Source organism: Myodes glareolus, chromosome 3 (assembly GCF_982192425.1).
Source record: "Myodes glareolus chromosome 3, mMyoGla1.1, whole genome shotgun sequence".
NCBI lineage: Eukaryota > Metazoa > Chordata > Mammalia > Rodentia > Cricetidae > Myodes > Myodes glareolus.
In genome coordinates, this window is record NC_142028.1 from 56,126,839 (window position 1) to 56,271,017 (window position 144,179).

Here is a 144,179-nt window from a genome sequence, read left to right on the forward strand (position 1 = left end):
TAATTTAAATCCTTTCTAAATGCACAGTCCATAAATGAAAGTGAGAACTGTGTGACTGGAGAAGTGTGAAAATTGTTTTCATGCATGGCTTATGGGTGCAACCAGAGCCCAAACTGTTAGGGCTCTCGTCAGCACACACTTTGTATTTGCTATTACAGATAGACCCAGCTGTGTGTCTAAGAGAGCGGCGTTATGGACAAGACAACAAAACATCTAAATGCTTACTGGGAAGGAGACACTGTGAGAAATGTTTAAATGCCCATTTCCCACAAAAACCTCCCAAGATGGATTATATTAACCTATTTTACGCATGGGAAAAAGAATCTTATTTGCTCATAATCACTAAAGACACTGCAATTTGTGTTCATAACAAAGCCCATAAATAGAGCTAAACATTACAGAGTTTCTATTTGTTAATATTTATTAAGGTATTTTGAATGTCAAATAATAGCTATGTGTTTTTAGAATAGAAGGTAAGAAAAGGGCAGGTTAAACCTTTTATTTTTTGAACACACCAGCCAATAGAAAAAGCTTCATATAAATATGACAATTTCAATGCTGACACTGCAATTTCAACTCCGTTAAAAAAAAAAGTCAAGACTGATGACTTTAATTAAATTGTATCATATGATTATTTCAATTTGGTCCTAGAGAACTAAGTTATTGGTTATGAGAGAGCCTACATTCATTGAATTGTTTGTCAAATAATTCCATAGACATGAAAATTACAAGATTCTTGACAATGAGTAAGAAGATGGACAAGTTTTACAGTTTTTTGGGTTTTTATTATTATGAAATACATCAAATGTTTATAGGCAGGAGTAAAGTATGAAATAACTTGAAAAATAACTGATTCATTCAACCAATACAAAGACATAAGAAGCTTTATTGTAGGGACTCCTAGATTCAGCACTAAAATGTCAAGAAAGGCTATTTAAACTGCTCTCAGTCACTGTTCCTGGGCCCCTCAAAAGTCAGGCTTCCATGCAGTCACCTTAGAAGCTAGCACTGTAGATCTAGAGGACCACAGATAAGGTACTGGTTACTCAGTCACCTTGGCAACTAGCACTGTGGATCAGAGGACCACAGATAAGTTACTGGTTACTCAGTCACCTTGGCAACTAGCACTGTGGATCAGAGGACCACAGATAAGTTACTGGTTACTCAGTCACCTTGGCAACTAGCACTGTGGATCAGAGGACCACAGATAAGTTACTGGTTACTCAGTCACCTTAGAAGCTAGCACTGTAGATCTAGAGGACCACAGATAAGTTACTGGTTACTCAGTCACCTTGGCAACTAGCACTGTGGATCAGAGGACCACAGATAAGGTACTGGTTACTCAGTCACCTTGGCAACTAGCACTGTAGATCTAGAGGACCACAGATAAGTTACTGGTTACTCAGTCACCTTGGCAACTAGCACTGTGGATCAGAGGACCACAGATAAGGTACTGGTTCCTTAGATCTGAAGTAGTTAGAGCTGTAAACAGGTAAGATTCTTAGTTATTTTGGTGGATTTCTAGAGAAAACTCCCAAGAACCCTATCCTTATTGTTTGGGGGCCCATTTTATCTTCTGGAATCCCACAAGGGGTAGGGTTCCTCATGGTGAAGATCTGAGAAAGAACCCCCGAGGCTCTGTCTAGGACAGGAGGCCTACCCAGAGCCTTCTGCCATAACCGAGGCCTATCTCCTAGGGAGAAGGCTTTCCGAGAGCACGGTAAACATGGAGAGTGGCGATCCTCTCCTCCTTACTCTCCTAACAGGAAAAGGATTGAACAGGTTTAGTACGAACCATGGAGGATGGATCAGAAGAAAATAAATAAAAAAACAACACATAAAGGTCCACTAAAGAACTGAGATTTAATCACTTTGAAAACAAACATGAATTCTAGATACAGCAAAATCATTCTTCAAAGTGAAGGAGTAAAAAAAAAAAAAAAAGACTTTTCTCAAAAAAAAAAAAAAAAAACAACAAAAATACCATCTGAGGGAATCCATCTCTTATAGACCTGCTCCACACACAATGTCCATTAAAAAGTAGATACAAAAAGAAAATGTGCACCATCTCATAAAATTAAGGTGAATATTTTTAATATAAATTTATATGAAAGGGTAGTTATCTGAGGTAGAAATAATAAAAATATAATTAAAAGTCTACTTGGTCAGGCAGTGGTGGCACACCCCTTTAATCTTAGCACTTGGGAAGCAGAGGTAGGCAGATCTCTGAGTTCGAGGCCAGCCTGGTGTACAGAGTGAGTTCCAAGATAGGTAGGGCTATGCAGAGAAACCATCTCAAAAAATCAAATATATACTGTACTACACCTAAAGTGTTATGGCACCATTTGAACAGGACCTTGGATTAGATTTAAAACAAAGACTGGAAATCTAAGGTAACCATGGGGATGGCAGGGGTGTAAAATACAACTGCTTGGCTAAAATGAGATACAGTAATGATGTGGGACTCCCCTCTGTATGCTGTGAATGTCATTGGTTAATAAAGGAACTGCTTTGGACCTATAGCTGAGTTATACGGGAACAGAGCTAGGTGGGGAAAACTAAACTGAATGCTGGAAGGAGGAGCTACTTCCGGAGACAGACTGCTGAAACTTTGCTGGTAGGTGACCTTGTGGTGATGCACAGATTAATGGAGATGGGTTAAATTAAGATGTAAGAGTTAGCCACTAAAAAGCTAGAGCTAATGGGCCAAACAGTAATTTAAACAATACAGTTTCTGTGTGATTATTTCAGGACTAAGTGGCCGAGAACTAACTAGCACCTTCCTCTAACACAGTAATATAAAATGCTCAGTTAGAATTGAAGGTGTAAAAAGTAATGAAAAATGAACCACAAGGGAAACAGAAACAGCAACGAACACATCAATTACTACTTCAAATGTAAGAGGTCTAAAAACACCGATTTTAAACAAAGAAATTCCCATGATCCTCATGAAAGTCCCTTCTGTAAGGGACATATAGAAAATTTATTTTGCATATACTCAGACAAGTTAAAAAGAAATATAAAAATAAACTAACACAAGTTAAATTCACAAAGCTGTCTTAACTTTAGCCAGGGAAGCATTCATAACAAGAAAAATGATTTGAAAAAGGCAGATGTGGTGGTATAAGCCTGAAACCCCAACACTGTAAAGAACTGAGAAGTTAGGGCCAGTCCAGGTTACAGGGCAAGAGTCCATACTGAAAAAACAAAACCCAAGCTAAAAAGTTGTAAGCAAGTGTGTGTGCACTCATACATGCACACACGTCAAAAATGAATGAGAAATGAGGAAGTGATCAATACCAATTCCAATGATGTAAAAAAAATACTATGAACAAGTTCATGTCACACATTGACCATGGAGGTGAAAAGGACACATCTTTCAAAAGATAAAAGGCACACAGGGAGAAATACATAAATGGAATATTCCCACACATTAGAGAAATACGAGCAACCTTCAATAACCAGGTGTCAGTGGCTCCACTTGAAATTCTACACTAAAGGTAAAAGGTATACCAATCTCCTGTAATTTCTTCTGGAAAATCTGAGGGACAGAACACATACTGGTGGCCTATTAATGTAATAGAACAGAGGAGCATAAGGGGTAACAGAGAAAAGGTTCTGCTTGGGCGAGAACCATTTATAAGTTATATTAAGTATTTAACAGTATTGACAGTGGGGAGCGGGAACCCACTGCAAGTGAAAATTCAGAATACTTACATGGCTTTCCCTAGTTCACCTGGCCTTTGTATTTCTAACAGACCTACTGCTTCTCAGTGTGCTGATGCTGAGCTGAAAACTCTTCTATTAACAATTATTGAATGCCAACTGCGTGCCATCAATGTAAAGCCCAGGAGTAGGGGCTGGAGAAATGGCTCAGTGGTTAAGAGTGCTTGCTGCCCTTTCATTGGTTCCCAACACCTATGTTGGGTGGCTTACAACCCTTCCAACTCCAGCTCCAGATCTGATGCTCTCTTCTGCCCCCCCATAGGCACCTTCATACATGTGACCGACTCACATACACACATGGCAAGTAAATAAATATAAATTTTAAGACAAAATCCTTGACTTCATGACATTTTAATAGGGGGAAAGATGTGTGGAAAATAGAGCAGAAAGAAAATAGCAGAAAGGGAAGGACCTGGAAAATAGAACAATCAAGAAAGTTTGGTTAGCAAGTTGATGTTTTAAACTTTAAAATCTTATCTCTGCATTTTCCTGCATGTGTATCTTTGCAGAATGTATGCTCAACACATGCACTGTTTTGAGCACCTGGAACTGGATTTGCAGACAATTGTGAGCACCCATGTGGGTGCCAGGAATCAACCCCAAGTCCTCTGGAAGAACAGTGTTCTTTAACAACTAAGGAGGGTGGTATTTTAATACAGACTGGTGTAAGGCCTTCTCTGATCGATGACATGGCAAGGGCAAAGGCCCTGATGTGAGACACTTGGCATGTCTAAGGAATGTGGCTGGAATCCAGTGAGCTCAAGGAATTACGGTGAGGACTGAGAGTGTTTTGGGTTATAGACAATAGTGGTAATGACCTCAGTTCCTACAGGGAGTTGGGATGCCATCAAATCTAAGCAGAAGAGGGACACAACCCTGGCTTCCAGAAGCACTCAGACAACTGTGTGGAGAAGGAATGTGTAGGTGCTAAGCAGAAAGAAGTCCTTTGCAGTAGCAACTGCACACAGGCAGCAGGACAGGCGTAGGCCAGGGTAACATGGTTAAAATGGTACATTAACCATGAGGACATTGACCAAGTGCTACATAGAGGAAGCAACAGAATTTCTTGAGATGGGATATGAAATGTATGCAAGAGAGGCATTGAGGACAGTTTAGGCTAGAACAATCAGAATAAAAGTTATTGGTAAAACTAACTAGTTGATTTTATGCCACAAGTCAGATATTTAATAGGTTAAAGTATTACTTCACTCTACCATGACATAAGTTTGTGATTTTCAGCAAACTTTAATTTTTCAAAATTCATTCTTCAGGTCAGTTTACAACACTGGCAGTTTTAAATCAGAAAAGGTTTTATTACAAGAAACAATGACATCAGGTAAAAAATGCAAAAAATTGTGCAATTACGGCAAAATGTTTAAAAATATCTACACATTTGCCCCAGGGGACTACAGTACTTACTGCATACCTGAGCACTGAATGCTGAACGCCATTTTAAACTCCCTTCAGATCACATCCACTTTTCCTCATGCATCAGTGAGAACAACTTTGTAGGAGAACAAGAAACAAAGACGGACATAAATAATTTCTTCTTTCCTACAACACAGTTACACCTAGCCCAGTTTTCATCGTGTAAAAACCACATAGGAAAAGTGCCACGTACATTCTTCAGACGCAGAAACATAGCTAAAGTGGGTTGGCATTTGTTAGGTCTTTTACTCCTGTAGTAGCCATTGTGCCTTTTACTGATATTCTCACACCATGAAATGTACCGTAAGTATCTACACATAAGCCCACACACACCACTAATCTTAGCTTCCTAGGACCTTTTCTGAAATCATTTTAAAAGTGACAAAATATCCCCGCTATGTAATGTAAACAAATAGTTTTTCATACAAAACTCAAATATATATTCTACACCCATAGCAAAGTCTAATCCTTGGCCTGACAACTACTCTCAGATGATACCCTCAATAGACACTTTTATCACAAAAGGACCAACTGCTGTACAGACCAACAGAATAAATCTAGTGTACAATTAACCACAGTGTGTTGTTCTCTTACGTACCACATGGAACATGTACATTGCTAACTCAATATTCTATGTCGTTTTCAAGTATTACATTTTCCTAAATACAGAGATTGTCAAAGTGGCAGGAAATCTTAGATACTCAACAAAGCTTTCAAAAATAAATTACATGGATATCTCTTGTAAAAAATTATTTTTCCCTCTAATTAGCAATGCAAACTATAATTCAAAAACTTCACAGAAATAACCCTAACACAGCATGAAGCAAAAGAAAACCTGAAACAAACTAGAAAGGTACAAAAAAAAATTGGCTGACAAAGTTTACAGAGATGAGAAATCGCACAGCTATCCGTGTGGAACATAAACACGCTCACTCTGAACACACCATCCACTTGAATTCCTGTTTCAGAGAAATATCTCTGCTTGTAGGACCTTTACAAAGCAGTCTATGAAGTTTCTGGAAAAGGAGGTATGTGATGCAAGAGGCAATGTTTTCAGTTTGTTTCACAGTATCACCTTACAGTTGGTACAACCCCCCCCCCACCCCCAATACAAACCACACCAGTTATCTTCAAGAGAATCGAACTGCTCTGACTGAGGACAGACCCTGGCCTTATATGTATACTACTTAGCAGTTATAGTACACATAGTAATGAGAACGTTTCTCAATCCAAATGCCTGTCTCAGGTACAAAAGGACTTGGTTTGTCTTTCATGTTAATAATCCCAACAGAGAAACTTAGCAGTTAAGAACAGCTCCTTAGTACCTACAATACAGAAAGCTATGATTCTGTTCAGCCACTTGTCCTTCCTTCTACATCACCTTCTGCTAGAACAAGAGTTTCAACATAAAAAATATTTACTACCACTGGGTGCAAAAAAAAATAGAGATTGTAACTGTAATATGAACCTTAAAAGCAACTAAATTATTTGATCACTGCAAGGTTCTTGTTTCTAGAAAACAGAATTTTATAAGTAGGTGTAAAAACTTCACATTGTAAGTTAACTTTCACGGTACCAACAATGACTGGACAGGCAGAGGATGGAAAAAAGGTTGGGCAACAAAACAGCCCGTGTTAGTGCAAACTTGGAATTGTAAAACTGAATCCAGCTGGACCAATGGCCATCAGCCACATCCTATCACACAAAGAGCAGACCTTGTAAAGTCACAAGGTGCAGTGTCATGGCCGCGGAAGTAGCATGCTAATCTCAAAGATAAACAGAGGTTCAAACCATTTAAGTTTATCTAGCTACATGAGAATTAACTTATACGAGCACCAGTCACCTACAAATCTGAGCCCTTTCTGGGATTTTAAAAAACGAGACAGTGTTAGCACTGGAAAAAGTTATGGATAGAAAACTGCCACTTCAAAGTCTGAACTTAAAGTTACAGCCGAATATGAAACAATCTGACTAAAAGTTCTTTCTGAGACTGAGTTTTCCTTCAGCTTAACAGAGCACATTTAATCTCATACACTTGAAAACAGTACACAAAAATAGATATGTAAATACATATAAATAGTACGAATGAGGATCTAAGTTAGTGCTTGTCTGTGTTAGAGAGATCACAGCTAAATAAATGATATTGCCTCATAATGTTACCCGTATTTAAAATAAAGTCATGTTAGCTAGTTTGGATGTCTCTACCCAGGAATACTCAAACTGCTTTTTAAGAGTGCATAGTTGTCTTGATTCACCTGGTTTCTCAGGGACTGCTTCTCACAAAATTCCAGAATGATACTTTAATGCCAGGGGTGGAAAAATGCTGATAATTGCACTTTGTTCCCTTTCCTTACTGAAATGAAAATGTCATGAAGGTAAAAGCGAATCCCTCCCCACACCACAATCTTTATGAGCACCCATTTCTGTCTACAAAACTGTTTTCTTCAATGTCGACAGCATTTCCAAACAAGGTCCCTTCGTAGATGACAGAGACGTGCTGAGGCCTGACACTTCTTACAGTACTTTCTGAAGACACTGAGGATAGAGTTTAGCCACAGCACACTCAAAATGGCGGCCAAGGTCCCACAATCGATCAGGGGTCTCGTACACTTTCATCCACTGGTCGGCAATGTCGTCATACTGGTAAAGAGAATTTTTCCTGCTGGTTCTGAAGATGTGTTCTTCAACTGTCACTTGTGTAGCTCGGACAAACAGATGGAGCTTATTCTGGAAAAGTACTAGCTTAAGGTATGGATTTATGGATTGATCACATGGAAAGTCCTTCTTACGAGTCCATTTATTTAGTTCTATATCATAGGCTTCTACAGTAAACACACGCTGATGATTTCCACAGGTTCCAGCTATGTAGTAGATCGAGTCCTTGTACACAGCTGCCAAGCCCTGGATTCTAGGCACAGTCATGGGGGTTAAAAACCCCCAGTAGTCTTTTTGAGGCTCATAGAAGAGGAAAAATTCCCCTAAAAAGAGAAAAAAAAAAAGTATGTAAATTTTCATGGTTGTTGCATCTTTAACTACAACCTCTGAAGACTACAGAGTTCATGTTTTCCAAGGATTTGCCTCCTGTAAAATATACACAGTTAACAGTAATATTATAGTCAACCTGTGTTGGTATGTACGACCTGGGGAGAATAGGGCAGGCAACATGCACACATACAACTTAACCATAAAAATCCATTACATATGTGTATGCTATTTGGTTAGAAAAGCACCCAGAACTGTTTAGCTTTGTACTTGTGGGTCACTGATATGTTTACATGAATGTTGTTATAAAGCAAAGATGAATTTCAAAACAATTTATGGAATTCACATTGAGTCAGTTACTATTATAAACTGACAATAAAAGAGTGTGGTGAATCAGACTGCCAATAAGAAAATGTCTGTAAGAATTAAAATAATATTTACAAAATCTTGCTAATGATATAGCATTGCTTGTTTTTTGGAGATAAGGTCTCCGGCCTGAGCTCAGGCTAGCCTTAAGATCATCCTACCTCACTCTTCAGACAGCTGGGATTATAGGCATGTGCAATGCCCAGTTTACTGGGAACATTGTATAATGTCATTGTGATAACAATATCAACTCTATGGGCAGATTAAACTTATACTTCAGCAGTTATGGGTAGAACAGGTTGAATTTTTTGTTTTGTTTTTCTCTGTGAAGCTTTGGTACCTGCCCTGGATCTTGCTCTGTAGTCCAGGCTGGCTTTGAAATCACAGAGATCTGCCTGTCTCTGTCTCCCAAGTGCTGGGATTAAAGGTGTGTGCCACCACTGCCTGGCTCAGGTAGAACATTCTTTATCTGAAGTGCCTACTACTCTAAGTATTTCAGTTTTTAGAGTATCTGCACACATATAATATGCTATTAGGGGGATTACTCCAAGTCAAAGCGTGACTTACTACAGTATCTTCATTCCCTGTCACCTGTTACTTAAGGTCAGGTACGGAATTTTCCATGTGTAGAATACAACGGTACTCAAAAAGTCTCAGATTTCAAAACAGTTTGGGTTTTTACACTAGGGATGCTCAAGCTGTAAGACATAACCTTCATGCTTTCATCAAGTTTCGTGTGTAAGGCGGCTTTGTTTAGATAATGCATACTGGATTTCAAGTACAGCTTCCCTTTATTCTAAATTAGGGATACTCTTACTTATAAATTAAGCTGCCTACTTAATAACAGTGACATTTTAAGTCCAATTTATTTAAGCCCCAACTTTTGCTTACATGCTACTTCTTATTGGCTAATATAGTATTCTTGATAGAGAAAATGGGCGTTAAGACCTTTTACATGTCTCAATTTTTCTTATGAGAAATTTGTAGAGAATTAATTTTAAGAAATCTCAACTCAACCGGGCGGTGAAAAAACAAAAAAAAAAAAACCAAAAACCAAAAAACAAAAAAAACTCAACTCTTAACTCTTCTTTAATAAACTAAAACCAAAGATAAGCAATTAAAAAGACTCAGGACTTCAGAGTCCTCTTATATAAGATACAACCTCCGGTTAAATTCATATTGGTCAGGACAGTCTATTAAGTCACTGTCGTTTTGCTACAGTATTTGCATTAACATACAGCCCACATATTCCATTGAGGAGCCTTAAAATTATCTCTATAAACTAGTTTGCCTGTAATATACGAAGAAAGAGATGGAGGTGGGGAGCATACTTCATCACACTAGATATAACCATCTTGGATGAATGAATTATACACACATTCTTATATTTTGCAAAGATAAGCACAAATCATGCCACGTTTTCATTTAACTGAAGTAAAGTAGCAGACAGTATTACTCCTTAGTTAGTTCTGCAGAATTGAATAAAGAATGTAAGGCAAACATGTCTAGGCATCTCTCAAAAACTTTTAAGTCAAAAGATTAGAGCAAAAAAACATTTTTAAAAATGGGATAGGGCTTAAAAATAATCATATATATCTTCATAAAAACCTACATTGTTCCCATTTTATTCAAGTAGTCATAAAAGGAAATAATTTACACATAACCCATTAAGAAACATGGAAAATAAATAAAGACTTTAGAGTCATCTATTTGCATTAAAAATCCCAGCAACTAAAACATTTAAGAGAAGTGTATGGGCTGGGAAGATAGCACAGCGGGAAAAGTGCTTGGAATACAAGCACGAGGATTTTAAGTTTAGATTCCCAGGATCCACGAAGAAGGAGAGCATGGTGGCACACACATATAACCCCAGCAGTGAGGGAGCAGAGAAAGTCAGATTCGGGAGGTGCTTGATGGCAAGCCAGTTGAGATAACTGGTAAGCTCCAGGTTCAATAAAATTCTGTTTCAAAAGCGAGGTGAACAGCAATAGAGAAAGACACCCAATATTTATGTCTGGCCTTCAGGCCAAACATAAAATATACAAAGCATTTTAAAATATATACATGTATATATACGTACCATTAAAAAAAAGCCAAGAGCTACAGAACATAATTTTGAGCCTTTATAATTACGTTTCATTACTATTAAAACCCTTTGTGGGGCGAAAGAGTACCTCAGTGGCAAAGAGCACTAAGAGCACTAATTGCTCTATTAGAGTTCAATTCCCAGCAGCACAACCATCTTAACTCTTGTTCCAGGGTATCCCTCTTCTAGCCTCTGCAGTCACTAAATAGGTATGTGGTACATAGTCATACATTCAGGCAAAATACCCATATAATAAAAACAAACAACCCCCTCCCCCCCTCCAAAAAAAAAACCCAAAACAAAAGCCTGGTAAAGTTGGAGATAAAGCTCAATGTTTAAAAGCACTGGCTTCTATACCAGAGGACCTGGTTCAGTTTCTAGAACCCACATGTCAGTTTACAACTGCCTGTAACTCCAGTTCCTGGGAATCTGTGGACATGCATGCACATGGTGCACTGATGTGGGATTTCCCTCTGTATGCTACGATTACCATTAATGAATAAAGAAACCGCTTTGGACTTATAGCAGGGCAGAACTTAGCTAGCCAGGGAAGACAGAACTGAATGCTGGGAGAAAGAAGGGTGGAGTCAGAAGCCATGGAGCCCTGACGGAGACAGACGCCAGAACTTTAGCCAGTAAGCCATAAGATGTGGCAATACACAGATAAATGGAGATGGTGAAATTATATGTAAAAGTTAGCCAATAAGAAGCTAGAGCAATTGGGCCAATCAGTGATTTAAATAATATAGTTTCTGTGTGATTATTTCGGGTCTGAGCTGCCGGGCGGCTGGGAAACAAGTGGCCTCCTTACAACAATGCATAGACATAAATGCAGGCAAAATGCACCACACACCCACACCCACATATATATATATATATAAAATAAATCATTTAAAAAGTCCTTTGGCAAATGAATAGTGTAATTCCAGTAAACTCAGTCAGTAAGTCCCGTAAGAAGAAGTTTTTACATCTCTTGATTATTCAAAAACAAAAAAACCAGGTATAATTAACCTGTTTATTAAGGCTTTTAAAAATGCTCTAAACAGTAATAGCTGAACTATTACTTATTATGTTTTTAGGAAAAATATATGATAGCCAAACATAACACAAAACAGAGGACCATTTCAGTAACTTAAAAATATTTTAAATTTTTAAACTTTTTTACTTTGTTTTCTCAGAAAGAATGTCCTAGCATAGTTTATGGTTAGGAAACCCGATGCTGCCTGTCTAAGTCTCCCCTTTCCTTGAAGAACCACTGTCACCTACCCTGTAAAACATAGATCTTTTCTTTGTGCTCCACAGCATTGTGAAACTCCATTGCAACCGGCATGGCGCAGACAGTCATCCAACAGTTCTCCCTGCTGTCATAGCACTCCACCGACTTCAGGGAGTTTCTTCCATCGCCTTCGTACACACGCCCTCCAATTGCATACATTTTACCACAGCAGTGCACGAGTTTGCAGCCTATTCTGGCTCGAAGCAAGGAAGGCTTGGATAGCCATCTATTGGTGGAATGGTCATACATCCAAAAATCATTTTCTGCCTTATGATCGATGGAGACCTCACTGCTGCTTGGCCTGTACCCTCCTGCGATGTAAATGTCATTATCTGGTGATACAAGGATCCCAACTTCTCTTAGGTCATTTGGTGGTTTGCATAGTTTAAACACTCTTCCTGTGACTATATCTAGACAAGGCACTGTTTGCTTCTTTCCTGAGTGTTTGTGTGCAGCATCAAAACATATGATCATTTCAGAAGCAGTCATTCCAAGCCTCTGCGTACAGCCATTGGTGTTGGATAGCCCCTTTTCTCCATAGCTTTTGGTTATGGCCTGTGCAAACTGAGGTGGAATTTTCTCAATAAATGTATCTTCCATCAATGGAAAACGTATACATTTGGCAAAAATTTCTGGAAGGTGTACTTCTCTTTCATTCTGCTCATGTTCAAACCACCTTATAATGCTCTCATAAACGTGCTCTTCCCGGTCTACATTTAGATCATCACTGTCTAGTATGCTTATGAGTTGGTCTTTTGTCAGCTGCAGAAACTCTTGTTCTTTGGTGACACACAGAAACTTTTTACGGATATATTCTTTTGATCGATCTCCAAGTTCCTGATGACCATAATGATCAGCAAAGATAAAGACTCCAATAGAATTCTGTGGGTCCAAATGACTAATCATATACTTAGCACATTGGTCTTGTATGGAAGGAATTTGGAAGATGCTAGCTGTTGTGAACAAGGCTTGAACATTGGCCTCTGTCAGAACAACTCTAGAGGTATAGGCATAATTCAATACTAAATCCATTGATTCAGCTTCAACACCGATGATTCGAACTTCTTTCTGAGTACTTTCTGTAAGGCCGCTAGTGAACATGGATCTAAGGAAAATAAAAAGTGGTTAATATTTTATATGTACCACAAATGAAAATTTTTAGAAGTATAAAGTTACACACAGAGAAGCCCTTCTGAAGCAAAATGAATCCATTCCTCATGTTCTGAAGAGGGATGAACTAGCACAAAGACTTAATTCTACTTAATCACAAAAGCTCGTTCTCAGGGTCATTCCACCTTGTGACAAAGGAGTTAAAAAACATACAGTCTAAAAATATGGTAGACTGGTGGATTGCTTCAAGCTGAAATCACCTGGGGAACTAAAGTCGATGGAAGAGCATGTGGCCTGCCTCTCTCTATGCAGCAAGCCACTGAGATTCTTTCAGGATGGTGGTCCTTCAGATACCAAGAATGGGAAAGAGCCAGGATCACCAGAGTAACTGGGTAATTGTGGCTGAAGTGAGCCTGACTACACAAACTCAAGTCACTCCTCCTTTCAAGTGCTCCTGCGGCTCCCCACTCCCCACATCCCTGAGTAACATCAAGTGCTCCTGCGGCTCCCCACTCCCCACATCCCTGAGTAACATCAAGTGCTCCTGCGGCTCCCCACTCCTCACATCCCTGAGTAACATCAAGTGCTCCTGCGGCTCCTCCACTCCCCACAGCCCTAAGTAACATCAAGTGCTCCTGCGGCTCCTCCACTCCCCACAGCCCTAAGTAACATCAAGTGCTCCTGCGGCTCCTCCACTCCCCACAGCCCTAAGTAACATCAAGTGCTCCTGCGGCTCCTCCACCCCCACATCCCTAAGTAACATCAAGTTCTCCTGGGGCTCCTCCACTCTCACGCATCCCTAAGTAACATCAAGTGCTCCTATGGCTCCCCCGTCCCCACATCCCAAGTAACAAGTGCTCCTGCGGCTCCTCCATCCCCACATCCCTAAGTAACACCCCTAGAATTTACTGCCCTAATCCAGATCGCCACTTACCCTAGCATTCCTTGACAAATGCATTGTTCTTTGTCTAACAGATATAAATGCATCATGCTCCAATAATTTGGGTGGATTTTGCTTTCTTGTAAAAATCCCTCTGTGCAAGTAAAATTAATAAGACTCTTATAGGCATCTCTTTTTAATCAGATCTTGGGCTAATTGGGTTCCTAAGTCTCACCTGGGGAATGACATAAGACCTGGGAAAGGGAGAAGGCAGGATTCTGTTCTCACATGCTAACTACAGAAAAAGGAGAATATTGGTAAGAAACCACACTGTAAGTGACATATTTCAGATCTGATAATCCTTAGAACACCTAATCAAGCTTCAAGTCAAACTGCCTTGGACCTGAAATGATAATGTCCCAGACAAGACAAAGTTCAAGCTATCATCAGGACAGCAAAATTAGTCCTAGCACAGCGAGCCAGTCTAATAAAATCTTTGACGGCCCAGTGAAAATTACAAGGAAACTTGCATGCACTAAGTCAATTTTAATCTCAGAAAGAGAACAGCGTTCTTCAAAGGTATGTAGTCTTCACCTACACCTTTTCAAACTGGATTCCTTTTAAAGACCACTTTACTTATTCTAGTATACTTTGAAAACCTTTCCTTAAAACAAATATACTTCATTTTAAAGTTCAAGTTCCTATATTTTACCTATTTATATTCATACAAAAACTATGATAGGGTTAATGCAATGCCTTTTTCTAAAGAGCTTAACATTCAACACATTGCTGATTCTATGAAAATTATTTTTAATTTCCCCAACTTATACCCTCAGGACTAAGCTTCTAAGATGGGTGAAGCGGTGTATGACTCCAGCTTGTGGAAGGCTGTGGCGAGAGTATGGCCATGAATTTACAGCAGTCTGAGCACAGCAAACTTGAGAACAGCCTGGCCATTCTGTAATATATTGCTTTAGTCAAGACAGTTTGGTTTTTATTTCTTTTTTAACTGAGTATATTTATAAAACCATCTTTCCCCAAACAGTAAGCAGATAAAACAGTTGGACGCGTTTGTATGACATCCTTTCCTTTCTGTAAGGTTTCATCTTAAAGAACCTTTCGTTGTCACTGTTTTGAGACAAGGTCTTTTTACACAGACCCGGTTGTTCTGGAACTCACTATATAGACTAGGCTGGTCTTGAACTCATGAAGATCCTCCTGCCTCTGACTCCCAAGTGTTAGAATTAAGAACATGCACTACCACAACCACCATTCTAGGAAACTCTTAAATATCAAAATTCTTCCAAAAGACCTATGAGAAAAAATATGTACACTTTTATTCTTTCTGAAGAGCATCTGGGGTGCTTAATAGAATGTGCTGAAGAAAATCAGTGTCGTATTGGGGATAAACGTAACTGAAATCTTGACACTTGGAACTTGTTTTGTTACACTGTGAAAAGTATCCTAAGAGGGAAAATGGGCAAACACCTTTGAAGCCCTCATTAAATACTTGGGGATTTCAGTTTTTTAAAGATTTTAACCTTTTTATTTATGTGTATATATGTGGAAGACTGACCAGCTGTGAGTGCAGATGCTTGCAGAGTTTACAAGATGGCACTGAGTCCCCTTGGAACTGAAGCTACAGGTGATGGTAAGTGGCTGGATATGAGTGTTGCTAACTAAATTCAGGTCCTCTGCAAGAGCACTTAGTGCTATTAACCACTGAGTTCTCTCTCCAGCCCTCAACGTGTGAGATTTTAATATGTAGTATGAGAAACCTGAAGGGTACAAGGGCTCAACTTGGTATCCAAACTACTTATCTTTTTACTTCAATAATGTAAGTTTTAAGTTTAATATTACCATTGGCTTTGATAACTACAGACCAACTGTTCCTAATTTTGGAGCTGGTTTTCAGTTCAGGTGCTAAATCATTCACTTATATAGCTACCACATAAAAAGAAAAGTCCACCCCTCATTAGGTAGAAAGGGGGAGTATCATTACATAGCACTTTATCGTGGGAGCCACTCCTGCATTTAACGGGCTAGGCTAACACACATGAATGGCCTGATACTTCATGAGTTCCCAAAAGGTTCTTCATGTACTCGAGTATACTGGGAGTCTTCCCTCACACAAAATCCAAGGAGCAAAATGTTTTCTTAATCATTAATTATGAAACCGCTGCATCAGAAAGCACACGTCACATTTCCAGCTGTTCTAATTCTTTCACCTGCAATGCAAGCCTTAGAGTCTATTAAGTATGATTCCTGAGAGTCCCATATCAGGAGAGCCAGGAAACTTGTATGCAGAATTTAGTATTTTAGTTTTCTAGCAGCTTGTGTGTGTGTGTGTGTGTGTGTGTGTGTGTGTGTGTGAATGAATGCTCCAAAATATTTTCAAGCATTTTTTAACTTCTTAGAAACTAAAATCTATTGTGGCCATACTTTTTCTGTACAGGCATCCAAATCTAATTTTAATTATATATGGCATTCATATGGTATTATCTAGAAAATAAAGTTTCAACGAGAAAATTTTTACTCTGGAGCTCCAGTTTATTTTACTATTCAAAGATAATAGCTTTTTTAAAACAGAAACTTTAATGAAGACCCATTCGTCCATTTTTGTTCAAAAGTGTAACACAGCAAGAAGTCTGGTTTTAGGATAAAATCTAGCTCTGCAACTTGATTGACATAGATCGCACTCACTGAATCTTTTCTCATATATAAATGGGATATGTATTGTTCCTGTTTCATATTTTCTTCTTTCTGGCTTACTATCCTGTGATAATTAATACTTTGTAGTTCAATGATCTACCCAAGATAAGTCTAAATGGTTTTAAGTATCAGGCTCAAGTAACTATTCAAGCCAGGATTCTGAGAAAGAGGAACAAGAGCGAATGAATGCAACATTACAGTAGGATATGTCCTAAAAGCTCCTCCCAAGAGAAAGCAGGAGTGTGACTGACAAGATGTTCCTCCCATCATGAACCACTTCTGAAAACCGAAAAGCTTTGAGAAGAAAATACTTGAAACATTATGTCCAGGTAGGAAATTACCTTTTCCAATCACCTGCTCTTAGTGTTCAGACACAAGTTTAAAATGTTCACTTTTCAATATTTTATGATAAAAATAGAAAATGAAAAAACCAATACCTTTGGGAATCTTGGAAACTAAGACATAAACAAACTCTTTCATTTATTCTACTACGTTTTACAAAACTCCATGCATTAAAACAATCTACTAAGTCCTAATTTACTTGCAAAGGATTCTACTCAGGTTCCTATGGTTTAAACTCTAAAAAAGGTTTACTGAAAGAAAATCATTAATTTTTAAAAATAAATTACAGATCATTCTCTAATAAAAGTTCCAACGATTGAAACATTGTATATCTACGCTGCCCGATATAGTAGCCACCAGCCACATGTAGCTGCCTGTGCACTTGACACTATTAGTGCAGCTGAGTTACTGAATATTTTAATTTTAAGGCATCATAATGTTCACGTGTGGCGGCGTCTTCCATATTGGGGAGCACCTCACACAGAGGTCCACCAACTTAAAACCCAACTCTCTGAACTCAAAAATCCCACAGTTCAAAACAAGGACTCATTAATAAGTCAAGGCCTGTTACTTGCTCTCAGAAAACAAACGCACGGCTTGCCTTTATTTGTTTGTTCCCAACTCAGTATCAGAACCACGTGAGCAATACTGGCGATGAAGGGGAGTCTGGTACGGATAGGATAGCAATACAAGTTTCTACCGTCGTCATACCTGAAGTAGGGACTGATTGCAGCAAGAACGTTTCTATGACAGGAAAATGTTTTCCCGTGATCCACTTCCACTACAATGTCTGTCAACTGTCCTTCATCGTACATTGTTTTGAGTTGCTTAAGAATACTGCAAGCATGGAAGGGGTCCATGGCTTCGTTGGTTGTGTCTGAAGATGGAATCCCATTCGTTGTTGGGGAAGACTTACTTAAATCTAGAAGGAGAAAAATCATACAGCCACAAGAAGTTCGAAGCCAGTTACGTATCGTGGGTTTTCCCCCCACATACACACCCTTTAAACAAACGCTCGGGTCTAGGCACAAGTCCGCTGGCGTAGGCTCTGGGAGCCAAGAGCCCAGCGAGGGGTGAACAAGTTCCCAGGCCAGCGCGCACCTCGGGAGCCCGGCGAGCCCGCACCGCGCTCGCGGAGGGAGGGTGTGAGGCGAGCCAGCCGAACCGGCGGCGGCGGCGGTACGCGGGGACTCGGCTCGGGGCCGAGCGCGGAGCGAGAGCCACCCGAGGGCAGCGCGACCGAGGGCGAACGCCAGGGCGCCCCTCAACCGCCTCGCGGGCGGCCGGTACCCAGACGCCCCGTCTTCGCGGGCGCGCCGCCCACCGCCCTCCTCCCCATTCATCTTCGCCCCCGCGCCCGCCGCCTCTCCATCCTTCCCTCCCGCCTTACGGCCGCCTCCTCGGGTCGGAGCACGCACCGCGCTCCTAGTTTCCTCCTCCGGTACCGCGGAGGCAGGACCATGCAACCCACCTGCCGACGCGGCCATTTCTCCAAGGGGCCCGGGCTCCGGTTATTTAAAGAGGAAATGTCATTGCTCTTCCTTCGCTCCCGGGTTCCGGCTCGCCTAAGCCTCGGCTAGCCAATGGGGGCGGCTGACCAGGCCGGCTCCTCCCACAGCCTTGAAATGCATGGCACCGATTGGTCAGTATTTGTATACTTGCGCATCGGGAAATGTAGTTTTTGGGCCCTCGTTTCCGCGTGCTCCTTGTCGGGCAGGGGTCCAAGCCGGCCGTTCCTATTGGCTAGCTGGGCGGAGGAGGAGCGCCCCTAGCCCGCCACCTTGTGCCTGTGAGATGCGCAGCGCCCGCCGGGAAATGTAGTCCTCTAGTTGAGGAGCGCTGTCACTCTGAGGCATAAGGTAAGAAAAGCTCTTGTAGTATAAGTTTCCCCCAGCTAAGGCCTCTCTCCTCGTCTGAACTCAGTTTTAAAAACCAGTTTCTTCATTCCCCAAAGTCCCTGCCCGTGACTAAATTCCGGTAAGAAAACACGCTCTACATTAGGGCTTTGAAACTCTGCAAAGTTGGAAATGGTCAGGAGGGCTGTTATCCAAAAGTGCAAAGGAAATAGGACACCCCACCCAGAAGAAAAATGTCGGTAGGCCCCAAAGCAAACCTCTGATAACGTCCACTTGAAATGGCATCGCCCTAGCCACCTGGCCTGCTTTTCACAGAAGAGCAGGGTCTGGTTACAAGGCCACTCAGCACCTAAATCCACTTAGTTTACCTTTCTAGCACACCCAGGAAACACCTGTGACACTGAAGAGTCCAGGAGCACTAGCGGGAGGCCCTGATGATTGATTTCCCTTGGGCTCCTTGACTGTGAAGAGGTCCTCTGGGCTTTCCTGGGAAAGGATGCTGGAGAGAGGCTGCAGCTGGAGTTCGCCGGGACAATGCTGAAGCCCTCCTGACTCTTACACAAGCGCTTCGAGCTCTTGAACATAGATCCTTTACCCTAGTATATAAGCAACAGTTGGCATTTCGTCTACCCCATAGTCTTTTTGAAAGAAAGCATGAATTTTATTGTTGACTATTTTTTTCTTCTTCCATTTTTTTGAATGGGAGTATGCGTGTATTTACACGGGTGGTGTGCGTGTGGAGGTGGTGTGTGTGTGGAGGCGGTGCTTGTGCACGTATGTATGATGCATGTGGAGGCCCGAGATTGGTGTTGGAAATCCTACGTCGTTGCTTTTCTACCTTTTTTGGTGAAGCATGGTCTCTCAATGAAACTCAAAGAGCACACATCCGACTGGTCTTTCCAACCTGGGGATCCCCTGTCTCTGCCTTCCTAGATTGGGTGCTGAAGATTCAAACACCTCTCCTCACACTTGCATGGCAAGCTCTTTAATGACTGAGCCATAGCCTCAGCCCCTTTGTTGGTCTTTTCTCCTTTCCTCATTCTGTTTCTGGCATCTAACAGGATGTCTGACACATTATAAAAACGTTAAAAAAAATAAATGTAAAACAGAAGTGAACAAGCACTGGGAATACACCTTTGAATCAGTGAATGGGAGGAAGCTTTAATTAGTTCACAATGATAACTTCCCTAGTATCGGAAAGATCAAGCAGTTCAATGTTATTTATTTATTTTATAGCTGTAAATTGAACCAGAAACCTCATGCAGGCACACTATCAGCCCCAGGTGAATTTATTAAACAGTCTTGAAATTTCACCTATGATGGAAAAGGAGTGGGGATGATTTAAAATCGTTGAGTTCTATTCCCTAAATATGCTAGAAATTCAAATAAAGTTCCAAGTACTATACTGCTATGCAAATTAATGAAGTGTGCTTCCTGGGGATTGGGGCTTATGAAATACGAAAGCCTTGCTTATCAGCATCATCTTTACATTGTGAACTTGACTTCACTTTTGTTACTTCTAACTTTGAGTTTGCATGGTTCATGTGTTCAATTTAGGAAAATTATTTTGCTCACAATATTAAAGGCATTAAGAAACAATGGCATTACTTCTCGGGATACATTTAGCAAATAAAACGTGGAGCATGCATTTTTGAGGGAGTACTACTGACTGCTTAACTGAAGCTCAAATTTAATCAACAACTTTTCAATCTTGTTAAAATAAAGGAACTTCTACTTACTTTAAAAGAGTAACTTGGCCAATTCTCTATCTTTTGTTTGTTTTATTTGTTTGACGTGACAAAGGTCAGTTAAGTTGCCCAGTCTGGCCTTGAACTTGAAATCTTCCTGACTCAGCCTTCTGAGTGCTGGGATCACACGATCATTCTCCATAACTAACACAATTTCCTATTTAAATCTGTACTAACAAAATAATGCACTTTTCCATACTGCTAAATTAACCAAAAGAAAGCTTCCTCGTCACTTCACAGACAAAGATTTGTCAACTTGGGGATGGGGCAGAATAAAAGGAACAGCAAGTGAATCTAAATTTGAAAAATAGAAAATTGTAATTCCAAGATTTTGTTCAGATGACACCCTAAAAACAGACTCCTCTACCTGTCACGTGGTAGTGCCTCCGGAAAATTTTTAAAAATAATTTTAATGCACTTTATGAACAGAATAAGTAGAAGGTTCTCAAAGTTGAAGAAATCAGTTCTACTAATTCTCAGAGCTTTTTAAGAATACAATTAAGAATTTCAGTGTAGATACCAAATGGTGGGAAGCTGTAATTTTGTTTTTGAGTAAGGCAGCTCTAAGTTCAAAAAATCTGTAAAGCCTGAGCGCAGCCTGGAAAGACAGCAGTAAAAGTAACTGAGTTTTCTTAATGTATTCAGTACTGTGTTGCCCTTTGAAGCAAATTTCCTACATAGTTACAGTTTAGAGTAAAATATATAAAGGATAGAAATTGTGAAGGTAACCCAGACTATGTTAAGAACTGCATGTAAGTTAGACACTGGAGCTATCTTACTGTATATGTTACCTCGGCACCAAAAGCAAAAAGGACCGCTGTGATAGCGGCTTGAGAAAAGTCTTGACCTTTAAATTGTGGAGATGAAGGATCATGAAAGCAACAGATTTGAAAAATGAGGGGGAAATGCAGTCACCTCTTTGTGTGTGCCTTAGCATGTGGAGAACGACTTTTAGCAATTATCTGTTGTGCACAGGTGACTGTCAGTAATAATCCCACACAGCACAGAAGTGGTAGCCGTTCTGACGAAGGAGGAGGGAGAGAAAATAGAACCTCACTTCTGCAAATCGATTCTGTGGCTTTCCAATTTCCTTGATTCGTGCTGTGGAGGCTGTGAGATTAACCGGAGCTGTATGAAATGAGAGAAAGTACGGAGGAAACTGAAGGCTCTTACCTCTCAGCAAATGACATCCTTACAAATTTATCTTTCTCAGCTGCAGTCTACTTGATGTGTCTAATATGACATTTTCCTTGTTTTGTTTTGTTTTTATTAACTGGATTAATGCTTGGAATGAAGCAACAGAATGGGTTTTTTTCAATATAAATTTAATTATTGCAGCTACTAATTTTTTTTAAATTCTGAGACCTATATGTTGCATATAGTTTCTTTTATTTTAAATACACAACCTAAGCGGGTATAAACATTAAGTCTGCCTATTGGATGTTTCTCTGCTTTATTGTATCCCTTATGTAATGGTGATAATGAGAAGACTATATTTTTAAAACACTGAATTTTACACCAGAGTATACTAAAATGCATTAATTTGTCCTTGGAATTTAGCCTCCACCAGAAGGACAGACAATGTGCATGGATGAAAGGGGTGGCATGAATATTTTATTTCTCAAAAATACATTTTTTGTTTTGTTTTGTTTTGTTTAGCACTCTCCTCGGCAGGAAGATTAGTGTATAACCCACAGGAAGCTGGAGGAGTTAGACAGTAATTTTCGTTCCTTTCTAACCCTCATTATGTTATGATATAGTTTAAGCTCATGATTAACTAAGACTCATAAATAGGAACATGTAAGCAGGCAGCAGTCTTCAGACTGCAGATGTAAGAACAGAAATTCACAGAGGATAGGCACCAGGTGTTCTGAAAACTACATTTCAAACACAGCAGAGAGAGCAGAATTAAATATGTATAAGGCAAAGCTACTGATGTGTCCCTAATACTTTCAGGAGGAGTTGACTTTTCTGTCTGGTTGCTGTACCACCACTTCTCCAGCCAGAAGCTGCTTTGCTGTGGCAGGCTGCCCCAGGTGTTGGATGATGCGAAACAGCATCTCTGGCCCCACCCATTAGGGACCAGGAGCACACCCCACCTCCAGACGTGAAACCAGTAATGTCTCCAAACATTGTGAAATATCCCTTAAGGAGAAAGCTCCCTCCAGCTGTGAGACACTATTTTTTAATTATTTTTTTTCATTTATTTTATATACCAACCCCAGTTTCCCCAACCTCCTCTTCCTGTTTCCTCCTGTCCCCTCTCATTTATCCCTCACACCGACCCCCGCCATCCACTCTTCCATTCAGAAAGGGGCAGGCCTCCCATAGGAGTCAACAAAGCATGTCATATCATGTTGAGGCAGAACCAAGCTCTTCCTCCTGCATCAAGGCTGGGCCAGGCAACCCTGCATGGGGAATAGGTTCCCAAAGGCCACTCGTGTGCCAGGGATAAGTCCTGATCCTACTGCCAGGGGCCCCACAAACAGAACAAGCTACACAACTGTCACATGCATAGGGCCTACTTTGTCCCATGCGGGCTCCCAGCTGTCTCTGCGAGTTCCCCCTTTGTGAGCTTGATCCTCGCCGGTGAGCCGCTATTTTAAATGTGTCCCCACTTTTCTTCCTCTGGGCCACAGGCACTTCCACTTTGTTGACAGCCCTGTTTTACTTTCCATAAATATAGAACTGTGTTATTTTAAACTATTTCATTCATTTTCTTATTTTTTTAGATTTATTAATTTTGTCTTGTGAGTGTTTTGCCTGCATGTATGTCTGTGCATCACAAGCATGCCTGGTGCCCAGGAAGGTCAGAAGAGGGTGTCAGACTCCCTTGAATTTGAACTGTGGATGTTTGTGAGCTACCAAAATGACTGCTGGTTCCAAAACTCAAGGTCTTCTGCAAAAGTAACTGTTCTCAGCCACTGAGCACCTCTCTAGCATTCTTGTCTTTTTGCTGTGGAATATTATTTTAAGATGTGTTACATTCATTTATGCTGTGAAACATTTGTTTAATGATGCAAAGATGTGCTGCATTCTTTTATATTGCATTTGTTTAACTCTGTGAAGCTTTGCCTGTCTAAAACACCTAATTGATCTAATAAAGAGCTGAATGGCCAACAGCAAGGCAGGAGAAAGGACTGGCAGGGCTGATAGGCAAAGAGAGAAATAGAAGGAGAAATCTTGGAGGAGAGATCAAGGAGTGAGGAAGAGGAAGAGAGGAAGGCTCCTGGGGCCAGTCACCCAGCTGCACAACAAGCCAAGGAGAAAGAAGTAGAGAAAAGGTAAGCAGAAATAGAAAAGGGTGAAAGCCCAGAAGCAAAAGATAGATGGGATAATTTACGGAATAAGCCAGACTAAGTTCAGACATTCATGAGAAAGATAACACTCCATATTTATTTGGGAGCTAGGTGCTCTTTTCGAAGAGTAAAGAGCAAAAGAGTCAAAGAGAAAACGAACAAACAAACAAAAAAACCAACTAGATTTTTTTAAAGAAAACATATTATAGTTAATACATGTCTTAGTTCATAACACATATAACCCCCTAAGTCTTACCTCCTGCTGTTATGCCCAGTCCGTGGGGATCCCAAAAGACCACCAAGGAGACCAACTCACTAAAATGCAAAAGCAAGGTTTATTGAGTGCACAATTACAAGCTGGCAGGGACCTCGTCAGCCGCAGTAGTGAGAGGAAGTACCCCACCCTTCTAGAGGGTAATAATTAAAGGCAAAATCCAGAAAAGTTACATTAGCAGGGTGTATGTTTTAGGAAGGGCCCGCTTGTTCATCCCGGCCATCTGGCTAGCTTAGCTCCGAAATAACCACACAGAAACTGTATTAATTAAATCACTGCTTGGCCCATTAGCTCTAGTTTCTTATTGGCTAATTTTTACATCTTAATTTAACCCATTTCTATTAATCTGTGTATTGCCATGTGGCAGTGGCTTACCAGCTAAGTTTTAGCAGCATGTCTTACTCTGGTGGCAGATCCATGGCGTCTCTCTGACTCTGCTTTCCTCCTCCTAGAATTCATTTCTGTCTTCTCTGCCTATCGAATTTCTGCCCTATCAGCAGTTTCTTTATTAACCAATGAAAACAACACAAAGACAGAAGGACTTTCTACACCATTTCCCCTTTTCTGTTTAAACAAAAAGGAAAGCTTTAACTTTAACATGATAAAAATACATATAACAAAACAGTTATCAAGCACAAATTACAGTTACAATATTTATATCTACTTTATTATCATAACTAAGGAAAACTATAACTATAAATTCTTCAACTCCATCAAAGACTCCAGAAGGATATAATATTAACTAAGTAAACAGGAAGTATATTATAAGCAACTTCCAACACTCTAAAAATGGCAGAGACATCTCACTGCCTGTACAGTCACCCAAAGTCCTTTTGTACCGTTGGGGCATCCATCTTCAGCCTACAGGCCCATAGTATCCAGCAGACTTTTTCATGAAGCAGGAAATTTTAAAGACAGTTCTGTCACTTTCTTTTGTATCCTGCAGAATGTCTCACAGACTCTTTCATAAAGCGAGAACCCCGAAGGAATCTCACCTTTAGAGAAGTTTAGCAGTTCTTTCTCTGCGGGGTACTGCGTGTCCAGTTAAGCAGTCCAGGCAAGAGCAGGTTCTTGTCCAAATGGCTAATGAACTCCATAAGGAGCCTCTTCGATGCCCATCTTCCTCTTGAAGTAGATTGGTGCTGCTAGGAGCAGATGTGTCTCTCTGTCATGAAAAGTCCTAAATTTTTAAAACACTTAAATGCCATATTTCAAAGGTCTCTGAAAGAGTTGAAGAATATCTCTATATATCTAGAAAATCTAACTAACATGACTACAATCTTGACTATTATAGATGACTATCTATTAACCTAAATTTCTTAATTGTACATTACATTTTTAAATGAACTACACAAACACAATACCTTAATCAAGAGCAGAAATATATATACACATAAAAAATAGACCTTAAATTTGTATCAATAAACCAAGATCCATACAATGCAAATTATTCACATCTATATCAGGTGTGTGCTGGCAATTGCTTCTATCTATTACGGTTGGAATGTTAGGAATTTCCTTTGGATGATCTGTTCCTGGGTGGTGCCTGGGTAGTCTCAGTTTATGGTCTTTCTTGCAACCAAGTATTGCCTTAAAGAAAACTACTGAGACTCAGGACTCTATTGAGCTTGTCATGGCTAGGTCCTACACTACTTTATACGTTCTATTTACTCCTACTATCTACTATTGCTTCTTCCCACTTTAAATAACATCATTATGGATTTGAAATTCTTCTTTACACAAGTATATTTACATAAGATATTCTTGTAAAAAAAAGTTCTGAGTGTTATGTACCCTGGGAGTTCACGTGATAGATAGTGTTGGGCTCTGAATCTTATTCTTTTTTTTTTCTTTTTAAATTTATGCTGTGTTTTTATTTAAGTTTATCCACATTCTTTGTTCTCTTTTCATTTTACCTTCTCAATAGACAGCTTACTCTACCTCCAATTTATATCACTCAAAAATACTATGCAGTCGTTGCATAGATGAGTATATTGAATGACAAATATATATGTAGGTATAACAAACAAAATAATTACTGTTCAAAGACTTCTTAGTCTTGATTCCCAAGGACTGTGAATATGTTACATTATATGGCAAACAGAACTTCACAAATATGATTAATTGAGGATTTTATGACAAGGAGATCATGCTGGATTAGCTATGTAATGCCAGAGCGCTGTAGGACAATGGTCTTTTACCTTGTCACTTGTATTAGTTTTAATAAAATGCTGATTGGCCAGTAGCCAGGCAGGAAGTATAGACGGGGCGACCAGGCAGAAAGGAAAGGCAGGGTGATGAGAACAAGAGAATTCTGAGAAGAGGAAAGACGCAGTCTGCAGTTGTCAACCAGACACAGAGAAAGCAAGATGTGACTGCCTCACTGAAAAAAAGGTACCAAGCCACAAGGCTAACAGAGACAGGACTTATGGGCTAATATAAGTTATAAGAGTTAATGAGAAGCCTGAGCTAATAGGCCAATCAGTTTATAGTGAATGTAGACCTCTGTGTGTTTCTTTGGGACTGAACGACTGCGGGCCCGGGTGGGACAGAAACCTCTGTCAACACCAGGGTAATGACAAGAGGTTATAAACAGGAAACAAAACACTGAAGTATTAAGATGGAGATGTGATCATTGAAGCCGAGGGTGAGCAATGTGCTCTGAGGATGGTGTGAAGGGACAGGAGCCAAGGGATGCAGGCAGTCTCTGCAAGCAAGACAAGGGAGCTGTAGCTTCTCCTCTAGAAGCAGTGGGAAAGGACAGTCATGGAGATGTGGGGACATTAGACGTCAGATCTGTAGGGCAGTTTGTGTGGCTTTAAGTGCCACACTAGTAGTAATTTGTTGCAGCTACAATGGAAAAGTTTAGAAGTAAAGCATTTGCCAAGCTTTACGACAGCTGGATAATGAATTTCAAAGCTCTGCTTTTTCTTTTCTCTCTTTTCACTTAACCAAGTGTTTAATATTCATAAAAATTGAGGAAGGACTCACCATTTAAAGAAACTTCAAGTGACAAAAGTTTGAAGAACAACTAATAAAGGGTCAATTGCATGGCAAATAATCATTCAAATCTGTCTGTAAACTCTATAGGTAGCTTGACTGCAGGGTCCTCCTGCAAGGAGAATGAGATAAAGGCTGAAAGACAATGGCCAAGGGTCTGAACACGGGGAGTTATGGGTATTTCTGTACCATCTTTGACTACTTTTCTTGCTTTTTTCTAAAGGCAGTGGGTTCATATGATAATTGCCTCAAACCTTTCTCCTACTGTGGCTGATACTAGCTGTTTCTGTCATGTTCATGATATGAGGTACAATAAGACCAAGGAAGCACCTTAAACAACAGATGCTTCCTATGCCACTCTCTTGCATACCCAGCCCCTGAGAAGGAACTATATTACTGGAGCAACTCAGCTTCCAATACATACAGGCATGCTCTGGGCTTTCACTGATTTGCATCGGATCAAATGTGAAACCATTTCTCTCCAGACATTCTCAAGGCCTCCTTGTTGGAGAACACAGAGCTCCACTGTGTGTCTGGGTATACAGTACATTCCCACCTGGAAGTGTGAATCACTTTTTAGGAGGGAGTACCATCACTATAAAGAGATATATTCTCTAGAATTAGGTTAGACTCCCCAGGTCCAAATACTCCTTGAAGCACTTTTGATCCATAAATTAGAGCAAACAAATGCCATATTTGAAAAAAAAATTTAATTGAAATAGAATCACCTCACTTTCCTTTCTCCCTTTCCTCTTAAACTCCTCCCAGCTGGCCTCCCTCAAACCTATCCCATATCCCCCACTCTTAAGTAGATCACCTTTTTCTTTGATTATTAGTGGTGTGGGGGGGTGTGTGGGGGGGTGTAGGTTCAAAGCCAGCCCCCAATATGGCAATGCTGGTGACAGTGTTCTAAAATGAAGGACTCTGACTGGGTAAAGGATTGTTATTGGCTAAACAGAGTCCAAAGCTCTGTTTATAAGGAAAAACAAATCATGTTTATGACCAAAGCAAATCATGTGACCAGTTTGACTGAAAATAGGATGCACAGTTCCCATGTAGCAGTTTCAGAATGAAGGAAACGTGGAAACCAATACCAGTGGTGAATGTACTATACTGGGACTATGCTAGACACTGGTAGTGGCCCAGGGAGAAACAAAACTTCGCAGGGAAGTAGGTGATCTATGGCATATGTACACGTGGCTTTAAGAGAAACTAGCAGTTGCCAGGATTGATTTTTCTGTGGTAACATGGGGAAAATAAGCCCAAAACAGGATTTTATTCTAGGGTTCTTCATGGGGATCATTGTGTCCTCCAGGAAATTCATAAGAACACCTAACATCAATTTTGGTTGTTACAGTTTGGGGTGTTGCTCTTGGTATCTAGTGAGCAGTGGTCAGAGATGTGGCTAAATGTGCCAGAATCTATAGATTGTCTTCCTACAACACAGAATTACTCAGTTCCAAATACTTGCAGTGCCAAAGCCTGGGAACATTTTATATGTATCTCACATACCCCTCTAAATATGCTGAAATGAAAACTTGTAGTCTGTATTCCAGGCTGTACATCCCAGCATTCCTGGAAGGAAGCTTGAGTCAGGTCTGGTGGCTCAACTACTCAAAAGACTGAGACTGGAAAATTCTGAAGTTCAAAATTGCCTGGGATACAGAGTGAGTTTAAAGCCTGTCTAAATAACTTATCACAATCCCGTCTCAAAAAAGAAAGAAACCTTGGGCCTTAGTTCAAGAGTAAGGTTCTTATATAGAAGGCCTGGGTTTGACTCCCAGCACTGAAAAAAGGAAGGAGTCAAGGAAAGAAGTGGGGAGAAAAGAAGAAAAAGAGGAAAGAAAGAAGGAAGGAAGGAAGGAAGGAAGGAAGGAAGGAAGGAAGGAAGGAAGGAAGGAAGGAAGGAAGGAAAGAAGCTCAAGTATGCTGTACCACCACACACTGCCTGTTTGGGCATAGGGTATTCCTATTTAGAAATGTAAATCTGTTTGGGCTACTTTAAGTTCCAAACTATTTTTTCTTTTTCCCAAAAGACTTTGAGATTCAGATTAAAAACACTGATCTTTCAGCAACACTGCAAGTATGTCCTGCCCACTTGACTCAGCAAAGTTTGGTCTTGAGGGAAAATATGTGAGATGTCATAATTAGTGACAGTGGAGGATAAGCTGTATACAAGGGCTGTCGTGAAAACTGTTCTTTTACTAACAGCAGTCTTCCAGGGTAGAAGCAATGGAGAAGTGGCTTTGGAGATGGGATGGGAGGAGAGAGAAAGAGAAGGGAGTGGGGTACAAACCAAGGACAGGTGACTTCCATCCCAGTGACCTACTTCCAGCAGTTGTCCTGCCTTCTAGAACTTCCAGAGCCTTCAAAAACAGCCCTACCATCTGGGGATTGATGTTACAAGGAGAGGGTCCATTTTTTCCGGGCCACGCAGCTAGCTTACACCCAAAATAACCACACAGAAAGTGTTTTAATTAAAACACTGCTTGGCCTTTAGCTCTAACTTCTTATTAGCTAATTCTTACATCTTAATTTAACCCATTTCTATTAATCTGTGTATTGCCATGTGACTGTGGCTTACCCGCAAGATTCTAACCAGTGTCCAGTCTCAGGCAGGAGATCCATGGCGTCTCTCACTCTGCTCTTCTTTCCAGCATTCAGTTCTGTCTTCTCTGCCTACCTAAGTTCTGCCCTATCAACTAGGCCAAGGCAGTTTCTTTATTCATTATCCTATAAAAGCAACCCACAAACAGAAGGAGCTCCTACACCAGATCGAGACTCCAGCACACAAGCTTTTGGGGAACACCACTGCTGAATTCTAACAGTAAGCCTGAGGTTTGTGAAGAGAGCACTTAACATGAAGGAAATCACGTCTTGGGAGTCACTGAAACATCTAAAGATGTTCCTTTATCCTCCTATAGAACCTATAGATGAGAGTTAGACAGAGGGGGTTGATGTGATAGCTTTACATGCAGCCAAGGGTACTGGAAAATACGGCATGTAATGCAACCAAACAGGACTTCTTAATGAATTTTCAAAACTCTAGGTCTGGAGAGAACAGTGTCCACCCAGCACAGTCAAAAGCCCAGGGACATGGAGAAAAGAAAAAAGCTGTAGAAATGAGCAAGACAATCAGTGTCTCCACCCAGGGAAATGTAGATGATGGGTGTCAGGGTTTATCATCTCAGTGCAGACGGTCCGTTACTCTTCCCCCCAGAAATGTTGAAGAGGTCACAGTTTGAACCCTTCCAGCAGGGCAGAATTTCTGTTTTATTGACTCCATGGAAAGTTGATGGCAAGAAGAAAATGTTGGTTCTCCATAATAGTACATGAGAAAGGACTTGACAGGAAGACAGCTTTTTTTCTTGTCCTCCCTACATTTCCTGAATTTAGACCTCATGCAAGCTACACTCTGTCTCAGTCCCAGTTTCCTGAGTGGGTAAGAATCTGAGGGCTGGCTCGGGTATTCTATGGAAGTCTCTTCAGATTCTAAGAGCACCCAAAGGAAACACTGGTGATTTAACGACAGCCCAGAGCATGTGCACTTGCTGAAATCCTGATTACAAGGCACACTGTATAATCTAGGTCTTCTAAGTGACTAAAACTGGGTTGTGAGGGAAGGCCGTTTGCCATCAGTCTGACTATAAAGGGGGTGTCTATTTCAGGATTTGGTGACCAGCTTCCAGTGCATGTCCTTTTTCAATGTGAGTGCTAGGGAGCTTGGTCATTCCATCCTGTTTGCCAGTTTTCTCTGTTGCCTTGAGCTGAGCGATACTTCTTTTTTGTTTGTTTGTGTTTTGTTTTGAGACAGAGTCTCACTATGTAGCCCTGGCTGTCCTGGAACTCACTATGTAGACAAGGCTTGCCTGGAACTCAGAGATCCACCTGCCTCTGCCTCTCAAGTGTGGGGATTAAAGGCATGCACCATGGACACCTGGGATAATAGTTTTAATCCAAATTCTTGTTCCTTTTCACCTTTCTTTCACTGTGATGCTTATGTGCAGGGATTTGTGGAATGGCTTGAGTTCTCTAATAGTTCTTGTAATTGGTATTTAATTAGAGGTGGGTGTAATATGAATATAGAACTTAGGGTCGAAAAACTTTAGTTCTGATTCAACCTCTTCCTCGCTTATCACCTGAAGAAAAATTATCCAATCTATCTCAACTTTTGTCTTCTTACTTGGAAAAATAGGCTGAAAATATTAATTATCAAAGCTCTTTTAAAGTTAACATTTATGAAAACACTTGTAAAAGCATTGCGTATTCAAGGAGGTTTTTATTCTTTACCAATTTTCAGCTTCTCTCTGGGACATCAGAAACTGTCTTTAGTTTGAGGATTAAACCCAGTAATTTGGTTGTGAGATGGACAGTTCAGATTGGGGCCTTTCTTCAGACTGAAATGTGTAGATGTGTTTAATTAACTTATCCAGATGTGTTTCTGTGGGTTCCACCTCAGCACAGCCATTGTTTACAAAGAGGAAATGCTCAATCCAATTTCTGCGTGTTCTGAGTGGCAAACCCAGGCATGGGATGTTCTTTGATTAGAGAGGCCACTGTCTAAGCCATGCTGGCTTTTGATAATGGGATTTAACGTTCAAGAAAGTTTCAGACTCACAAAGTCATCACCTCAAGTCTCAGCATCAGGAATGCACCTGGTAAAATGTATACTGTTTATCCAAATGTCTCCTTCCTGCCTCACTTCCTTCCCTTTCAGTGCCAGAAATAAAAGTAGCCTCACCCGCCAGAAGAGGTCTGGAGCACTGTCAGCACAGAGCTGTACCCTAGACCCCCAAACTTTGTTCTTCTTACTTTTTCAATGGAGAACTGTCACAGACCAGAATTCAGGAATTCAGCCCCACGGTTTAACTGGCAGTGCCAGTGTGTAGCTGTCTAAGTAATAACTTTTGGACACAGTCGAATTCCCAGTTGCCCTCCATAAACTGGGTGGAAAAGTTTGACCTAATAGAACGTATTTCTCTTTTTACACCACTTGGCCTCTGCTGGTTGCTTGGCAATACTGACTACAGGAAATTCGAACTGCTACTTCCTCAGTATCTTTAATTAAACTGAATTCTCACCCGTTTAGCAGGAATTTGGCAACCTGTGCTTGAAGAGCCATAAAAAAAATGTCATTTTCTTTGATGTAGTAATCCCACTCTGGGAATTTATCCTAAGGAAATAGCCCAAAAATATGGATAAAATTGAGTGATTACAAATGTTCATCCTTGCTTGATTTCAAGTAGTAAATGTGTAGGGAATGTGTTTCCATCCACCTTTGGGGGTTTAATTAAGTCAGCCGTAGTGTATGCATGCAGTGGAGTGTTGTATGAACATTGAACACTTAGTGACAGAGGCTGTGCTAAAACACTGAAATCGTCATATGTCATGAAAAAGTATTAAAGAGGTGTTCCTAGGTCATAACTATAGACAATTTGACTAGAAATAAAAGAATAGGGCCAGGTGTGAGGCCCACTCAGGAAGACTGAAGGTTCTAGGCCAGCCTGGGTTACAAAGGGAGATCCTATACACACACACACACACACACACACACACACACACACACACACACACAGAAAGAGGGGGGCAGGCAGACTAAAAGCAAGTTCATCAGAAAGCTAAAATGATACGATGTTGTTATGTTAGGATCATGAGGTCACAGATGATCTTCAATATTTTTCTACTTCAATTGAACATGTGTATCTGTGGTGCAGGAGAATTGTCTGTATTCTGTCAATCATGTTTTAAATAAATGCTGACTGGCCAGGCAGAAGGTATAGGTGGGTCAACCAGACAGGAAGTAGAGGCAGGACGATGAGAACAGGAGTATTCTGGGAAGCAGAAAGCTCCTTCTGCAGTTCTGCCCAGATTATTGAAGAAGCAAGATGTGAGCTGCCCTGCTGAGAAAGGTACTGAGCCATGTGGCTAACATAGATAAGAATAATGGGTTAATATAAGCTACAAGAGCTAATAAGTAGTCTAAGCTAATGGGCCAATCAGTTTTATAACTTATGGAGATCTCTGTGTGATTTTCTTTGGGTATTGCCGACTGTGGGGAACTGGGCAGGACATAAACCCCAACGAGCAGGCCCCCAACAAGCAGAACCTCATGTTACATATATACATTTTTAATTTTTACTACATATATTTGTTTATTCTCTGTGTGTATGCATGCTCATACATGTGTACCACAGTGCTCGTATAGAGTTCAGGAGATAATTCCTTCTACCTTGTGAGTTTTGTGGGTTAAATTAAATTTAGATTGCTAGGCTTGGTGGCAGGCACTTTACTGACTGTGGTGGTCTGAGTATGTATGGTCCCTATAGACTCAGGTGTGTGAATGCTCGGCCCATGAGGAGTGATACTATTTGGAGGTGTGGCCTTGTTAGAGGACGTGTGTTACTGTGGAGGTGAGCTTTGAAGTCTTAGAAGCTCTAGTCTGACTAGTGTGACAGTTTCTGCTGCCTGCAGATGAAGATGTAGGATTCTCAGCTCCTTCTCCAGCACCATGTCTACCTGTACTCCTCCATGATGATAATGGACTAAACCTCTGAAACTGTAAGCCAGTCCCAAATAAATGTTTTCTTTTATAAGTGTTGCTGTGGTCATAGTGTCTCTTCATAGCAATAAAAACCCTAACTAAGACATTGTCTGAGCTACCTTCCTTGCCCTGAATATATTTTATAATTTAAGATTATGTAAAATACTGACATCAATCAAGGCTGTTCTTATGCCCACTTTCTTTGTCTAATGTGTGATTAAATTCTACTTTCTACAATTTGGTGATATTAATAACTGAAAGAAACTAAAAATAAAACTTCCATCTGACCCAGCTATACCACTTTTACTTCTGAGTATGTACCTGAAGGAGTCTAAGCCAGCTTACTTCACAGATTCCTGTGGATCAATGTTTATACTGTAGCCAAGATACGGAGCCAGCCAAGATAGTCATCAATAGATGAATGGATAAAGAAATTTCTCCCTCCCTCCATCCTTCCTTCCCTACCCTCCTAAACACACACACACACACACACACACACACACACACACACACACACTGACTGACACAATGGAATTTTGTCCAGTTATAAATAACAATGAAATTATGTCATTTGCAGGAAAATGAGTGGAGCTGGGAATCATTCTGTTAAGCAAAATAAGATTCTGAAAGCCAAATATGTCATGTGTTTTCACTCATACATGGACTCTGGACTCATACATATGACAGAAAAGCAGAAGAGAGAGCTATTGTGAGGAGGCGGGTGAGCAAAGTGCAGTGTTCACAATATTATATTATGTGAAAATGTGATACAGAGTCCATTACTTTGTATGCTTATTAAAATTAATTTAATACTCAAAAAATATTTGGTGATAATAATGGAACCTCTAAACATATAAGGATTGAGTATAGAAAGTACCTTGTCTATTCTGTAAATAAGAATTTGGGGAAAGATGCAATGAGAAAAAGTACTGAAAGTTAAGAGGTTTCATTAATATTTCATGTTCTAATGTTCTATTTCACTTCTAGCTTTGATGAAATAAATGTGTCTTTAAAAGTTAAACTCTTAATTTGGAATGATGTGCAATCAGTACTTTGAGAGCATATTTACTTGGGCCTTTCAAATACAAAAGGCAAATGTGTGCTGTGGTACAAAGAGGATTGACCACAGGGTTCTGAACACTGTGTCCTTAATCTAACCCATGCAGCCATGGGCCCTCATGCACATCCCCTGAATATCATTCTAACATGAGGACTGTATTATCTCTGATGTCTCCTTTCAGCTCTGAAATGCATCTAACATGGGGACTGTATTATCTCTGATGTTTCTTTACAGCTCTGAAATGCATCCTTTTATTGAACTAATTTTATTGCGATCCCATTGCATTCAGACACAGTGGTAGGCGCTTGTGGAATAAAAACAACACAATCTATCAGGACGTATTTCTTAATCTCAAAATAAGCTTTGATTCTTGTTTTAGGGATAGAGTAGTAGGAGTGGAGCAAGGTAAAAAGCCTTTAGTATGAATCTTTCAAAACTAGATGCATGTGTGTTCCTCTAAGTTCAAGAAAACTGTCAAAAAGGACCATTATCACTCTGAGCAGTAATGCTGTTAGTTTGCTCAGTAAGTTTAAGAAGAGGTAGAAAAATTTAGTATGCACCTTTAAGACTCTGTATTCTAAGGATCTGAGCGAGATGACAAAAATTTTAAAATTGGGCCGGATGAGGATGTAGTTAGAGGGAAAACAAAGATTTCCAAATTTGGGTCCTTGGTCATACTTTGTTTTCTGCCCATTTCCCGGTACCATTTGTGCTTCTATTCCCCAGATGGAGAGACAGTAGCCCTAATATTCTGAAGTGTCCTTTTCATGCGAAGGGAAGAAGAATGCCCACAGTCAGGCTGAGGCTGCCTACCAGGAGCCAGAGCCCAAACCTTCATTTAGTGCTGACATGACACCCGCTAGTCAAATACCATAACGTAAACATTTCCAGCGACCAGTCTGAGTTTGAAGTCAGTCTGTAAGTTTAACCATGAACAGAACTTCCCGTTCTCCATTCATCACTGAGCCTCTTGTATCCCCAGGCCTTCCCTTAATAAATTAGCCAGCATATTACATTTGCCAGGAATTTGCAAGGCACCTTCCATACATTATATAATTTTTAAGTTTGGAGAGGGAATATATTTATATTTATTTATATATATTTATGTTTAAAATATTTTTAATAATAAAAATATAAGAAAAAAGAAAATGTTTTTACAGTTAATACAGTTCTCTCTTTAGAAATCTGAAGCATCCCTGGAGATCAAGACACCACAGAATCTTTACTCCTTTTGCTTTTTGTCAGTGCTTACATTGGTCTCACGGTCCCCCTACCCCCGACTTCCATTCTGCTCTTGAGTTCCTTTGCATCTTTTTCTTGCCATCTTTCTCTTCTTCTGATCTCTTGCAAGTTTGTGTTTGGGTTCTTTTTTTTTGTATACTCTAAGGAATCCTAAATCATTCAGAAACCAGTTGTCTTGTCACCACAGAGGGAAAAAAATGACATCTAGTGTGGTTTCACACACATTGGTACCAAAATTTCTGTCTTTCAGACTATTGCCTTCCTAGGGTAAAGAACATTCATGACCATTTGCTTCCTCTGAAACAGGCAGTTGGTCATGAAGTAGTTGGTCTGGGTAGTTACTGTGTTATTCATGATGGTAGTGATTCTAGAATAGCCAAAGAGGAAAAGCTACTATCAAATTTAATTCTCACAGTGAGATGTTGTACTGGGACATGGATGCTTTGGTACAATGGTCTGTACCCTGTCACTTGTATTCTAATAAAACGCTAATTGGCCAGTAGTCAAGCAGGAAGTAGAGGTGGGGCAACGAGAACAGGAGAATTCTAGGAAGAGGAAAGAGTCAGTCTGCAGTTGTCAGTCAGCCACAGAGGAAGCAAGATGAGAATGCCTCACTGATAAAAGGTGCCAAGCCATGTGGCTTACACAGAAAAGAATTATGGGCTAATGTAACTTATAAGAGTTAATAAGAAGCCTGAGCTAATGGACCAACCAGTTTAAGATTAATGTAGACCTCTATGTGTTTCTCTGGGACTGAACTGCACTGTGGGACTGGGCAGGACAGAAACCTCTTCCAATACATGGATACCATTAAACAGTTAAGAAATTTAAAATCCTCTACAGGTAACAGGGAAGCAACAGGATATCTACAGAAAGGTAGCAAAGTGTTTCATTTGAAATCATATCACTTAAAAACATAGGTTCAGTTTTTATGCATATGAAGCACAACAGCAGAGAGTATCGATGGATAACTTCACACTGCTACAATGCCTTCTTTTGGGACTTCTTTACCAAGTTGCTGGGAGAAAAGTAGAATGACAAGTCTTGGGTTGGTGTCACTTTGGTAGACTACCTTAGCTGAAGAGAGCTATCCTACTCAGGACCCTATCCCCTGCCCTTCAGGCACCCAGTGAGTCAAGACTATGAAAAATCCAATGCCTCGGTCCTGACACAAGGCATCCTGTAAGAGCAATCTCAGCTCCGGGGAACCCTGGGGAAATGACTGGGGGGGGTGCCACTGTACCCTCCTGTTTTCCTGTGGACACTAATTCTAACCTTGTTCTTGAATAAGTTAAGTGTTCATCTCCAAGAGCCTTTTAGGAACCCAATCCAAAAATTCAACATTTCTCAAGAATCACAACTTCAAAACTTGGTAATATACTATGTGGATGAATAAATGGAAAAACTATCTACAATAAATGAAGTATATGCCATATCTCACATTTGAGGTCTTCTGAAAGATATTGTCTGCATAAAATGCCTTCACAGTGTTGCATGCTTTGCCTTGGCTTTGTTTATTCATTGAGATGTGGGTCTCATGGAGTCCAGGCTGGCCTCGAACTTCTATTGTAACCATGGATGACCTCAAACTCCTGATCCTCTTGCTTCCACTTCCCAAGTGCTGTCATTACAAATGTGTACCACTGTGCCTTATTTTAATCTTACAATAATCATACACAGAATATATTATTTTTCCCATTTTCCCATAAACCAAGTGTTGTCAGGGGGATTATTATTCTTATCAAAGGTAAACAAATCAAAGGCAGGGCAAGGATCTGAATCCATGCCATTTTTACCCTGGAACTCAAGCTTTAAAACCTCCATGTGAGAGGCTGAAGAGTTGGCAAAGTGCTCGTGGTACAAGATGAGGTCCTGAGTTTGAGCCTGATACCCACCTAAAAAGCCAAACATGGTGTGGTACACTTACAATCCTAATTCTGGGAAGACAGAGACAGAAAGATCCCTGGAACTCACTGGTCAGCCAGCCTAGTCAAATCTAAAGGCCCTGCCTCAAAAACCAAAGTGGATGAAAGATGACTGAGGTTGACCTTTGTCCTCCCAAGTGCACAAATACACAGATGTAGAAACATGCATGTACGTTTGCATACACACACAAAAAACCCCCAAATCTTCATGCTATATTGTTTCACTGACTAATCTCGCATGGTTTCTTCTACAAATCCTTACACAGGCATAAATCCTTTTATCCATGTGTAGTAGTTCAGAACAGTAATCCGAGTACTTGAGACTGAAGCAGAAGGATTGCCATGAGTTTAGGGATAGTCTGGACTATAAAGGGAACACCCACCCCAGAAAAAGAGGTGGGGAGACAAAGAAAGAGAAATGCTTTTGACTCCACTATTCATTTAATAGTACTAAAACAAGCTTTCCCATGGGGTAGCTGAGCATTTGAAAATACCTTTAAGCCTACTTAAAGCTTGTGTCATCCTTCTATCCATTATTCTATCCCACTACAGGGATTGGACTGGATTCTTGAACAAAGTGGAGAACCTCAGTTCTCTCTCTCAGTCTCAAAGACCACCACATAGCATTACTGAGCACTCACTAGCTGAATGAACCAAGAAGAAACACTTCTTCACTACCACATGTTAGTGGAGAAGGGACGAGAGGAGCAGGTGTAGACCTTCCAATCAGTGTTTTAATGGATTGGCTTTAGGTGTGACCAGAAGAATAATCACCAGGCACACAGAAACCTGGTATCAACATTTGAGCAGCGATGAACAGTAAATGCATAGAATCATAGGTTTTCAGTTCAATACAAAAACATATTGAGGTTACATTACACAAGACAACACAAAGGTAAGATGGTAAAGATAGATAGCTGCCGTGTTCACATCAAGGACGTTAGATTGCATGCACTCATATTTAACAGCGCTGTCACATTAGAGGAAGGGCACAAACAAAGGGCTGTGGGAACAGCCATGAGGAATGGAGACACTCATTTTAATCACCGATTTCCTGAAACTCTTTTAAACAGCTACTCCTCTCTTCAAATAATCTCTCTTAAATTTCCACGTTGTTTCTTTATCATTACCAATGAGCAGAGGGCAGAGGACAGCACTGTGGAACTGGTTCTTCCTTTCCTCCTCCATGTGGGTTCTAGGCATTGAACTCAAGGCGTTGGGTTTTAGTCAAATGCTTTTGCCCGCTGAGCCATCTCACTGGTTTTCCCTTCCCCTTTTCAGTTATTCTCATGAGCTTTGGGATGTTTGTGTGTTTGAAGCAGTTCTCTAATAAATAAACAAATGAATAAATAAGGTTATTCCTTCCAGACTTCCCTAGTTTCCCCATGAATAGTCCATCTTCCCTGGAAAAACTGCAGCCCTAGATAATCAAGACAGATGATCATTCTAAACACACATTAAAGTGTTTAATGAGGCCAAACTCAGCCATTCTGTGGCTCCTGCTGCCTTTTTCCCTTTCTTTGGGTTTGTTCTTCTGACCAGAAAATTTACTTGGCTTTGTTCAAATCCTAGACATAATTCAAGAGCTCCATTCCGATGCTCTCCTATCTCAAAGGCTTGGTGGCAATATTAGCTGTACTAATACCAGCATGACTAATAATGCAAACCTTTTCTGGAACTTCTGCAGCATTTCAAGTGGATTTCTGAATGAAATCTTCATTCTTTATTATGCAGGGTTTGCAGTAATCCCTATTTTATAAATGTAGAAATCGAGGTTCAGGGAAAATATTGTAAGTTATCTAGGGAATAACTAGTAAAGCTGAGATTTAGCTTCATATATCTGCAGTGCAAAACCCTGTGTTTCTAACTGTAATGGTACAGGGTCATTTTCTTTTCTTCTTTTTTTTTAAACTTTTCCATTCAAATTTACACATCCTCCCCTCCTCCTATTCTCCTCCTGCTCCTTTAAACCCCCTCCTCCCCCTCCTCCCTTCCCCGCCCTCCTTAAGAGAGGGCAGGGAATCCTGCCCTGAGGGAAGTCCAACCCCCCCCCCCCCCCCCCCCGCCCCACATCCAGGCCTGGGAAGCTTTGCATCCAAATAGACTAGAGTCCCAAAAAGTCAGTACATGCAGTAGAAACAAGTCCCAGTGCCTTTATCAATGGCTTCCCAGTCAGCCCCCATTTTCAGCCACATTCAGAGAGTCCGGTTTGATCACATGCTCATTCAGTCCCAGTCTAGCTGGATTTGGTGAGCTTCCATTTGAACAGGCACATTGTCTCAGTGGGTGGACCAACCCCTCACAGTCCTGACTTCCTTGCTCATCTTCTCCCTCATTCTACTCTTCAACTGGACCTTGGGAGCTCAATCCCTTGCTCTGATGAGGGACTTTGTCTCTATCTTGTCTCTATCTCCATCCGTCACCGGATGAAGATTCTATGGTGATATTCAAGATAATCATCAGTGTGATAGTGGGGCAAGGCCAGTTCAGGCACCCTCTACTCTGCTGCCCAAGGACCTAGCTGGGGACATCCCCGTGGACACCTGGGATCCCCTCTAGAGCCAAGTCTCTTGCCAACCCTTAATGTAGATATCTTCTTCCCTGCTCCTTTATCCTTCCTTCCTCCATCACCACCCTCCCACTCCCCCAAGCTCTCTCCAGTCTTTTCCTTCTCCCTTCTCTCTCCCCCTCTCCGCTTTCCCCAGCCCCAGCCCCACCCCTACCCCACCCCCATGCTCCCAACTTTTGCCCAGCACCTTGTTTGCTTCCAATTTCCAAGAGGATCTATATATGTTTTTCTTTGGGTTTACCTTGTTATTTGGCTTCTATAGGCTTGTGAACTATAGGCTTAATGTCCTTTGTTTATGGCTAGAGTCCACAAATGAGTGAGTACATGCCATATTCAACTTTTTGGGTTGGGGTTATCTCACTCAGGATAGTGTTTTCTATTTCCATCCATTTGCATGCAAAATTCAAAATGTCATTATTTTTTACCGCTGAGTAGTACTCTAATGTGTTATATTCCACACTTTCTTAATCCATTCTTCCACTGAGGGGCATCTAGGTTGTTTCCAGGTTCTGGCAATTACAAATAATGCTGCTATGAACATAGTTAAACAGATGCTTTTGTAGTATGTTTGGGCATCTCTTGGATATATTCCCAAGAGTGGAATTGCTGGATTCTGAGGTAGATTGATTCCAAATTTCCTGAGAAACCGCCACACTGATTTCCAAAGTGGTTGCACAAGTTTGCATTCCCACCAGCAATGAATGAGTGTTCCCCTTACTCAACATCCTCTCCAGCAAAGGCTATCATTGGTGTTTTTGATTTTAGCTATTCTGACAGGTGTAAGATGATATCTCAAAGTTGTTTTGATTTGCATTTCCCTGATCGCTAAGGAGGTTGAACATGACCTGAAGTGTCTTTTGGCCATTTGAACTTCTTTTGTTGAGAATTTTCTTTTCAGTTCAGTACCCCTATTTTTTAATTGGGTTAATTAGAATTTTCATGTCAAGTTTCTTGAGTTCTTTATATATTTTGGAGATCAGACCTTTGTCTGATGCGGGGTTGGTAAAGATCTTCTCACATTCAGTAGGATGCCTTTTTGACTTACTGACAGTGTCCTTTGCTTTACAGAAGCTTCTCAGTTTCAGGAGGTCCCATTTATTCACTGTTGCTCTTGTTGTCTGTGCTACTGGGGTTATACGTAGGAGGTGGTCGCCTGTGCTCATATGTTGCAGTCTACTTCCCACTTTCTCTTCTATCAGGCTCAGTGTGGTTGGATTTATGTTAAGGTCTTTAATCCATTTGGACTTGAGTTTTGTACATGGTGATAGATATGGATCTATTTTCATTCTTCTACAGGTTGACATCCAGTTATGCCAGCACTATTTGTTGAAGATGCTTTCTTTCTTCCATTGCATATTTTTAGCTCCCTTGTCAAAAATCAGGTGTTCATAGGTTTGTGGGTTAATATCCGGGTCTTTGATTCAGTTCCATTGGTCAACATCTCTGTTTTTATGCCAATACCAAGCTGTTTTCATTACTGTAGCTCTGTAATAGAGTTTGAAGTCAGGGATGGTAATACTTCTGGAAGCTCCTTTATTGTATAGGATTGTTTTGACTATCCTGGGTTTTTTGTTTTTCCATATAAACTTGATTATTGTTCTCTCATGGTCTGTGAAGAATTTGTTGGTATTTTGATAGGGATTGCGTTGAATTTATAGATTGCCTTTGGTAGAACTGCCATTTTTACTATGTTGATCCTACCCATCTAAGAGCATAAGAGATCCTTCCATTTTCTGGTGTCCTCTTCAATTTCTTTCTTCAAAGACTTAAAGTTCTTGTCAAATAGATCTTTCACTTTCTTGGTTAGTGTAACCCCAAGATACTTTATGCTATTTGTGGCTATTGTGAAAGGTGAAGTTTCTCTGATTTCCCTCTCTGCTTCTCTATCCTTTGTGAATAGAAGGACTACTGATTTTTTTTTTAGTTGATCTTGTATCCTGCCACACCACTGAAGGTATTTATCAGTTGTAGGAGTTCTTTGGAAGAGTTTTTGGGGTCACTGATGTACACAACCATATCATCTGCAAATAACAAAACTTTGACTTCTTTCTTTCCGATTCGAATCCCCTTGATCTCCTTATGCTGTCTTATTGCTATTGCTATAACTTCAAGCACTATGTTGAAGTGATATGGTGAGAGTGGACAGTCTTGTCTTGTTCCTGATTTTAGTGGAATGGCTTTGAGTTTCTTTCCATTTAATTTGATATTAGCTGTTGGTTTGTTGTATATTGCTTTTATTTTATTTAGATATGATCATTGTATCCCTACCGTCTCCAAGACCTTTATCATAAAGGGGTGTTGAATTTTGTCAAATGCTTTTTAGCATCGAATGAAACGATCATATTTTTTTTCCTTTCAGTTTATTTATATGATGGATTACATTGATAGATTTTCGTATGTTGAACCAGCCCCGCATCTCTGGGATAAAGCCAACTTGATCACAGTGGATTCTTTTTTTGATGTGTTCTTGGCTTCGGTTTGCCAGTATTTTATTGAGAATATTTACATCAATGTTCATGAGCGAGATTGGTCTGTAATTCTCTGTCTTGGTTGAGTCTTTGTGTGGTTTTGGTATCTGGGTAACTGTAGCTTCATAAAAAGAGTTTGGCAGTGACTCTTCTGTTTCTATTATGTGAAACACATTAAGGAGTATAGGTATCAGCTCTTTCTGGAATTTCTGGTAAAATTCTGCATTAAAACCATCTGGTCCTGGGCTTTTTGTTTCTGGTTGGGAGGTTTTTTTTATGACAGCTTCTATTTCCTCATGACTTATAGGTCTATTTAAATTGTTTACGTGGTCTTGATTTAATTTTGGTATATTGTATTTATCTAAAAACAAGTCCATTTCTTTTACATTTTCCAACTTTATGGCATATAGGCCTTTGTAGTAAGACCTAATGATTCTCTGAATTTCCTCAGTGTTTGTTGTTATGTCCCCCTTTTCATTTCTGATCTTGTTAATTTGTGTGTTCTCTCTCCACCTTTTGATTAGTTTGGATAGGGGTTTGTCAATCTTGTTGATTTTCTCAGAGAACCAGCTCTTTGTTTCCTTAATTCTTTGGATTGTTTTCTGTGTTTCTATTTTGTTGATTATTTCCCTCAGTTTGATTATTTCCAATCTTCTGCTCCTCCTGAGTGAGTCTGTGTCTTTTTTTTTCTAGAGCTTTCAGCTGTGCTGTTAAGTCTCTAATGTGAACTTTCTCCGTTTTTTTTAATGTGGGCACTTAGTGGTATGAACTTTCCTCTTAGCTCTGCTTTTATAGTGTCCCATAGGTTTGGGTATGTTGTGTCTTTATTTTCTTTGAATTCAAGGAAGACTTTAATTTCTTTCTTTATTTCTTCTCTGACCCAGAGGTGGTTCAGTATTTGACTGTTCAATTTCCATGAGTTTGTGGGCTTTCTGAAGATAGAACTGATGTTAAATTCTAACTTTATTCCAGGGTGATCTGATAAGACACAGGTGGTTACTAAAATTTTTTTGTATCTGTGGAAGTTTGCTTTGTTACTGAGTATGTGATCAATTTTTTAGAAGGTTCCATGAGATGCTGAGAAGAAGGTATATTCTTTCTTATTTGGGTGGAATGTTCTATAGATGTCTGTTAAGTCCATTTGATTCGTTACCTCCATTAGTTCTCTTATTTCTCTGTTAGGTTTCTGTCTGGTTGATCTGTCCATTGGTGAGATAGGAGTGTTGAAGTCTCGTACTATTAGTGTGTGGGGTTTGATGTGTGATTTGAGTTCAAGTAATGTTTCTTTTACATATTTGGGTGCTTTTATATTAAGGGCATAGATATTCAGGATTGAGACTTCATCCTGATGACTTGTTCCTGTTATGAGTATAAAGTGTCCATCTCCATCTCTACTGATTGATTTTAGTTTGAAGTCAATTTTGTTAGATATTAGTATAGCCACACCCGCTTGTTTCTTTGGTCCATTTGATTGGAAAACCTTTTCCCAACCCTTTACTCTGAGTAGGTGTCTGTCTTTGTGGTTGAGGTGTGTTTCTTATAAGCAGCAGAATGTTGGATCCGCTTTCGCATCCATTCTCTTAACCTGTGCTTTTTTATAGGTGAATTGAGACCATTGATATTAATGACCAGTGGTTGTTAACTCTGATTATTTTTTTTGTGGTAGAATTTGTTTGTGTGTTTCCCTTCTTTGAGTTGTGCTCGTGGAGCGTTGTTAGATGTCTAAGTTATTGTGGGCATTGTTGGGTTCTTTGGGTTGTGATTTTCCTTCTATTACTTTCTGTAAGACTGGTTTTGTTGCTACATATTGTTTAAATTTGTTTTTATCCTGGAATACCTTGTTTTCTCCATTGATGGTGAAGGAAAGCTTGGCTGGGTATAGTAGTCTGGGCTTGCATCCATGGTCTCTTAGTTTCCGCAGCACATCTATCCAAGACCTTCTAGCTTTCATGGTTTCCATAGAGAAGTCAGGTGTGATTCTGATGGGTTTACCTTTATATGTTACTTGACCTTTTTCCTTTGCCGCTCTTAATATTCTTTCTTTATTCTGTATGTTTTGTGTTTTGATTATTATATGGCGAGGGGATTTTTTTTGATCCAGTCTATTCAGTGTTCTGTATGCTCCTTGTACCTTCATGGAGATATCCTTCTTTAGGTTGGGAAAGTTTTCTTCTATAATTTTGTTGAATATATTTTCTAGGACTTTGAGCTGTAATTCTTCTCTTTCTTCTACCTCTATTATTCTTAGGTTTGGTCTTTTCATGGTGTCCCAGATTTCTTGGATGTTTTGTGTTAGGAATTTGTTGGATTTGCTCTTTTCTTTGATCAATGAGTTTATTTCCTCTATAGTATCTTCAGTGTCTGAGATCCTTTCTTCTATCTATTGTATTCTGTTGGTTATACTTGTCTCTGTTGTCCCTGTTTGTTTACCCAGATTTTCCATATCCAGCCGTCCCTCAATCTGTGTTTTCTTCATTACCTCCATTTCAGTTTCCAAGACTTTAACTGTTTTCCTATTTGATTGCTTTTTCTTGGTTTCCTAGTGTATCGTTGAGGGATTTATTCATTTCTTCAAACTTTTTGTTATTCTTCTCATCCATTTCTTTAAGGGAGTTTTTCACTTCCTGTTTAAGGGACTCTATCACTTTCATAATGTTTAAAGTCTATTTCTTCTATGTCTTCTGGATTAGGGTGTTCAAGTCTTTCTGTTGTATGTTCGCTGAATTCTGGTGTTATCATATTGTTTTTAGACTGTTGGAGGAATTCTTGTATTGGCACCTTCCCATCTTTTCCTTCAAATGCCCTCCAGAAGGACAGATCTTCTGGTACAGGATGTAGGTCGCTTGCTGGTCAGAGACTTTTCAGGCAAAAGGGCATGCTTGGCTGGATGCAGGCTCAGCAGGACTAAGAAACTCCTGCAGCAGTTGCCCTCACCACTTTGTCCCCAGACCCTCAGCCCCAAAACAGGCTGAATTGGGGGATCCTATGACCCCGAAGATGGAAAGGGGTACTTGGGGGGCAAGCTGAGCTCCCTTTCTGGGGTGTCCAGTTGGCCGCAGGTCGGGCACACACTCATCCCTCTGGAAGGACGGATCTTCTGGTACAGGATCTAGGCCACTTGCTTGTCGGGGACCTCACAGACAAAAGGGCACGCTTGTTGGTTGCAGGCTCAGTGGGACAAAGAGACTCCTGCAGCAGTTGCCCTCACCACTTTGTCCCCAGACCCTCAGCCCTGAAGCAGGCTGAGTTGGGGAATCCTATGACCCCGCAGATGGAGAGGGGTGCCTGTGGGGGAAGCTGGGATGGGATAAGAAGAGTAAGGCAGCAGCCAGTGGGAAGCCCCCACTGAATGGCCAGAAAGTCTAGGGGAGTGGGGGGTGCCTGAGCTCCCCTTTTGGGAAGTCAGGTTGGGTGCTGGTCGGGCACTCACTCACCCCTCCAGAAAGGCGTATCTTCTGGTACAGGATCCAGGGGCATTTTCTCCATCCCTTACCAGCTTTGAAATCCAGGGCAGCTGACTTCATCCTCCTGAGCTTCGTTTCCCCATCTGAAAATGGAGGATAGCATGAGAACTTTTCTCTATAGGTCATTTAATGAGTTTGGAATGGCTTACCATCACAGAGGAAGTGAGAAGTCAGTAGGTGTTCGGTGCTGGTAGGTAGATCTCTTATGCCCACAAGTTCACTCTCATAGCCTGTGATGCTTAGGTGGGCTGTCAAAAGCACAGGTTCTGCTTCCATAGCAGGAGCTGGGAAGCTTATGCCGTAGATACTGTAGAGGCAAGAAATTCGGTAGCGTCCAGGTGGAAACGCCAAATTCACCAGTCTTGCAGAAGCCTGGAGTGGGAGGTGGAGGCATGACCAGTGTGGTAATAGTGATGTCGATGAGGACAGGACCTTGTTTCAGAAAATCTTCCCATTTCCTGTCTCATTTGGGTGATGATAACCACAGCCACATTTACTGAGTAGTGTGACCAAACAAGTGTCACAGTAAACGCTGATCCATGGATCCCACACCTTTTTTAGTCCTCACCTTTGACAAAGTCCTGGTACACTTCGGAAGCTGAGAACAGGGTTTGGAAGATTTAGGTAACACAGAAACAGCTCAAATACCTGCTTCCTAAGAAGTCAAGTAGTTCAGGTTTGCGCACGTGTTAGGCCTGGTGTGCCTCCTCACAAGGACCTCATTCAAGGCTCAAGGCGCTTCAACTGATTGCAGGTCTAGTGGCTGCTGCCTCCCGAGCAGAGGTCCTATTCCAAAGCTCAGCACATCTTGGGGAGGTGACAATTGTAAATAACTCAGCTCCTCGATGACCCCAAACCCCGAACCTCACCCAGGTGTGTTTGTCTTGCTGAGGGAAGGGGTGTCGAGGTTGGGGCAGGGTTTTGAACTGCAAGCCTAATCAGCAAAGGAGCCTGGAATGAGGGCTTAATCTCGTCAAATAAGAGGCAATTGAACGGCTGAAAGAGTCGTGTTTATCTCATGGCAGTCTTTCCCTTACTGAAGAGCACGGTGTCGGAACTGGAAGAGATAGATGCTCGGCGGCTGCAGCAGTCAGCCTGGCGCGTCTCCGGCTCTCTGCTGCCACCTCGCGCCACCTGGGCGTGATCTCGCTGCTTTTGAGCGTGTGCTTTGGTTGCGAGGTGAAAGGATTTCTTATCCCCATTGTTTTTCTTGTCTTTTGGAATTTGTCATAGCCTTGCTCTTTGGTGAAATGAATTTTGACTCCCTGGTGCGTGGGGAATTAAAAGTTAAACCTAGCTGGATCTTGCGTCTATCTACATGAATCAAAGTTCTTGGAAGGGATTCAATTTTCATAGTAGGTTGTGGACAATTCAGGGTAGGTTCCTTGAGGTTACTCATGTATAGCCTCTCATCTGGCCTCTTAGAAATTGATGCTTTTGTTACACTGTTAGCACAGTGTTGGACAAAAAATGAAATTTTGGGGGAAATAAAGACAGAAATCCCATGGCAAGTTTGAACCATGCTCTTCAGTTTTAAACATGAGTTTTGGCTAATGGGTCTTGTAATGCAAAATAACGTAAGGAGCAACCACGCTGAAGATGGTTAACACGTTGTTTGGTGATGGAAAGAAATGTTTCTGGAAGTATTAAAACTTTGATGCTGCCCCACAGCTTGCCTGGGCAGCACAATAGAGCCGACCTTATTGACAAGTGAGTTTGTCCCAAATTCGTGAGCATGGGAAAACCGGTCCCGCTACTCATGTCCCATAGTGGCGTGGTCAAGGTAAAGATGCCTCCCCTTCCTCCCCTCCCCTCACTGCCTGAGGCAGATGAGAGATGGTCACTGGGTTGCCAGAGTGGAAGAGCTTCTCTGCCCCTCCCCGCTGTAGCACATAGGAGTGTGGCCCCTGCACTTCCCCTGGGCAGTGCAGTAGTGCTAGCCCTGGTCCTAGTGGTATAAGTGAGGGTGAGTCCACCCTAAGGATATGAAAGCGGGGTATGAAAGCCCTTTACTCCTTGCTCCATAGGGCAAAGTAGTGGAGGTAGGGTGGGGGTTGATAATGAGGGGGTGGATATGGGGTACCGGAGAGCTTACCCTCGTGATAAGGATGGGGGGCAACTATCAGACTGATCAATCCTGCAGCCACACAGACCCAGAACCAGGGCTTTGAGTTGGCCCACCCCAAAATTCACCCCGTCTGTGACCTACTGGGGCACATGAAGGAACTGGTCCTACAGATCCAAAACTGCAGGATCTCCATGACACAGGCCAACAGCAGGATACCCAAAGGAGTCCCTGAGAGCCCAGTAACAAGAGTGTAGCAGAAACCAGAGACCAAAAACCAGACCAATGACTCTGCAATGAACACTTGCAAGTAAAGAGATATGGACTAAAGATTCTACTGAGTGAGTCACTAAGTCACACCACAGTTTCCTCGACAAGAGTTTTCTTTGGGGGGGTGGATGTTTGCAAGGGCAGAGCGTGGATATGAAGGGATGGGGAGACGAATGGGATCGAGATGCATGATATGAAAGCCATAAAGGATGAATAAAGTTTAACAAACAAACTTTGATGCCGAAGGAAAAGTTAAAATCACATGTAAGTGACTCTGAGACTTTAGTCTGAGATGATCCTGCTACAGTTTAAGAGGACAGGCAGCTGTCACATTTTCAAGAACAGGTAAGAACTAGTTGATAAACAGTTAAATTTAGAAATACTTCCATTTTTATGGCAGGAAAAATATCTTGTGCTGTCTTTTCTGTGGATATGCTATTACTGCCTAAAATTATTAACTCTATTTACAAAAACAATCATCTTTTGCTACTAAGGACATATAAAGTCTTAATTTAAAAAAAAAAACACAACAAAACAAAAACAAAACCCCACTCAGGCTGGGTATCAGGCACCAGAAATAGGAGGAGCCCTAGGGCTCACTGGCCAGCCAGTATAGCTGAATCGGTGAGCCCTGGGTTCAAGGCCTTGTCTTGAGAGATGCAGTAGAGAGCAACTGAAGAAGATGCGGACCCAGCCTTGGTCTCCACTTGCATACACGTGTGTGCTCACACACACTCACACACACATCCTATCCTATGAGGTGGTGCTGTTGTACTCTACTTGTAGAAGAAAGATCATTTTCCTTTTGTGCAAAACACTGAGAACTCTGAAGTGACAGAGAGGCATTCAGGTCCAGAACTTTCTGCCTTGGAAAGCTGGGCCACTTTACCTTCTTAGGCTCTTGTGTGAGTGTGGGTGTAGGTGTGGGTGGGTACACATGCACACACATGTGCACACATGCACTTGTGTATGAGTACCTGTGCCTGTGGAGGTCAGAGAGACCTTTGTGTCTGGAAACGTGGTCTCTCTGTAAGACCTGGACTTGCAGATTCAGCTAGACTGGTTGGCAGCCCTCTAAAGCCAGCAAGCTCCAGGATTCCTCCTGTATCTACTTGCTAAGTGCTGGGATTACAAGTGTTCCCTACCATGTGTTCCCTCTAAGGCACCAGGGAGCAAGCAAACAGTTAAGTGACTGAGCCATTTTCTCACCCCACTCCTTTCTACCTTTTGGTTAGTAATTAAATTATAAAATCATTCATTAAAGTAAGTGATAATGGAACCAGTCACTGGTTTTATCATTAACTGTCATTTTCTGTTTTATGATCATACCTATAATCTATTGTAACTCGTAAAAGTTCACAAAGGATTACAGTCAACTGCTGACTGAAAATGATCATGAAAATTAAGATGCTGGTGGAGAAAGTTGGCCCCCTACTGTCAATAATGGGTCAGATGATGGTTGTCTTTCCTCATGGGATGGTCTTAGGACTCCCTATTAAAATGGCAAATCCCTGCTAAAGTTAACCAGGAAGAAACAACAGGTGAACCTGAATAGAGACATTATCTGCAAAATAACTGGCCCAGAGTCCTCAAGCGTGTCCATTTCAGAAAGAGAGGAATATTAGAGAGAGAAGAATAGTGTAGTCTGGAAAGTATCCTGAATGCATAATAGCAAAAGTGCAAATGGACACATTGTCACATTTACATTGTGACAATCAGTAGTGGAGGGACAGGGAGTTGTAAAGGATTGCAGAAAGAGGAGCAAAAGCAAAGACTGCAGATGACAGCAGGTCTAGTTCCTGGTTATGATTTGAACAGACTAGTTCCATTCCAGAAGACTCTTAGTTAAGGTCTTTTAGGGCAGTGAAGGCATTCTGGAAGAAAATGATATGGTGAATATATGTTACTATCATGGGCATTGAAACCAAAAGAATCAACCTGGATGGTGCCACACAACTGCAGTCCCACGAGTGTGAGGCCACCAGAGGAGGATTCCAAGTCTGAGGACACCTGGGCTACGGAGTGAGTCCCAGACTATTGAGACCCTCAGTGTGGACAGCACTACTCCAGGGGTGCTACATTTAATAAAAAGGAGAAAGTGGGAGTTTTGGTCTCCCCAGGAGTGGGGTGAGGTATGGAGATAGCCAGAGCTTATCTGTATCCTGACTTTAGACCAGTTCAATAAATTAAAAAGAATATACATTACTCCCTTCTCTCCAAACACCAAGGACAAAGCAAGTTGAGTACCACAGCATGCATATCATCTTATGTTCTTTAATTTTTAAATTTTATGTATATGGGTGTTTTACCCATGTATGTCTGTGTACCATATGCATGCCTGATGCCTTGGCATGCCAGAAGAAGGCATCAGATTCCCTGGAACTGGAGTTGCATGTGGTTGTGCCCCACCGTGTGGATGGTCTCTGTATCTCCATCTTCACCACATTATTTGAGTCATTCCCTGCCCCTGAAGCTGCCTGGGGTAGAGTGGCTGGCCAGTGAGCACCAGGGATCCTCTTGTCTCTGCCTCCCAAATACTGAGATTACTGGCATGAGCCACCAAGCCTGACTTTTTTACATGATCGGTGTGAATCCAAACTCAGGTTGTCATGCTTGTAAAGCAGTTGCAAGGTAGACCCACCAGAGACCACCGTGCAGACACTCTTAAAACCTAATAGAAAGTCTTTATTGCTAGCTGGTGGCTGCATGGAGAACTTGCCCAAATCATGCAGCCTCCAGTCAGACAATTCTTGGCCTTTTATATACTAAGTCTATATCCTGGTTGGTAAATTTCAGTAGAAATACAGAAACAAAACAATAAAAAGCAGGGTTAGTTCATGTAGGACTTTTTCACTTGAGGACTTTCTCAGTCACATCCCCGAGCTGTTGACTTAGCCATTGTTCCTGTTTGGCAGTGAAGCTAGGTCTTTGTTCCCATTGTGGCAGGTGTTTGCTGCCTCTGTGCTATGTTTCAAGGTCTGAATGGTGTTTCTATTATGGTTGCAGTTGTACTAAGGTCTGGGGGCCTGTTACGTAGCAAACACTTTGCCAACTAAGTCTTTTGTTCTGCCCCCTGCCCCATCCTGTGTGTTCCTGCGACTGTACCTTCAAGTAGGAGATTTGATGGCAGTCTACATTAGCTTATGATAAACACAGCTGCTTCTCTTGTATTCAATTGTGCCCCCATGAGCTTCGTAGCTCCTTGAGAGTTGAAGTAAAGACTATGACAGTATTCCTATTATCCTTCTGACCTTTCAATATTTATAAGCTGCTTTTCAATATTTATGAGAAACCAATTGAGAGAAGACCACAGCTCACTCCAAAGTAGTGCTAGACAGTATTTCTGCCATTCAAGTTGATGAGATCAAATGTTAATTTTACAGTCTCATTCAAAGAACTCTAATAGAGAGAGAAACATACACTTTATCTTCAGTGCTATGGTTTTGTCTACTTTTATAAGTTAATGGGTAAGTGTGTCACCATCTGAATTGCTGACTTGGCCATACTACCAGTCCCCAGAAATCTCTTCTGGTTTGCACAGGAGGTATTAAGGACTGCACTAGTATAGTTTAGAGAAGTTCAGCAAGAACTACATGTGTAGGCTCTGGACAAGGAAGCAAAGAGGCCTTTAACCCCCCAAGGAGTCGTGACCAGATGTGTGGGTCAGCACATTTCCTTGAAGCTACTTCCCAGCAGGCACAGGATTTCCTCAGAGACTCTTTAGAATTGTAGAAGGTTCTAGATCAGTGATTCTCAGCCCGAAGGTTGTGATCCCTTTGGGGTTGCATATCAGATATCCTGCATATCAGATATTTACATTACAATTCATAATAGTAGCAAAATTACAGCAATGAAGTAGCAAAATAATAATTTTATGGTTGGGGTCACCATCACATGAGGAACTGTGTTAGAGGGTGGACCATTAGGGAAGTTGAGAACCACTTTGAGCCACCTGTTTCAAAGCTGTGGGTTGACATCTCTGTACCGCTGTTCTCCTTGGACCCTCATCCTGGCCCCACAACTCCTAACATTTGTTTATACCCCTGCTGCCCATCTCAAATCTCTCACACCTGAAATACAGAGTGATGTCTCTTTCTCTGTCTACACTTTGTCTGCATCAGAAATGAACACACGAGCACCAGACCATGGCACAGTCCTATTCTAGATATCCACCACAGTGCCATCACAGCTGAAATACAGATATTTGATCTGGCCAAAATTTTATGTTCTCCATTCAGCTTTGCAATAGTTGCGGTCATACGAGTGGGTCTCGTCATTGGACCTGCTGTGAGAAGACCTGAGGGAGGATTTCAGGACCAAAGCACTCAAGGCCTTTTCAGGCCAGCTCCACACTAGCACCCACGACAAGGCTAAGACGCTACTGCTACTTACCAGACAGTAGTGCTCCCACCAGCCTGACTCTGTCCACCCCCGGGATGCACAGAGCCACTTTGTCCATCTACGCTGAGCATGTAACAGGAGGAAGAAGGAATCTTTTATTAGGTGAAAACTGCTGGAAGATTGATTAAAGTTTCTTCCCAGCTGACCCGAGGCCAACCTGATGGTCTCAGAGGTAAGTCCTACTTCAAAACCGAAAAGCCCACCCCCAAAACATACCTGTAACAAGTGTACATGCATTTACATGAGCTTGCATGTATGTGGGTGCACATGTGGGTGCAGGTTCATGTGTGTGCATGTGTGGAGGACTGAAGTTGACACCCAGTGTCCACCTTGATCACTCTCTACCTTGAATACTGAGGTAAGGCCTCTCACTGAACCCATAGCAGGCACTTTAAGCTACTCAAATTGTCCATTTTGCTCTGGAGATCCCATCTCCATATTTCTCACACAGGGATTCCGGAGCCAGGTGCCATGTCTACCTGGATTTTTACATGGGTTTTGGAGCTCTGAACTCCAACCTTTGCTCTTGCAGAGGACCTTGGTTTGGTTCCCAGCAAATATATGATGACTCACAAGCATTTCTAACTTCAGTTCCAGGGGATCTGATGCCTTATTCTGTCTCCATAGGCACTGTCATGCATGTGGTGCACATACATAGATACAAAATAACTGTACACTTAGATAATTAAATCTAAAAGTAAAAGCATTTAAAAAAAAAAAAAGATCGTAAGAGCCAGAGGACCAGAACATCTGTTATCAGAAAGTATCTCTTATAAATGTCAGGGAACTGCACCCATGAAGGCTCAGTGGTTACCTAAATATCATGTCAACATCAGCTGACATCTAAAACAGATTGGGAAAGTCTCCCCTAAATGAAGAGCTAGAGATAACTAATGACTGCCAAGAGAAAAGAATCAGTCTGCTCTGGGGATGATCCCTCTGAAACATTATCCAACCCGAATTGTCAGCCCTAAAATATATACATGTGAGGAACACAAAATGGACTTAAAGATTGTGTGTGTGTGTGTGTGTGTGTGTGTGCGTGTGCGCGCGCGCGCGCGCGCGCGCGCACGCTTGTAACAGTAACAGCTGAAGAAAAAGAGATAAATCTGAGAGTGGGTTGGAGGAGACAAAGGAGAAATTGGAGGGAGGGAGGGTGAGGTTAGAATGGAAATGATGTAAATACAATACTCAAGTATAAAATTCTCAAAAAAATAGTAATTTTTAAAAATGCTATGTAGATTCATGATCATTTCAAATGCGTTTTTGACACGTCCCTGTTTGTTTAGTTACTTATGTGCAATTTATCACATTTGGTACAATGTGGGAGCTCTAGAAGTTAAGGGTTTTTTTTGAGTCAATACTACTTTACAGCAGACTCAAACAGGTCAAACAGTAATTAATGACTCATGGCCATTCTTAATGAATCCCACTCACTATCTCACACTGAATGACTCTGGTTACTCTCTACATAGGGTATGGTGTTCATATAAAAGATACAGATTATTAAAGCAGATCACCAATTAAAACCCTCTAATGCCATACTGTAGGAATTTGAAGAGAAAATCCATACTATAAATACAAGGACTACATGACCTCATTTTCATGAATCAAATCAGTTTCATTATTTATTAATTTTATTTTATGTGTGGATGTTTTGCCTGCGTGTATGTCTGTGTATCACATGCATGCAGTGCCTGAGGAGGCCAGAAGAGGGAGTCAGATCTCCCTCTAGAACTGGAGTTACAGAAGGTTGTGAGCTGCTATATATGGGTGCTGGGAATTAAATTCAGGACCTCTGCAAGAGCGGTTAGTGCTCTTAATAGCAGAGCCATTCCGTTGGCTCCTCCCTCCCAGTTCAGTTTTTAGCTGTTGCCATAGATTAGCAGTTGGAAACATCCTCTTTCGTGAAATACACTGCCAATTAAAAAGCAAAGACAGCAAGAGTGTTTCCAGACAAGATAGAAAATACCAAATATTGCACAAGACATACCTATAGTAACATTTTTGTTTGTTTATCCAAAACCCGCTATCTTAAATAAACACATCGTAGGGTGTCGTTATATGAATATACTTTGCTCAAGTTCTGTTGTTCTTTACGTGCCTTTACCAACCATACTCGTTCTCTCCTCTGGACTCTACATCTGCCCATGCCTGTCCCTGTGTCTCATTTAGTCTTCTGTACCCAGGTGGCTCCTTTTGATCAGCCAAGTGTCAGCAGGTATCTGTTCAGAAAACTATCCCATGAACACTACAGCAAAAGAAGTCCCTCCCCTCTTTCTATACCCAACTTAAATATCAGCATATCTTTCCATTGCTATCTTTCTCTCTCAGTTCCAGATATATACCACATGAGACTCATAGACTTTCTCGCCCACTGTTGGGTAATATAATCATACCAAGAGCATCCTTGAAGTATGGCTGATGCTTAAATAACTGTTGGGTACTAACTGAGTATCAAGATACCTTGTGTCTAAGTTGGGGACATGGCTCAGTGGTTAAGAGCACTTGATGCTTTTGCAGAGGATCCAGGTTCATTTCCCAGCATCCACATAATGGCTCACAATTGTCTGTAACTCCAGTTCCATGGGATACGGCACTATCTTTTATTTTCTGCAGGTACTACAAGTACATGTGCATACATGCTGGTAAAACACTCATAAGCATTAAGTACAAATAAATTCTTTAAAACCTTTACAACAAATACAGTGTCTGATGTTTCTTGAGATCGGAGAATATGTATAAGCTTTTTCTATAGGGAAAAGGCCACATTTCTTTAAGAAGACTTTAGGGGTTGGGGAGATGGCTTACGCAGTAAGGTTCTTATTGTAAAAGCATTAGTACCTGAGTGTGGATCCCTAGCACCCACATACAAATCTGGATTGCTGGAGATGCAGCTCAGTTGGTAGAGTGCTTGCCTAGCATGCATCAGGCCACAGGTCCGATCCTTAGCACTGCATAAGCCTGGTATGGTGGTGCACACCTGTAATCCCAGTTCTCAGGGAATAGAGGCAGAAGGATCCTTGGCTACCTAGGGATTTAAAAGACCTAGTAGCATGCTGTATAGAACTCTGATCTAAGTCAAGAGACAGAAGGATCCCTGGGCTCACTGGCTGGCCAGCCCAGTAGAATCAGCGTACCCCAGGTTCAGACACAGACACTGTCTCAAAAATATGGGAGGAAAACAATCAAAGAAGACATTCAACATTGACCTCCACGTGCACACACACACACACACACACACACACACACACACCCTTAGAGTTAAATCTGAGATGCTTTCAAATGTGCAACAGTAGTTGCATATGGTAATGGTTTCATAAACCATGTTAATCAAGGGACCACAAAAATCATTTAATCTCAGAGTTTTCCTCACCACCATCAAGTTCTGATTATATTTACATAGAAATTGACTCATTATCATGCAGCTGATAAACACTGCTAACGGGAGAGCCTGCAGACAAATATTTTGCCAGCGAGAATCTCCAATTTCAATTGCTCCAGGAAATCAACATTTTAAAGACTGCCAGAGAAAAAGGTGACATTCCTATGTCATCAAATCTCCTTTCCTTGTGGATGTAAAAACTGATAAAGTCAATAAGAATAACACTATTGTTTTTATTATTTGAAACAGAATCTCTCTCTGTAGTCCTAGCTGGTCTAGAACTCACTATGTGAACCAGGGTAACCATGGACTCAGAGATCTTCTTGTTCCTGTCTCCTGAGTGCTGGGACTGAAGGCATGATTCATCACCTTTGGCACTTAAATATACTTTTAGAAATTTAAATGTGTACAAATGTCTGCTGAAAGATTTTATGAAAGTAAAAACTTCAAGTGACTAAGACGAAAATACAGGGCGTCAAGCTGTAAGAACATCGTAAGCAAATTAAGAATAATGAAATGATCCTAGTTTGGTTTATTTAAGAATCATGCTGTTGATGAGCAAGCATGTGAAATTACTCTCTAATTGCATAATGTGCATAAATACATGCACATATTTAATGTAAATAAAATTTTACTTTCTAACCACAGTATAAAGCTAAGGTATGAACTGTGTACTTAAACATTTTCTCTACTGGGGGATTGACTCACACACTAAGTCACAATCCCAGATCCCTAGTAGACATTTTATTTTAGGTTTTTGCTTCTGTTTTGTTTTTCTTTGTTTGTTTGTTTCCTTTTGAGACAGTGCATGGAAGGGGGCCCTTCCCCTGAAGCACAGGGATCCTAGTACTGGTTTCACCCTCAATGAAGAATGATTCTCCCTCTACCAGCAACTGTCAACTGCAAGTAACTCCTGAGTAAAGGGTGGGGTCTGGAGATTACCCCACCTATGCAGGAATCTCGGATGACTTGTTCTTACATAGGCCTTGTGCAGGTAACTGGTCAGTTTGAGATGGGTTTCTCTATGGCATGCAGCAAAAGTGTGTGGTTTCTTCAACAGCAGGATCCTACTATGTAGTGATGGAAGTAACCAAGAATAATGAAAGTAGTCTGAATTATTTTGGAGACCTCTTGGAACTATCCAATCAATAACTCATAGGGAGAAAGTCCATGCCTTGCACTGTGATCTTCATTTAATAACACAAAATTATTAAATTATGGGAGTGACATTGTCTATCTATGCAGGCTAACTCTGTTTGAACTCATTTTTAAGTTTGATTTTGCAATTAGCTTACTAATTTGTGTGTTTCCATGAGGCTGTTTCATACCTCCATAGCTTTAGTTAACTCACCCATTATTCCCTCCTCTATGGCTCTTTCACCCCCATCCTGACTTAATTAATCCTTTAGCCTAAAGTATCCTGTAGTGATATTTCATTTGTGTTTTTAATAAATAAAACTTGTTTGAAGACCAGAGAGTAAAACAGCCAGCCACTGGCTCTTACCTCTACCTTAGTCTGAAATGGTGAACCAGCGTCCAGGAATCTCAGATGGAGACTGTGTCTGAGAGCTGTCTTCTCCCATCTTATAATCCTCTCTAGGGCTGGGATTAAAGGCGTGTACCACTACTGCTTGGTTTCTATGGCAAACTAGTGTGGCTACTGGGATTAAAGGTGTGTGTCATTGTAGCTACTGGGATTACAGGTGTATGTCACCACTGCCTGGTCTATAATGCTGACCAGGTTAGCTGTTTTACTTTCTGATCTTCAGGCAAGTTTTATTTATTAAAATGCAAATGAAATATCTCTACACTCAGGCATATATACAATCTAATCAAGAATACCTGAGTTTGAAGATAGCAAACATTCTAATAATCTCTCTGCTGTAGGAATTCCTACAGCCAGTAGCCTTTAAGTTACCTGCCCACTTGGGCATGGCCTCTTATACTATGGTTGTAATGCTGATGTAAGCATGGGGGTCTCTCTCTCTCTCTCTTCCAGCTGTGGGATTCCGTTGCTGTTCCCCATTTGAGCAGAAGACTGTGACCTGTGATTCTAACCCTAAATAAATAACCCTTCATTATACTCAATTCTGATCTAGTGTGGGATTTCTTTTTAGCATCCTTCTTCATCTGGCGCCCACGTGGATCAGAACTCCACACCTACCAGGTGGACACGCTTAAAAGGCCTAAAAGGTCCAGAGCCCAAAAGTCTCCCACCCCTGCCTGCTTGGATTGCTTTCACCTACTAAGCAGTTTTTTGTGAAACCCCACCATAGTGGAGCTAAGTGCGCACAGTAATTTGGAAATTTCCGAAGTTCACACACATTCCCCCCCCCCCCACTGTTGTGTTTCCTGCCACACGATTATCTGCACAACTTCCAGTTGGTGCTTCCTGCTCCTGAGTTCTGGGTTCCTTGCTCTGTGTATGGAATTGATATAATTGCTTTTAATTTGTCAAGCAAAGCATATATCTCAGTATTTCCAGCACCAAGGTGGAAAACCAAATAGGCTCTGGACTATTCCTGGCGCTACCAGTTGTGCCTCTGGTCATGACTCTGTAACCCTGACACCTGCTGGACAATAAAGATTATTACACCTAAAACAATTTACCAGACCTCATAACACAGGTAAATGTTTTATTAATTAATAAATCAATAAACTCAAAAGTTATATAATTGCAGACAACATTACTATTGCTTTGCTAATACTATGGGTTGTATTCTGAAAGGCTTATATGTTTATTGTGATATATCCATTTATTAGATATTGGGATTCAGTTTTTTTCTTCATGTTATACCTTTAAGAAAATGGTTTGATAACATAGCCAAGAATGAGGCACTTTTAGAAATTATACAGTATTTATAGACTAATAATGAACAGATATCTGACAGGATTAATACCATCAAAAATCAAAGCATACCTGAAAAAATTAATACTATTGAAAAGGGTAACATTAATTTGACAGGCAAAGTTGAATCCATGTCAAAAGGAACTGAGAAATTATCTGAAAGAATTCAGACTGTTGAATTTAACAATCAAAATTTGTTAAAAAGTTATGACAAGTTAGCAGGTAGAGTATCTCTCCAGGAAAGCAATCTGCACACTATCCAAATAATGTCTAAGGATGAGATGTTATCTTTAAAGGAAAAACTTCAGATCTTAGAATCACATGTACAGAATGAGGACCAGAGGCTAGATGCCTCAATAAAATCACTAGAAATATATACAGGCCAGGAGATTCAGGCTTTACAAAAGACAGTAGTCAAAAAGTTTGAAATGATTGAGGAAATTATTGGAGCTGATGAGCAGGAAAAGAAGGTACAAGGACAGGATTTAGCATTGCCAGTAGCTGTCAGAGATGACTTAATCAGGGTTTTAGCTTCCTACCCTGTAATCTATCTGACAAAGCATCAAATTCTAAAGGCCCAAAAGGATCCAAACAAGGTAGAGGGATACCTATAGGAATGAATGATCTAAAAGAAATTAAGCAAGCAGTAGTAACTTATGGTTTGCATTCTGCATTTGTTAGGGAGATGGTAAAGACAAGGGCTTCTAGCAGTAAAGCAACACCACACAACTGGCTTCAGTTAGTTTCAGTAGTCATTGATGATGGGCCTCAACTGATGTGGAAATGTTGTTTCAGGGAAGAGGCAAAAATTTTGAAACAACAGGGAGAAGCAAAAGGACTTGAGACTTCCAAAGATCAAGTTCTTGGTGAGGGCACTTATGCTGACCCACAGGCTCAAGCTCTTTACAATGAACAAATCTTGTCCCTATGCCACAAAGCAGCCTTAAATGTTTGGCACAGGATTCAAGAACTAGGAAAACAAATTGAATCATATACCAGGGTTAAACAGGGTCAGAGAGAACCATTTACTGACTTTTTACAAAGATTAACTAGTCTGTACAAATAGGAGTAACAGACCCAGATGTTAGACAAGTACTTATTGAATCTCTGGCTTTTGAAAATGCCAACTTAAAATTCAAAAAGATATTTGGACCTTTAAAGATTAGATCAGCACCAATGGATGAATGGATACTGCATACAATAAACCTTAAGACATTTGACTATAATACTGAATCTTGGGTAAGAGAAGCAATTTCCAAAAGTATGAGGAGACATCAAAATGACAAACGTTTTAATTATGGTAAACTAGGACATCTGAGAAGGGATTGTAGACAAAGAATTCCTAGAAATAATGTCTCTTCTGAAAATGGCAAAAAAAAAAGGTATCAACCTTCTGGATTATGTAGAAGGTGTGACAAAGGCTGACATTGGACCAATGAAGCAGATCAACAACAGACAAACAAGGCAACCTGATAACATTGGGAAATTCCTTGGTGGGGGCCTCTTGCAGGCCTCACAAGTCAAAAGTGCTCCAGTCATTCCCAGTCACTGCGGAGGACATGTCTCACCAGGAAAATTAAAAAATCCAGAGTTTTCTGTAAAAAACCATACTGTTCTAGATGATGGGATAAACATGGAAGATGAATAAAAAATTCCGATAGGAAATAGGAAACGTATATTCTGGCAGACTTCTATAAATGATCAAAGACCAAAGCTAAGAGTGCATATAAATGGCATTGTAATTGTTGGTTTGATAGACACAGGTGTGGATGTGAGTATCATTACTCCAAAATCTTGGCATCCTGTAACATGAGGGGGCCTGCTTGTTTGTGTTTTCTGTCCTGCCCGATACCCCCAGCTGTTTAGTCCCAGAGAAAAATCACACTGAAATCTCTATAAGTTATAATGCTGATTGGCCCATTAGGTCAGGCTTCTTACTGGCTAACTCTCACATCTTGATTAACCCATTTTTCTGATCTATGTTAGCCATGTGGCTCAGTACCTTTTTCAGTGGGGCAGCTCACATCCTGCTGCTTCAGTGATCTGGGCAGGAGTGGGAGGAATCAACTTCCTCCTCCCCAGAATTCTCCTGCTCTCCTTACATCATTTCCACTTCCTGTCTGGTTTTCCTGCCTACATCTCCTGCCTGGCCAATCAGCTTTTTTTTAAAAACATGATTGACAGAATACAGACAATTCTCCTGCACCACTTCCCCCTCTTTTTTTAAAAAACAAAGGAAAATATCCATAGTCCATTTTTGGGGAATGTGGGTGTAGTATTCCAGGCTACTTCCAGCTGTTTGGGGGCACTGATAATCTTATGGGGACCTAAAGAAAATTTAGAGTTATGATCAAGTCCTGACTGAAGTATCTTATGAGTCTTGATCATCTCAGGCAGCAGTTTTGAACCTGTTCTGGATGAAGAACTCAGACATCTGGGCCATCTGTTCCTACCGGAGATTGCTCAGGTGATCTCCCTTGGTCAAAGATGATTTTTCTTAACTCTGAATAAATCCAGAGCCTCTCGTTTTCTGTGGACACAAAAGCAAAATCTCTTCTCCAAAGTAACATACCTTTTGACTTAAATTTTGAAGCCAAGGTATTTTCAAAATACTTACCTTGGATTAATTCTGCAACATTTATAAGCAAATATCTTTTAGCAGCTGTTACTCCTTCCTGAGCATTTAAACAATTCAAAGAGAGCATAATAGCATACAGTATCAAGATTCTCTGTGTATTTTTCATCTTTATGTGGCTTTATTTTAACCTCTATTTCTTTTATTTTTACTTTTAACTTTTGGCTTTTTGAGACAGGTTCTCTGTATATCTTTATCCTGGAATTCCCTCTGTAAACCAGGCTATCTTTGAACTCCCAGAGATCCATCTGTCTCTGCCTCCCAGGCTACTCGTTCTTTCTTTTTATTTTTTTACTCTGAGAACTATAACCTTTAGCCTGTATATATTTTTAACACAATGTAAACCATTTAGAGGTTTTCTTACTCTTTGAATCTCTCTTAACTGTATATCTCTCTTTTTCTGACCACATGGGTCTTTAATTTGCTAAGGAATATGGAGAAAACAACACTCAAAAGCTCTTAAGGCTTTTCAAGGTCCTTGCCAGGAAGCAAGCTGCAACAGTGTTTCCATAGCCTGGACTGCCTGCTAGAAAGAGTCAGAGTTTTCCCTGGCAGGATGGCCCAGAAAGCCAGCATTTTAAAATAGCGCAGCTTTTTTTCTGCTATGACTGAAAACTGAAATGCTTTACTCTAGTCTTTTCCAAGCTTTCTTCAGGCTTTCTGTGGATGCAGTTATCCACTTGGGCGCCATTCTGTAACATGATGGGCTGTTTGTTTGTTGGGGGTTTCTGTCCTGCCCAGTCTCCCCAGCTGTTTAGTCCCAGAGAAGAATCACACAAAGATTTCTATAAGGTATAAAGCTGATTGGCCCGTTAGGTCAGGCTTCTTACTGACTAACTCTCTCATTTTGATTAACCCATTTTTCTGATCTATTTTAGCCATGTGGCTCAGTACCTTTTTCAGTGGGGCAGCTCACATCTTGCTGCTTCGGTTATCTGGGCAGGAGTGGGAGGAATCAACTTCCTCCTCCCCAGAATTCTCCTGCTCTCCTTGCATCATTTCCACTTCCTGTCTGGTTTTCCCGCCTACATCTCCTGCCTGGCCAATCAGCTTTTATTTAAAACATGATTGACAGAATACAGACAATTCTCCCGCACCAGCTTCCAAATTGGCCTCTTCAAAAGGGAAATGTTCAGTTACTAGGAATTGGAACCCTATCTCAAGTGAAACAAAGCACAAGATGAATTGAATGCATAGGGCCAGAAGGACAGAGAGAAAGGCTGAGGCCATATGTGGCTAATATTTCAGTGAATTTGTGGGATTGTGACCTGCTGCAGCAATGGAATCCCCAGATTAACATTCCTGCAGTCCCAGAAACTCCTAATTTTGGGAAGGATATTATAAGGTACTAAACACAAAGGTCACTAGCCATTCAGGCTGTAGAAGAACACGAAGAAACTAGCAAACCTTTAGAGGTACCATCAACCCTACCTTTAAAATGGTTAACTGAGAAACCAATATGGGTTAAACAGTGGCCATTAACAGAAGACAAACTGGAGGCTTTAGAATAGCTTATACAGGAGCAAATAGATGCTCACCATACTGAAGAATCAATCAGCCCTTGGAATTCTCCTATATTTGTTGTTAAAAAGAAATTTGGAAAATGGAGAATGATGAAAGATCTAAGAGCTGTCAACAAGGTAATTCAACCTATGGGCCGTCAACAATCTGGAATCCCTCTGCCTTCTCTATTACCAAAAAGATGGCCTCTTATAGTTATTGATTTTAAAGATTGTTTATTTACTATACCTTTACAAGAAAAGGACAGAGAAAAGTTTGCCTTCACAAAGCCTACTTATAATTCTCAGCCTACTAGGAGACACCACTGGACCATCCTTCTACAGGGAATGCTCAATAACCCTACCCTGTGCCAATACTTTGTAAGTCAGCTATTGGAAATAATATGTTAAAAATTTCCTAAATCTATAATTTATCATTATATGGATAACACTTTGCTACCTGATTCAAACAATGTTTGAAGAAGTAAAAATGTTTTGCCAAAGTGGGGATTATAAATTGCTCCTAAAAATTAAAGAGAGAAGATTTTGTCAGTTTCCTAAGTTATAAAATAGGTTTACAGAAATGTGGAGGGCCGCAACCACATTCTCCATTACTTTAAGGGGCAGAGGTAGTTGACCTCTGTGACTTCAGGTTGTGGCAGTACACACCTTTAATCCCAATGCCTGGGAGGCAGAGGCATATTGACCTCTGTGACCTCAAGGTGTGGTAGCACACACCTTTAATCCCAATGCCTGGGAGGCAGAGACAGATCTCTGTGAGTTCAAGGTGTTGTAGCACACGCCTTTAATCCCAGCATTGGGGAGGCAGAGACAGTGGGACTATAATGCACATGTGCTTGGTAACTTTCCACTGCTGCGTCCCTGCCTACTCCTGAGGCGTCATCTGGGTTGATGGGCAGCGGACCAATCCAAGAGTGACACGTCCGAAGCGAGGACTGTTTCCTATATAAGGGATGGGTTCCCCTCATTCTGGGTCTCTGCTTTGTAAGCTTAGGCTCTCTCTCTCTCAAGAGGCATTAAAGCTTTTCTGCAGAAGGATCCTAAGTATGCTGCGTAGTTCTTGCTGGCGAGACGGTAGCACGGGACACAGAAATTAGAACACAAAGGCACAAATTAGGAGACTGATTGTGGACTCTTTATGACTTTCAAAGATTGTTAGGAGACATTTCCAGTCTATGACCAACTGTTGGAAAAAACACCTGATCTAACAGTTTGTTTAAACAAAACCTTAGATGGTGACAAAGACTTAAATGATCCCAGAGAACTAACAGCTAAAGCAGAAAAGCAATTGATTGTCATTGAAGAAAAATTACAGGAGGCACATATGGATAGGGTGAATTTAAATCTTAATTGCATTCTAGTCATATTGCCTTCTAGAATTTCCCCCTACAGGAATTTTAATGCAAAGGGAAGATACTATCTTAGAATGAATCTTTTTACCACTTAAACCAAGTAAAAAATTAAAAACTTATGTGGAAAACGTCTCTGAATTAACTATAAAAGAAAAATTGAGACTTTGTCAACTAGCAGGTATAGACCCAGCAGAGATTATAGTGCCATTTAATACTGATGAAATTAAAAAGTTATGGAAAGACAATGAACCTTGACAAAGAGCTTGTGCTAATTTTTTAGGAGAGATTAACAGCAATCATCACCAAAGCTGTAGAATTAACCTTTTAAAGAGAACTGCTTGGATCCTTCCCCACATTGTGTGGGACACACCAATAACTGAAGCCCATACATTCTCTACTGATGCAAATAAGTCAGGAAAAGTAGGTTACAAATCAGAAGATTTAAGTATGGTGGAACATATCCCTTATAATTCTGTCCAAAAGGCAAAATTTTTTGCTATTCTTATGGTACTAAGGGATTTTAAAGAACCTCTTAATATAGTGACTGATTCACAATATGCAGAAAGAGTTGTCTTTCATATTGAAACTGCTGAATTTGTACCGGATGATACAGAATTGACTTCATTATTCATACAAGTTCAAGATATAATCAGGAGCTAGCAGACAGCCATCAGAGGGGTGAGTATGCTTCTGGCCCACAGCAGGAGCCCGGCGAGGAAGAGTTCAGACTTTCCCCGACCCCCTAGACCCCCAGGTCACCCTGCAATGGTGGCTCCACCCTGCTAAGCTCTCCCGCCTGCCATTCCAGCTTCCATCCAGGTACACCTTCCTATATTTCTCCCTTCCCCCTGGGGCCATAAAATTTCCCCAGCTCAGCTGCCTTGCACGCTGGGCCTGGGCTGTAGGCGCATCCCGGTGGGAGGCAGTTCCTGTGTTTTAAAAGCCAACCTGAGGAAAGGTAGGCCTTCTGTCAGTGAAGTCCCTGCCCAACAAGGGAACCTGACCGGGTACCAGAAGATCCAATAGAGAGCATTTGAAGGAAGAGATGGGCAGACGCCAAGGCAAGACCTTCTCCAACAATCTGAAAAACAACATGAAAACACCAGATCCCAACGACCCTACAATAGAAGGACTTGAACACCTTAAGCCAGAAGAAGTGGAAAAAAGTGCCATTATGAAAGCAATAGAGTCCCTTAAACAGGATATGAATAATTCCCTTAAAGAACTGGATGAGAAGTATAACAAAAAGTTTGAAGAAATAAGTAAATCCGTGAATGATACCCTGGAAAACCAAGAAAAAACAATCAAACAGGTAAAGGAAACAGTTCAAGAATTGAAAACTGAAATGGAGGCAATGAAGAAAACACAAACCGAGAACCAGCTGGATATGGAAAATCTAGATAAACGAACGGAGACTACAGAATCAAGCATAACCAATAGAATACAAGAGATAGAAGAACAAATCTCAGATTCTGAAGATACCATAGAGAAAATAAATGCTCTGATCAAAGAAAATGGCAAATCCAACAAATTCTCTTCACAAAACATTCAAGAAAACTGGGACACAATAAAAAAAAACAAAGCTAAGAAAAATAGGGATTGAAGGAGAAGAATTGCAGATCAAAGGCCCAGAAAATATATTCAACAAAATTATAGAAGAAAAGTTTCCCAACCTAAAGAACGATATTCCTATGAAGGTTAAAGAAGCATACAGAACACCGAATAGACTGGATCAAAAAAAAAACATCCCCTCGCCATATAATAATCAAAACACAAAACATACAGATTAAAGAAAGAATATTAAGAGCTGCAAAGGAAAAAGATCAAGTAACTTATAAAGGTAAACCTATCAGGCTCACACTGGACTCCTCTATGGAAACCATGAAAGCCAGAAGGTCCCGGATAGAGGTACTGCAGAAACTAAGAGACCATGGATGCAAACCCAGACTACTATACCCAGCCAAGTTATCATTCACTATCAACGGAGAAAACAAAATATTCCAGGATAAAAATAAATTTAAACAATTCGTAGCCACAAATCCAGCCTTACAAAAAGTAATAGAAGGAAAATCACAACCCAAGGAATCCAACATTGTCCACAATGCCTACAATAACCCAGACATCTAATGACCCTTCACAACCACAACTCAAAGAAGAGAAACACACAAACTCTACTACACACACACACACACACACAAAATAATAACCGGAATCAACAACCACTGGTCATTAATATCACTTAATATTAATGGACTCAACTCACCTATAAAAAGGCACAGACTAAGAGAATGGATACGAAAACAGGATCCAACATTCTGCTGTTTACAAGAAACACACCTCAACCACAAAGATAGGCATCTACTCAGAGTAAAAGGTTGGGAAAAGATTTTCCAAGCAAACAGACCTAAGAAACAAGCAAGTGTGGCCATTCTAATATCTAACAAAATTGACTTCAAACTAAAATCAATCAGAAGAGATAGAGATGGACATTTCATACTCATAACAGGAACAATTCATCAGGAGGAAGTCTCAATACTGAATATCTATGCCCCTAATATAAAAACATCCACTTATGTAAAAGAAAAACTTTTAGAACTCAAGGCAGTCATCAAACCACACACACTAATAGTAGGAGACTTCAACACACCTCTCTCACCAATGGACAGGTCAATCAGACAGAAACTCAACAGAGAAATAAGAGAATTACTAGAGGTAATGAATCAATGGACTTAACAGATATCTATAGAACATTCCACCCAAATAGGAAAGAATATACCTTCTTCTCTGCAGCTCATGGAACCTTCTCGAAAATTGACCACATACTCGGTAACAAAGCAAACTTCCACAGATACAAAAAAAATTAGTAACCACCTGTGTCTTGTCAGATCTCCATGGAATAAAGTTAGAATTCAATAACAATTCGAACACCAGAGAGCCTACAAACGTGTGGAAGTTAAACAGTCAACTACTGAATCATCCCTGGGTCAAGAAAGAAATAAAGAAAGAAATTAAAGTCTTCCTTGAATTTAATGAAAATAAAGACACAACATACACAAACAATGGGACACAATGAAAGCAGTGCTAAGAGGAAAGTTCATAGCACTAAGTGCCCAATTAAAGAAAACAGAGAAAGCACACATTGGAGACTTAACAGCACACCTGAAAGTTCTGGAAAAAAAAAGAAGCAGACTCACCCATGAGGAGTAGAAGACTGGAAATAATCAAACTGAGGACTGAAATCAACAAAATAGAAACACAGAAAACAATCCAAAGAATCAACGAAACAAAAAGTTGATTCTTGGAGAAAATCAACAAGATTGACAAACCCCCTAGCCAAACTAATCAAACGGCAGAGAGAGAACACTCAAATTAATAAGATCAGAAATGAAAAGGGGGACATAACAACAGACACAGAGGAAATTCAGAGAATCATTAGACCTTACTATGAAAGTTTATATGCCACAAAATTGGAAAATGTACAAGAAATGGATTGGTTTTTAAATAAATACCATTTACCAAAGTTAAATCAAGACCAGGTGAACAATCTAAATAGACCTGTTAGTCACGAAGAATTAGAAGCTGTTATCAAAAACCTCCCGACCAAAAAAAGCCCAGGGCAGATGGTTTCGATGCAGAATTCTACCAGAACTTCCAAGAAAAGCTGATACCTAAACTCCTTAAGGTATTTCACAATATAGAAACAGAAGAGTCATTGCCAAACTCTTTTTATTAAACTACAGTTACCCTGATACCAAAACCACATAAAGACACAACCAAGAAAGAGAATTACAGGCCAATCTCACTCATGAACATTGACGCGAAAATTCTCAACAAAATACTGGCAAACCAAATCCAAGAACACATTAGAAAAATTATCCATTATGACCAAGTAGGCTTCATTCCAGAGATGCAGGGCTGGTTCAACATATGCAAATCTATCAATGTAATCCATCATATGAATAAACTGAAAGAAAAAACCATATGATCATTTCATTAGATGCTGAAAAAGCATTTGACAAAATTCAACATCCCTTTATGATAAAGGTGTTGAAGAGATTGGGGATACAAGGATCATACCTAAATATAATAAAAGCAATATACAGCAAGCCAACAGCTAACATCAAACTGAATGGAGAGAAACTCAAAGCCATTCCATTGAAATCAGGAACATGACAAGGCTGTCCACTCTCCCCATACCTCTTCAATATAGTGCTTGAATTTCTAGCAATAGCAATACAACAACATAAGGGGATCAAGAGGATTCAAATTGGAAAGGAAGAAGTTAAACTCTCGTTATTTGCAGACAATATGATAGTATACATGAGTGACTCCAAAAACTCTACCAAAGAACTCCTACAGCTGATAAACACCTTTAGTAATGTGGCAGGATACAAGATCAACTCCAAAAAATCGGTTGCCCTCCTATACACACAGGATGAAGATGCAGAGAGGGAAATCAGAGAAACATCACCTTTCACGATAGCCACAAATAGCATAAAATATCTTGGGATAACTCTGACCAAGGAAGTGAAAGACCTATTTGACAAGAACTTTAAGTCTTTGAAGAAAGAAATTGAGGAGGATACCAGAAAATGGAAAGACCTCACCTGCTCTTGAATTGGCAGAATCAACATAGTAAAAATGGCAATTCTACCAAAAGCAATCTATAGATTCAATGCAATCCCCATCAAAATCCCATCAAACTTCTTCACAGACCTTGAGAGAACAATAGTCAAGTTTATATGGAAAAACAAAAAAACCCAGGATAGCCAAAATAATCTTATATAATAAAGGAACTTCTGGAGGTATAACCATCCCTGACTTCAAACTCTATTACACAGCTACAGTATTGAAAACAGCTTGGTACTGGCATAAGAACAGAGAAGTTGACCTATGGAATCGAATAGAAGACCTAGATATTAACCCACAAACCTATGAACACTTAATTTTCAACAAGGGAGCTAAAGGTATGCAATGGAAGAAGGAAAGCATCTTTAACAAATGGTGCTGGCATAACTGGATGTCAACCTGTAGAAGAATGAAAGTAGATCCATATCTATCACCATGCACAAAAATCAAGTCCAAATGGATTAAAGACCTCAACATTAATCTGACCACTTTGAACCAGATAGAAGAGAAAGTGGGAAGTAGTCTACAAGACATAGGCACAGGAGACCACTTCCTAGGTAGAACCCCAGTAGCACAGACAATAAGAGAATCAATGAATAAATGGGACCTCCTGAAACTGAGAAGCTTCTGTAAAGCAAAGGACACCGTCAATAAGACAAAAGGGCTACCTTCTGACTGGGAGAAGATCTTTACCAACCCCTCATCAGACAAAGGCCTGATCTCCAAAATATATAAAGAACTCAAGAAACTAGACACTAAAACTCTAATTAACCCAATTAAAAAATAGGGTGCTGATCTGAAGAGAGAATTCTCAACAGAAGAACTTCGAATGGCCTAAAGACACTTAAGGTCATGCTCAACCTCCTTAGCGATCAGGGAAATGCAAATCAAAACAACTATGAGATACCATTTTACACCGGTCAGATTAGCTAAACTCAAAAACACCAATAATAGCCTATGCTGGAGAGGATGTAAAGAGAGGGGAACTCTCATCCATTGTTGGTGGGAATGCAAACTTGTGCAGCCACTGTGGAAATCAGTGTGGCGGTTTCTCAGGAAACTGGGAGTCAACCTCCCTCAGGACCCAGCAATTCCACTCTTGGGAATATACCGAAGAAATGCCCTATCATACCACAAAAGCATTTGTTCAACTATGTTCATAGCAGCACTATTTGTAATAGCCAGAACCTGGAAACAACCTAGGTGCCCCTCAATAGAAGAATGGTTAAAAAAGGTGTGGAACACATACACATTAGAGTTTTACTCAGCGGTAAAAAACAATATCTTGAATTTTGCATGCAAATGGATGGAAATAGAAAACGCTTTACTGAGTGAGGTAACCCAGACCCAAAAAAAGGAATATGGTATGTATTCACTCATAAGTGGATTCTAGCCATAATTAAAGGTCTTTGAGTCTATAATTCGTGATCCTAGAGAAGCTAAATAAGAAGGTGAACCTGAAGAAAATCATGTAGTTATCCTCCTGGAGATTGGAAGTAGACAAGAGTGCCAGGTAACCTCGGGTGCATAGGGGGTGGGGGGGTTGTTGGAAGGGGAGAGGGTTAGAGAGAAGGGAGAAAGGGAGGAATGGGGAAAGCTCAGGGGATTGGGATGGGGGGGAGGGAGGAAGGATGGATATGGGAGCAGGGAAGTATATATCTCAACTAAGGGAGTCATTTTAGGGTTTACAAGAGACTTGATTATAAAGGGGCTCCTAGGTCCAAGGAGAGATACCCAGATTGTTCTCTGGACAGAGGAGAGGGTGCCTGAACTGGCCTTGGCCCATAACCATACTGATGAATATTTTGCATATCACCATAGAACCTTCATCTGGTAATGGATGGAGATTGAGACAGAGACCCACATTGGAACACTGGACTTAACTCCCTAGGTCCAAACGAGAAACAGAAGGAAAGAGAACGTGAGCAAAGAAGGCAAGACCAGAGGGAACCTTCACCTGTTGATGGATGGAGATTGAGACAGAGACCCACATTGGAGCACTAGACTGAGCCCCCAAGGTCTAAATGAGGAGCAGAAGGAGGGAGAACATGAACAAGAAAGGCAGGACCGTGAGGAGTGCATTCACCCACTGATACAAGGGGACTGATCTAATGAGAGTTCACCAATGCCAGTTGAACTGAACTGAATGAGCACGTGATCCAACCAGATTCTCTGAATGTGGCCAGATTCTCTGAATGTGGCTGGCACGGGGTCTTTCTGAAAAGCCATTGACAATGACACTGGGACTTGTTTCCTCTGCATATACTGGATTTTTGGGATCCAGTCTGTTTGGATGCTCACCTTCCTGGACCTGGAGGGAGGGGGGAGGAACTTGAACTTCCCACAGGGCAGGAAACCCTGACTGCTCTTAGGGATGGAGAGGGAGGAGGAGAGGGAGTGGGGGAATTGGGAGGGTATTGGGAGGAGGGGCAGAAATGGAAACTTTTATAAATTAATAATCTTTTATAAAGAAAAAAAGATATAATCAGGAATAGGCTTTGCCCATATACATAACACACATCCGATTCCGCATGGGTCTGCCAGGTTCTCTAGCAAAAGGTAATGCAGAAATTGATTGATTATAGATTGGAAGTGTGTTGATGGTCTCAGAATTTCATAAGAAGCATCATGTCAATAGCAAAAGTTTAAAGAAAGTGTTTTCTATTACATGGTAACAAGCTAAGGAAATTATAAAGAGATGACCTACTTGCTCTTTCTATAACCAAACACCACTACCTACAGGGAGTAACCCAAAGGGTACTCAAAGGGATGAAATCAGATGGATGTGTTCCACTTTGCAGATTCTGAAAAATTAAAATCTGTTAACAACACCATTGACACTTATTCAGGTTTTCAATGGGCAGCTGCTTTAAGCTCAGAAAAGGCTGATTCAGTAATCACACATTTATTAAAAGTTATGGTCATCATAGACATACCTGTACAAATAAAGACAGATAATGGTCCAGCATATGTCTCTAAGAAAATGAAACAGTTTTTTTGCTTATTATAATATAAAGCATATTACATGTATACTAAGCAATCCTACAGGTCAGGCAGTTATAGAAAGATCAAATCAAACTATAAAGGATATGTTAAACAAGCAGAAAGGAATAGAAAATATCCCCAGAAATAGATTACATAATGCTTTGTTAACTTTGAATTTTCTTAATGCTAATGAGAAAGTAACAAAAACAGCAGAGAGGCATTGTATAATAGAATTAAATCAGCCAATGTATAAAGGGGTTTTGCTCTTGTTTCAACAGGAGAAGAAAAGTTATGGATACCATCAAAATTAATAAAGATTCAGTTTGAAAAAGAGAAATGTCTTGAGAAAGAGAAATGACAGCTCATACATAGAGGTTGCAACCAAACAGGTTTTAAGGAAACCTCATAAGGGTTGGGGCAGGGTTCTCTTCTTGTTTTTGTAGGAAAATATTCATCTTCAAAAAGTCAAGAGACCCTGGATAGCTAGATGCCTAAAGAGGAGCCCCCATGACAGCTGGAAATAATTCTAGAAGACAATGTCCCCTCTCCAATAAAGTTTGTCCTTAGGGTTAGGGATATCATTTAGGGGTTGCTTATAGTTGTAATAGGGCTGGGGGTTAGGGAAAATTTATGTAAGCTCAGGGATCTCTGAAAAAAGGGGGAAATTGGGTGGTATAATAGATTAGTATGAACTTATTCACACAAATAATAATAGTGAGTAAAGAGTGAAAACTTGTGAGCTATTGTTTATAGGCAATTTACATTGGTATAGATTCAATATATTGATACAAACTTAAATTATATTGAATATGTTCCTATTTTCTTCTATAATATTTGTATACCTAGGCAAAATTATTTTCTCATATTTTTGCATGCATGCTTTTACTTCTATCTATGCTAAAGACATTTGTATATTGATATAATTTTAGAATATATTTATCATATTGCAATATACATTTCTACCTGTGATCAAGATACTTATACATCATTTACATTTTGAGATCATTGTCCTCATTTGTTGCACAATCATTTAAAGATTGTTTAATATTCTAATATGAAGTCTTAGTCTTTAAGTTATATAGGTATTAAGATTCAAAAGTCAATAGTCAAAAGTTAGACTAATCAGGTTCTTTAGATACATAGAGATTGTATTCTGCATAGATAGGTAATCTTCAACCACTTCAAAGAGTTGTAGAATATGGCATTTAAATAACTTAGGGTTCTGTTAATGTGAGGCATGATTGCTCCTGGCAGTACCAATCTATTCCCAAGAGAATGTTGAGCACTGAAACACCCTATTTGGAACTTGTTTTTTTCCTAGCAAAACTGTTTTTTGGGTAAGGAACTGCCCATGCATTGACCACTGTCAAAATGCATGATGTCTGGACAGGACAAGCAAGATACAACTAAAAAGACTGTCAAATCTTTCCAAGACAGGGTAAGATGGTTTTGAAAATTTTCCTGCCTCTGAAAATCATCTGTCAGTTACTCTAGGCCTTAGCCACAGTTGATTGCTCTAACATTGCAAATGAGACTTTGGGCCATTGCCCAGATAGCCAGTTTTCTCTGTCATTTGTTACACATTTTGGAAGTTGCTTGATTGCACTTTCTGCTTAATCAAGTGATATTATTTCCCTTCTCGGGTCTTCAATAGGGTTGAAGACTAGATAGCTGTAGTTACTTTCCTCTCATGACTTGGCCAAGTTATTTATAATACAAGACTTAAACTCCTTAAGATAGGATAATTATTGAAACATTTATCACATGTTTCTTGCTTGATATTGTTTATGCTGGTTGTAATTCTACTTTTTATACTTCATATTTGTTCTTATTGTATATAATTTTGTATTAGGCTTAGAATTCTCTTATTTAAACAAAAAGGGGAGGTGCTGTAGGAATCCCTACAGCCAGTAGCCTTTAAGTTACCTGCCCAATTGGGTGTGGCCTCTTATACTATAAATGCTGATATAAGCGTGCATCCAGCCTCTTTTCTGGATGCAGGATTCAATTGCTGTTCCTTGTTCAAGCAGAGGACTGTGATCTATGAGTCTACCCCTAAATTAATAACTCTTTATTATACTCATTTCTCAGCTAGTATGGGATTTCTTTTTAGTGTTCGTCTTCATCTCTCCAATTATTTTTAAAATTTGCCTGATATAGTAGCCTTCCATATTGTATTTCATATACCTTTTCTATGAAATAGCCCTCCACTTTCCCTCCTGGTTTTCCACATATTCCATGCCCTTGCCTGTATATGTCTTTCTGCTAACAGTATTCTACTTTTCTACATTCATTTTATGCATCATCTACTACTGATCCTAAAAATACCCTTTTAATTTTCTTGTCTCCCACTTTTGCTACAAACATACAAAACAAAAAATTAAAAGCAAGGGTCCACATAGAAGAATAAACATACACACAAAACATTTTTCTTCTGCATGGTCTTTGACAATGGCTGACTATGCAAGAATGTTCTTTACACCCTGTTTCATCCCCAAGCCTCAATTCACCCATTTTGTGGGCTCTTTCCCTACTTTGTCTCACATATTCCATCAAGCCACACCATTTTGTACCACCTATCTAGCCAAGCCCCACCTAACTGCTTATTCTAGATTTTCAAAGTGAGGAGGAAGAGAAAGGAAAGGGCTATGTGGTTTAAAGAATAAAAACACAATTATAGAAATACCCAGAAGTTTTCAAGATACTCTGCTCAGTAACAAATTAATGCCTTGAAGTAGTGGAGATCCAAACAGTTTCCAAAGGCTCAGTTTTCTCACTTGGCCACATACAAGACAATGTAAGCACAGCTCCCCTTTTCCCTTGAACACAATGACCCATCGCCTTTTTTTCTTTTTTCCATTAAATGCATCTTAGAGGTCTTTATATGACATCACAACACAGTTAATACTTTTCATAGCATTTTTATTTGAATTATGGCTGATTACCAGTCTTCCACCAATGACCATTTAGGCTATTTTTGACTTTTTCTTCTTACAAAAAAAAGTTACTGCATATATCCTTGCAGAAATATTTTGTTTTTATCTAAATCTCAAACACTCAACTTTACTAATAAAGACTCAGGAGCCAGAAGCTGCGGTGAAACCTGCTAGCTCAGAGAGGTAGAGAAAGCACATGGCTGACCGTCCTCCTCTGCAGATGTCCCAAAAAAGGCCTTTCTCTTACACCATCTCAAACAATATTCCTCAAAATCAATGTCCCTCCCTTCTACTTTCTGTCCATCTCTTTATCCATCCTCCTGATTCTCTCATATTCTTTTATGTTCTTTCCTGCCAATTTGTTGCTTGTTCTGCCTCTTGACCTATGGTTGACTTTATTTAATTCTGTTTACAGTATCCAAGCAGAAAACTCTTGGATGAAAGGTGTTTGCTAGAGCTGAGCCATACCACAACTAGAAACATGTTTTTCCAGTAATTAATGAAATCTCAGGATTCACAGTGTGATCAAATATCCTTCAACAGAAATATATCTTCAACTTAAACAATCAAATAGATCTTAAAAGCAAGAATTTAATACATAGGTTGGCTTTAAAATATTATACATATTTATTTATTTATTTATAAGAATTTCCACTTCCTCCCCTCCTCCCAATACCCTCTCGCTCCCCCCACTCCCTCTCTTCCTCCCTCTCCAATCCCAAGAGCAGTCAGGGTTTCCTGCCCTGTGGGAAGTCCACGTTCCTCAGCCCTCCCTCCAGGTCCAGGAAGGTGAGCATCCAAACAGACCAGGATCCCAAAAAGCCAGTACATGCAGACGAAACAAGACCCAGTGCCATTGTCAATGGCTTCTCAGTCAGTCCCCATGTCAGCCACATTCAGAGAATCCGGTTTGATCACATGCTCGTTCAGTCCTAGTCCAGCTGGTCTTGGTGAGCTTTCATTCGATCAGTCCCCTTGTATCAGTGGGTGAACGCACCCTTCGTAGTCCTGACTTCCTTTTTCATGTTCTCCTTCCTTCTGTTCTTCATTTGGACCTTGGGAGCTCAGTCCAGTGCTCCAAAGTGGGTCTCCGTCTCTATCTCCATCCATCGTTGGATGAAGGTTCCCTCTGGTTCTGCCTTCCTTGCTCAACGTTCTCCCTCCCTCTGCTTCTCATTTGGACCTAGGGAGTTAAGTCCAGTGTTCCAATATGTGTCTCTGTCTCTATCTCCATCCTTCGACAGATGCAGGTTCTGTGGTGACATGCAAAATATTCATCAGTATGGTTATGGGCCAAGGCCAGTTCAGGCACCCTCTGCTCTGATGCCCAGGGAACAATCTGGGGACCTCTCTTTGGGCCTATGAACCCCTCTAGAATCAAGTCTCTTGCAAACCCTAAAATGGCTCCCTTAGTTGAGATATAAACTTCCCTGCTCCCATAACCATCCTTCCTCCCTCCCCCCTCCCATTCCCCCAAGCCATCCCCAGTCCTCCCCCTTTCCCCTCTCCCTAACCATCTCCCCTTACTTTCACCCCCCCACCTTCACCCCCCTCCCCCGTGCACCCAAGTTTGCCTGGCAATCTTGTCTACTTCTAATATCCAGGAGGATAACTATATGATTTTCTTCAGGTTCACCTTCTTATTTAGCTTCTCTAGGATCACGAATTATAGACTCAAAGACCTTTAACTATGGCTAGAATCCACTTATGAGTGAGTACATACCATATTCCTCTTTTTGGGTCTGGGTTACCTCACTCAGTAAAGCGTTTTCTATTTCCATCCATTTGCATGCAAAATTCAAGATGTCATTGTTTTTTACCGCTGAGTAAAACTCTAATGTGTATGTGGTCCACACCTTTTTTAACCATTCTTCTATTGAGGGGCATCTAGGTTGTGTCCATGTTCTGGCTATTACAAATAGTGCAGCTATGAACATAGTTGAACAAATACTTTTGTAGTATGTTAGGGCATCCCTTGGGTATATTCCCAAGAGTGGAATTGCTGGGTCCTGAGGGAGGTTGACTCCCAGTTTCCTGAGAAACCGCCACACTGATTTCCATAGTGGCTGCACAAGTTTGCATTCCCACCAACAATGGATGAGTGTTCCCCTCACTCCACATCCTCTCCAGCATAGGCTATCATTGGTGTTTTTGAGTTTAGCTATTCTGACAGGTGTAAGATGGTATCTCAAAGTGGTTTTGATTTGCATTTCCCTGATCGCTAAGGAGGTTGAGCATGACCTTAAGTGTCTTTTAAATATTATATATCTTAAGATATTATTATTAGATAGTTTCCCTAAATATCTAATTATATATAAATCCTTTATGATCTCAGATGAGGAACTTAAAGCTCAAGAAATTTGCTATCTAAACCAGTACTTGGTGACAGGAGAGATGGCTGAGCAGGTGAAGCACAGGAACCAGAGTCCAAAGCTCCAGAACCCACAGAAAGCCTGATGACCATGGTAACCTGCTTATAATTGCAGCTCATGAGAGCTAAAGACAGGAAGCCCCCAGAGAGCACGCTATCCAGTGCTAGTCAAACAGTGGCCATACTACAAGTAAGAGACTCTGCCCAGTGAACAAGGTAAAGAGGGATTGAGGAAGTTTCTCCATCTCTATCTCATGCCTAAACACACATACACACACATCACCATCACCACTGCCACCACCACCACCACCAACAATAACACAACCACCTCTAAAACTACCACCATCACCGTAACAACCTCTACCACCACCCTCAACAACAAGAACACAACCACCTCCAACACTACCAACATCACCATAACCACCTCTACCACCACCACCACTGCTGCCACCACTCCCACCACTGCCACCACCAACAATTCTTTACTTGGATGCATGGGTGCAGACAAGGCCCACATAGGTGTGAATATCACAGAAGTAATTCTGTCCTTAAGAGGGAGTCCACTCATGGTTACGTTAATGTTATTTCCATTCCTACTTGGGATTCTATTTTTATGCACAGAGGCATTTAAATTTCATCATGAGCAGTTAATTCAATGACAGGAGTGGAGATGTGGAGTTGAAACCCAGCCAAACTTTCTGCTCCTGTTCTATTTGTCTTCCAGCACTAAATCAATGGCTGTGTTTTCACCACTTAATTATCTGTATCATTCCCAAATCCATTACGTTTAATGAAAGACAAGATCAATAGAGAAGAAGATCAATAAAGATAAAACTGAAAATAAGACCTTAAAAATTAAGTCATCCAGGGAAAAGAAAGAAAATAAAACAAGGTAAAAGCCGTTCAAAGGGGCTAGCTGCCTTGTAAGAAAGAGAGAAGCGTTAGCAGGGTTCAAGGACTACAAGAGGCAAATGGGCATATACTGGAAGTTATAAACCCCCATGTAAGACTTGGAACAAGACGACCATGGAAATGTCAAAAAAGGAAAAAGTGGCCACTGACTTATTCTCTTCTCCTACCTTAAATATTTCATTAAAGTTATTCATACTCTATCTTCTTAAATCATGGACTAAGCAGTGATACTTGGATTATATTAATTAGCCAACATTTAAGCTAATGTTCATTATATGCTTGTCTCAACTAAATGCAGAGTGAAAATTAATGTAGATATGAAACATAAGGTGCAGCCACCTAAATAGAAAGCCCTTATCACAATCAAATGGAAGAGTTAGCTCAACGTAGTCTTCAACGTGTGGGAGAAGAGGTGAGGTAATCTTTAAAGATGACTTAGTAATGCGACCCTATCTGAAGCCATAAAAAGAAGATTCAGAGCATTTTTAAGCACACTTTTTCCCTTGATGAATCTTAAAATGCTAAAGCTCCTGGAACTTTGTTTTTCCAGGTGCTATCCTACACCTACACTCACACTTACTAACCCAGTATCAAACTAACCAATCCTTGTGTGCTATCCCTTTCCTGCTGGGGCCTTTGCTGACACTCACACTTACTAACCCAGTATCAAATTAATCAATCCTTGTGTGCCATCCCTTTCCTGTTGGGGCTTTTGCTGACACATGAGTAAATATGAGACTGGGGATATGGCTTATTTGATAGATTTTTTGCCTAATATTGCATAAAATCTTGGGTCTGATACCCAGCACCACAAAAACTATGAGTAATGATGCATGTCTTTAACATCAGGAGACAGAAACAAGAGTTCAAGGTTATCTTCAGCTATATAGCAAGTTTGAGGATTAGCCTTGGTTACACAAGACCCTCTCTTCAAAACAAAACAATTAAGAAAAATAGTAAACATGTCATGCTTTTTTCGCAAACATGGCTATAAAGGGAAACAATGGTAATATACATAAGTAGAAGAGACAAAATGACATGCTGGGATACACTGTAGCTCCGGTCACCACTATATGTAAACATGTCTCCCAGAATACATACCCTTGAACACCCAAGTAACAGAAGAAATTAATATTAATGTGTATCTGGGATATGTATATTACTGTGCCCAGAGTTTGTCCTATTGTGGTGTGTGAGAATTATCTGTATTCGTAGAGGTGGAGCAAAGAGACTGGGAGTATTCTGGAAAGCAGGAAGCTCCCTCCTCAGTTCTGCGCAGACCACCGAAGAGGCAACATGTAAGCTGTCACACTGAGAAAGGTACTGAGCCATGTGGCTAACGTAGATAAGGATAATGGGGTAACATAAGTTATAAGGACTAATAAGTAGCCTGACCTAATGGGCCAATCAGCTTTATAACTTATAGAGATCTCTGTGTGATTGATTTTCTCTGGGACTTGCTGGCTGTGGGGTACCGGGCGGGAACAGATACCCCAACAAGCCGGCCATCATGTTACACTATTGTTCAGTTAATCTGCACAGCCTTGGAGGAACCTGGGTCTGGGAGCACACTGAGTGATTTAACCAATGGTTGAGAGCCTGTAAGTGTTGGAGATGGAGAGCCCCACAGCTAATGGCTACTGCTGATAACCTTCCCAACTTGAATGCTCATTCCAGGGCCCTGTTTCCTTATAGAAAAGACTGATTCCCGGTCTTTCTGAAGCTGTCTATGTATAGCGCAACAATACTTGGTCCTTTCTTTCTCTTGGATCCCACAGAATTTTTGACACTTTGGTAGAAATTCTCCTGCCACATGGCTTTTTCAATACCTGTAAAAATCAACTGATAATTAAGGATTGCAGGATTTTTGTTTGTTAACTTGTAAGCCAGAAGCAAAGATAGATTATTCATTTTTGATTGTTAACACTTGTATAAAGCATGGTAAGTATAAGATATTCTACCAATATTGGGTAAAGAAATAAAACAAGGAAGAAATTAAACAGTGAAATCTTGATCAAATGATCATCCAGCTTTCATCTTTGAATACACTTGGAATGGGAAAAATTGTGCTTTATCTCACAGGAAACTTTCTAGTCATAGTTCTAAATATGATAGATAATAGAACATCATATGTGCTTGATTCTGGGAAAAATTTGCTAAAATGCTAGAGAAAAACCAGACTTAATGATACCATTATGTTTAAAAAGTATGTCATATCATATGGTTTTCCATGAGACAGAAACTAAGTTTACCAAAATTAAACCAGAAGACAGGATTCTCTTAATCAAGATAAAATGAGCTTAGCAACAGTGATGATTTATATTTGTGCTTAACAAGGAAAAATAGCATGGTAATCGAGAGAGATTTGTGAGGAAAAAGACTAAGAGGACTGGTATCCCTTAAAATCAAAGGCAACATCTCAAACACTCTAAGATCCCAGAAATTCTTTAACATCATCATTATTTTATTGACATAAATTTATTGTACATGCTAATGGATGTCAGGAGGACTTTTTCACATACATATAGAGTGCACCTTGGCCATGTTCCCTAACTCCTCCTTTTTCTCTCCTGTTCCCTCTTGGTAGTCCCCTTAATTCCCTTATACAATTGTACTTCTACTTCCCTGTCAAATAGAAAAAAATCGATCTCCCATAAGACCCAGCTATACCACTCCTGGGTGTTTACCTGAAAGATTCTAAGTCAGCACACCACAGAGACACTTACACACCAACATTTACTGTAGCTCTATTCACAGTAGCTGCTACAAGGTCTCCATAAGAGTCCACCATCAGAGAAGCAGATAAAGAAAATGGGGAATATATCCACACAGGAATTTTACCAGTCACAAAGTAGATTGTGACTGAAGACAGGTGCACCTGGGGATTGTCCGTCAGCTCTACCAGAAATTCTTAGAACAGACATTAATGTTAATGGTGATTAAGGTTAATAAAAGCAGAAAGGACAATAAAAGTGTAAAGCTGTTCAGTATTCTACTGGTACAATACTGTATATTATTGTATACTGTATAATATTATAATACTACAGTAGAGTACTGCAGTATTAAAAGTGAAGGCATAACATGTAAATGTCTTTGCATCAGTTATATTAAGTACACTGTATCAGCAAACTCTCACTTGACAGATGTACAATCCAATGACCTCCTTCTGAGAAGAGGAGTAAAATCCATTTATTCTCCTTGAATAAGCCAAAATTCCTGTTTTTCTCTGTGTACATTTTTACAAAAAGGCATAATCCTGAGAAGTTAATTCAAGTGAAATCAACACGAAAATGATAATTATTACAAGCATAATGTTGAAAAATCAACACTTCAACACTTTACTTTCCTGTTAATGAGCATGAAATAGAAGCCATTAAGTTTTTCTTTTTTTAAAGAGATTTGACAGTTTCAGAAGCTTATGGGTAATAAGCCAGTAGGTAGAAAAAAATAATATTTTTAAAATGTGATTTATTTATGAAAGAACTTCACAGTGATTCTTAGGAAGCCTACTTTGTTCTTAATTAAGCAATGGAGTCCAGGAGGATCACTTTAATCTTGCAAATATTTATCTAATCAGTTCATTTTAAGACTTTTCTTCTTAGAAGTAACCTTGTGCCAAACAGGCATATTTTCAGCAAGGCACTAAATCCCCAAGCTCATTACCATAGAATGAATGAGCATCTTCTATGTGAGAGAAGATGTGAAAGTGCTTAATACAAAGAGTTCGGGAGCCTTTGCATCAGAAGCACGGTTCTGACTCTCAGGCACTGGGCTATGTGCACTGACTTTAAAATACATCTATTGAGGCACCAAGTAACCTTCTGCTGGTGCTGACTTCATCTCAAGACTGAAGTCGGGACTTGCTTCTTCCAAGGGTCAAAAAAATGAAAATAAAACCCCACCATGTTCTTGAGGTTGTAGTTTGAGAAGAGATTCTAGTGCCAAGTTTTACTAGGAGTTTACATAATGATGTTCAAAATGACTTCTCTGGCAATCTTTGGAAAAGGAGAGTTTTAAACACACTCCGTGATGCCAGCGTTTGAAAATAAAGGCTTTTCAAAAAAGATAATGTGTAAATGGTAGTCACACACACCATCTAATGAAATCTCTAAAATCGCCAATCTTCTATAGCCTCAAAGTAAGTGTTTCACTCTGTGAGACGTTAAATACGTTTTGATGATAATTTACGTTTTAGGTCATAGCTCCATCTGTCTGTTCCCTTCACTCCTACATCCCACTTGCTCAGGACTCAACATACTAGGACAGAGCAATGCGGTCAAAGAAGCTTGCTCAGTCTCTCTCTCATCGAGTCTCTGCTCCAGTGGCAAACACGGAGAGGAAATGGTATTTACACAAAAGCATAGTGCCCATCTGCAAGATGGAGAATGGAAAACATTCAAATTTTGGAGCCAGGCAGGTCTGACATCAAATCCTACCTAGATGTTAGCTAACTGATCCTGCTTCCCTCCTCCCTTCAGCAAGAAGGGCCTCCCATGGCTCTGTGGGGAGAATTTGTCTGAGGATTAACAGGAATGAGGTTTTTGGGAAAGGCTTGGTAGGAAGTATTCAAATCGACTACACAAAACTAACTATAGGAAGTATTTAAATAGACCACTTAAAACCGACTAACAAAATTTGTCAGTGAGAAACTTTTCCTCTATTGAGTTTAAAAGATATTCAATAGCAAAATTACTCGAAAGCAAAAGCTAAAATAATATTCTTAGTTAATGAAAAAGTTAACTTATTGAGAATACGTGTATATTGGATTTTGTTATCAAGTTCCTGGTCTCTTCTCACAGTTCATCCAATTTCCTAGAAGAGAAAACATTAAAGAATGTTTTCATTGCCTTAGGGACAGCTAGCTGTTATAGTCAAAACCAACAAAGCCCACAGAAAGCAAAGCGCAAAACATACACATTGAGTTACTTCCTCTTTGGTATTAGAAAAACAAGTCTATAGAATTAAAATTATTTAGGTAAAAGTAATCAATATAAATTTGAACAGGGGTAATGCAGTTAAGGCAACCATCAAGAGTTTATAAGAACAAATCTTTGCTTACTAGGGTTGTAGGGTAAAACAAAAAGGTTTTATCTTCATTAGAGTGTTTCACACATATTGAATTTTCTTCAAAGTTTAAATATCAAAAGATATTTAATAGATGGTTTGATTTATAGGTGCTATCATGAACAATGACATCACACTCCTTGCATAGTCACAGACCCTGATGATGCTCATTTAAACCCTAGACACTGGATTCTGAGCATTTGGGTTGACTGCAATTCATTTTAACAAGCCTTGCTGGGGAGGAGGTCTCAGGATGTTGCGTGGAGCCTAAAATATCAAAGAGGAAGAGACTCTCCCTGTGGTCTCTTGTGATATTAAGGAGGAAAACAGCTAGTGTGGTAGCACACACCTATAATCTCAGCAACAATGGCGATAAAAATAAGAGAAAAAAGAAAGGGAAGAAGAGGGAGGAAACGTAATAAAGGGCATATCTTAAAATGAAACAAATTCACGATGAGGAAACTTGAAAGATTTAAGGGACTATTTCAAGTCTGCATCAGCATCTACTGACAAGATTTGAGGGTGACCCTGAGGGTGTGCATGGTATGGGGAGACTAGGAAGGGGAGGTGTTTGTGCACAAACTGGCAATCATGTTTCTTTATTTCATCTGGTTACTGGAAGCAAATAAATTGCTTGAGAAGTGACTGCAGAGGTCACTATTATGCATTCAGGATTCTTTCCAGGCTACACTGTTCTCTCTCTCTCTAATAATCCTCTCTTTCTGAAATGGACATGCTTAAAGACTCTGGTCCAGTTATTTTGCAGATAATTTCTCTGTTCAGGCTTGCCTGTTGTTTCTTCCTGGTTAACTTTAGCAGGAATTTGACATTTTAACAGGGAGTCCTACATCAATTAAGCCAGTAAAGAAACTCCCTCACAGACATTCTTAGAGGTTTGTTTCCCTGGTGATTCAAAACCCCATCAAGTTGACAATTAAGGTTTACCATCACATATGATAGCAAAACGCTGTCATTGCCACACATGAACATCAAGCCTTCACCCACATAAAGAAATGATTCAGAGAAGAGCATCACCTTGCCTGGGGTTGGTTAAAATGCTGATGGTCTCTTTCCCTATATGACGTCCTTCAAAAACAGAAAATAGGACATAACAGATATGGTGAATACTGCAATGAACATTTGCAAGTTAAAGGGTTTAATGTGAGACACAGCACTGCTCCCAGGGCCACGAAGACGAGTGAAAAAGTGACGAAGAGGTGGGAAAGACGGAGGAGTGGAAAGGTGATGGAGAGGACGGAGGAGTGGAGAGGTGACAGAGAGGTGGGAAAGATGGGGGAGTGAAGGGGCGACAGGCGGGAAAGACGGAGGGGTTTTGATGCTTTGTTTTGTTTTTAATCAATATTTTAAAATCTTTCTGTTTCCTTTTGGGGGGTGCTGCTAGGATGAGGGGCAGATATGGAGGGATTGGAAAATGCATGGGATTGGAGTGCATGGCGTGAAGTTAAAAAACATATATGGTGAGTACTTAGAAAAGGAATTAACTTGCAGTCGGGGTTCCACTGCGGGATAATACAATAGCTGATATCTGCTATTTAATAGCATATTCCATACCTAGAGCTAATTAGAACACTTCTCGGTGTCCTGGTGTGTTCTTGAGGACGCAGAGGAGCAAACCTACTGCTGTATTATGTCTGTATACCTGAGACTACATGTGCAAGTGATTTAGGGGTGACGTTCCCAGAATAGTTGATTTGCCTCAATAGAAGTCTCTTCTTTGCTCAGACGGTAGCGAAGAATGGTTGGGAATCTCAGCTCTCTCCATTTTTGTTAAGAAAACAAAGTTAGGGCACTGGAGGGGGCAGGCTCATTTGTTTGTCCTCAGCCAACACTGTCCAGCTGATAGAAATCTAATTCTTTGCATCAGGTTTGAGATCAGACATTTGAGTCTTTGTATATGAAAGGCAAGACACAACATCCCTAGCCTGCATAATTCATGGTGTTCGTCATGGATTCGTTAAGCCTTTCTGTTAACTTGAAGATTAGCTTTTTCTTTCTTTCTTCTTTAATCAAAGGTTATTTTGAGTCGACTTTGAACAATCCCTCAAGCTGTACCATTCAGCTGTTTGACTCGGTATTTTCAGCATTTGGAAGCAGGCTACTGCTGTTCTTAGGTATGTTATGTTATTCAGTCCCTCAGTAAATGAGGAGGAGGTTGAAAGCCTAGAAGAATATTTTCTAATTTCTCAAGAGTCTCTTTATCGCCTAATTTTCTTTTCATCAAATGTTATTTACTGACTGGCTCCAATCAAACACGTTGGTATTGTGGCTTGCCGTGATTGTGGCAGATGATAAATGCCAGTATGGGGAGGGCGAAAGAGCCAAGCTCACATTTGCTAATACTGTTTGTCTGGAATTGGCTTCACTTCCATCACACTGAGCCTCACAGGGGCAAGACCTTTGTTCAGCCACCTTGATAAGATCCCTGGGGTCCTTGTCCATCTCCCTAGGATGTTCTATGTGTGTAAGAGATGAAAAGATTTTTGAAGATCTAAAGAAACAAAGCAATCTATTATTTATCTTGGAAATCATATTTTGTTTTATAGGCACAGTAGGCATGTTAATGTGCAGCCCATCAAAGACATCAGAACAAAGATGTTAAATTAATATGTCACGTTGAGCCTACTGGGGAAAGAAATCATTCTACCTTAGAAGGTAAGAAGATTAAAGTGAGGTGCCACTGAGGGCAATCGTGTGGGAAGACAAACCGAGGTAGCCCTTTCTAAACCACAGTGACTATTGCAAATCACACCACACATCTTTCATTGTGTGCTCAGATGCAGTTCAGAACCCTTTCCTCTAGGAAGTCACTGCCAATCTCGAAATGACATGTCGAGAGGTACAGCTTGAATATAAAATATCCCTGCAAAAGGCATATGACAGCTGGCCTGGTCCCCAGCCGATGGTGCTGTTCTGGGAAACTCTAGTGGGTGAAACTTAGCCAGAAAAAGTCAGCCACTGTAATATGAGGGCATAACTAAAGATTACACTTTGTACCTGGGTTTCTTACTTACTCTCTGGTCCCTGTCCACCGTGACCACCAGGCACTCCTACAGAACCCCGGAAACATGGAACCAAGTCTGAACGTCTTGAAAACCATGCATCAAAATTAACGTTTATGACTGTCAGGTGTTTTGTTCCCTGTGCCAAGAATGCCAACTAACTCACAAACAGAGTTATTAGTCATCCTTTCAAATCATGGATAAATGCAGGTACAGTTCTACCAGACAGGAGGTCACCAAAGAGGCATTCTCTTTTAAACACCATATCAAAAGAATCTAATGTTATCTCAGTCATAGCCATATGCCATGACCTTGCTATAACTCTTGAAGTTAGCTGTTCATGCCAGCTCAAGGCTATTCTCCTTAACTACAGCTTTACTGCATTACCAGTTAGCTTACACCACTGACAGCTTCTCGACAGTAGGCTACCTCTGCCATAAAGCTTTTGGCCAAGATCTCTAAATGCTGGCGGTTCTGATAAAGAACCTGGCACAGGGTATCTCTGACTTGAATCCTTCGCATCCTCTGTCCCTGGACAGAGAGGTCACCGGGTCCCTGGAACTGGAGTTAGAGATGGTAGTGAGCTACCAGATAGGTGATGGGAGTCAAACCCATGTCCTCTGGAATAATAACTCTTAGCTGCTGAGCCACTCTTTACTTCTCGACTTGACTATGGAGGCAATGTGACCAACTGCTTCGTGCTCTCCCAAACTGTAAGCCAGCATTGACACTTCCTTAACTTGCCTTTGTCAGCTGCTCTGTCCCAACAACAAGAAAAGTCACTGATACAATGAGCCTAGATAAGTCTTTAGAACAGGGATCTCGACTCACTATATATCTCACACGGGTACTTCTAGTCTCTTGCATGTAGGATACTTCTCTGGCTGAAAGGCTTATGTGGTCTAGATGTTGTGATAGCTAGTTTTGATTGCCATAGTTGATTGAATTTAGAATCACCTAGGAGACACAAACATGGGTCTACCTTTGGGTGTGGTCAAAGGCTTTTCCAGAGAGGATTAACTTAATCCTCTGGGGCATCAGTGGAGACACCCAATGAATACAGATAACATTATGGAATGGGCTGTGTGTGTCCCAGGATGAGGACAAGAGGGGAAAGTAGACAGAACTAGCATGATCGTCTCTCAGCTTCCTACCATCCAAGGCATGATCAAGTTCTGCCACATGGTCCTATGGCCATGAGGTACCCAAACACAGGACTGAACCATCTTAAACTTTGAATGGGAAAAATAATTCCCCCTTTAAGTTGTTCCTTTCAGATATTTTGTAGCAGCTACCAGAAGGTGCTAATCCAGTAGGGAGTTGTTCTTTTTCAGTGTGCTTTTCTATGGCATGCTTCCCCTAAAACACATTACGTGTCGTGTTTCAGTTTGTTTGCACATCAGTGTGCTTTACACACATGGCCTTCTTGAGGCTTTTCTTTGATATCTAAGCCATTGGTACACAGAGCTGTTGAGTTGGGTAAGAGAAGGGAGCTGGGATAAGTGAGAAGTTGATGGTTGGTGGAATGCCTAGAGGCTTAAGAAACTTAAAGAACATAAATACTTTGCATAGTAATTATTTGTAATCTATTGTCTTTGCTCATGTTCCCTTTAACTCTGGTGTTCTTAGTAAATAACAATGGGGGTGGGATAGAAAAAGAGAATGCATGTACACTATTATTCAAGAAGTTAAGGGTTCCCAGAGGAAATAAGACATGCATGTAAGAGAATAGGTTATGAATCATAGGATGTTCTCACCTCTGCTATAGACTCAATGTTTTTTTGTTTTCCAAAGCCTATGTATTGAAATTTAGTCCCCATTGATATGGTATTTTGGAGGTGGTTGTGTCAAGAGAGAGCATAGCCCTCGTGAATGGCATTAGTGCTCTTGTAAACACCCCAAGCTCTCCAGCCTTCTCTCCCATGTGAGGCACAGTGAGAAGGTAATACCTACGAGCCAGGATCTCACTCAACTGAAATCTACATGTACATTGATCCTAGATCTGGTAGGATTCAAATCCTAAGCAGAGACAAGTACATTCTGCTGTTTAACAGCTACCCAGTCTATGGCATTCTGTCATAGCAGCCTGGGCAGAATGGGACACACTATTAGGAAGTCTGTACTGGCTTCTTAGAACCTTGCTTCAAGTCATACCACTTACTGTAAGCTTGTGCTTTGCCAAGATTTCTATCTAATCTTCTTTTCTTCTCTACAATCATGTCTAGCCACTATTTATCAATTTCTCTTCTCAAATATGGGCCTCATACCTCTCTCATCCTCTATCTCATCCTCAATCCTCTTCTTTTATCCCTACGTTGCAGCATCTTCTCTACATCTCTTAAGACCCAGTTTAACACTGCTGCTTCCTTGGAGCCCTCCTCGAATCCTCCAGCCCTAAATAATTTTTAAGTGCTTGAATCTTTAATCTTCTCTTCTTGTTACTGTCTACCATTGCTAATTAAAAGTATAAGCTTTAATTCCATCTCTCAGAAGGCAGGGATGATCTCTGAGTTTAAGGTCACCCTGGTCTACAGAGAAAGTTCCAGGTCAGCCAGGACTGCCCAGAGAAACTCTGTCTCAAACAAACAAAAACAAAACAACAACAAAAATAACTCTCGACTTCCTGTCCACAGGAGAAGGTAAAATGGGAACGCTATTTGAAGTTTGTAAGCTGATCATAGTTCAAAGAGGAGAAGCACTGGGTTCAGATTGATGTGCTACTTTTGAAAGTATACTTTGGTGGCTTGAATGAGAAATAGTCCCCATAGGGTCATGTATTTGGACCCTTGGTCCCCAAGTTGGCCACACCGTTTGGTAATGTTATGGAATCTTTAGGAGGTGGAACCTTAGTATAAGTACATCACTGGGGACAGGATGAGGACTTATAACTCATCCCATTTCCTGTTCTCTCTCTCTCTCTCTCTCTCTCTCTCTCTCTCTCTCTCTCTCTCTCTCCCACCCCCTACTTCCCTCCCTGCCTCTCTGCCTCTCCGCTTCTGCTTCCGGTATGTGGATGACAATGTCATCAGTCAGTTCCTATTTATGCCACCATGCGTTCCCTGCCTATGGCTGTACCTTCCCTCCGATGATGATGGTCCCTAACACTCTGGAGTTGCTGGCCAGAATAAATCCTTTCTTCCCTCAGCTGCTTTTTGTCAAGTTATTTTATCACAGCAGCAGAAAAGGGACTAAGAGTTCTGTCTGGAGCTCAGAAAGCCCTGTGGTCGCTGGTACAGAACCTGATCTCATGACACAGGTGGAAACAGAACTTTGAATGGGATGAGGCAGACAAGAAAGAGAATAGTTGAGAGGATAATGGAGGTGCACCATGTTTAAAACTAAAAGAGGGACAGGGAGCTGAAGAGATGGCTCAGCTGTTAAAGCCATTTGTTGCAAAAGCCTAGTGACCTGAATTTCATTCCCAGAATCCACAGTGGAAGGAAAACTGACTCCTGAAAACTGTCCTCTGACCTCCACATACGCACCATGGTTTATACACACATGCACAAATGTATACACACATACATGCATGCACACACACACACGTACACGCACGCACACACACACACATACACACACACACACACACACCATTTATTAAATAATTAAAAAGAACAAGGACTCTCAAGAGACTGAAAAGTGACCCTCTATGAGGTAAAACACAAACCTGGAGCTGACAGAAAATACCTGAACGAAAGTAATATTGATTCCACTGCTCAATTTCAATGCATACAACATGCATGCATTTCCATTGTCCTACAATCGCGTATTCATTCTTAGCCAGAGCTGCTGTATATCCCTAAGCCCCTAGAGACGGAACAATAAGTGCTGGCCTCAAGGAGTCCTCACTTGGAGCCTTCTGGGATTTGGTACGCACAAGCTAATATTTCTTAATGGAAACACTTTGAAGTTTCTTAGAGGCAGTATCAAGATCACATAGAAAATGATTAGTATAGGGGCTCATTTATTAAGTCTTCATGCTAGGTTTCTTGTGGTTATAAGTGAGCATGTTCCAGGAAAGTTCTTGGTTAATTAATATGCATGATGTGTGTAAGGTACATCTAAGGCAAGTTAATGACACTGAACAGCTTCAAAAGTCAAATGCTGTAAGTTGAAAGACAAAAGAGAAAGAAACTAGTTCTGAGGTTAAACATTTGATCAGCAAGTGCCTGGCTGTTCTGAGTTCGCGGAGTGAGTCATCTGTTCAGACAGCCCATGAAAGTCTTCACAGCATCCTAATTTGATCATTTAATTGTTTATCCTCCTAATAATATCTCTGAAGTAATTGTCTGTAGAAGCACAGAGATTGACGTCAGTGAGAAACACCCAAAATAGACTTAAGGCTGCAGATCTCTGTGTTCTAAAGAAGGTCATGGTGGCCTTTTCCTTCAGCAACCAGCAAAAGCCCACAGAGAAAGGTCCAAGGAACAGATAGAAAGTCCTAAGAGGTGTATAGAGTGGAACAGGAGGCATGAGAATGGTAGACATTCCTGAGAAGATATGGCCCAGGTAGTCTTGAGGAGACCCAGCTGTCAGCAGGAGTGGAAATCCATGTAAAAAGGGGGCTCAAAGGACTGGGGAGATACACAGTTGAACATGCAGATCTGAGTTTATCCTTCAGTACTCATATATAAAAGACACATATTGTAGCATATGCTTCCAATTCTAGCTCTGGGGAGACAGGGACCAGTCGGCTCTTGGAGCTCACCAGACAGACAGGAACTAGTCAACTCTTGGAGCTTGCTGGCCAGCCAGCTTGGCCCAGGCAGTGAGCCCCAGGTCTTAGAGAAAGACATTGTCCAAGTTTGCTTTCTATTGCTGTGATAAACACCATCACCAGAATCAACATGGGGAGGAAAGGGCTTATGCCATTTTAAAGCTTTCAGGTCACAATCCATCACTGAGAGAACTGAAAGCAGGAATTCAAGGCAGGAACTTGGGGCAGATACTAAAGAAGACGCCATGATGGAATGTTGCTTCCTGGGTTGCTCCTCATGGCATGCTCATCCTGCTTTCTTATACAGCACAGAATCAACTGCCATAGGGTGGACCCCCTGCAGTGAACTGGGTCTTTCTGTACCAATGATTAATCAAGAAAATGCCCCATAGACTTGCCTATAGGCCAGTCTCATAGGAGCATTTTTTCAAGTGAGGGTTCCTCTTTCCAGATGGCCCTAGCTTGTGTCACAGTGACAAACCAGTACAGTGGCAAAAACAAGCTAGATGGCTCCTAAGTTGGTCCTCTGACCTCCACACACCTGTACACAAAAAATAAACCAGCCTATAGAGAGATGCCATTTCACACCTATCTGAATAGCTGGTATCAAAAAGCAGAAAATAACAGACGTTGGCAAACAATATGGGGAAAATAATAGTTTTTGTGCATTGTTGGCAAAAGTATCAAATGGCCCACAGGGACTAGGGAAAGCATGGTGGCAGTTCATCAGAAAATTAAAAACAGATTGACACCCAGCTCCACTTCTGTCCAATAACGGATGAACAAAATGCACACAGTAGATACTGTATGTCCTTCAAGGGAGAAAAATGCTGATACACGAGTCAGCACTGGTGAACTCTGAGGATAAGTGTTAAGCAGCACAAGCTAAGTCACAGAAAGGCAGATACTGTTAGGAGTCTACTTACATGATATGCCTAAGTAGTCGGAATTATAAAGTAGAAAGGAAGTTAGCCACTCCTGGGGGTTTTAGCAGGATAAGTTGTCGCTAATAAGGATAGAAATGAGTCTTGCAAGGTCAAACAATGCTCCTGTGTTGCTTGGAGACAGAAGCAGCAAGAGTAACTTCTGTGTCTCTAAACTGTATTCCCCAAAATGGTTACTGTGTTCCCTAGTTTCTTGTCTGTTTGCAGTAATAAACACCATGACCAAAAAAAAAACTTAGGCAGCAACTGATTTATTTCAGCTTACACTTCCAGATCACAGGCTGTCATGGAGGGAAGTCGGGGCAGGGACTCAAGGCAGGAGTTCAACCAAGAACCCACAGAGGAAACTTTTTACTGGCTTGCTCACTCCAGCTTATATTCAACCAGGTTCCTTGTACAACTCAGGGCCACCTTCAAAGGAGTGGCACCATTTACAGTGGCCCAATCATAACCAAGACAATTCCCTCACAGATAGGGCTATGGCACAATGTGATCTGAACAGTTTCTTCCATGGAGATACTCTCTTCCCAGGTGACTCTGGGCTGTGTCAAGTTAGGACAGTGGTAAATTTTATATCAAGGGTATTTTCTTTTCAGGATCTGGTGAAATGACTCAGTATTTAAGAGTACTTGTTGCTCTTCCAGAGAACATGAGTTTAACTCCTAGCACCCACATTGACTGGCTCAAAACTAGCTGTAACTCCATTTCCAAGGGATCTGATGCCCTCTCTTGTCTTCCATCAACACCCAAACACATACGCATGAATCAAAATGAATCTTAAAATATTATTTCAGAGGTGATGAAGTATTTATGAATTTATTTAACAAATACTTGAGTATCCACTATGCTATGCATTGTTTTGGTGTTGGAGATCACAGGAGAAAACTCAATATCCAAAAATACTTAGGGAGTTGACATTCCAAGAAGGAAAATGGAGAAAATAAATAAAACATGATTTATGGAGAATAGCATGGTGAAGGAAAATCCCAGAGTGTGAGATCTTCTGGAAGGATCCCACTACAGTAGTGATATCTGAACAGAGGACTAAGGAGCAAGGGAGAGCCATGGAGGTGCCCTGAGAGAACTGCAAGGGAGCCCAGTACCAAGGAGAAAGCTACTATAGCAGAAACTAAGGAAGATGAAGGCGAGTATGGAACATTAGACCATGGAAGTCATTTTAAAGAGATGCCGCTGTCTGGGGCTCAGGTGGTAGGAGCAGAGAGAGCAAGAAGGGCAACTTTAGCAAGTCCACAACTACGCTGACATGTGAGGACGGTCAGGAGAGGAAAGAGAAGAGTGAAGAATGGCTCGGGCTGGGGTGATGCTTGTCTTGCAGGGATATGTGTCAGTTGAGGTGGTTACCATTGAGGAGGAGGATATTTTTCTAGGCTAGTATGCTATTAACAATATTATAAGAAAACAGCTCCCACTCCTCGGCTCAGGGCCTTAATAACGTACCTAAGAGGCTTTAATATGCTTCCAAGAAAAGTTAGAGGTAGTATAAGTGGTACACACACACAAACACACACACACACACAATATGCATATACTACACACAAAATAATAATAAATATATTCCCAGATAAATAAATTATATATATATACATATATGTGTATATAAAATTCTATTTTTCTCTGTGTTCAAGAAAGAACGGGGAAACAGTATCTGTACCAAAGTGCTCCCCGGAGAGATCGTATGATATTGTGCCCTCCTAGGATGGTGAGCATGACCCCTCCCTCACAGATCTGGCACCTGGGCCGGGGGAACTGGTTATGGAAGGACATCACTCTCTTCCAGCTGTCTGCATTCTCTGCCTCTCAGTTCCTCCTGAGTCACCAAAGCTCAGTCACTGGTGTCATGTTAGGGTTGTGAGAGATGAGATGAAGACACAGAGCAGTTGAGTCTCTCAGAGCAGAGATGGCCCTGGTGCTGGGGTGTGGGTTGGGAACAGGCTTGGCAGGGAAGGCATCAGCCAGCTTTCACGGCAGACAAGCAGTCAAGGTCACACTTCTGTGTCTAATGTGCCCACAGCCTGCAGGCTGGGTAACAAAGGCTGGGGGTGGGGAGGTGCCCTTCTGCAGTGCACTGACAAAGAGGCCAGTGTTTCTGCCTTTCTCAATGGTTCTCCTCCCTGGGACCTTTGAGTGCTATTTAGAAAGAACTGAAAACAGACGGTAGGCAAGCAAAGGGACCTGCTATACCCCCTCACACACACACATTATTTTTTGGTGAATATACCATCTAAGTTCAGACTCATCACTAATTTATTTTTGTGGGAGCTTTTTAAAAATAATTCTTAATTTTTAAATTAATATATAATTGAATCATTTTCTCCTTCCGTGTGTTTTCCACTTGTTCCCTCTCAGAACATGGCCCCCTTTTCTTTCTTTGTTATTGTTACATACATATATAAATGCTGAAATATATAAATATAACCTGCTTGGTCCATTTAGTGTTACTTGTGTATGGATGATTTCAGGACTGAACACCGGGTACTGGATAGTCAGTTGGGGGCTCGTCATGGGGTGTGTTAATTGTTCATCTCTCAGAGTTCCTTAGTTGCCTGTAGTTCTTTGTCTAGTGCTGAAACCTTGTGAGATCCTTCCTCTTCTGTGATAGCATTGGGCTACACTACTTCAGGTCTTGTTTGGGAGGCAGCATTGCTGAGTTATCGTGAGGATGGCTTCACTGTCATTTCTAGGAGATACAGTCTTCCTGACTCTCTGGTCCTCTAGCCCTTCAGATCTTCCCACTCCCTCTTCGGTGCTGTCCCTGGAGCTTTAAGTGAAGGGATCACTTTGGTGTTGGGCACCCCATGGTCACTTGGCCTCTGAATTTGTACTGGTTGTGGTTTTCTGCAATGATCTCTGTTGCCATGAGAGGTATCTTTGATGAGAGATGGGAGTTACACTGATCTGGGTGGAATGAGAATAAGTTATTTAGGATGCAGCTGGCAATCATGATGGTTTAATAAAGTTGTGGTAGTAAGTTCCCCTCTAAAATCCATGACCTCGTTAACCCTCAGTATTGGCTGGGTTTCCAGTACCAGGCATGATTTCCCTTCTAGTGAGAGAGTCTTAAGTCTACTTAGACAGTTGTTGGTTGTTGTCAAGATACACATGCACTCTTAGCATTATTGTGCCCTGGTGTGTGTGTGTGTGTGTGTGTGTGTGTGTGTGTGTGTGTGTGTGTGTGTGTGTGTGTGTGTATGTGAGTGAGAGGACAACTTGTAAAAGATGATGCTCTTTTCACCATGTGGATCCCAGGGATCAAACTCAGTCAGGCTGGTGAAAAGTATCCTTACCGACAGAACCTTCCTGCCAACCCTGGGAGTCAAGGTTAATTGAACCTGTTTGGCAGTTGTGTATGATGCATCATCTGAGGAGAAAAAAGAGTTCTAGGGAGAGCAAATGCCAGCACCAAAAATAAATTTCCTAACTGCTTGCTGATGCCTTAAATAAGATGTTATTTCCCTAATTTAACAAAACTGAAAAATAAAACAACTATCCCTATAAAAAGTAGTACAGTCATTCTGTGGGAAGGGACAATTGAGTTAAAATATCCTGCGAAGTGTAAAGGCTTCATTTGGATCCTAGACCAGGCTATTCTAAATATACCCATGCTATCATCTAGTCTTTGTCATAGAAAGACGAAAATTCCTTCAATAAACACCATCCAGAAGAACGTTATGCTTTTTGATTATGTTTTCTGAAAATGAATCAAGGAATGGAAGTTATAAAATTGGCATTTAAGGCCAAATAATGCAGTCAATGGACAGTATTGAAAAGTGACTGTGTAAAAAGAGATTGTTTTTTCCTGTTTCGGTGTTATTTCTTCCAGTTATGCTCCCAATGTTACCAGAGGACAACCTCCTTTTTCACTTCATCTGCCCTATAAGAATGTATCCAAATTCACTTTAGCAAAGCAACTTAGTTGTATGCCAACCTAATGTTGGGTGCTTTAGGAAAACCCCCCAAATAAGTATGATTTAAACTCTATTTCTGGGGAGAAACTTACATAGTATATGTACTATGCATAGTAAGTATATGTAATATATATACAAATATACAGGAAAATATCCAGGAAAAAAAATAATGATTACATCATTAAATAATATTAAAACCTTCTGGGCAGTGGTGATGCACACCTTTAATCCCAGTACTGGAGAGGCAGAAGCAGGTGGATTTCTATGAATTCAAGGCCATCTTTATCCACAGAGCAAATTCCAGGACAGCCAAAGCTGTCTATCTCGAAAAACAAAACAATGGAAAAAACATTAAAACCAATCTCGAGTTAGGAAGCAATTTGCCTAACCTTTGAGTTTCTGTTGTTGTTACTGTTGTTTTGAAATGAAATCTCATTAGCTTACAATTCATGGTGTCTACAGATAGCTCACGTTGACTTGAAATTTGGGATCCTCTATCCCCAGCTTCTTCAGTGCTGAAGTCACAGATGGGCCACTAACACGTCCAGCACGTCACCAAGCTACCCACAGCTGTATTTGTGTATTATTTTTCTGTTTATTTTCACATCAAATGGTAGTGAATTCTTAAGTATATAAGACTACTACAAAAGTCGTCACTTCTTTTTCCTGTCCCTTTAACACGTTGCCAACATGGCTATTGCATATAATATTGTGGAGACCCAAAAACGTGAGCCTATTCTACCTTGACTGAAGGTCAGAGAGTTTGAGCTTACTTTTGCCCTTTCAAAGTTGTTGACAACAGGTGTGGCTACAAAACAAGATATCCGGACCCAGGATGCGGTTACTTGATGTTTTGGACATTAAGATGGCCCATAGAGGTGGATTCAATCCACCCTGACCAAAGATCAGAGAATTCAAGCATACTTCTGCTCCTTCTTTTGAAATAGGAGGTTTGACTTAGGGAATGGCTGTCTTTAGGATACTTGGTCTAGGGTGTGTTCACTGCCCCAGATATCAAATGCTTTTCTCAAGAATTAATGGCTTGATGTCTCAAGTACTAAAACAAGCAACTATTCTGGTTGTCCTTTGTATCATCCATGATACAAAAACTTTATGAGGGCACAACACAGAGGAAAAACTATAGGCCAATTTCTCTGATGAACATAAGCATAAAAATTCCCAATAAAGTTCTTGGAAACTGAATTCAAGAACACATTGAGCCAGGTGTGGTGGCACACACCTTTAGTCCCATCACCTGGGAAGCAGAGAGAGGAGGACTTCTGTGAGTTTGAGAATAGCATGGTCCACAGAGTCAGTTACAGAGCAACTAGGACTCTGCCAATATAGATAAACTGTCTCAAAACAAAACAACAAGGATATGAGTTGACATCAAAAAATACAATGATAAAATAATATGCCATGACCAAGTTCTGTTTATTCCAAGGATACAAGGTTGGGCCATGAAACACAAATCAATGACTGGAATCACACGATCATCTCATTGATACATAAAAGACCCTCAAGAAAAGACCTTCTTGATAAAAAGCCTTTAGGAAACTAGGAATAGGAAAAGCAAACCTTAACAAACTAAATATGACAAATCTATACCTAGTAGTATACTTAATGAGAAAAACTAAGAACATTTCATCTTTGATTTGGAATGAAAGAAGAGTGCCCATTCTCTCTATTATTTTTCATGGAAGTACACAATGAATTTGCAAAAATGAGATAAGAAATAAAGTATACATAATAAAGAAAGCAGTCAAATCATTTTTACTTACAGATGGCATGATCCTCTCCTTAAAGGATCCTCAAGTCTCTACCAGAAAATTTTTAGAATTTGTAAATACTTTCAGCAAAGTAGTAAACTATAAAACCAATATACTAAAATCAATAGCTTTCATATATGGCCATAGCAAACTGGCAGAAAATGAAATTAGGAAAAATATCCCTTTCATGATAGATTCAAAAATAATAAAGTACTTAGGATTGAACTTCATTGAGGAGGTAAAAGACCTCTATGATAAAAAAAAAAAAACTTTTAAATGCCCAAGAAAGAAACTGAAGAAGGCACTAGAAGATGAGAAGATCTTCCATGCTTCTGGATTAACAGAATTGATAGTGTAAAAATGATGATATTAACCCAAAACACCCTACAGATCAGTGGAATCCCCATCAAAATTACAATGATATTCAATACAGAAATAGAAAAAAATAATCCTAGAACTCACATAAAAACACAAAAAATAGCCAAAGCAACCCTAAGCAGAAAAAACAGTGCTAGAAGAATCTCAATGCCTGTCTCAAATTATACTACATAACCATTGTGACAAAGACAGCATGCTATTGGCACAAAAACAGACACACAGATCAGTAGAATAAAATTGAGGAACCAGATATAAAGCCATGCAACTTTCGGCATCTGATTTTTATAAGGATGTCAAAAATGCACATTGGAGAGAGAAAAGACAGCATCTTCACCAAGTAGTGCTGGAGAATGGAATACCAACATGTGGAAGAAACTAGATCCTTATCTCTCACTTTGAACAAAACTTCAAATAGATCAAGGACCTCAACATAAATCCTTACTCTTGAAAACTGCTAGAAGGAAGGAGAGAAAATTCTTCAATAGTTGATACAACCAAGGACTTTCTGAATAGACTTTAGTAACGTGGGAAATAAAAACAACAAGTAACAAAGGATCTCACTAAATTAAAAGGCAAAGTCAACTACTAATCAAGTTAAGAGACTGCCCACAGATTGGAAGAAAATCTTTGCCAGCCATATATCTAACAGAGAATTTGTATCTTGGATATGTAAATAATTTTTTAAAAAAACTAAACACCAGAAAAACAAACTACCCAAATTTTTAAAAATGGTTTGTGGAACTAAACAGAGCCTTCTCAAAATAAGCAAGCACTTTCAAAACTGCACAACTTGCTTAGCCATCAGAGAAATGTAGGGTAAAACTACTTAAAGGTTTCACCTCACCCTAGTCAAGATGGCCATCAGAAATACAAATCAAATGTTGGTGTGATATGTGGAAAGAGGAACCCCTAGATACTGTTGGTGGGGTGTGAATTAGTTCAGCTACTACAGAAACCAGTGTGGAGGCGTCTCAGAAAAAGCCAAACACAGAACTACCATGTGATTCAACTCCACCAGTCATGTGGAGCATGAATGCACTTTACATCTTTTCACAGAGATACTTGCACATCTGTCTTTATTGCCGCTCTTAGGCACAATAGCAAGGAATTAGCCTGGATGCTGATCCACAGGTAAATGGATAATAAAAATGTGGGACATATACACAATGAAAAATTTTAACTATCATATGAAATTATGAAATTGTTAAGCAACTAGATGAACCTGATAATGATTAGGTTCACACAGTAACTCAGATTCCAAAAGACAAATATTGTATGTTCTTTCTCATATATGTACCCTATGTTTTGATTTTTATATGTTTATAAATGTGTGAATCTGGGTATAGGTCATGAAACTAGAAATTGACCACAAGAAGGGAGAAAAGTTTTGAGGAAAGGGGGGAGGGTAATAAAACACTTGTGACAGGAAAACAGAAAAAAGAGACTACTGGGTGGAAGGAGACAAGCAGGCAAAGAGAAAGGAGAGAGAATATCAATGAAACAAATTGTGCATAAAATGCTAGAATTAAACCCATTACTTTGTACATTACTTTAAAAACAAAAATTAGCTTCATTGGGACTGGGAAGATTGTTTAGTGTGCAAAGTGCTTGTCATGCAAGCATGAGGATCTGAGTTCAAATTCCCAGAGCCCATGTAAAAGTGAGACATGGTAGCCCGTGTCTATAATGCCAGCATTCCTATTGTAATGTGGGCGCAAAGGACAAGAGAATCCCCAGAAGCTTATGTGCCAGTTAGCCTGGTGTATGCATCAGAGAAACAGATGTCCTGTCTCAAACAAGGTGACTGACAAAACTAAGGTTGTCCTATAACCTCCATACATGTATCAGGGTATAGGGGTGTGCCAGTACACACATACACACACACATATAAGAAAATCATTAAAATGTTTTTAATGTCAGTTTGATGTGATAAAATGATGGAGCCTTCAGAAGTGAAGACCCACGAGGACAGAGAAACCTGTGTGCAACATGCTTAGGTCAGACATAGATAAGCATGCCTAAGCAAGGGGACCTAATAGGAAGGGAATGAAGTTGGATGGGGGCGTGGCAAGTCAAGTACTGCCTGCAGATTCTTCTGGGCGACTTTGTGTCTTCAGTCCTTCCATCCATTTGTAGGGAGTATCCCCTGATGACTACTTTAGAAGAAGGGACTTCCTTTAGGTGATGCTTCAGGGAGGGTTAGCGGGAGGAATTCAGGGCAGTCCCTTCTTCGGTTATTTTGTCAAGTGCCGTAATTTTGGGATACCACGTCCCGTCCCTCATCGGTATCCATGGAATCTATCACCTTACTAAGCATAAACTGTCACTGCGTTTTATGGAGCATATATTTCAAATGTCCTGTTCAGTCCCCACTTATCAAAAGTGTTCCGCCATAACTCAGTTCTCTTTAACAGCAAGGACAGATTCAGAATGCAAAGCTCTTCTCCTACCCCTCACACCCAGAGTAGATTTCTGAATAAGGACCTGCTGGTTTGTGTGTGTTCCATGGAATTATTATAGAATTACCCCTGACAATGTCATCATAAATTTAAAATGGAATGTCTGTCCTACATCCATTTTGTGGTTTCTCATCCTTCTTTTTCCCTCCCTCGTCGCTCGGCGTCCCTTACGTATAAAAATGGGACTCTGCACATCTTCTCCTTCATATGGTTGCCTGAAACTTCGCTACCTTTAGGAATACATTTATATTCAGAGGCTATAATGGTAAATAATTTCAACAGAGTGAAGCTCTTTAATCCTACTTTGTGTCTGAAACACACACTCGACACTATCTTTGACTATCTCCCGAGAATCCAATTTCCTCAGGTTATGCGGCAGCGATTTGAGTGGAAACTTTAAAAACCCTGAAGTTCAAAGTGAACTATCAAACAAAGCCCAGCCGATCCAGTCTGGCCTGATTTGTGTGGCCATAAACAGCAGCGAAATCTACTGTAGGCTGTTGGTATAATAACTATGGTTGTGAGTTTAGCAAGGTAACTATCTCTCCTCCGGCCCTGAGGGTTTGGAGGCTGTTTTTCCTAAACAGGATTTTCAGAGGTTATAGCAATCCTCCCGATAAAAGAACGCGGAGCCTGATAGCAGATATCTCTGTAGGTGGCAGGTCTGGAAACAGCAGGACACAATTTGAGGGGACATGCTGTTATGATTGAAAGCCCTGTCACTGAGCCGCAGTGGAAGGGCATCGTGGTGTGTTCAGTAAATGGAGGAAGCTTAGAGTTTGTAGCTGTCCACTTCCCAGACCAAACTAGCAAGGTCGAAAGCCCCTCTGCTCAACCATTCTGTGGGGCTCAAACCATGAATTCGGATAAATGATTGTGAATTAAAATCATAGTAAAATGGTTCAGCTCAGAAATATGAGACCCCAAGATCATATTTCCCAGCCCTCATATAAAGGTCAGAGGCTGTGAGCTCCTGGGATCCCACCACTGGGAAGGTGGCGATGGGTAGATCAGGGAGTTTGTTCGACAGTCATTCTAGCCAATTAGGGAGCTTCAAGCTCAGAGGCGGAGGCTGGCTCAACAAAGTGGAGAGCAACTGAGAAAGACACCTGATGTTTTCCTCAGACCTCCACATACCTGTACAGCACACCACACACACACACACACACACACACACACACACACACACCTATAATACGTTAAACAACTTTATACTGCTGGTCTGCTGCAGTTTCTAGTTCAGAGCTTATTCTGAAGTCTCTAGTTAACCAAGATACTCTGTAATTCTTTACAAGTATCCACGCTATCTACTATATTTGTATAATAGTTTTTGGGAAACTGGACCGGTTTTCTTGAGTTTGGAGGAAGTATATTTGCAAAACTAGCTGGCATCCTTAAAAACCTGCAGGTACATTATGTGCCTCGCCCATGGTGCTTATTAGTGTGTGTGAATTGAAAATTCCATGTGCTGCGGTGTGATAACATATTAATGGAGATATTTATTTTGGGGTCATTTGTGAAGTTACAGGAGAGACTGTGCATCCTTAGTTTAGAATAATCCTCACAGGAATAATGCACCACAAGACTCTAGCACTCAGAAAGTCTCGGGTGACTGAACAGACAAACAGTGTGTGCATTTATCAGCACCTGGAATCTTGATGCATTTGGACAACTGCAAACTATAAATAAAAATGAAATATGGAAATTAAAATTCAGATAAAATATGTGATAAAGAACAGGAAGATCAAATGATCATAAGACTAGAATGTTTGCAGATGTGGTTGTTGTGATTTCTTTTTTACTTCTCAAACACACAAACTTTGCTACTTCAGAAGTTTGAATCCTTTGTGTAATTGGATAAAATTTTTCTCTGCCATAAGTCTCATTCAGAGAACAACTGAGCACCTTAGCTTCCCTCTGGAAAAGTCTTATTTTTACTCTATCTGGTCCAGTGTGTTCCTCGTCTCTGTGCAGTGTCCCCTTGGAAAGGACTTTGCTGCCCTCTAGTGTCACTTAAAATAGAGGACACAGAGAAAACTCAGCTTTTGTGCCTGTGCATGAGAGGAGAGGAGCAAGTCTACTCATCGGAAGGCCAGATGTGTCAAGATCCCTCCTTTCTCCTCTGAGAAGATCCCTGTAAAGACTTCACTGACAAGCTGTCTTTCAGTCTTGCTGAAAGATGTATACAGATGTGGAGGAAGTTAAGGCAAGGTAGAAATGCCCATACCCAAAATGAAGCAGTCTATCAAAGACATGGTGGTGCACACCGGTTGTTCTACCACTCAGGCTGAGACATGAGGATTGCTAATTGAAGAGCAGACCAGGGTGAATAGCGTGAACATATTTTTAAAAACACTTTAACTTGAAGACCTGGGGTGTATCTCAGTTAAGAGAGTACTTGCCTAGTTTACATGATTCCCTGGGTTTGATTCCTACTGCCACATAACACCAGGCATGGTAGCCAGCAATCAAGAGGCTCCAAAGTTCAAGCTCATCCAAATCCAAGACCACCAGAGCAACAGGAATCCTTATCTCAACGTAAATAGGTAAAGTATTATCTAAAGAGTTGTTTACAAGGCAAGATAAAAGGGTTATTTTATTCATCTGTCGATTTCTACTCTGACGCAAAACCAAACAGTAACAAAGGATCATAGTACCAATTTAAGAACCCTAAAAATCAAGGGCAGTAGAAGTGACAAAGAAACTTTCTGCATTATATATTCAGAGGGTCCTCTGAAGAGGTCAAGAAGGAAAGGAAGAAGTTGGACAGAGGAAGAATATTTCTTGCAGAGATTTCTTACTTTTCAGCATAAGCAAAGCATCTGCTGATCCTGAGACAGGCAACTTGGGGCATGGTAGGAAGAGCAGATCCCATTACTGATGGAGTACAGTGACTGGTCCCCAGAGTGATGCTGGGGAAGGCAGCAAAGGTCAGACTATGTCCAGTGTTCCTGGAAAGTGAGCTTCACATGCAAATCAGTAGCCCATGAAGAGTGGAAATAATATTAAATTAATTTTGGTAACATATTTTATTTAATATGTTATATCCAAATAGTAATGTTTATAATATGTATGTATAATCAAGGAGCTGAGAGATGGCTTAGAGGTTAAAAGCACTGACTGCTCTTGCAGAGGCCTTGGGTTCAGTTCTAGGACCTGTAACTCAGTTCCAGAGGATCTGATTCCCTCTTCTCTCCTCCTTGACACTAAATGCATGTGCTGCACAAATACACATACAGGTAAGGCACTCATCTATAAAATAAAAGCAAATGTTTCCAAAAACTGTGATCATATAATCAATATGAGCATTTTGCTCACTTTCCTATACCAAATCTTTCAGATTTGAAGTATCTCTACTTATAGCACACCACACTTGGACTTAGCCACTTGTCAACTGCTGAGTTTAGTCAAGTATAGCTATGGTCACATTTAAATTTTTTTGATTGTTATATTTGAATGCTTATACTCTCTCCCAGTTTATGACAGCTTTATGATATGCACTTTGGGAGTGACTCCCAGTAGAGGTCACCAAATGGATTTGGTAGGATTCAGTGAAGAGTAAATGGTCAGGAGACCTAGCTGCCCTTTAGCCTAGTCAGGAAACTGGCCTCTCTTTCTGTCATACTTTTGAAAGGTAGGTAGAATAAAATCAAACAAGATCATGGAAAGCCTAACTAAGATTAATTTAATTTGGAGCTCAGTAGAAGTCCTTTATGGCCTGCTGAAAACAAAGAGCCTAAGGAAGCATCTCTCTAACACACACACACACCTACACACACACACACACACACACACACACACACACACACACACACACCCCTACACACACCTTCATTACCCTGGCTTCAACCAGCCCAGTTCTACCCAAACTCTATAGCACCTAGTTAAAGTTTGCTTCTGTGCTGGACCTTGACTCTTAATTTTGTTCTTTTCCAGATAAACATTACTACTTTTTTGCAATGCATGTTGTGATTGCTGAGTCAACATCACTGCTTAGAAAAGCCCCAGTGCCTAGTAAAGGTGCTGTCCCAATGGCTCTTCATGTTGGACATCTCTTATTTATGACTGAAAACCTTGGCTATTCCTTCTTACCCAGTCACTATTTGGTGACAAGTTCCACGAGGCTTTCTTTACTACAGTTACCCCAGGAGCAGTTGCATGGCCTTCCATATGGGCAGAGTCTTTAGCTTTTTAGTTTTTTGAGCTTTTTAGAAAGTACAGAGTGGAACATCCTTAGGAACTTGTTGGATACCCATGGTGTCCAATATCTTCTTTGCAAAGATTTAGTCTAACGCCATCGAAGACTTGGGGGAGGAGAGAAGAAGGACAAAGGATAAATGTTTTTCCTTTGTCCTAGGCAGACGGTTCTGAAATGTGTGGTGAGTAAAAAGTCCAGGAGTATGCAGCGTCATTTAAAACCTAGCCCCTCCCTCTCTGCGTCCCTCTTGTTGTCCTGTACCTCTTTTTTTCTGTGATCACTTTCACAACTAAACTGTATGAAACTGACCTTCAGCCCCAGCTCTGTTTACAGGGTAAATGAAGCTGAAGGAGTGTAATTTTGGAGTTTCATTTTGGGTGACAATATTCCAAAATTGTTTATGGTAATAGTCACAAAACTATATGCATAAAAAGCTCTGACTTCTGGACTTTGAATAGATGAATTACATGGTGTAAAATTACATCCTAGCCAAGCTGTTTTTAGGAGAAAGTACATCCCATTAAGGGTATTGAGCCTCTAATTTTTTTTTAAACAGGAATTTATGTGACCTAAGATGACCTTGATCTGGATATATAGCTAAGGATAAGCATCCTGTGTCTGCCACCACGTGGTAGGAGTGTAGATAGCACTATCATTGGCAGTTTACACAGCACTGTGGATCAAACACCAAGCACTGGGCTTAGATCACGCTCTATCAACAGAGCTGCTACTTCCCCAGATCTGGTCTCTAGTTATTGACAACCTAACAGAAAGTTTATACAGGAAATGACTGCCAACTATTTATCAAATTCACAACCACTAATTTCCCCAAACATAGTTTGTTTTAACTCATATGTGTTTTCAGGGTACAGAATTTGGGGTTCCAAGAGGCATTTCCTTTCAGATCCTTGGTAATAGGCACAGGATCACTGAGACCCATAGGTAAAAACTTGTTGGTAGCTCAGGAGGCAGCCAGACTCTCTGGTCACCTTAAAAAGAAAGGAGCAGGAAGATCATCTGACCTGGAAAGTAGCCTTAGATCATTTAAACGGCTACCAGAGACATTGCTTAGAGTGATTGCAAGGGAAGCACTCCTGAATGTCTCAGTGATTTCGATGGCCACACTGCCTCCCAGGGCAAGTTCATCACTGAGTCCCAAAACCGGAGAGAAGAGGAAAAGAAGGAAGGGTAGTGAACTAGATTCACCCTGAGGTGAGGTGTCGAGTGTTGTGAAGGTGCATGGTGGGAAACTGATTTTGGCATGGAGGTTCAGAATGAACCCAAACCCTGCACGAAGAGAATCAAGCCAAAGGAAGACAATTTGTGCGGGCAAAGCGTTGACTGTCTGCTTCTGCTAGTCCTATTCCTTCAGTGCCTCAATTAATTTCTCCCTAAACACCAGACTGAGCTGAACTGGGTACTTCCTGCCAGTGACTGACTAAATGCTTGCTCAGGGATGCCCCTCAGACCTCATATACCCATCCTTAATGTTTTCCCCTTTCATCCACAGACCTAGAGTCAGTGCATACAGCAACACAGGAAGCCTCCCATGAATCTTAAGCATGGGGACTTGACTTCCTCTCTGTCTCTCCCCACCTCTTCAGCTCACTGAAAATGATTCCAGGATCACCGATTGCTTTCTCCTTACTCACTTAATCAGGGAAAAACCTCCCTGGGGAGGGAAGAGTGCCTTGTAACTCGACATGACAGGAACAGAATACTAACACGGGGGAAACTTGGGAGAAAAGGCCTGGTACTGAAGAAAGAGATTTAAAGGCCAGTGAGGTGAGAGAAGCGAACAGGAAAGGGAGGGGATGCTGGGAGTCCCTTCTGTTCCTAACTGGAAAGGTGCAAGCAAAGGATTAACCTGCCCAAAGGCCCTTACATTGTGCTCCTGATGCAATTTTGCCTCTCATATTGCCTTAGGAGTGAACACAAGAGCAAATACAGGGCTTTTATTTATTTATTTTAAATTTCATTCCTGTATTTGCATGTGTGTGTGGTGTGTGTGTGTGTGTGTGTGTGTGTGTGTATTAGAGAGAGGAGAAAGAGACAGACAGACAGACACACACACACGCACAGGGAGAGAGAGAGAGAGAGAGAGAGAGAGAGAGAGAGAGAGAGAGAGAGAGCCTGTGCCAATGCACACTGATGCATGCCTCAGTATGGGAATCAGAAGATATCTTTTAGGAGTTAGTTCTCTCCATCCACCATCTGGGTCTCTGGAATTGAACTCAGACCATCACACATGGCAAACAAGTTTACTTGCTGAACCATATCATTGGTCCCAACATGCACCTTCATATTCTCTCTGGATGTGCCCATCTAGAGCCCCTTAGACCTAGCTTCAAAGCAGTTGATTGTACACCCGGACACACGCCATAATGGTCTAATACTTGAAAAAGTAGCCTGGTAGTAGATCAGCCTGTCTGCCTCCAGAGTCTCCACTGCCTGCTTCCTCTTCTGATGACAAAGTTTTCAGTTCTCCAGGTCTCCCCTTTGCTAGGTCACAGGCCCCGATATGTCTACAAATGGGCTCAGGCTGGACCATAGGATTTCTGGTGCATAAATAAAAGCCAGTATACCTCAGATACTTGTGAAAAGGGTTTTCTAACAAGAAGTCTGACCCTTAGCTCCTGGTTCTCCTTACAATCCTCTCGGTCATTCCACTGTGCTCCCTCACTACTCTGGAGCTGTCTCTCTAGCCTCTGATCTCCACCACTCTCTTCCCTAACAGTGTCCAGTCTGTTTTCTTTTCTATCTGCTCTGGACTCTTCCAAGTGCCTCTGAATATTTCCTTTCTTTTACCCACAATAAAAACTGTATCTCTGGGACTGGATAAATGACTCAGTGGTTAAGTGTACTGGATGCTGTTCCAGAGGTCCAGAGTTCAATTCCCAGCAGTCACATAATGGCTCACATACATCTGTAGTGGGATCTGATGTCCTTTGCTGGCCTGCAGGCCTATATGCAGACAGAGCACCCATATGTATAAATAAATAAATCTTGAAAGCAAAACAAAATCATCCCCTAATGGAGCAGACAGTTTCTTTACTTTGGCTCCTTGCACACACCCTTCACAGCCTTCTCTTTGTCTAGTAAAAGTTTGTATTTGTATACTAAGGGATAATATCTCTTTAAGAGAATCATTATAATGCTGGGTTTGCAATATAATGGCTCATTTTTTGGTGGTGTTGCTTAACATAATTCTTTATTGATTCTTTGGAATTTCACATCATGCACTCCAATCCCACTCACCTCCCAGTCCCTTCATATCCACCCCTCACCCCTACAGCATGTACCCCAGAAGAACCCCCAAATTAATTAAAAACACAACAAACAAACAAAAACCCACCTTACTCCTCCATCTTTCCAACACCTCTTCATTCATTCTAGTGGCATCGGGGGTTGTGGTGTGTCATGTAGTGACCCTTTTCTCCAGTCAGTCCTACCTGCAACATGTGCATTGCAATTCAAGGCCTCTGGCACACCATCATCTCTGGATCCTCACTGAAACTCCTCTTGGATAGCCTCCTATTGCCCAGAGTCATGGAGATTCTGAGGTTATTATTCCACAGAACCAGTCTCTTTGTACACTCCAGCAGATCAAAGAGAGGGTAGAAGTTAGGGTAGGCCAACTCAAGGATGTGGGTCTGGGTGGTAGCTGAGCTGGTCAACACCCTCCCATCAAGTGAGAGTCAGAGCCAGCTCTCCTAGGCCCATACTATTGGGGCCAGCTCTCCTGAGTGGGTGGGGGACTGAGGAAGACATAACTCTCCCATGGGAGTGGGGCCAGCTCTCCTGCAGCATCCAGCAAAGGGCAGGGCCAGTTATTCCCAGGGCCACTGAGGAGTAGGGCCAGCTCAGCCCAGCCCTTGGATTGCAACACTCATAGTTTCTATGACCCCCTGTGGTAACACAGGCCATGGATATCATTATAGACCCTAACTGTAGCAAAAGCACAGACCCAGACATGGCCCTCAATATCAAGCCAGCCCAGACAGCACATGACACCTTGTGTCAGTCCAGGCTGCTCAGATCCGCAATATTAATAGTTACTAATACACATTTTTTAATAATTTGGTTTGAATACAAGCTGATCTGTCCATGCTCTGCACCATCTATAACAGAAACATTTCGAGGAGAATCGAAATGGGACAGTCTTCATCTCATGGTGTCTCACAGTGTCCTTCCTGCTACAACTTGAGAAATGTAGTAGGTAACTGAGTGACTGTTTCCACAGCTCAAGTGTGCAGTCGACTAACTGCAGAATAATTCTATAATTGCCCAAACTAAAACTTTTCTTCCCCCACTTCCCTCTTTCTTCCTAGAAAGAAACACAGGAGTGCAGAGAAGGAAAGAGAATGCCTCATTTTCCCCTTTGTGACACAACTTTCCCTCTTACATGTGTCTATGTACAAGTATCACAGACTAAACTGTTGTGGGATTCCCTCTGCATGCTGTGACTACCATTGGTTAATAAAGAAACTGTTTTGGTCCTGCTCAGAGAATAGAGGAAGGCAGGGAAAACTAAACCGAATGCTGGGAGGAAGAAGGCAGAGTCAGAGAGAAGCCATGGAGCCACTGGAGACAGACATGCTGAAACTTTGCTGGTAGGTCTCGACCTCACAGTGAGGCACAGATTAAGGGAGATGGGTTAAAGTAATATGTAAGAGTTAGCCAATAAGAAGCTAGAGCTAATAGGCCAAGCAGTGATATAAATAATATAGTTTCTGTGTGATTATTTCAGGTCTGAGCTGCCGAGAAGCCAGAATGACCAAGTGGCCTCCTCACCACATTAAACACAACATGAAAGTTCTGATAAAAAAAAAAAGTGCTGTCAGCTGCTAAACTAGGAAGCTCTTCAGCTTTAGCAGTAAAACCTGCATCCCTCTTCTCCCTCCCACCTACTGAAACTTTGCATTGAAACATTTAAAGCATTCCAAACATCCCAATTAAAACACCCTTTGGATCTAAAAGAAGGAATGGACGGAGGTGGAATATCCTTGTGAAAAAGCAGAAAGGAATGTGTCAGTATACAGTCCCCCATTGCTCTGAAAGCCAGACATGAAATAGAAAAATTCTTTATCAAGCAATACGAGGGACTAACCTTTGATCAAAGGCCACTTTCTAGCTTTGACAAGAAATTTGCTTGACAAAGAAGTGCTCTGGACCCTGTGGACTGAAAAGTTAATGCCCCAACAACCAAGAAGGAGCCAGAGGTGAAACTGCTTAAACAGTCAGGCAGACACTTCCTTCCATTGCTTGCTGTTCTAAAAGAGAAACTTTTCTGGGCGTGAGCCATCTCTCGCTTGCAGAAGCAGCACAAGAAAATAAAGAAATAGACGTTAGAACCTGGTGCTTGGTGCAAATCCCTGATAAACCATGCTGATTCCTTCACCTTTAACTTGTTAATGTCTCGCTAAACTTCAGTTTCTATCTCTTTAACGTAAGAAAACTATATCTATGCCATAAGATAATTGATATGAAGAATTTAGATGTAGGAGGTGTTCAGCAAATGACAAAGGACAAATGGATTTCTAGTTTTATGAGTGATTGCATAGGGGAAAACAACTCCATCCTTAACACATCCTTTTCTGGGTCATGTCTTTGTTTGCATTTGTGTGTGCTCTGGCAGACTTAACCCAAAGAAGTCTTCCTTCGACTCGTGTTTTGTAAGTCTGGCTATGACTGTCAGACAACTGTATGTCGTCTTATAAAGTGATGTCCCCTGTGCCTGTCCAAGGATCGAGTCTCATCAAGGCCAGTACCCTCTTTGCCGAGGAGCTAGAGCTGAAATAACCAGCTCCTGACTCTTGGTTTATCTGTGCCACCAGCTCTCCTATGCAAAGCTCTCAGCTCCTTTCATATTCATTTCAACAGACAAAAGATGACTTAAAAGAATCCTGCAATGTGTAATAAGTGGCTTCTTCAAATAGCCGTAGGCTTTTTTCTTCTTCTCTGTATCTACTAAATATAAGCAGTCAGAAAGGAAGAAGGCAGGGAAACGGAATCTGAAATTACAGTTAGAGATCTGGGCCTGCAGCTCTCCCTGAGATATTTATTTTGTCACTTATCCTTGGAAGCTAGCTAATCTAGTGTCTTGAAAGTAAGCAATCCATAAGTGAAGAGTCCAGATGAGGTGATCTTCCAAAGGCCAGCATCAGTCATAAGGAATAGGAAAGGCACTTGAATGCGGTTCCTTGATTTTAAACCAAGAGGGTGAAAACCCTTGATAGCTGGTCCACTTCCAACAGTCCTGACCTTTTGTTATTATAGTCTTTTTGGTTGTTGAAGATGTCACAGAACAAGAGCTTTATAGGTATTGCAAAGATCCTCAAAATCCCTGGATTATAGATGAGCATTTAAAAATTAGTCACAGCTAAAATGTTTATAGAAACATCTTACGTGCAATAACAAATTATTCTGATCGTACCTCCTATATATTTAGCCAAACATCTTAGTACATGCCTGTAACCCTGACACCCAGGAACTGAGGCAAAAGAAGTCTATATACTGGGCTGTATACTGAGATCTTGTCTCACCCAAATAAGGAAAAAGATGTGGAAACAGTCTAGTAATGTTTTAAAAAATGAAATACTATCTTGGTAAAGTAATTCTAGATCGGTTATTGTAAAGAAAGCATAAATGTTCTCTATTAGCTACCTTCTCATGACCTAAACAAGAAAAGCAATGATTTATTTTTAGTACATGATTTCAGAAGGTTTGGTCTGTTGCCATTAGTTCCCACCTCCTGAGGTTTCTACAACATCCCCCAAATACTGCTAGTAACTGGGGATCAATCCCTCAACACATGAACCCTTTGGGCAGTTTCTCAGCATGTGAGTCATGACCCCTATGGGGGCAAATGACCCTTTTACAGGGATTTCACATCAGATATCCTGCATAGTAGTAGATTCATAACAATAGCAAAATTACAGTTATGAAGTAGTCATAAAGCTAATTTTATGTTTGTCATCACAGCATGGGAAACTGTATTAAAGGGACACCGCATTAGGAAGGTTGAGAACCAGTGCCTTTGGAGACAGACACTTTATATCCAAACCGTGATAGTCTCCAACAGGAGGAAAGCAAACTGGATTATGTACCATCAATACATTTGACATGTCTGCCAAAGGATTTTGTTATTTCTTGCTTGAGTGCGTGTGTGTGTGTGTGTGTGTGTGTGTGTGTGTGTGTGTGTGTGTGTGTATCAGCTTTGTTGAGATATCATTTACATACTAAAAAGCTTACCCTTGGAAGGTAGCTTTCAGAATGTTCATAGAGTTTTGCCACTAGCACCACCATCTAATCCCAGAAAGTTTTGTTACCTTAAAGAAACTATTGTTTCCAAGATTGTCTGAACTGTTATGCCCCCCCTTACATTTTCATGAGAATTTAAAAGTCATCCTGTCCATTTTTGGAAAAAAAAAAGCATCTGGGTCTTTACGCAACTAGTCAAATATGTAGATTTTGAGAAATATTACTGTCTTAAGAATGTTAAGATATCCGTGAACATAGAACATATTTCCATGGTTTAAGGAGTCTGTTCACCCTTTCCACCATGTGGTTCCCAGGGGTAGAACTCAGGCTATTAGTCTTCATAGCAAGTGACTTTTTCCCATCTCACTGACTCTACAGGTGTTTAGGACTTTCTTAGCTTCTCTCAAAAATGTTTCATAGTGGTATGCTTTATGCTTCTTTTATTAAACTTACTCCTGTTGGTTTCCTTTTGAAACCTTTGCAGGTGTGGTTTTATTTTAACGTTCTTCAATGCTCCACAGTTCCAGGTTGATGCTGGAATCATGGAGAGTTCCTGGAGAGATGCTGGTCTTCAGTCTACGTTGGAATCCTGATGAAGTAGGCTGTGATACCAGTGAAAGAATACCTCAGCAGCAGGTTGGATGAACTTGCCAGCGAGAGTGAGGGCAAGCATGCAAAAAGCAAAGCTTCCATGTCCTTTTATGTGGGACCACACCAGAAGGTGTAGCCTAGAATTAGGGCAAGTCTTCCCCGCTCATATAATCCAATGAAAAAAAATCTCTCACAGGCATGCCCCGATGCTTGGATTTTAACTGATTTCAGATGGGTTGTCAAGATGACAACAGTGACTGGGCATCAGCTACCACATGGGTACTGGGAACCAAATCCTGGTCCCCTAAAAGAGCATGTTAACCGCAAGCATGAGGACCTGTGTTCAGACCTCCAGCACCCACATAAAAAGCCAAGTGTGGTGGTGCATATTTGTAAACCCAGCACTGCAAAGGCAGAGGCAAGTGCTTGCTTGCTGACCAGCTAATCTAGCCAATTGGTGAGCTCCGGATTTAGTGGGGAAAAAAGGTGGAGGGGCCAGAGGGGTGGCTCAGCGGTTAACATGCCCTTGATTGTACTATTTAGTCCAATTATATTTAGTGTAATTAATAGTAATATAGAAATTATCTGTCATCTTGCTGTTTACTTTCCATGTCTCATTTTTCTTTCTCCTTGCTTATTAATAAGTAATAATTAATTACTTATCTTATTTTAAATGGGTTCTTTTTAGTGTATCATTTTAATTTTCTTGTCATTTCTTACATATGTATGTATGTAGAGGCCAGAAGTCAACTAAAGACACTATCTACCTTATTTTTTAGACAGAGTTTCTCACTGGCCTTGAATTTGCCTAGAAAATTAGGCTTACCAGCCAATAAACCTGAAGAATCCACCTATCTGCCTCCCCAGCTCAAGAATTATAAATATAGTACCATGCCTGACTTCTTATTTGAGTTCTTGTGATCAAATTCATATCCTCACACTGCGCAGCACACACTTTATTTCCTAAGTTATTCCTTCAGTCCTCTTCTTGTTTCCTTTACGGTGGGTCTTTGAATTGTTTTCTTAGTTTCGGGGTCATAAATTATGTTTAAGATCACCTTTAAAAATATAGCTTGAATTAATACCAATTTAATTTTAATATCATTTGAAATTTTGTTATTATGTAGCTCAACTTCTTTCCTTCAGGTTACTGTTGCAATAAAATGACTTCTTTGTGTATTGTATAGCCATCAACACTGATCATTATTATTTTCAAAACTATCTTTTAAAGCAGAAGAAAATTTTTACAAACAACAAAAAAATTATTCATGGTACATACTTTCTTATAGAGATAGATGCATCTTTCAATTTTAGAACTTTCTGGTTTTTTGTCATTTCTCTTCATTGATAATCTTTGTCTTTACATATTGTACATATACTCTGTTTTAGTTTTTCATACTTTTCTTTTGTTACCATATTTCTTAGTTTTTCAAACTAGCCTATTCAAAATTTCATTTAGTGAACACAATGTATGGGCTTCCCCAGGAACTGTTTTCATCAATTGCTTTTTCCTCTGTGTATGTACCATACTTTTCTATTTCTTTATAAGTTTCATAATTTTCACATATAGATGGAAACTCTTGTACTTATGTTTATCTTTGCCATATGTACATATGATTATCTTTTTTACTGTTACTGATTTTCTGGTTGGTAACATCCTTGGATTAATTCTGTCAGTTTTGGGTAATGGTGTTGTGTGTCTTTAGGATCTTAGCTTCAATGATTTGGGATAGGTTTAATCTATGTTTTAGCCTTCATTTCCTTCTTACTCACAGCCTCAAGGTCAGGTAGAGGAAAAAGTAAAGCCATCTTAGGTTACTGCTGGGTATGTGTGCAGTTCTGATTATACACATGCCTTTGTACATTCTCTAGAACAGTGGGTCTCCCCCTTCGTGATGTTGTGACCCTTTAATACAGTTCCTCACGTGCTGATGCCCCAACCATAAACTTATTTTCATTGCTACTTCATAACTTTAATGTTCTACTGTTATGACTCATAAAGTTAATATCTGTGTTTTCTGATGGTCTTAAGAAACCCCTGTGAAAGGGTTGTTTTAACCCCAACGGGTCCGTGACCCACAGGTTGAGAACTGCTGCTCTAGAATATACCATTTTCAGATTTCCCCTAGGAAGTTTCATTTACTTGCTTTTTTTCCCCTGAAGTTTCTTTGGTCAAACTTTTATATGCCTCAACTAATATTTTCCAGTAACAGGTTCAACCCAAGCATTTATATTGCACCAAATACATGATTTATAAGGATGAAGATCTTTCTCTGACCAAAGGAAATCTCTTTTCTTTGGATTCAAAAAATTTCTTGAGCAAAAAACTCAAGGATTTCTGTGATTTTTGCATCAGCAAGAGTTGCCAAATGGCTCCTTGTCTACCAACTGCTTGGACAACCATGTTTTCCAGAAAATGTAGCTACAGATATCAAACTTTTCAACACTCTGATGAGTTTGTATGTCTATGATTCTAATAAAGTCATTGAATATATTGGGGCAAAGATATGAAATATAACCCTTAAGGACCACCCCCCAAAAAAACCAACCCCCCAGAAAACACATTAAAGCATGACCTCTGATTAGATACACTTTTATAAGCCCAAATAATATTTTTCTCTCCCTCTCTGTTAGTTGGTTTTGTATTGTTGTGAGCAAATTCCTGCAGGAAAAACAAACATTATTCTTAACACACCCATGCTCATTCAAGCAATCCTAATTAAACTCAGTGGCTCATAAGAAGAAAACAAAAGACATGAAAGTAGAAAGGGACTTGATGGAAAGAAGAATTTCAATGGACGAGAGGTGGGATGGAAGGGAAATGGGTGAAGAAATGCTGAATAGTCAATATACTCATGTATGCAATTGCCAAAGAATAATTTTTTAAATAAAATAAACCAATACTCCTTGGGTAGTGGGAGCAGAAAGAACAGGAGTTCAAAGTCAGCCTGGCTATATGAGTAGCCTATTTCAATGAGTAAATCAATAAAATAACCAATATTCATAGGATCATATATTTAGGACATGAAGACAAGTTAAAAAACAACCAATAACCTCACAATCCAGAAACATTTCTGAAAATGACTTGATTATTTCCTTCTTACATTGTATTATATACATGTCTTACTATGTATAGACAGGATATGCATTTAAATTTGTGTGCCAGTACTTGCCTGTCCCCCCTACCTTTCTTCCTTGTCTTGATAGCCATCCTCTTTGGTAATCTTTATTCTTCACAAGTAGATGCTCCACACCCGACTTCCGCTCTTCCCTATGCATTCTTCAGTTGTTTCTACTTCCCGGTAATCATAAAAATCTAGCAATGAATATTTTTGTGCAAATAGTTTTTCTCAGTGTGTGGACTGTTTCCTTAGAGTAGACATTAAAGCCCAAAGTGCTGCTGATGCATGAGTTGTGAAAATGTCTGACACTTAGTGAACAGTGTCAATTCTCCTTCTGGGAACTTTTCTGTCTCGTCCTTTCGGATGAAACACGTTCTATTAAGTACTGTGTAGCCAAACAGCTTCCCCTCAAGCATCCTTTCCAGATTTTCTAAAGGTAATGCATGTGAAAATCTGCCCTGAACCTTCTAGTGAAGCTGGCCATGTGCCTCTGGGAGGATGAGAATGAGCATGGGATTACTTATGAAGAAGTGAACTGTATTATTTTCCAGCTCTTCTTTAATAGGGTCTTTACAAGAACTACGTTACAGAGAATCCCATCCATTAATAGAGCAATGAAGATACCTGGCATTAGGAACCAGAATGAATAGGAAAGAAAAACCACAGTTAGACAGAGGTCATCACAGAGAGTTTGTTAGTGTGAGCCTGGAGATATCAATCACATCATGGCAGTCTTTCTACTGTTTCTTGACTGGGCATTAAAATTATTAGAATGCAAACTCATTTCCTGGGGTCTGTTATTTTAAGAACTCTGTAATTGTGAGGAGGGGCATTGTTTGTACAAAGTCTCTGTAGACTTTGAAACTCACCTTTGGCAAACACCTACCCTACACCAGGCAAGAGTTTTCTATGAACTTTTATAACAGAGAGTTTTGTAGTTGATCTGTGCCCCATCTGACTGTACATATCAGCTGGCATCCCACAGGCTTTCCCAAGGCTGTAAAGCTGTTTCCTTAGTTATTTCAGCACATGCGTGAGTCTGAGAACCCGTTCTAGGTGGTCCACTAAAAACAAATGGCGGTGTCATGTGGAACAACTGGCATGTTTTGTAACACGACTCCCAGGGAGAGAAGCTTAAGGCAGATCCCCAGCTGGCGCAGCATTGTGATTTCTGACAGGTGTACTGATTACACCCTTTCCCTTCCACACACTCACACCCTCGCCTCACTCTCGTCTGCATAATGGATGTGCTTAGTTCACAGTGCTCACTGCTGGGTCTCTATGGGTATTCAGTGAGAGTCTTCATTGGCAAATTTCTCGAGCAGTCATAGTCTCGTGTTTTTAAAACTCCATCCAGGAGAAGTCGAGATTTCAATCATAAGTGTGTAGAAACTTGCCTCACAAGCTCTGTCTGTGTGTGTGTATGTGTTTTGCTTTTGGGGGTTTTTGTTGTTGTTGTTGTTGTTATAACTTTAGAGAAAGGATTCTGTGATTTATCCATGAGCTACCTCTGGATCTGAGGCATCCTGTTTATCCTTCATATTTTCAGAGTCTGTATTTTTAAATGTATTCTTGTGATTTTTCTTCATCAGTTCTGTGGTTTGGTTCACTGAAAACTTTTGCATATCAATCTTCAAAGGAAATTATAGTCAAGCTCTAATATCACAACAGATAGCTCTTATAGAAATGGCTTTCATAATGCCTCAAGCCGTTTCTCATTAGTTTATTCAGCATTTACCTCCATGTATTCAGGTGGGGGGCATACATGCATGAATGAGTGTGTACACATACATGTGTGTGTCAAAGGCAGAGAAAAACTCAGGTATCATTCATTAGGTACTAGCAGCCTTTAAAAAAGACAGGGTTTCTGTGGTAGTTTGAATGTAATTGGCCCCCATAAACTCATAGGGAGTGGCACTATTAAGAGTTGTGGCTTTGTTGGAGTAGGTATGACCTTGAAGGAAGTGTGCCACTGTGGAGGTGGGCTTTGAGGTCTTATATATGTTCAAGCCATGGCCAGTGTCTCAGTTCACTTCCTGTTGCTTGTGGATCAAGATGAGGAACTCTAAGCTCCTTCTCCAGCACCATGTTTGTCTGCATGTCACTATTTCCCAACATAGTGATAATGGACTAAGCCTCTGAAACTGTAAGCCACCCTATCAAATGTTTTGCTTTATAAGAATTGTCATGGTCATGGTGTCTCTTTTCATCAATAGAAACTCTAAGACAGTTTCTCATTGGCCTAGAATGTACCAAATGGGCTAGGCGAGCTGGTGTCCCTGCAGATCTGCCCATTTTTATCTCCCCAGTGCTGGGACTGCAAGTACTTTTCACTGTACCAACCTTTTCTTTTTCTTCTTCCTTTCTTTTTTTCTACCTATATTTTCAAGGGTACTTTTAAGGCAAGCACTTTCCCAAGTGAGTTATTGCTCCAATTCCTGACAATAATCCCAGCAATTCTTTTGAGAGACCATTGTGATCTTGCACTATGTAGAGCCCAGATTTGTCCTTGTTCTGTCATATATTTGTAGTCTAGTGATGATACCAGGATAGCACATGGCAAGACCCTCAGTCTTCTGAAGGAGAAGGTTTGGGTACCTAAAGGGTATAAGATACAGTTTGGCCATGGGAGGCATTTCTGAAGTCTGAGAAAATGATGCTGTGCTGGAAATGAAGGATAGACAGGGTCATTTACGTGGATCGGGGAGGAGAGAGACAGCAGAGGGATCAGCAGGTGTAAGTTTTAGGAAAAAGGTTTTATCCAATACTCTGAAAAAAACTAATATAAGTGATGTACATGGAAGAGGACACAGGTGTGGTGACCAATGAACTCTGTGAGGCAGGACACATTAATATCTGTCCTCATCTATTATTTCCATCACAGAACAATGAACACTTATAATATATAACTATTAGAATAACTAGCTAAGTTTCTGATTTTGCACTCTCCTTCTGCGACTTCTGCATGAAAGAAGTGAACTGAAACAGTTGCAGGTGTCACTTGCCGCTCGCATGTGATCATCCTTGAATTTGAGACTGAAAATATTTTTAATGTCTCCACAAATGATAGATTCTGTATTTGCTCCACCTAGTCTTCGAAGGCACTGGCTGGTGTGTAGCACAGTGTTTTCCATGCCAATCTCAGTAAATGCTTCTAGAATGGTAAGAAAAAGAATGGGTTTGGGGCTGTTGTAGGAAGTCATGAAGAATATTGTGCTGTTATTCACCCACAAATTCATTACGATACAGTAGAAGAAAAGCAGTGGGACTGTGTACATGGCTTCAAATAGAAACACGCTTCCTTCTGCCAGAGCCTTCCTACTTCCGCTGACTTCTGCACTCTGAGTCCACCCTCCCTCTTTACTCTCACTGCAGTGCAGTTGTCTGGGTCAGGTGCTGGCCAGAATAATCCAAGTGACAACATGCCCATCTGTCTCAAAGATGTCTCCTGCCATCGGTACATGAGACCATGAAACATCAAACAGATTGCAATAGATCCTTCCCTCTTGTGTGTAGATAATTGTTTCCCCAGAGTGGTGGGAGGCTGTAGAGTACCTTGGCCCAAACCTGTGAATCTAGTTGAGCTGCTTCAGTTCTGAAAACCTGTCTGGAAAGGTTTCTGTGGGTAAGATATTGCCCTGTGTGAGCTGGGAGACACCAAGATGAATGTGCTGTAATTCCATGCACAAACAGAACTCTAATTCAAAGCAGATGGCACTTTCACTATAGACATGAAAACACAGCGAGTGGTGGGAATGCATATAAGTTTATCAAAACAGGAGCAGAGAAGCAAAAGAGAAAATGGCCACAAAGCACGCAGAGTTTTCAAAGTTTCTGCTAGATCTCAATTATTTATTGTTATTTTTTAAAATCACAATAAAGGTGATGATAAGCTGGTGTTTCTCACTTCCATAATCACATTATTAAACCTAATGACAGTTAAAAGAGGTTACATATGATTGAATGAGGAAATTGCAAGGATATTTAGAAAACTACTTGAGTTGAATGAAAATAAAGTGCAGCAATCAACTGATCCAGTGTCCCTAGTCCACTGATCCAGTGTCCCGTGTCCACTGGCCAGCATCCCTAGTTTACTGATCCAGCGTCCCTAGTCCACTGATCCAGCATCTCTAGTCCACTGATCCAGCGTCCCTAGTCCAATGACCCAGCATCCCTAGTTCACTGGTCCAGCGTCCCTAGTCCACTGATCCAGCATCTCTAGTCCACTGATCCAGCATCCCTAGTTCAATGACCCAGCATCCCTAGTTCACTGGTCCAGCGTCCCTAGTCCAATTCTCAGAGGAAAGGATCACAGCAGCACCAAGAGAGAAGGGCCATCTCTGAAGCTAGATCCTGTCTCAAATGCAAAGCCAGGCCTTTTCTTTTTCCTCTTCTGGGGACAGTGCTGATACTCAGAATAATCTAGCATTTGACATAGCATGGTATAGGCTTTCCAAAATGCAGCCTCTAGCAAAACTAGGCTGCCTCAAACCCCAGAAAGCAGAACTGTCTACTTTTTTACCAAGAATGTGGGAGAAAACACCCAAATCCAGGCAAAGTTTAAGGGTTTAAGTTGTGAGAAGTAAAGTCCTTATGAGGTTGTATAAAACAACAACAGAAGCTGGGTGATCAGAACCCGTGGTGATTTCAGTCGTGTGGTGTGGGAGAATTATCTGTATTCTGTCAATCATGTATTTTAATAAAATGCTGATTGGCCAGGCAGGAAGCATAGGTGGGTCAATCAGACAGGAAGTAGAGGCAGGGCAATGAGAATAGGATAAGGCTAGGAAGGAGAAAGCTCCCTCGCCATTCCTGTACAGACCACCGAAGAGGCAACATGTAAGCTGTCACACTGAGAAAGGTACTGAGCCCGTGTGGCTAACATAGATCAGAATAATGGGTTAAGATAAGTCATAAGAACTAATAAGTAGCCTGACCTAATGGGCCAATCAGTTTATAACCTTATAGAGTCCTGTGTGTGATTTTCTCTTTGGGGCATGCCGGTTGTGGGGTACCGGGCGGGACAGATACTCCAACAAGCGAGCCCCTCATGTTACATATGGTGCCCAATGTGGATAACTGAATCCACAGAAACCTTGAGAAAGCTTGGGAAAGAATAAAGCATGTCTTCTTGGTAGCAGCAATTTCTCGGGTCTGCTCTGCTTGCTAGAAGCGAGCAAGCACTCTCATCTAGAGAGGCTTTCTGACTCAGCTTTAGCTGCAAAACTTTGTAGCTCTTTTAAGAGATCCTGCCACGAAACACTTAAACTGTGTTGATGAAAAGCTGAATGCATGCTTTTCGGTTTTCAGTAGTAGCAGGAAAAAAGCTGCGCTGTTTTAAAATGCCGGTTTTCTGGGCTGTCCTGCCAGGGCAAACTCTGACTCTTTCAGGCAGGCAGTCCAACTGAGTGTGGTCTGTGAGCAGAATGCTGCAGCTTGCTGGCAAGGACCTTGAAACGCCATAAAGTTGTGGCAGTAAAAGGCTCCAGTGGTACCTCTGCCATGAGGCTGGAAAGCTAAGAAATGGGATGGATCTAGCCGTCAAAGCCACGGCTCTCCATATTGCTTAGTAAATTAAAGGCTCATGTACTCAGAAAAAGAGAGATACAGTAAAGAGAGATTCAAAGAGGAAAAAAAAAAACCTCTAAATGGTTTACTCTGTGTTAAAAATATAGGTAGGCTAAAGGTTAAAGTTCTTAGGGTAAAAAAGGAAGAAAGAAAGTAGTTGGGTGTGGTAGTACACACCTTTAATCCCAATGCCTGGGAGGCAGAGGTATACTGACCTCTGTGACTTCAAGGGGCAGAGGCAGATTGACCTCTGTGACTTTAAGGTGTGGTAGTACACTCCTTTAATCCCAATGCCTGGGAGGCAGACACAGAAGGATCTCTGTGAGTTCAAGGTGTGGTAGCATACACCTTTAATCCCAGCACTGGGGAGGCAGAGAGAGGAGGATCTCTGTGAGTTCAAGGACAGCCTGGTCTACAGAGTTATTCCAGGACAAAGATATATACAGAGAACCTGTCTCAAAAAGCCAGAAAGTAAAAGTAAAAATAAAAGAAATAGAGGTTAAAATAAAAATGGAAAATACACAGAGAATCTTGATACTGTATGCTATTATTCTCTCTTTGAATTGTTTGAATGCTGAGGAAGGAGCAACAGCTGCTAAAAGACTTTTGCTTATAAATGCTGCTGAACTAACCCAAGATAGGTATTTTGAAAATACCTTGGCTTCAAAATTGAAGTCAAAAGGTATGTTACTTTGGAGAAGAGATTCTGCTTTTGTTTCCACAGAAAATGAGAGGCTGTGGATTCATTCTGAGTTAAGAAAAATCAGGTTCGATAAAGGAAGACCACCTGAGAAATCTCCGACAGGAACAGATGGCCCAGATGTCTGAGTTCTACATCCAGAATAGATTCAAGACTGCTGCCTGAGATGATCAAGACTCCCAGGATACTCCAGTCAGGACTTGATTATAACTCTAAATTTTCTTTAGGTCCCCATAAAATCATCAGTGCCCCCAACCAGCAGGAAGTAGCCTGAAATACTACGCCCACATTCCCAACAAATGGATTATGGGTATTTTCCTTTGTTTAAAAAAAAGGGAAATGGTGCGGGAGAATTGTCTGTATTCTGTCAATCATATTTTAATAAAACACTGATTGGCCAGGCAGGCAGTATAGGTGGGAAAGCCAGACAGGAAGTAGGGGTGGAACAAAGAGACTGGGAGTATTCTGGAAGCAGAAGCTCTCTCAGCGACTCCTGCGCAAACCACTGAAGAGGCAACATGTAAGCTGTCACACTGAGAAAGGTACTGAGCCCGTGTGGCTAACATAGATCAGAATAATGGGTTAAGATAAGTCATAAGAACTAATAAGTAGCCTGACCTAATGGGCCAATCAGTTTATAACCTTATGGAGTCCTGTGTGTGATTTTCTCTTTGGGGCATGCTGGTTGTGGGGTTCCGGGCGGGACAGATACCCCAACAAGCAAGCCCGTCATGTTACAGTCGTGTGTGTCTGTAATAAGATTGTGTTTTCCTATTGAATATAAGACTGTGAAAGTGTTGAAGGCACAAGCAAGAGTCAGAAAACTAATTCACTATGCCTTTGTAGTTGTTGTTTTAAGACAGAGTCTTACTTTGTAGTTTTGATTGGTCTTGAACTCACTATGTAGACCAGACTGGCCATAAACTCAGAGATCTGCCTGGTTCTGCCTCCTGAGTACTGGAATTAATGATGGGTATCATCACATCCAGTCAATATGCCTTTAAAGTAAGAAAACTCAAGAATTAAAGAAGCACACACACACACACACACACACACACACACACAGAGAGAGAGAGAGAGAGAGAGAGAGAGAGAGAGAGAGAGAGAGCACATTTAAAATAATTGGAAAAGAAGAGCCACCTAAGCCCAGAACAAGAAGGCATGACTTTCTCTTCCCCTTCTCAATGCTCCTGCTCCTCCTCCTCCTCCAGACTACTGTAAACATCTACAAATCTCTGTCTTTTAAACTCCGCAGAAACAGTCCCTGAGCTCTCATCTGGGTTTGTTTGGAAATTCTTTTATCAGTGCAGCAAAGAGTATGCCAAAGAGAATGAGAATCCCTTGGTGACCAACCTGACAATGGACAGATTAACAGGGTGAAAGAACATTTGAGTAGCTGACATGGGAGCCACGCTCAAAGCTCAAGACAGGACAGTAGAAAGCTGAGGATGGCTTAAGAGGGAAGGGCAATCTTAGAGGACCGTGAGCGATTTACAGAGCAGATGAACGGGCCTAGAAGAGCAGATAGTGCTTTAGGGACTAAGTCTCTCTGGGATCTGGGTGTGTCCTTTGACTTTCATTTTTTCTTCCTGTAATTTCAATCTTCTCTGGTGAGTAGGACTCTGGAGAGATGGCTGAAGGCAGCTCTGGTCTTTTTGAGGCAGAGTCAGGAACCTAAAGAAAGCCTTTCTCTAGGGGGCATTGTGTGGCAGTCAGGTACTAAAGGAAGCCTTTCCCTGGGGGGGTGGTGTGTGGCAGAGTCAGAAACCTAAAGGTGGGATGGGGGCGAGAAAGCAAAGATAAAGAGATGTCGGAAGGGCGTTGAATCTACAGCAACTCCAAAGGTTTGTCCAAGAGCTAGCTTGGGCGTCTCATGTATTCATATCCAGCCACATGCCACCATACCCAGTGCCTCTTTAAAGTAAATAAAAATCCAGGATGGAGATTTCAGGCACTAAAGTACTTTCCATGCAAGCCCAAGGACCTGAGTTCAATCCTCGCACCCACATAAAAAGCTAGACATGGTGATACAGAGCTGTAATCCAACCCTTGGGGAGTGGACACTGAAATTTCTGGAGTTTATTTGTCAGTAAAACTAGCCTAATGGTGAGCCCCAGGACAGTGAGAAACTGTCCCTCCAAATAAATATAAAGAAAGAAAGAAAAAAAAAGAAAGAGAGAGAGAGAGAGAGAGAGAGAGAGAGAGAGAGAAAGAAAGAAAGAGAGAGAGAGAGAGAGAGAGAGAGAGAGAGAGAGAGAAAGAAAGAAAGAAAGAAAGAAAATTAGACTGCTCTTTTGGGATGACATCTGAGGTTAGCCTTGGTCTTTCACATGCACGTGCAGGTCCTCCTGAGCCTACAGCAGGCCCCAGGCTAGTTTAGGTGTTGGTTATAACCACAGCACTGGAGAAAATAAAGCAAAATGATCATGAGTTGAAGGCTAGCCTGGGCTACCTAACAAGGTCTTAAAGTACCTAGTACTGGGCATAGCTGATATAACCGTCTCATCACAGAAAGACCACTTAGCACTGAACTAGGATGTACATACATCCTTGCACTGGGTTCATGCAAATCTGAAAGCATACCTAGGACTTGGAGTATATTTGTATATTCTTCTCTAGTTTTTGCAAAATTCTTACATGGCCATTTTCTAAAATTAATGAATTATTAAAATATCGAAATATTTTCACACTAACCCAGTAGTAAAATGAAATTTTACTTAATTTAAGGGTCTGGTTTTCCGATGAAAGAATTTAGAAGGCTGAATTTTGCTTGCCCTTTACTTCTTTTACCAAAGAAACAAAAGAATTCATCAAACACTCATGAAATTCTTTCTTTCTAAACTAAATCAGAATGCACAAAGGCATATTACCTAAAGCAGTAAGAACTATGCCATAACAAGCGCTTGCAGGGCACAGAAGGGCTTTGACCCACAAAGGAAAGTGAAAGTGAATGTCACATTGAATCCAAATTGACGGGGAAAATGGGCGCATTGATGAATGGTAATGAATACAGACACAATGGTGGAACACATAGGGCCATCTGAAGACTCTCTGACAGCATTCAGGGGTGTGAAGGCCTCAACAGCTATTCTTTGAAGCTCAGGCCTCGAGATGAAGGTGAATTCCAGGGAGCGTCTCCAAGAGCAAGGTCATCGGAAGTCACGTTGTTGCGGAGGTGGGAAGGGTCCTCATCTACAACTCTTTCATGTCATCGGCCATAATACCCTATCATCTGCCTTGCTGGGGAGAAATGAAAGCCTGCCACAGCTGCCCCCACTGCTGTTTGTTTCTAAAGTGTCAACACCTGGCACCCCACACGCAGGCTCTCATAACGAGGAGTTATTGCTTTGCCTGAAAGGAGGCCAAGTGTGGAATCAGCAAACACATGTGAAAGCGGTGGCTGACAAACGGCTTGTGTCAGATTCTCTAGATTCTGATATGTGCCCCTTCCCCAAGGAACCTGCACAGATGGATCCTCCCATGGATGGAGTCTCTGGTCAAAGCATTGCAAAGGCAGTCGATGTTTCAAGAGGTCTTTGCTTAGGTTGCAGGAACTAGAGCATCGGCTCTCAGTGCTGAAGGGTCAGCATTAACCATGGCAGTCCACTAGTACCCCAGGAAAGCATGCCATCAGGAAGACCCCAGATGATCAGGTCAAACATGTAAGCATGAAGACAGTTGGTAGCTCATGAACAAGACATCAGGTCTCACACACAGTACCATAGCTCATCCCAAAGTCACTTCCCTTCAATAAACTATTCAGTTAATATTCCAAGGCTTTTCAAGAAACCATAGACTGTTGTCTTTTTCCTTCAAATTCACCTTGCACTTGTTATCATAGCAAAGGGGCTCAAAGAACACACCTTAAGTGAGGGGCCTGCATGTAACCCCAGTTCTACTACCTGTATCCGCAAGACGGCCTTCTACCCCCTCTGAGCACCATTGTCCACATCAGGAAATGTGACAGTAACAACATCTGCACACAAGGGCAATGAGCCCTAAATGACGTGAGCTTGGTACCATTCATAACCATGCCTGGATCCAAGCCGAGGCAAAGTGTTCGCAGCTGTTGTGAAGCCTCGGAGGGCCGGATGGCTTCCCATGTAATCTTTGTGCCAGCTGATGAATTTAGACAGGTTATAAGTGGGAATGTGTTTTTTAAATTTTTTGTTTATTATTATGGTTAGTGTGTGTGTGTTACGTGTGCATGTGCGTGTGTGTGTGTGTGCTACACAGTGCCATGGATGTGTGTAGAGATCAGAGGATGACTTTCAGAAGGCCATTTCCTCCTTGTACCATGAGTTTCAGAGATTGAAGATGGATCCTCAGGCTTGCCTGCCAAAAGCTGACATCTATGGAGGAATCTTGTTGGCCTTTGAAATTGTTTTCCAAAAAGTATTTTTACATAATCCCAGCACTTGGAAGGCAGAGGTAGGAGGATTTATGTGAGTTTGAGGCTAGCCTGATCCACAAGAGCTAGTTCCAGGACAGACTCCAAAGTTACAGAGAAACCCTGTCAAAACAAAAAGATTTACATTTATTTATCAGGCGGGTGTAGGCAGGCGCATGTGTTGCGGTGCAGGCACAGAAGTCAGAGGGTGACTTTTAGGAGTTGATTTGTTTTCCTTCTACCACGTGGGTTCCAGGAATTGAACTCGGGTCATCAGGCTTGGCAGCAAACACCTTTATTCCCTGCATTATTTTAGGTGAAAAAAAAATCACAGTCTTGAAGATGACTAAATGTTCTTGTATTCCTTATGGTTCATGTGTGTGTCTATCTAACTGCTGATGATATTTCCATCTCTTATATCGTCCCATTCTGTCTGATGGATTGAGCTCAGGGCAGAATTGCTCAGGATCCATTGATATTTGTCTTTTCACCATATGACTTTACCAGTTTGCTCGGCTTGAAGATGCTAACTGTAGGGTCTAGGAATGATGCCTTATGTTTTAGGCAGGGAGTGAACTGAGGGGGGGGTCAGAATTCATGTGAGGGAGGTTGTGATTTATGTGGCTTTAAGAGGTCAGAGAAGTATAAGGTGAAAAAGTAAATAAATTTCAGCACTCCAGCAGAAGTGTTTCCTTAGTTCATTTTTACTACTATAACTGAAATTTGAAGCAATAGAATTTAAATAGTTGACCAAAACTAACCTAAGAAAGGTCAAGATGAATTTTGTTTCAACATAAATTTCCTATGAAGATCCAAAATAATTCCAAATTCATTTATCACAACTAAGAATTATGTTTGTTGCTTACCTTCTTGAGGTTGGTCCATCACTAAGCTTCAGTAAGTGACAAAGAAGCTATTTGCCAATCCTGATCTTGAGAGGGTTCCTCTTCAGCGCAAAGATCATTACAGGTGTAAGAAGGTACCAGATCCTCTATAACTCTCCAAGGTAAGATTCTATGTCCAAGAGTCAAGTTGGATCACATGCTCATTCAGTCCCAGTTCAACTGGCCTTGGTGAACTCTCATTAGATCAGTCCCCTTGTATCAGTGGGTGATCGCACCCCTCGCGGTCCTGAATTTTTTTTCATGTTCTTCCTCCTTCTGCCCCTCATTTGGACCATGGGGGGCTCAGTCCGGTGCTCCAATGTGGGTCTCCATCTGTATCGCCATCCATCGTCGGATGAAGGATCTATGGTGAACGAGCATGTGATCCAACCAGATTTTCTGAATGTGGCCGGATTCTCTGAATGTGGCTGGCCCGGAGCCTTTCTGAAAAGCCATTGACAATGACACTGGGACTTGTTTCCTTTGCATATACTGGATTTTTGGGATCCAGTCTGTTTGGATACTCACCTTCCTGGACCTGGAGGGAGGGGGGAGGAACTTGAACTTCCCACAGGGCTGGAAGCCCTGACTGCCCTTAGGGATGGAGAGGGAGGAGGAGGGGGATGGGGGGAGTGGGAGGGTGTTGGGAGGAGGGGCGGAAATGGAAATTTTCATAATTTAATAAACTTTGAAAAAAAAAAGTCAAGTTGGAATTTATCTGCCATTCACATGAGAACAATGTTGTCAGCTCAGTCCTTCAGTAACTCCTAAAGCAGGCTTAAGAACAGAATACTCAGTGTTCCCTCTCTGGCTTCAACTTACATTTGTGATCTAAACTCAGAGAGGAGAAGCAACTTGTCACGCGGTCTTTTTACATTTGATCAGGGTCAGGTCTTCTGATTTTCAGTTCAGTGTTTGCCTCTCTTAATAGAATGAATATCTTTCTTTGATGATATGGCCACATTGATAAGGATTTGGATTCTGTTGAATCATTGCAACAAAATGCTTCTGTGAAGTGACTTGGAATTTTTAGCAGTCAGGGTTCTCTAGAAACAGAGCTGATAGAATGAACGAATGAATGTGTGTGTGTGTGTGTGTGTGTGTGTGTGTGAGAGAGAGAGAGAGAGAGAGAGAGAGAGAGAGAGATTTTCCTTTTATTGAAAATGTATTTTTTCTCACTATGTACTGATTACAGTTTCCTCTCACTGTACTCTCCCCAGTGCTTCCCACCACTTCCCCTCTACTCCCTTTCTGCCTTTAATTAGAAAGCAAACAGGAGGCCAGGCAGTGGTGTCATACACCTTTAATTCCAGCACTTTAGAAGCAGAGGAAGGGGCATCTATGTGAGTTTGAGGCCAGTATTATCTACATAGTGAGGTCTAGGATTGCCAAGGCTACACAGAGAAACCCTGACTAAAAAAACTAATATAAAAAGAAAAAAATAAATGAAAGAAATAAGTCTTCTAAATAATAATAATAATATAACAAAAATTAACACATCAAAACAGGATAACACAAACAGAAGGCAAAGAGCGAAGCAAAGGAAGCAAATATAGATCCAGAGACTTACTTGTTCACATACTCAGGATTCCATAAAAACACTAATCTGGAAGCTATAATATATATTCAAAAGACCTGTAGGGTAAAATAGAAATGAAAATAGTGTAACTTCTTTTAAAAAAAGAAAAAGCCCTATTATGACATTGAGACAATGAACCTCCAAAGATGCCACTGAGTTCATTTTCTGTTGCCTGTCTACTGCTGGGCATACAACCTACCCTTAAGAGTAGTTTATTTCCCCAGTGAAACTCCCTTGAAGAAAATTAAATGCAGCTTGCTTCTGAGTCAAAGATGAGGACTTGTGTCTGCTTCTTCTTTTAGCTCTAGGACGCCATCTGGGGCAGACCTGTGCAGGTCTTATATATACTGCCTTGTCTCTGTAAGTTCTTGTGTGCCTTAATCCTATTGATTAACGGGATCTTGTTTTCTTGATGTCCTCCCTCCCTTCTGGCTCTTACACTCTTTCTGACTCCTCTTCTGTAGTGTTTCCTGAACGCTGAGAAGAGGCGTTTGATGGACACACCTCATTCAGGGCTAAATGTCCTGAGGTATGTTACTCTGCATTTTGTACAGCTGTGGGTCCCTCTGTATTTGTTCCTTTAGCTAAAGGAGGAAACTTCTCTGTTGATGGTTGAACAAGGCATTGCTCTACGAGTATATCAGAATGTTATTAGGAGTCATTATTATTGCAACTTTTGAGGGGAGAGTCCTTGGCCTATCTAGTCTCAGGTTCTTGGTCACCCCAATAGGGTCAGGTATGAGTTCCATCTCATGGAGTAAGTCTTTAGTCAAATCAAATACTTGTTGGCTACTCCCACAAACTGTGTGCCCCCATAGTACTGGCGTATCTTGCCGACAGGGCACCATTGTAGATCAAAGGGTTTGTGGCTAGACTGGTATTTACATTTCTTTTTTGGTAGCATACTGAGTACCTTCCTATCCTAAAGATGCTAGCATTTAGGCTGAAAGCTCTGTGTAAGCGCCATCTTGAGTTCTTCATATTCAATGAGTTGTGTAGGTGTTGTCTTCATCAACAAGACCCAAGACCTTGCTCTAAGTTTGTGGAGTGCAACCTACAGTCTTTGCAACAGCCTGGGTTGTTTAGTAGTTCCATGGGACCCCTATGGCCAACAACTCAATTAGATATAACCCAATCCTGGTACTGTAAGCTTCATTTGTGGACAAACTGTTTTAGGTTTACATATTACCCCTCAAATGGTCCTTAACTATAGTGGCTTACATGGTATGGTTCAACTGTTCCAAAAATGGCTGTCTTCCAACAGAAAATCCAAGGATACTAGAGTCACTGAGGCACTCAGTCTATGAGATTGGATATCTCAGCTTGTCCTCAGTATGCACTGGAGTCCCCCCCCACACACACACAGATAGACTAATACACTGGAGTCCCCCCCACACACACACAGATAGACTAATACACTGGAGTCCCCCCCCCCACACACACAGATAGACTAATACCAGTACAAAAAAGAACTTGACAGTGAGGAGGAGGATAAACAGGCAAAGAGCAAGCATTTGCTTCTTCCATGTCCTCTATAGAAGCTGCCACCAGAAGGCGTGGCCCCGGTTAAAGATGCCTCTTCCCACCTCTGAAGATGTGGATTTAGGGTGAGTCTTTCCTCCTCAAGTGGTCCCATCAGGAAAAATCCCTCAAGGGTTTACAAGCAGTTTTAGGTTTTAGTTAATTCAACCAAGAATAACCATCATAGAATGTATGTTGCTCATCAGTTGTCTATGGGATGGTTGACTACGTACTATGAGTAGGCAGATGAGGTTATATGGCTTCAAGCAATAGAAATTGGGCAATTTAGACTTAAAATGGATCTGTTGGAATATAAGGGAGATTGTACTGAACTGAAGCAGTACATAGCAAAACAGGGTTCAGAAGGATGGGAATCTGGAGATTTGGGTAGCAGGAACGAGCCAACAGTTTACCCAGCTTAGTCTGTTTTTGTGGACATAAAGAACTGTCTAGTTCTTATCTGACTTGCCCAAGATCAGATGCTGAGGAAATGGCTCAAATATTAAAATGCTTGCATTGCAAGCACAAGGACCATATTTTGATTCCCTGAACTCAGGTTTTAAAAACTGGGAGTCTTAGTGGTTCTTGTAATCCCAACAATGGGGAGGTTGAGAGAAAAAGAATCCCTGGGATTTACTTACCAGACAACCTACCCTAATCAGCAAGTTCCAGACCATTAAGAGACAAAGTGGATGGAACTTGAGGAACAAAGTCAAGACTGTCCTCTGGCCTCTTTATACATGTGTGCACATGTGCACCTGCACAAATGCACATACATATGCTAACATGCATATGTATCAAAATACACAAAAAAGGAGACTATTTTTAAGATTAAATTTCAAGAGGAAGACTTCCAAGCAAAATAACAGGCCATTTTGCTTACCCTTAAACCTCAGACTGAGGTTGAATATCTTGGGGAAATAGGAGTTCAGTGCAGGTACCACTATAGAAATGTGAAAGGGTGCTGAACAACATACATCACCCATCACACCTGACTTCTCTTCATGTTAGCACGGGCTTCTTTGGGAAGCCTCTCCAGGGTCAAATACCTTTAGTTAGAATATACCACTCAGAAGACAGGACATAAGGACGGGGACCATATTCTATGTAGTGCACTCTGCCACCACTCTCTCTCCTCTCTTACACCACAGTGAGTGCTTAATTGGTACTGTTTATTTGAATGACTTGGATAAACTCTACCTTGAATTTACTTTCCTTAGGATGCAAATCTCATGGACTCACCGAGCCTAGGAAGATGCTCCCTAGATGCAGTATATACTGTGACATCTATAGGGCTGCAGAAGTGTACTATACAGTGTATAGTACAACCATGGTCCACTGAGGTTCAAAGCAAATAGGCTAGTACTCATTTACTAAGCTGTGCCACTGACCAACTGCATAACTTCAGAATATGTTATAATATTTAAACTATATATCTCACAGTGTCAGTTTTGAAAATAGAGTTAGTAATATCTATTTTACATTACCACCCCCATCTTACTCATATTTTCTTTTACCTATAGTCATCTTGGTGTGAATTAAGATTTAGAAAATTCCAGAAATGAACAATTCATTATTATTAGATCTCATCCCATTCTGTAATATGATGGACTCTCTCACTCTGTTTGTTCTTTCCCAGGATGCACACCATCCTTTTGTTCAGGATTATATGGTGTACATATAATCTTCCTATTTTGGTTTAGATACAAAGTGTCTCCTCAAAACTCATGAGTTGAATTCAGTCTTCAGAGTTTTAGAAGGTAATTCGATTATGAGTCCTCTGACCTAATCATTATATGAATTAATTCATTGATGATTCATGATTTGATGTTGTTATTGGGACATAGTAAAAGCTAGGACATGAGGCCTTTTGAGGGAGACATTGAGGAGCATGCTTTTGAAGAATATCATTGATCCCTGAACCCTTCTTGTCTTCTAGCTTCCTGGCCACCATGAGGTAAGCAGCTCTCCTGACACAGGCTCCCACTGCCATGATGGCCTGCCTTACCCCTGGCCTGTGTCCATCTAGCTGACCATGGAAGGAAACCTCTGAAGTTGTATGTCAAAGTCAATCTCCTCCTTTCAGTATTTGTCAGGTATTTTGTCACAGGGATGAAAAGTAACTACTGCACTCGATGACCTGTTCAGTAGCCATCTCAACAGTCATAGCAACAACTCTTGTGCTTCCATTTACCCTATTTTACTGAAAAAATGGCCCAAAGCACAGTGGTGATGGCTGATAGGTCACGTATGTCAAAGGACACCTGTAAAGTGACTATCTTAAGTAAAATAGTGAACATTTGTCATCAGTATCTGTATGTGGAAAATAGTTCATGGAGAGTCCAGTAGTACGCACAGGTTTGGAATCTGCTGGGTATCTTGGGAAGTATCACCCATGGAGAAAGGGGGGCAGCCATGAGTTGTTTCCAGGATACAGCTTCAGGTGCGAAGAATCCGGAGAGTGAGGTGGTGATGACATCATCTTCCCCCCTCTTGTGGGATACCAAGCATAGTCAGGTAGTGATGGCATCGTCCATCTTCCTGTCTTACAGGAAAGCTGTTGCCCTTTTGGTGAAGATGGGTTACTTTGTCCAGTTTTTGTGCCCTTTTTGCATCGATACCATACCTGGGTTGTAGCAAGATTATACTTAGTAGACTGTTCAGAATCGAAGCTGAGCATTTGCTGTCTCTTCTAAAGAAAAAAAAAACTCTTCTAAAACTACCTTTGCAATTCCTGCTCTCACTGTAAACAATAAATTCACACATGCACTCAGTTCAACTCGGGGAGGACCTGTATGCCCTCCTCTTCCAGGGCTCTGGATCTGCATGTACAATGCTATGCATCTAATCTGTCAATTGTGTTGAGTTGTTCACTGCCCATTAATCAATTTGCACCCTTAAATGGTGACAAATGTGGCTCCTTTCAAGTTTCAAAGAGGGCACTTTTTTTTTTGTCTGGGCCTTCAGTTGCTTTGTTAGGGAAATGGAAAGCCCAGAATTACTCTTGAACCTTCCCTTGTGGCTCAGGGGTCATGGGAAAATAGATGTCAGAGTCACTGCATGATCCATCATTGCCCGACAATAATGCAACACCTATATGCACTGGCATTCCCTGTCCCTGTGAAGAGATCTACTAGCCAATCAATGTGACCTAGTGGCATCACAGAGCAGCAGAGGTAATAAGTGGTCACTCCTGGCATGGCAGAGGAGTGCACGTGGCATGATAAAAGTGAAAGAAGGCGAAGTGTATTTCCCACCCATTTGCTGTCTGCCTCAGAGAAAGAAGCACACTTCCAGGGCCTTCCTCAGGCCTGTATAGTCTTACTTTCCCCTATGTTAGCAGTAAAGACGAAATACCTACACCAGGAAAGCCTTGAAGTTTTGTCAAGTAAAGGGAGATGTATAAAATGGTCTTGAAAGACTCTGTGTTAAGTCAGTTTACTCTCAGACATATTCTCAATGAAACTCATTACATTGTGAGTGTTCTCATATTCTGGGAAATGGAGAGTTCTCAGAGAAACAAAATCGAGTCTTAATACCTTCATGTCTTCTAGTTCCTCCTTTTATTCTGACTCAGAAGGAAGGCCTTTCTTAGCCCCAGAGAAAGGGCAGCTTTCATCTTAGAGGCAAAATGACATTCAGAAAATGAGTCCATCTGTGACAACTTCATGGCACATCTCCAGTGAGTACCCTCTTGTCCGCTAGCCAGTCTGATATTCCTTCTTTCCTTCCATTCATCAAGCATTTGGTTCCAACTCCTATTTCTCAACTCTCCCAATCTCCTGGAAGTGAGAATGGAATAAGCTTCTATCTCTGCCTCCAGTTTTTGAGAGACAGTTGGAGGGGACAAAGAGTCAAAAGCAGGAAGGGGTGGTCACAGGATCCCTGTTGCAGTCACACCCCCAACACAGAAATGTTTAGCGGACATCAACCCTTTTGACAAGATAGAGGACTTAACATGGCTATTAAACAAGGGTCAGATGTGTATGCAAGGCACTGTGTACTGTGAAGGTTCAGAGAATACTTGAAGATACAGGATGCTGAAGACTTCTAAACACTGTGAGCTCCTTGACTTTGGTACCTTCAAAGCAGCCCAGGTAGTGTTGTGTCCCTGGGAGAGTCAATCTGAACTGGTACCTTGTATGGGATATTTAGCAAAGCCAGTGGGGAATACACATACCCGCTTCTGTGCTGCATCCATAGGTGGTCCAGAAGAAAAAAAGCATCTTGTCCTGTTCACCCAGAGACCCTGCAAAGGGAAAAGGAAAACAAAGGCCAGGGATCAAAGCGCTGAATAGCAGGCTGTGAGGCTGGTCTGCTGCATGCATTGCTCTGGTAAGTTTCCTGGTTTTGCCCTTGTAACGATAATGCTTCCTTGAGACTGTGATGAATGTTCTAGACTTGCTTGCAAATACAGAGAGCAAGCCTCTGATGGTGATGTCGTTTAAGAGCTATCCAGGTCTTTTTGAGTCCAACCAGAAAGCCCCCTAGACTCATCTTACAGGTTAAAGGTATCTGGTTTGCAGAAACTCTTCCTGAGGCTAAATTTCCTACTTTACCTTTGCACGTGTAAGTGCTGTGTATGTATGCTTGTTCACAAGTGTGTGACAGTGAGAGCAGCGTGTGAATATGGAGGCACCTAAGACTGATGTTGGGGGTCTTCCTCAGTTGCTCTCTGTCATTGAGGCCACCGAGGCAGTTGAGCTCAGTTGAACCCAGAACTCACAAATATGACTAGTCTACCTTCCCAGATTGCTCCAGGGATCCTCTGTGTCCTTCCATTTTCTGAGCACTGGCATTATAGGCAAGCTCCCACCCGGAGTTTACATGAGTTCTGGAAATCCAAACGTTCCTATCCTCACCCTTGTGTGGCAAGCACTTTATCAACCGAGCTACCCCTCATTTTCTACCTCTTGCAAATCGTTCGCTTTATATCAGGAATTATGTGGCCTAGTTTGCTCTTTGCAAGAGCATTATGCTGTAGAACTTTATCATCACTGTCTTACAGATGAGAAATCTGAAAGGAGAGAGAAATGATCAAATCTCTCAAGGCCATACATTAGTAAGTGGTACAAGCAGAATCAGATTTCTGGCTGCAGAAATCGTTCATCATAACCACCATGCAGCTATTTCCATAGAGAGAATTACTAAGTTTAAAGACAAGGCCTTAGAGGTATTAAACAGTGGTAGAGCACCTGCTTAGCATGCCAGATGCTGGGTTCCATTCCCAACAAAACAGTAAATGAAAGAAGGCAACAAATATGCTTCGTGGTAAAACTGCATAGATAAAAGAACTATAGTGGTCCATTTTATGCCATATATCATATACCAAAGGCAACAGCCAGGAATGCATACCTCACAAAGAGTTTGTGAGGAGGTTTGGGAATGTTTGTTTCCAAATTCTATAAAAGAAAAAAAAAGCGGATGCACTTTCCAAACCACAATTTAGAGAACTCTTTCCTAGGCTGACCGCAGCTGGAAACCATAACTGCATACTACTCAAATCACAGAACCAGCAGATGTCCCCAAGTATCATTTTCAGGACTGACTTTCAACTTGTGGTACACCCAAACATGCCCCAAATTTGAAACGCACATGCAGACCCTGCAAGGTAGAGAATCGTATTTCTCTTTACTCTGCCCTTAAGTACCAATAAAAGATATGATGAATTATACTGTCAAATAGCACCACTTAAGCATCTTCATTTGTCTCTCTGACCATGCCAGTATCCCATAGGATAACTGCCCTGTCCCCAGTAGTCTGAGGGAGTATGATGTGCTCCCAATCTGAATGCAGCCCATGTCAGGTAACTTCTTCAATGCATGTAGCCTTGTTCTGCTGTTGAGCTGGATGACAAAGCCACCTCACCTGTTTCTGATAGAAGTTAGCATGTTTCCATCTCAAACAGTCAGACTCCCCAAATTAATGTAAAGAATACTATGGGGCACACATGAGAATGAAACTTTTCTCTCTTGAGGTCCTGTACTTGGGAGTTGTGTGACCTTGGCTAATGGTCCTAGGCCTGAGTTTCCTTGAAACACTGAGCCTGGGACCTAGGGACTTGAGATGCTAGGTAAACACTGTCCCTGAAATGACCTCTGCCTTTCTGAGAGGCTCTGTGAGAAATGACAATGTTCATCTCGTTCACAATTTCTAAATGTCAGTTGTCTATTTTTCATTCATGTAGATTGATTACACTGGTGAATCTGGTATAACAGAAAGGATCAGATTATGTGAAGATCTGAGTTTAGGATCTGTCACGTATTGAAATCTTGACTATTAGAAGAGATTTGGTTTTATATGATGATGTGATGTGGTATATTAGTACTGATAAAATAATTAGTTCTACCTCCTTTGGAAGTAACTTATATGATATATTACTGGCAACCAAAACAAGGGGACTGATAAGCCCTTTTGAGGTCCCTTCTTTTATCAGGATCAAGATAGTAGATGAAGTTACCTGTTTGTTATGGGCTACAGAGACAAAGTTTGGAGTACACACTGGAAGTACCTTGGAAGTGTGACCACTTAGACTATTCTAAAAGCTAATGGGGCTATTTACTACAAACACAGAGTTCTAAGCATATCTCATTTGCTTTCCATATCCTGGTATGCATTTAAAAACATACTTAAGCAAGAAAGTAACTTGGCAGCAATGTAGTTTTAATTAACATACATTGCAAATTATCTCTTTAATAAAAATGAAGAACAAAGAAAAACCAGAATCTCTTTATTCTTATGACTTTAAAAGTATCAAGAAAACAAGACCATTCTGCTAAATCATTCGTAAAAGTCTAAATGTGTTTTAAAGGCGTAGTGGTCTGGAACTCATGTTCCCCTGCGTCTGCCTCTTCAGCAAATCCCTCCAGTGGTGCCACCAACGCTGTGAGCCATAAAATCAGTCTTGGGTTGGAGATCACTCAGCAGTTAAGAGCACTGACTGCTCTTCCTGAGGATCCAGGTTTTATTCCCAGAACTCGCATGGCAACTTACAACTCCGGCCCCAAGGAACTTAACACCGTTTTTTTGGTTTCTTTGGGCACTGAACATGCATGCAGGCAAAATACCCATACATGTAAAAATAAAATAATTCTGATAATAATGTAATAAGTTGCAAGCCCATAAAATAGTAAGTAATATTTTTTATTATTACCCCTTTGTTCATAAATGTGTTGGTGAATCTTGGTTGATCCAACTTGACTGAATCTCAGATTAGCTAAGACACGGGTCTCTGGGTAGGTCTTTTAAGGGTATTTCCTAGAAAGCTGACTAATGGTAAGACCCTCTTCCTGGGTGGGCAATACCTTCTGGTGACTCAGATACAGAGTCTGGGGAAATGCTGATACTTTTTGCCTGTGTCCACCTTCATTCCTCACTAGTGAGTGTGTCTTCCATTGGTGTTGCTTTTGCCTCCATCCTTTGTTGACTTCTGAACCAGCTTCTTCAGCCTTCCAGTGTGGACTGATGCCAAGAAATGCCTTAGGAATCCTCCAGGACTTTAATTCTAAATTAGAACTGCTAAGAACTGAGCAGCTACGAGGCTCTCAACCTCTCCAGGGTGCAGACACCTTTGTTGGACTACCCAATCTATACTGTGTAAGTCAACCTAATAGATCCCCTTTATAGTGGGTATTCATTCTCTTTGTTCTGTTACTTTAGAAGACCCTAGTAATACACTAATAAATGATTTTTATTAATCATATCTTGCTATTTTGTTATGTTTGTCAAGATAACCTTTTCCGTTTGTTCCTTAAAGGCAGGCAGATGGGACAGGTGTTATTTAGACAGAAAATAGCATGTAAGGAGAAAGATGTAATTTTTCCCTCTATATAAAAGACTCAATAGCTAATCCAGGTCTAAGGCACTATTTCATTCAACTTTATTAGAACCAGCCACAACTAACAAAGAAATTGCTATCATCTATATGATTATGCATATGAAAATAAATCTTAAGGAATGGGATTCATTTTTCTTATGAGAATGGTAGAAATTGTTATAATAAAAACACAAAAGAATTTAAGAATAAGAAAGCTTTCCTATTAGACAAGAAAAATTGTTATTCTTTAAAGTTTTTCTTCTGTTCATAAATATATAGCTATATCTAATTTTAACAGCTTGGAATATTATATGAGGCCATGGCGTTTTCCACTTAGCGTGTTGAGAAACTTTCACACCATTAAAAGTTCTTGTAGGCTCAGATTGATGACTCACCAGATAATGGCACTTACCACCAATACTGATGACCTGAGTTTTATTCCTGGGACCCACATTGTAAAAGGAGGACACTAGAACCACTCTATGTCACTTCCCCTTTTTATTCCAAAAATTTAAAAAGGTTTCTTTGTTTGAGTGTTTCACTTGTATCTATGTATGTGCACCCCATGCATGCCTGACTCAGTGGGTGTCAGATCCTCTGCAACTGGAGTTACAGATGGTTGTGATCCAACATGTGGGTGCTAGCAACTGACATAGATAGATATAGATATAGATATAGATATAGATATAGATGATATAGATAGACAGACCTATAGAAATTTAAATATTTTTTATTGATTTTTATTGAACTCTACATTTTTCTCTGCTCCCCTTTCTGCCTCTCCCCTCCCCTTCAACCTTCTCCCAAGGTACCCATGCTCCCAATTTACTCAGGAGGATTTGTCTTTTTCTACTTCCCATGTAGATTAGATCCATGTATGTCTCTTTTAGAGTCCTCATTGTTGTCTAGATTCTCTGGGATTGTGGTTTGTAGGTTGGTTTTCTTTGCTTTATGTTTAAAATCCACTTATGATTAAGTACATGTGATAATCGTCTTTCTGGGTCTGGGTTACCTCACTCAATATGATGTTTTCTAGCTCGTCCATTTGCCTGCAAAATTCAAGATGTCATTATTTTTTCTGCTGTGTATTAAATACTATTTTATATGTCATGGTTACAAGTTATGGCATCCTGACTTTTAAAAAATTAATAAAATTTCTGCACTGGAATTATATCATTCTATATGTGTTACTCATGGTACATAGATGATTCACTATGATATATCTTCTAAAATATTTTGTACATTACACATATATTCTAAATCATTAAATTGGGCATAAATGTGTTCTGAAGTTTTCACTGTTTCTCTTGAAATAATTGATGCCAAACGTGTGTAGACCAGAGCGTTGGTTTAGGTCCCACACAGCAGGAAAATAATTTGTGGAACTTTCTTAGTTAAGGTTTCTATTGTTTTGATTAAAAAAAATAACAAGGGGCTGGAGAGATGGCTCAGAGGTTAAGGGTACTGATTGTTCTTCCAGAGGTCCTGAGTTCAATTCCCAGCAACCACATGGTGGCTCATGGCCATCTATAATGAGATCTGGTACCCTCTTCTGGCATGCAAGCATACATGGAAGGAATCTTGTATATATAATAAATAAATAAATCTTAAAAAAAATAACAAAAAGAAGTTAAGGAGGAAAAGGTTTATTTTATGCATACTTCCAGGTGACAGATCATCACTGAGGAAAGTTAGGGCAGGAATTGAAACAGGACAATGCCGGGAAGCAGGGACTGAGGGAATGTTGCTTCCTGACTACTTTCTCACAGTTCCCGGGAAGACCAGTCCAAGGATGGCATCAGCACAGTGAACTATACCCTCCCACATCAATTATTAATCAATAAATGCACCACAGGCTTGCACACAGGTCAATCTGGTGTGACCACTTTCTCAGTTGAGGTTTTCTTTGCTCAAATGACTCTGACTTGTGTCAAGTTGACATAAAACTAGCTAACACAGTGACTTTGCTAAGAGATTCCTAAAACTTTTCCCTTTCCTACTGTTCATTTCCAACAATAGCCCTTTTTATTTTAGCACAAGTGCATGCACACACACACACAGAGAGAGAGAGAGAGAGAGAGAGAGAGAGAGAGAGAGAGAGAGAGAGAGCTATAAAGGTCAACATTAAAGCTTCTGCCTAGTTATATAAATCATGCTAGTTTTCCTCATAGCTTTGGTGCTTCTGTTATAATGTTACAATTTGGATGGCTTATTATGGTAAGAATGCCAAAAAGCATTATGTGGCTTAATGATTTCACAGGATAGAGGAAGATTATTAAAATGTTGTGTTGTTTCTTTCACTTGAGATAAAAAGAGTGATTACTCAGAGCTGAGAGTTAGTACTGACATTGGAACCAGTTTCCTTCATAACATCCAAAGGAATCAATGTTTTCGGTATGCCAATAGTGTTATTTGAGACTTTCAAGTTAAGCATATCTAAAATCGTCAAGAAAGTGTCTGGAATAAAGCAAAGAGGCAGCTGGACTGAAAGTTTAGCTAAATTTGGAGTCTCAGATGCTAGAAGCAGCACCAGGAGTCCTTTCTGGCTCTCCTTTCTGTGCCTGGTGTGTATTTAATAATGTGTGGTACCATAGGCTCTGTCAGAAACCAGAAAATAGTCAGCAAGAATAGCTAGATTTACCTTTCTTCATTAAGAGACAAAACACCAAAATTGCAACTGTTTAATCATTTTTATAAATCCTCAAGAGAAAATCTATAAAGCCGGGCAGTGGTGGCGCACACCTTTAATCCCCAGAGGCTGAGGCAGGATCTTTGTGAGGTCAAGGCCAGCCTGGTCTATAAGAGCTAGTTCCAGGACAGGCTACAAAGAAACACTGTCTTGAAAAAGCCAGAAAAAAAAGAAAAGAAAAGAAAAAAAGCCAATCTATAATAGTATCAAAAAATGAAATACTTAGGAATAAATCTAACAAGAAAATGCTACAAAGTGTTTCCCAAAGAAATTAGAGCTATAAATGGAAAACAAGCCATCTCATCTTTCTACTAAGTCTTTATGGACCTGAAAATAGGGTATTTGCTAAAAGAACAATATTTCCCAGCAGAAGTACAGTCACCACAGCCTGTGTCAGCATTCCAGATGCCAGTTTTGTAGAAATTGGCAAGCCATCCTAAAATTCATATAGAAATGTGTTGTGTAGTTGTTTTGTCTGAACTGAAACATTCAATTAAGACTCAAGAAATAAACCAAACTTACAAGTCTTAGGAAGTTCCTGAAACTTTACAACGCCTCCTTCCCAAAGTTATGCAAGCAGTACAATTCCTATGGATAAGAGATTCTCCAGTCAGTCAAGCTGCCCACAAGTTGTGCAGGAAGCTCCAGGAATATAGCTTGTATGAGTTGCCACTCATGTTGGTGTAAATTTTTTGTGATGCAATTGCCTTTCAAGTCGTCATATCCCTATAGGTAACTCCTCACCCATAATCCTCTAAGTAACTATGATAAACTCCCTGGTTCCCTAAGCCAGCCTTGGGTGGGATGGTTTCTTTCATCTGTCGTCAGTGCCCTATCTGGGGTGAATGGATCTTTGTCACATCTTCCCAGTGAAAGTCACATAATACATTATGAAAAATAATATACAACTGAGGCTATCTTGAAGTAGAATTTCAAATATAAGTACCAAACTATTGTAATCAAGGCATTGGGATGTCATAGGTCTAGTGGAATCACTAGAATTGAGAATTCAGAAATAAATCTTTGTTTCTATGGCCTTTTTGCTTTCTACAAAGCCACCAAATAATTCAATGGGAAAGAGAAGAGTATTTTCAAAGAGTAGTCTTAGATCAAGTAGATATATGCATGAGAAAGAATGAAGTTGGGCCCTTACCTCACATTAAACATAAAAATCAACAGGCAAGCAGATCTCTGTGAGTTTGAGGTCACCCTGGTCTACAGAGCGAGTTCCAGGACAGTCAGGGCTGTTACACAGAGAAACCCTATCTCAAAAACAAAACAAAACAAAACAAAAAAACTTAAAAATCAACTGAAAAGGAATTTTACACCTAAATATGAGACCAGAAACTTGTAGAGAAAAACACATTAGTGTGTCCTCATGACTTTGCACTAGGCTATGTGTTGTTTGTTCATAAACATAAAAGTACATGACTATAGGGAAAAGATAGATAAATTGGACTATATCAGAATTAAGAGGGAAGGTTCTTGTTATGCTGTAAGGACATATGAAGACAGTTAATGAGAGAAAATATTTGCAAATTATATGCTTGTTAAACGGCTTATATTAAGAATATGTAAATGACAGATTCTAACACTCCAAAAACAATCAGGAGAACTAACAAAATTTATAGACTAGTCTAAACTACATAATGAGAAATTAATATAAAGGTCTAGTCAAAAAGTGATTGAAGAAGGCCAGAGTGTTGATCCAGTGATTATGAGCACTGACTGCTCCTCTAGAGAACCCTGGTTCAATTTCTAGCATCCATATGGTGGGTCACAGCCATTTGTAACTCTAGTTCCAGCAGATCCAACATCCTCTGCTGGCCTCCATGAGAACCAGGCATGAAAGAGGTGCATAGACATACATGCAGACAAAACATCCATAAACATAAAAATGTTCTTTTAATTGTGTAAAGGATTTAGTAGCATTTATGTAGAAAATATATACAACTGATGAGTAAGCACATGAAAAATGCAATCAGATGTTAGCAATCAGAAAAATTCAAATCGAAGTTCAGTAAGATATCGTTTCATATCCAATAGGATAGTTCAAATCAAGACAGGAAATGATAAATGCTATGCTATAATGCTACAAAGTGGAACCTGTTCACTGATGATGGGAAGTAAAAGATGCAGCTACTTTGGAGGACAATTTGGCATGTCCTTAAAATATAAACACAGAATGAACATATGAGCCTGCAATTCTACTTCTTAGGCATCTCTCAAGACATAAAACTAGTGTTCACACAAGACTTATACACAGATTCTTAAGAAAGCAATTACCTGGGCATAATGGTGTACTTTAATCCAAATATTAGAAAGGCAGAGACAGACTGATTTCTTTGATTCAAGGTCAGCCTTTTCTACAGAGAGAGAGTTCCAGGATATCCAGGGCTACATAGAGAGACCTTGCCTCAACAAACAAAAGAACAAGTGAAAGAAAGAAGTGTTATTCATAACAACCTGAAAAGTGGGGAAAAAAAACTGTCTATCAGATGATGAATGGGTAAAAAAAAAGATATGATGCATTTCTACAATGGAAGGCTTTTGAACTATAAAAAAGAATTAAATGCAGCATTAACACATGGTGTATTGTGGACACACCTCAAAAACGTGATGGCTGAATAAAAGAAGGAAACCATGAAGACCACATGTGGTATAAGTTACATCATCATGGAGTGTTCAGAATAGAGAAGTCAATTGGACAATATGTAGACCAAAGGATGAATATGACTTAGAGGATGGGGGATTGCTTCTATTGGATGTGGAATTTCTTTGGGAACAATTGATTATTATAAGGGTTAGGCAACTCTAGAAAAAAATACTGAAAAATCAGTGCCTAGGAAAGAGGCATTGCTGAGTTATATGGGCTAGCACTCTCCCTCAGGTCTGTCAGATAGCCAGAAATGTCACTG

The 144,179-nt window shown here is 40.7% G+C and overlaps 1 protein-coding gene and 1 long non-coding RNA gene across 2 annotated transcripts; one reads left to right on the forward strand and one right to left on the reverse strand.

Moving 5' to 3' along the window:
* Window positions 1-4,951: 4,951 nt before the first annotated feature.
* Window positions 4,952-18,515, reverse strand: Kbtbd8 (kelch repeat and BTB domain containing 8). The gene is made up of 4 exons (XM_048438428.3): window positions 18,380-18,515; window positions 17,620-17,830; window positions 11,855-12,969; window positions 4,952-8,132 (listed from the first exon to the last, which is right to left on the reverse strand). Exons 1-4 carry the CDS (start codon window positions 18,393-18,395, stop codon window positions 7,669-7,671), a joined length of 1,806 nt encoding a protein of 601 aa, XP_048294385.1. The 5' UTR covers window positions 18,396-18,515; the 3' UTR covers window positions 4,952-7,668.
* A 148-nt stretch (window positions 18,516-18,663) lies between these two features.
* Window positions 18,664-58,563, forward strand: LOC125403208 (uncharacterized). The gene is made up of 3 exons (XR_007232866.3): window positions 18,664-18,767; window positions 57,277-57,469; window positions 58,475-58,563. It is a non-coding gene; the product is annotated as an uncharacterized LOC125403208 (long non-coding RNA).
* The last annotated feature ends 85,616 nt before the right edge of the window (window positions 58,564-144,179 follow it).

What these genes read in the sequence shown, in the direction of transcription:
- Kbtbd8 (XM_048438428.3), bottom strand. An exon ending in GCAATCAGTCCCTACTTCAG is followed by an intron (nt 12,970 to 17,619) that starts GTATGACGACGG and finishes TATTTTCCTTAG; the next exon opens with ATCCATGTTCACTAGCGGCC. An exon ending in AAAGATCTATGTTTTACAGG is followed by an intron (nt 8,133 to 11,854) that starts GTAGGTGACAGT and finishes TTCTCTTTTTAG; the next exon opens with GGGAATTTTTCCTCTTCTAT.